Below are 140,109 nucleotides of genomic sequence, written 5' to 3'. Positions count from 1 at the left end.
CGATGGCCACGACGGTCCCGAACGGAATGGCCGTGCTTGAGGCTTGTGCCCACACAAAAAGGTTGAGGATGAAGACAATGCCGAAGAGGAGGCCTGGGAACAGGACGGCCGTGACGAGCGCGTTCTTTCTGAAATCCTGTCCGTCAAACGTCTTGTACACCCGCGCCGAGAAGTACCCGGAGAAGAGGCCGGCGAAGACGAAGAGACCGACACCCACGCTGATGAATCCACCGCGGAAACTGGGATTGAGGATGCCCAGCGCGCTCAGCAGAACGAGCCCCACTGCCATGAAAAGGAGTTGCATTCCCGATCCGACCAGGGGAGCCAAGAGGTATCCGTACTGGGGCGTCCTGAAAACATCGGCATGCAGAAGCTTCCAGCCAGTGACATCCTCCAGTGCCTCGTCGTCCGAAGACATATCCGCGTCGTTATCGACGTCGTTTCCCTGATCGAGCAGCCCTCCAGTCTTTTCCGACAGCTTGGGAGATCTGCTGCCTGTCTTCTTGCGCTTCAGCCTCGGCTTGCCGTCCTCGAGCGGGACCTCCTTGTAGCCCTTGATATCCGAGCGGATCGTCCTAGCCAAGATCATCAGGACAATGCCGGTGAGAAGGCCGCAGATGATGAGCGAGTTGACGATGGCCAGCCAGTGGATCTTCTGGCCTTCCTCCTGGTTCACAAAGTACAAATCCCAGCGTCGCGACCATTCAACGTTGTTGTCCTCGCGGAAGTACACAGAGTAAGTGTAGGGGATTGTAAGCTTGGCGTCGTCGTCAAGGTCTTCTTCGGCTGCAGGGTGGTAGGAGGAATCGAGGTTGTGCTTCGACGTGTCGGACGACTTGTTCGGGGCGAGGTACAGCTCAAAGTTCTGGTCAATGTTCTGTAGGTCCGCGGGGCAGCCCTTGTCATCGCGCTTGTTGCTGGGGCCGATGCTCTTGGGGTACACCTCGAATCCCACGACGACCTTTCCGCCGTGTTCGCCGGCCTTTCCAGGCGCCTTGCGCCAGCGGATGACGATGGTGTGGTGGTTGTTGATAAAGTAGCGCGGCTTGCCGCTGTTCGCCGAGTAGTCGGTGAACCCGACCTTGAAGCCGGCGGCGTAGTACTTGCGGCTCTTGTCGACGGTGACGAAGCTCGTCGCACCGGGAAGGTTGTCGACGATCCACTCGGTGACGTAGCCATCGTGTACCATCTCTTTGGCTCTGCGCATCTCCTTCCTGCTGATCTCGCGGTTGCACAGCAAGTTGCACGGCTTGTCTTGGCCGACGACAAGGTCAATGTCGGACGTCTTTATCCTGTCGCCGCGGAGGACCTCGCCTAGGTTCAGAGGGATGCTCTGTCCGCTAAGCAAGCCAGTGCCGGGTTTCCGCTGGCCTGTCGGCGGGCACACGAAGGGGAGGTCGTAATAGGCATACTGCAGCTGGGTGTTGTCCGAGTAGACCTTGTTGACTAGTAAAGGTATCTGCTCGCCGTCCTTGTAGCTCTTGATCGACCAGCCTGTTGTCCGCTATAGTCAGCACTGTTACTTTTGGCATGTCATGGCCTGTGGCTCCTAGGAGGGGGGGGGGGGTCGCCGAACCTGGAATGTAGAAGGCGTCAGCCGGTGTGGCGAGCAGCAGGGAGACGATGCATCCCAAGCCTGCCTTGAGCACCTGTCGCATCGTGATGTGTCTAGTCGCGAGTCGTCGGCTGTGTTCGCATGTACCGCAGTCAACAGCTCTCTGTAGAAAAGACGAGTGTCTGCAATGAATATGGCCGATTCGTCGGCTGATTCTTCAATGTGTGGTGGCAAGTGACTGGAGGGATTGAGGACAAGGACGCGATCGAAATAGAGGTAAAACGATGGGTCGCTTTCAGTCGAAGGTCCGTGGTGGCTGCACGGGTGTCTCTCCACGCCACGACGCCGCAAATGGGGGAGGGAGCACCAAAGACTAGGGGAGAGGGAGAGAGAGAGAGAGAGAGAGAAAGAGAGGAGAGAGAATTTGGGGAGAAGGCGAAAGGGTTATGTGGGAGAAACGAGTGGAATCGGTACCAAGTACCAAAAAGAAGTCGGAAAGTGTCAAGCTCGAAGTTTAGAAGGCAGTATCGTTCGGAATGACACTACTCGGCCACGGAAATGTTCCTAGAAACAGGATCAACCTTGTGCGGATTTGCAACCTGCGTTCAGGGGAGAGGAATGACAACCGACGGAACCGCGCAAGAGACGGGACGGGGAGGGGATGAGGAAGAAGAGGCAATTGGAAGAACGAGCGAGCTAGACCTGGACGGATACGGGACGGAATGGATGGGAATGGTAATAATGGGGGGGTATGACATGGGTCGGGCGCACGGTTCAAGGCTTACCTTCCGCAAAGGTAAAATGTGTTAACCACAGTCACGGCATAACTAGTGCAGCTTCATCGGTTACATTTTGTCCAGAGATGTCGTATTTGCCATCGCAGGCATCGTCCATTCAGCATCTCATGTGGTCAAGGATTGCTTATCTCACCATGTCGTTCCCAAGACACTTGGCGGCGGATGCTTATCGCCATCACTTAGTGCAGCAGCAGGTATAGCCATTCATTGCACCTAAATCCAAGGTACCTAGGTAGGTAGACTTCAGGCAGTGGTTATTTCCCCTGGCCCCTATATCTGCCGCTGCCCGCCATCAAGGGCACCAATCAAGACTGCCTGTTGGGAAGCTAAATCCAACCGACACGGGGCGTTTGGTGGCTCAAATTGCAGGCCAAGACGAAAGGGGATTGGCGCCATCACGTGCCATTTCCTTCCAAAGGGGTGACAATGTCATCCCTTGAAATCTTCCAGGAGTCGAGTCTGTTTGGTCGCTTCCAAAGGTCGGGTACAGCTCACCTCGGGGCAGTACAAGTATGTCACTCGTTCAACACCTACGCACGTTGTTGTTGCTACTTGAGTGGACATGATCGGCGCTCACCCTGCCTCCCGCCCACGCTACGCGGTTGTACAATACCGCTATCAATAGAAATGCCGGGAGTAACCCACTACCACACTACTTCTTCTTCCTCTCTCTCATCTAACGGCACGTCGAGCAATCTTGATCAGGAGAGGGGCGGTCTGGCGGGTGGGACCAACATGCCGTCATCTGATGCCCACTTCAGCCACTTCTCCATCTTCAATGTCACGAAAAGGCCATTCATGCCTTGCAATGTGGCAATGCACCTGTTCTCCCCGCCCATCTGCCCAGTGACAAGTAACCTTCCAGTCCAGGCTCTGGGGAATCGGGGCAGGGCAGAGAAAAAGCGGGAAAGGCGACTGACTCCACCGCAATTGAACGGAAAAGGCACCGTGATGGTCCAGAACTTTCTGGTCCCCACTTTCCCCTTTGTCGGACCCTCGAGTTCTCCACTCCGCTCCGGCTGCTTGATTCGGCCGGAAGCAGGCCGTCGCCGTCGGGAGTCGGAATTCATGGTGGCCGGTATACGGCACAGGTGCGCTGAGGCTTCTCAATGTTACTTTTTTCTCTCTCATTATAAATATTGCTTGTGTGTATCAAATTTTGCACTTGCTCTCTGGGGTATCTACTATGCCGACGAGCCACCGACGGAACCCTTGAGGAAAAATGCCCACTCCCTCGCAATAAATCATCCCTTTTCTTGACCCAAACTCCAATGCGCGATACCCATGCCGTGTAGACCAAGTGTGGCCTAAGCTACATCCTCCGCCTTAAAATATATACATATATATAGAAAGGAGGAAACAATCGAGAAGTGTGTGGTATCGCATGCAACACTCTCCGTCAGTCATAACTCGTTATAGAGGCACTACTGCTGCAATGCAACTGCATCATGCAGTTGGGACAGCTGACCATCTCGTCGCCAAATCGCCGTAGTTGGGCAAAACAGCGTTGCCTTGGAACTCGGGTGCCGGCTGCTGCAACAGCCGGGGCTGTAAAAACGCATCCGCCTCTGCCTCCTCCTGCTGTGCCATCACAGCATCGAAGCTAGGCGGGCCCATATCCAGAAGATCCTGCTGGACGGGAGGCTCGAGGGCGATTTGCAAGGGAACGTTCAAGTTGATCTTGGAGTCGCCAACCACCAGCGTCAGTTGCAGAGCGTAGGTACGGGAGATGAGACAGGAATAGAAGGTTGGGATAAAGGTCTTTCGTGACGTCGGCAGCTTGAATGGGATCTGAAGGGCGGCCATGTGGAAGATGGGAGATTTCAGGTCCCGGCTCGGACGACGGCTCTGGCTGTGGTTTTGATTATCCGAGTCGGAGTGACCGCTCTCGCGCAGGCCATCGCTAGAGTATCCGGAATCGCGACGGGCGGTCGAAGTCAACTGTTGGCGCCAGGCTACCTTACCCACCGACGTTGAGAGCAAGGGGGTCGAGGTGGTGTAGACGTGATGCTGGGACATGGCAAAAGCCTCCTGGATGTCACCCATGTTGGGCAGTTTCGTCATCGGGGTCGCGCCGTACCATGTCTGAGCCCGGAGCTTGGCAGACACCGTGTTCACCTGGGGGGGCAGGATGTCGGCAGAGGTAGGCTCGAAGTTCAAGTTCACCAGGATAGAACCCTCGGAGGCCGAGCGGCCGTCAGCAGTCAGGTGAATAGCGCTCGGCTGAGCAGTAGCGGCAGTGATGCGGCCCTGCTTCGAAGAAAAGAGGTTTTTGCGAACGGTCTTGGTCTTGCTGAGAGCGTAGGCCCCATCATGCTTGGTGATGTTCAAAGGGGGGTCCTCGGGGGAGCGGGGAAGGACCCTGATGAGGTGGATGTCCTCCATGAGCTTCATGGGCTTGCCGCCGAGTTCGTCCTGTCGCACAACGCGAGCATTGACGGCATACTGGACCTGGGCCATGTTAGGAGCCATGTCGTCCCTCTCCCAGCCACCCATGGTCGGCGGAAGGCGCATGTGGTAGTCGTGGATGTAGTCTGACTGGGCCTTGTGAGCGCAGGCGCTGATGGTCAAGTGGTGGGGAATGACGAAGTTGAAGGGAATGGTGTAAGTCAAGCCGGCCTCGAAGATGCGGGGCACGGGATAAGCGGAGTCGGGGATGGGCATTTCCAGCTTGAGGAAAGTGTGGGAGGAGACTTGGGGAATCTGTAAGGCGTCCAGGCGGGTTCTCGATGTGCCAATTAGGATGATCTGAACGTAGTCGAATCGGTTGTCGTGACCAGGGGTGACGGTCACTTCGCCGGAGATGGGGTTGCCGGACGTGTAGACCTTGGAGTGGTAGTGGTCGTTAATCCTGACCTCGACGCTGTGCTTCCGGGAGGATGCGGGCTGTCGAGCGAAGGTGATGACCGAGCTCATGTCGCTGTGGCCCGACATTTTGGCTGGCTTGTGTAATGGAGTTGGCAATGCAGTGATGCGATGGGGACGGATTGAGAGAAAGCCCTGCCTATGGGTGATATGCAGAGAGAGACAGACAACAATTGCATCCCTCACTGCAGGAAGGGCGAGCAGGCTCTCTTATTAAAGGCTGGGTTGTCTCGAGGATGGGCAGGTCCCCCTCCCCTCCCCCAGGACGAGAAGACTTTGGTCTCGACTCGGATTGATCAAACCCATGGCACAACCGCAAAAGGCGGGCTGCTCATCATCAGCCCGCGAGACGGAAGGAGGAGGGAAAAGGTACCGGTACGCGAAGAAGGTACATTGGATACGTAGCCAAGGTACCTTACCTTCCTCTGTCTATCTGTGAGTGCGTGTGTGGTGGAAGAGTGGGGACCAGGACAACGAGAAAAGGGTACTGAAAGTCCCCACAAGGTGGTAGATGACTGATGACTAGCGGGCGGGCAATGCGCTAGCGAAAAGGCAACTGACGCCCTTCAGGTCAAACTTGGGAGTAGAGTGGCTTTACAGCTGGGGCTTCCTTCCCTATGACTCCTACCTTTACTTCACAGTTCGCATCATCCCTCAACGGCGGCGTCCAACCGCCAACTTCTGTCTGACCAATCTCACCTAGATCCATTCTCTCGTCAATGCAGTGTCCAAACCAGCTTCGCATCTCTTCAGATGGGTAATCCATCAACTCGTCCGACCCAGTAGCGCGGCGCGCTTTGGTCGCTGATAGAGTCATCATGTCAAGCCCAAGTCGTGGGAAGGCGCAGGACCCACTTTTCAATGACACCCTGCCGTTGTTTCCGTGTACACTACCACTGGACCTTCCTCTCCTCTAGGATGTCGCCGATGGTCGGCAGGTGCTCCCGGCGCTTGAGACCCTTCCCTTGAAGCTCCTGTCGCGACTTCTCCCATGCGGAGTCGCACCTAGCTGCGGTAGGTGCACCCTACGTAGCTGCTGCCAACACTGTGGATCGCGGCGAAACGGCCAACTTTCGGTTCGCCGATGATGCCCTCGAATCGCACCGACTTTGTTTTGTCTGGCATGCTAACCTCCCGTCAGTCGCCAAAGCGTATTGCTTTCTCTTTCTCTCTCGCTCTCCATGGTGGCTGCTGACATCCCAACGCGCTCAGGTGTTGCTCGCGCCATTGACATCGGTGTCTACCGGTGCCTACCAATAGGATGATTACCAAGACTCTTGGGAGCGATAATCTGCCTAATTATCGTTGACTGACAGGAAACACCGTGAACGACGAGAATCAACGAGCAGTACGCCGAGCCCCTTGGCTGCAACAGTGACCGAGGTCTGTTTGCAGTTCCCCTCAATGCTCAATTGGCCTGATAATCAAGTTTCCATCTCATATATGCATGCATGTCCATGCCACTCGATAATACATGCCTCGACTGCCTTCGCAGGTTCTCGTCGCTATCCAACAGACATCAAAAAAACACCAAAGAGAATATTACAGTACATGATATTCCTTCATTAATCACAGGCGAATCCACAAAATTGTTTGAATGAACTGGTCGATGAGATTGGACTTTGGAACATGACATGTTGGAGTGCAATCGGAGCCGTGCCAGACTCCGGCTGTTGTCATCTTTGGACGGGGCATTAACAGCCACCCCCCGCGACACCACGCAACATGCAACTCAACCCGAGGAGGGGATGCGGGCACGCGGGGAGCCGTGTGATGGGTTCAAGATCTACGACCCCATCTTCCATCTGCCAATGACTGCGGCACGTTAGCCTCCCAAACTTCTCTTGTCGGTCGTGCCTCGTTACCTGTTCAACTATTCCCGGCCAACAATGCGCCGTGATAAGGCGCGTACGACGCAGTTGCATCACCGCACTAGCCGGCCTGCCCCCGAGGAAACTCTCATAGCTGGCCACGACTCCAAACCATTCAACACGGGTCGTCACCCTACACAACAACTGCAAGCAAGGATGGCGAAATTCTTCCCCTTGCTCTTTGCTTCGTCACGGCTGCATTTTCATGTCACACGCACGACCAAACCTCTGCCCACCCCTGAGCGCAGAGCCAACCTTGCGTGCTGTGTGCCGTTCGTTGCACAAAAAAAAAGCCCTCCAAGCAAGCAAGGGCGAGCGAGCATGGCCAGGTTGAACGGTACGAAGTACGACGTGTGAATCAAGTACCGCATGTACCTCTACCTCTCGGTCATTGGATTCCACACTCAAGCAAGCCGCAAGGGTGGATGGATATCGCAATTCAGCAGACAGACGACGAAAGAAAAACCAAATGAGATGCAAAATTCCAAGTAACACATGACAACCGGCTGGGCTTTACGTACACGGAATTGATGTCTAATGAGATCCATCCAGGGGCGCCGCGCCTTGCCTTTAAGTGCCTGGCGGCGGGCTTTGGCATTACTCGACACCCATGCCATCGGGTCCCCTTAACGTACACGGTTGAGGGTGGATTCCGCCAGCGGAGACACATCGGCGACCCGGTTCGGCCTCCCGTTAGCGGTCGTTACGCTCTGTCACGCCGGTGGAGCCCCGGTGGTCTGGATGTGACACGATCCACCCCAAGGATGCGCCGATGGGGTGTGCCTCGCGAACTCTTAACGTTAGGGGAAACCGGCAGTAATGAGATCCATCCAAGTTGCGACGATTACCATCATGAAGTGAAAATTTTACTCCTCATCCCACGTTCGACGCCTTTGGGTTTGCTCAATGCCGCCCGCCTGGTTTTTGCATAATTCTCTCTCTCTCTCTCTCTCTCTCTCTCTCTCTCTCTCTCTCTCTCTCTTCTTCTTCTTCTCTTACACGTGTGCACACACGTACGAGAGAAAAGACACCAAGGTCCTTTTATCGCCAATCGCCTATATTACTTTCCCGGGGGCAGCAGGAGGGTCCACCCAGGCCTGCAGCCGACCACGTTGTGGCCAACCAGGAATGCGATTGGATGTCTCACCAAAAAATGGCATCCGCACCAAGATGGCGAGCTTCTGACTGATGAGATCCATCCGAGTGACGACACTAGACGGCATGGAACGTCCGATGGAACTCTAGAATCGCCAGGCATGCCAGGCCAAGGCACGGAAGCAGACGGATCGTCAGACGGTTACGGCTCCATTGCGGAACAAGATGGGGCTCTTCAGATGACAGCACACGGCCCATCGCTGCATGCCTTGCGGCTCTGAAGTAAGCAGCAGCCAAAGCTGCGATGCTTCGCCGACTGCCCATCCCGAGCCAGGGCGTGCATATGGGACAGAAGCCTACTATGTACATGCGTCTGGGAAAACAGGAGACAATTGTGGGCTCTCCCAGTCGGTTTGTGGACCATGTTAGTTTAAACCGGTGTAATCCCTTTGCATATCCACTTTCAGCCGACGACAAACGAAACCGTGGGGGGCAGCGGCATAGTGGTGTCCGTCATCTTTTGTCAAGATGTCACGATGTCTGGCGGCGGTGAAGCCCCCCCCCCGGCGAGTTCTAGTCTCTTTTCCCCTCGGATGAAGGAAGTCTGGTCGTCGATCAAACCACGATGCACGTTTGCTGGAGCACCAGCGCGCCGGTGATATCCCAGCCGGATGAATTACCCAAGGGCCGCACTTCCGCAAACATAGGCTGATTGCTCGACGTCTATGGCTAGACCGCCCTGTGACGGGTTCCGTCTTCGACCGGGGGAGGCACGGGAGACCGAACTGAGTGGTATATAGGTATGCCCGCTAATTGAGTCATTCCCAGACTCCTTGAAGAGATGCTTGCATGTAGATCTCAACAACAACAACAAGCGCTAACCTCTCTGTTGACCAACCCGCCCTACGACGCAACTTTTGTTCAGCTCGCGCCCTGCCGGACGCCTCATGTCAATCGGGTTGCAGCACTAGCAACAGTGTGGGCGGTCAGTCTCACATGCTCACCTTGAACCAACTGTCCAAGCCGCTGGCAGTCGCAAAGAGTCAACAATAGCTTACCAACCGACGACCACCATCATTATTAATCCGTGCTGCGTGCCTTGCCTGCCCGGGATTCATGATCCTCACCTAGGTGGCTGGAACAAACATCATACCTAGGGCCGCATTGCACCAACAAAGTAATTGGCTTGGCCTCATTGCGTGCTCTGCCAAAAATAAGAATAAAATGAAAAAGAATCATGAGGACATGCCATCCATCTACACCTGGTCCCAGGAGGGTGATTGGGCTAGCCTGTTGTTGTTGCCTTTGGCCTAAAAGCCATTACGAAGACGGCGTCGTCGGAGCACTGCATCCTCATCACGAACTCATTCCGCCATTCTCTGCAAGTTTTCGTTTCTTCGTGTCACCAAGTATCGTTACTCCAGCCAAGGTACTCGGGCTTACATGTCCCTCTACCTAGTGTACTTTACCCCAACTTCTCCAGGAAGAAACGAAAAAGCCATCTTTTGCGGCCGCACCTTTCAACCAAAGACGGTTAGGAAGAAAACAATCCTTTAACCGAGTCGTCGGGGCGCCGTCCACGCGGTCTCTGCCACGTCTACACCCTTTTGATTAGCGTAAGCCATTAACGCATCCCCCAGCTTACTGCGCCGTAGGCGTGAAAGCGGAATCCGGCTCTTCTATACTGTTCACATCCCAACCTGCTCACCGTCGGGATTGTCTTTAAGCACGTCTGTTTGCGGAACATCCAAGTCGTGCAGGGGGGGTGGATCAGTCATGCCACGAAATGTACAGCATAATGCCGGCGCCCACAGCGATGGCGGCGAATTGCACCAGCGTCTTACGTAGCTCGGCCATCTTGTTCGGGCCCGTCTCCAGCAGCTCGGGAATGACGGCAACCGTGCCCACATAGAGGAAAGTACCCGCCGTGAAGGGAAGAAGCATATCGCCCCAGGTCTGCCGGCATCGTTAGCACGTTGCATCATGGCCGTGTACGTATGCGTCAGCACAACTGCTGGACTCACCAAGCTGGTTCCCCACAGCCCCGCGTTGCGCGCCATGGTGCCGTCGCCGGAGCCGCCGCCGAGCTCCTGGACGGCGATGCCAATGAGGGTTCCCAGGAGTGCGCCGAGCGCGGTCACGAACTGCGCGCCCATGGCCGCCTTCTTGCTGAAGCCGGACTGCACCAGCAGAGCGAAGTCGCCGACCTCGTGAGGGATCTCGTGGAAGAAGACTGCAACCGTCGTGGTGGCGCCGATGGTTGGGGAGGCGTAGAAGCTAGCTGACATGGCCAGACCGTCGGTGATGTTATGCGTGAAGTCGGCGCTGCACGAACGAGGTTAGTCGAATACTCGAGAAATGGGTGGGCTTTTGCCCGAGGCCCCCGAATCGGTGACATAGTCGTCGCCCGCGGCAAGGGGTTGAGAGAGAAAGGCCATACATCAAGTTGAGGTAACCTGCGAGCTTGACGCTGGGGTTCATCTCCTTGTCCGTCTTGTCCGCCGCGCCGCCGGTGGGGCCGGCGCTGTTGGCCTTCTTCTTCCGCGACTTGAGCTCGCCCGTCTTCTCCACGGCCGACGACACACCCTCGGCCTTTGCCTCAGCGTGAGAGTGCCCGCCGTGGTCGTGGGAGTGACCCGCCCCGCCGGTGGCAATCCGCAGGCCCTTGTCCATGGCCACGAACGTCATGAAGCCGACAAGGATGGCGACGCCGAGGAGCAAGTTGCGGTTCGGCTCGACGAGAACGAGGCGCGCGCGCTCGGGCTCATCCTCACCGAGGAAAATCTCGGGCAGCAGGTGGAAGAGGGTGTCGCCCATGAGCCCGCCGACGGCGAAGGCGACCATGACGGAGAGCGAGGAGGGGTCGATGTTGGGCGGACACAGGGCCAAGAGGAAGTTGGGCGGGCCGGAGATGTAGAGGGTGGCGAGAATGGCGTTGACGGCGGGCGAGCCGGGGAAGAGGACGCCGAAAGCGCGCGAGAGAAGGGAGGGGGTGTCGTTCAGCTTGGACAGCTTATCGGCCGTGAGGCTCTGGACTACGGGGCATTGCTGCGTGATGACGGCTAGTTAGCATATCCATACTTGCGTATCAATCCTATCCTCCTGCTTCTGCACGCGAGACAATGTGAATGCGACAATGTGAATGCGGCGCCCATTGGCAAGCCATCTCTCACCTGCAGCTGCTCGTCGAGCTCCTCGAGGCTGAGGTCGGCAACAGCCTTGCCTGCGAAGCCAAGCTTCTCGGCCACGGACGACGCGATGCCCAGCTGTACCAGCAGGAAAAGGGCCCAGAAGACGGGCTTCCAAGAACGAGCCATTCTTTACTGTGGCTTTTTCCCCTCCGGGTACTTCGATAATATATATATATGTATATGTATATCTGGAGCTTTCTGGGGTTGTTAATGGGGTGCGGGAATCCGAGGTGCGGTTTAGTAGGGTAATGTTGGATTTTTTTCGGAAAGCTCTCTCGCAAGCGCAGGGACACTTGTCGAGTGGAATTTCCGCAGTTGGTTGTCATCTCATCCCTTTCAGGGGACCTGTGCAAGGGAGGGCACATAAGCTTGGCGAAGGGGGGGGGGGGGGGGGGGGGGGCCTGCGACCATGATGAGCTGTTGTGAGGGGGCCCGTGTGTTGGTAGGTCACGTGACCTCCCAGGCCCCTCACCTTCATCTCCAGCCTCTGCCGTAGCCTTGTGAGGAGGATTTCCTCCATCACACACACACATCACCAGATATCACCAATACAGCAGTATTGCCTCACTTCGCTGTTGTGCCTCCATTCACATGAGCTCATAGGCCGAAGGGTAATTCCGACTGTCCCCTTCCCCTCCCACTGGCAAGGTGAATCGCGGGGGGGGCTGCAAGCCACTACTAGGCCGTTTTGGGGGGGTTAGAGTGTAATTCTTGCGTCCGAAGTTTGTCCTTTTTTGTTCCTTTTCCTTTTTTTCGTTTGCTGTCTTGGCAACTGGCGGCCCCTGTGGGGATCGTCGTATTCAGATGACGGGTAGACAGTTCGGGGGGGGGTATTCCAAGTTCAGGGGGGGGTATCCGGCCAGTGGGGCAAAAGTTTAGGGGGGGGTAAAAGGGTTATACATACACTAGCCGTTATATAACTTTACGTAGTATAGTATAGTACTATAAGTTATTTTCTAGTATATATAAGTTATATATAAGACACTACTTACTTAGTATATATATAGTATATACGCTAGATATATAAGAAGAGGTAGACATAAAGGCAGTTAAAAAGGTAGTTAAAGGGGTAGTTAAAGGGGTAGTTAAAGGGGTAGTTAAAGGGGTAGTTAAAGAGGTAGTTAAAGAGGTAGTATAGATAAAATAGCTAATAAATTAACTAAATAGGAAAGTAAGTATATAAAGATAAATAGATTTTAGTATATACTTAGCCTTAGTAAACTATACACTAGGCTTATACCTAATTTCTCCCCTATCTTTATAAATATACCTAATAATTCTAGTAGTAACTCTAGCCTTTATACCTATATGTTACCTATTTAGTCCTTAACCTTATCTAATAATAAGGACTAGATAGATAATATAGGGTATAATAGTGTTAATAAAGATAATACTAAGGGGAGTAAAGAACGCTTAGCTAGTACTTAGTATATACTAAGTAGATAGCTAAATAATATAAGTTATTTTAACTTTATAGATCTTAATTACTAAGTAGAATAAGATACCTACTAGCTTAATAAATACTATTAGGGTTAAAGAAGAGCTAATACCCTAGATTTACTATTTAAGATAGGCTAGACTTAGGTATTCTCTTAATATATACCTTATATATACTAGCTATATACTTAGTATATACTTATTATTCTTTAGGAATCTCTTTAGTAGTTTAGTATTCTTCTTAATTATAGAGGTAGAAAGAAAATAATAGTAACGTCTATTAAAGACTATCTTACCCCCCCTCTTTATCTAGTAACCTTACCCTTTAGTATTTTTTACTATATTATATTATATTAACACACTTAGGATACCTTAAAAGCTAGTGCTTAGTAGCTTATTTAATAGCTTTTAGATACTATCTAGTACTTAACTAAGTATAAGGAGTATATATCTAAGTAGTTATACTTAGTACTAAGGTAATATATTCTTAGTATATCTTATACTAGTAGTAAGTATATACTAATAATATACTAAGAATAACCTAGAGAATAATAAAGTCTAGTACTAATCCCTTTAATATAGTAGTATAAAGTACTATAAATTTACTTATAAGTCCTTTCTAAGGCCTAATAAGTATTTTAATAAGAGGAAAGTTATTTAAATACACTAGGCTATAAGGGAAAAAGTAAAAAGAATAGTAATTACCTTAATAATTACTAAGGATATCTAGCACTAGACTAAAGCATATATTACTAATATATTTAGTATATACTCTATATATACTTACTATAGATTATACTAACTCTTACTAGATTCTTTAAGTTAATTAAGAAGCGTTAGAAGCCTAATAAGCTATACTAGTAGCTAGGTTAAGGTAGTAACCCTAATACTAATACTTATAGTAGATAGCCTTTCTAGGTGTTTACCTAAAATAAGGTAAGTATAAGCCTAGTATATACTATACTATAGTAAGATATATTCTAATATTTATAGGTAATATTTATTAGGTGCTTATAATTAAGTAATACTAAGACCTAGTATAATATCTTTTTAATTCCTTAGTACTAAAGTTAAATTAATCTTAAGTATTTATAGTAGCTTTGCTCTATAGGCTAGTTATATAGCTAGAGTAATAAATACGTCTAGGTTAAAAAGATATTTAGTATAAAAAAATATATAGTAAGTATATACCTAGTATATCCTCTATATATTTATAGTATAAACTAAATTTCTAGGCTTCTAATATTTAGTGTTTATTAGTAGTAGATCTATCTAGAAGTATATATATAGTATTAAGATAGATATTTATATCCTTATTAACTAAGTACGCTTCCTATTTATTTTCCTCTTTTATAGAGGCTTATATACCTATATTCTACTTTTACTAATAACTCTTTTTTCTTAGTTATTATAATAACTTATACTTAGCCTTTTAAAGGAGCTAGATATTATAATATTAACTATATATAAGCTTTATATCTACTAGATATTTATTTAGTATATACTAAGTATATATAGGGATACTACTTATAAATCTAGGGATTTATAAGGTATACTATAGGTTTAAGATAAGTATACTTTAGGCTATTTATACTGCTTTATAAAATAAGAATATTATTAGTGTCTTTATTTATAGAGCCTGTCTTCTTAAGTTTCTAGCTAGTTCTAGCTATATAAGTAAGTAATATATAATAAGTATATACCCTATATATATTAGGTATATACTAAATATATACTAAGCGTTATCTAGGAATTTACTTTTAATAAGATAAGGTTAAAAGAGGACTAATAGATTTATAGTATTATTAAAATAGTAGATAACAGATTTATTATTATTTATATTAAATCTACTTAAGCTAAGGCTTTTCTAAAGGCCTAGTTCCTTAAGGTAGATATAGCCTTTAAGATAGTTAAGGGAGAAATTAATACCTTTAAGATTTATAGTTAGAATATAGAAACTTAAAGTACGTTAAGTATATATCTAGTATATACTAAGGATATTTACTAACTATACCTAGAAATTAACTCCTATATCTATATATAGACTAATACCTATTTAAGAGATAGGTATAAGTAGCTCTAATAAGAAATAGCAGGTAGATCAGTAGGTTAACTAGATAGATAAGTAAATAGATAGGTAGAAAGATAGGTGTAGTTTTATTATACTTAGAAGGTATAGAGAGCTAGAATCCCTTAAGGGGATCTTATCTCTATATATAATTAACTAACTTCTATATTTCTAGTAATATATATATTAACCTTTATATTATATTATACTTATTATACTATTATATAGATTTGAAACCTTATATTGTTACAGCCTGTTTTAAGCTAGTTACAGCCTGTTACACTACTTGTTACAGCTTGTTATAGCATAATACGGTCTGTTTGATATCTAGTTTTATTTAAGTAGATATTTCTATTTTTAGTACCCTAGAGTAAATCTAGTTACTATTAATATATCTACTTTTTATACTTCTTAGAGATAAAGTACTAGAGAGTAAATCTCTATAGGTCTATATCTAGAAGTAAAGGTTATATTAGATATCTTATATATATATATATATATATATATAGTAGTGTTACTTTAAGGTTATAAATAAGGTTAAATTTAAGGTTAAATTTAAGGTTATAATTATATAAGCTTTTATATCTAAGTGCTCTTTAGAGAATACTTTAGCTGCCTTTATAAGGTAGCTAGTTCCTAAAGGGATTAGTATTATATTAATCTAACTAGGAACTTCCCTATCTATACTATTATAATAGATATAGATAGGAAATAAGCTAGAGGTATACTTACTATATTCTAGGTATATACTCTATATATACTAACTATATACTAGGCCTAGGTGACTACCTTACTAAAATTAACCTTTTAAGAAGCTAGGAGGAGCACCTTTACTATATCCTTATATTCTATAAGGTTTATATACGCTATAACTAGTAAAAGAAGTTCCCTAACTATATAGCTAAGCATAAGCTTTAGAGACTATAGGAATTAACCTTATCCTTAGTATATATAAAGCATATTAAAGGTATAACCTCTTAATATCTTAAGACTAAGTTATAGTTTAAAGGTAAAAAGGTAAAGTAGATTATATATAGGCTTATACTTAAAATAAGTAATATTAACCTAGAGGTAAAGGTTCTTACTAGGAAATATAATAATATTATTAAGTCTAGTTATAGCTAGGATAACTTAGCAGTTAGGAGATAGTTATAACTTTTAGCTGCTATACTATAGTTAGGTATACCCTCTATATATCCCTAGTATATCCTTAGTATATACTAACTATACTTTAGGCTTAAGTAATATATTTTCTAAGAAGTAGTAAAGGCATAAGTAGAAATCTATACTAGTATTTAATCCTTATAGAGGAATAAAAGCTAAACTACTTACTACACTAAAGCTCTTAAGAAAATATAGAAAAAGTAAGCTATATAAGTAAAGTAACACTAAAATAACTCTACTTTTCCCTTTAATCTATATAACCTATTTAATATACTATTACTAAGTGTTAAAAATAGTAGTATTATAGATAAAAAGGATAGTGTTTTTATTAGAAGTAAGAATATCTCTAAGTATTCTTATACTTCTTTATCTTATATTTCCTCTATTATAGAGGTTATATCTATATAAGATATATATATTTATAATCTACTTACTTAGTAGATTAATATATATATTAATTACGTAAGAATGTCTGATTACGTAATTAACTGAAGATTAGAGAAGGTACTAGAATGACTAAGATCTCTCTAGATCCTACCTTCTACCTCTGTTGTCCCTATAAGGTTATTGTTTTAAGTTAGGGTTATTTACTTAAGGTTATTATGTTACGTAACTAAGGGTTGATTTATAAGCAGCTTACGTAAGTATGGAATATTCTAGTAAGCTGTATAGGTCTATATAAGGGCTGGAATTATTTCTGTTTCTAGTTTCCTTTCCTTCTCTCTCTAAGTAAGTAAATAGTTAATAATCTAACTACTATACTCTCTTTTAACTATATATCCTTATATCCTCTATTTATCTACCCTAGGTATAAGCATTTATACCTCCCTTTTATCCTATATTCTTGCTTCTATAAGATATATCTTTATATAAGAGATATACTCTCTTATATTCTCCTAAGCTAGAATTCTCTATCTAAGAGACTAGCTTACCTGTTATGCTAACAGGTTATAAGCCTAGGTAATATACCTAGGGTATCCTTATTACTATAAGAGTTATATATACTCTTAAGTAGCCTATTTATTTATCTATCTATAAAGTAGATCCCTTATACTATTTTTACTTTATAAGAATATTAAGGCAGAAAGAGTAAGCCCTTAGTATCTCTTATAACTAAGAGAAGTATTAAATATCTACTATAGATAAGGGCAGTATAAGCCCTACTATAGGCAGCATAAGGTCCTTTATCTAAAAGGTAGTATAAGTCTTAATAGCAGCTATAAAATCCTCTAGCTGCCTATATATTTTATATATATAAAGATATATATTTATAAAGAGGCAAAAAAAGTAAGACCTCTATAAGTTATAAGAATACCTATTTAAATCTAGTAAAATACTAGAAAAAATAGCAGATATTATTAAGGCTACTACAGGCTGTTTATTACCTCCAGAACAACGTCTCCAGGGTACAAAGAATTAGAATTCCTAGATTACTTCTATTTATCTCTTTTTTAAGCTATTAAAGCTTAATACTTATTTTAAAGAAGAGATAAGATATAAGGATATCTCTAAAGAATAAAAAACATAAGCCTTATTAATTATAGGGTAGAATCTTTAAAAAGATCCCTTATCTTTAGTATTTAATTTAAAGGATCCTAAGGATACTTTAAATATACTAAAATCATCCTACAAGGGAACAGGCCCTATTCTAAGGCAACAGTTATACTTAGAATTTCACGCTATTAAATTAGAGAATTATAATACTTTAAATAAGTTTATTAGCTCTTTTAAAGATTATATCTCTAAATTAAATAACGTAGGGGCTAAAATAGAAGATATAGACTAAAAAACAGTCTTTATAGCTACTTTAAGTAGCTATTTTCCTGTTTAAGCAGAAAGATAGAGAAGTGCTTTAAGAACTAAAGAGCCTCCTTCTCTAGAAGCCTTTATTAACAATATATTAGACAAAAACCAGCATAAAAATAATACGCCTATATCTAATAATTATAGTAGAAATAATAACCCTTCTAATAAGGGTAATTCTACTAAAGAATATAAGAATCCCTTTAATAAGGATAAAAAACCTTATAAGTAGGGAAATAAAGGGTATAAAAGACTTAAAGAAAAGGTTAATAACCTAGATTTAAACCTATAGCCTTTTAAAGGTAAAAAAAAGGCAACTTTTACTATAAACTAACAAGCTAACTAGCCTCTAGAATCAGAGGGTAACTAAGAAGGCAAATATTACACTTATAAGGCCTATCTTTACTATTTAAATTAAAGAAACAAATAGTTATATAATACAGGTTTAACAGTCTATATATTAAATAATAAGGACTATTTCCTAGACCTATTAACTAAAGAAGATATTCCTTTAGTTAATACAGGAGCAGGACCTATTAGACCTAAAGGGATAGGAACTATACTACTTCCTATCTACTTTAAGGGGGAAATTAACTATATAAGGCTTAAAAATACCTTATATATACTAGAACTTCCTATATCTATATTTTTAGGCCTATTACACTATAAAGGAGGTAGATTCCTTATTAACTAGAATCTATATAATAGTAATAGAGAACCTTTTACTAATATTAATATAGCAAAAAGAGGTTTCTACTTAAATATTACTTATACTCCTAAAAATAATCTTCTATATAATATAGAAGATAATAGCCCTTCTTTATCTCTAGAAAATACTAAAGAAAATATATCTTCTAATATAGAAGATAATACCTCTATAAATCAAGAAAAAGAAGAAGTATTTACTATAACAGAAGAATAGTATTAAAAATTAGGTTATCCTTCTTATCCTTACTTAGTTAAAACAGCTAAGTTAACTAAGGGAATTCCTTTAGAAAAATTAAAAGAAGAGGACCTATACTGTCCTAACTGTATAAGCTCTAAGTTAACTAGGCACCAGCCTAGAATTAACTATAATAGAGCTACTTTTCTCTTAGAAAGAGTATATATAGATACTCTTAAAATTACCCCTATATCTATTAATAGAAATAACTACACTATTCTATTTACAGATAATTATTCTAGCCTTAGAGATATTAAATTCTCTAAGAATAAAGAAGATATAATTAATATCTTAAAAAATAAGCTAGAATACTATAAAAACCAGGGGTTTAATTATCTTAAACGGATACGCCTAGATAACAGCACTAAATTTAATATAGGAGAATTATCTACCTATATTAAAGAAAGAGGGATTATATTAGAACCCTTTACTCCTTATACGCTAGAGCAAAACAGAATAGCAGAAAGAACAAATAGAGCTATTCTAGATAAATTAAGGACTATTATAGCAGCAAATAACTTACCTAAGTTTCTATAGGATATTATTCTTAAAGAAACTACTAAGTTATTAAATTATACTGCTATAAGAAGACTAGAAAAGACCCCTATTAAGGCTTTTCTAGATCACTTTTATCCTAATAAGGATAATAAGCCTAATTTATCTAATTTAAAGAAAATAGGCTCTAAGGTCTTAGTTTATAGACCTAAAGAAAGGCGTATTTAGTTAGATAAACTAAATACCTATATAAAAGAAGGTATTTATTTATCTATAGAAGGAAATAATATATATAATATATATATTCCTTCTAGGCCTTATAGGTCCTCTATAGTAAGGACCTTATATATTAAATTTATAGAAAGTACTATAAGAGAGGGAGAAAAAACTACTATTCCTTCTAGTACTTCTATAAATAAGGAAATTATTCCTTCTTCTAATATAGAGGTTAGATTACCTTCTATATCTAAAGAAGAAAAGGACAAATATAAGGCCTATAATAATACTATAGAACAAAACTATAGTATTAAACCTCTAGAGCCTATTACTTTAAAACAAGCTCTAAAAGGACCTAATAAAGACCTCTAGCTAGAAGCTATATATAAAGAAATAGCTACTATTATAAAAAGAGGCACTTTAAAAGCAGTAGATCCTAAAGAAGTATATAAGTCTTCTAGGGTACCTTTAACTGCAAAATAGGTCTTAAAGAAAAAATTTAATATTAATAGTAATATTAATAAATATAAGGCCTGCCTTTATGTTAGAGGTTTCTAGTAAAAATATAAGCTAGATTATTTTTAAACCTTTACTGCAGGTAGTAACCCTACTACTTATAGGGTACTATTAGCTATAGCAGCAGCCCTAGACTAGGAAATCTAATAAATAGATATTATTAAAGCCTTTTTATATAGGGATCTAGAAGAAGAGGTATATATAGACCCTTCTAATATCCCTTTATCTAAATTCTTTAAAATCTATCCTGATTTAAATACTATAAATTAGGAAGATAATAAAGAACAGATATTATTACTTCTTAAGGCTTTATATAGCCTTAAATAAGCTCCTAGGCAGTAGCAGTTAAAGATTAAATCTATATTAAAAGATATAGGTTTTATATCTTTAAAATCTAACGAAGCTACCTATTATAACTAGGATAAAAATAATCCTTATTATATTATTACCTATGTTAATAATTTTCTTATACTTAATAAAGATATTAAGTATATAGAAAATATAAAGGGTAAAATCTCTAAATATATAGAGATTTAAGACCTAGGTGAAGTTTCTAAATTTCTAGGGCTTTATATAACAAGAGATAGATCTAGAAGATCTATAACTATCTCTTAAGCCTATTATATCTAACAACTTCTAGAAAGATTTAATCTACTAGAAGCAAAAGGAAATAATATACCTATATCTCTAGGTATATTAAGTAGCCCTCTAGGTAACAAATTAGACGGTTATACTCCTTCTAAGGACCTATTAAAGGAATATTAACGCCTTATAGGTTCCCTTATATACGCTATGTTTATAACTAGGCCTAATATAGCCTATAGCGTATCCTTTACCTCTTGTTACCTCTATAACCTAATAGAATTCCTACTTAAGTAAGGAAAGGGTATTTTAAAATATTTAAAAGAGACTATTAATTATAATATTACCTATTAAGGTAATATAGATATTAATAACTTTAATAATACCCTTAATCTAGTAGGATATACTAATTCTAACTAGGTAAGTTGTAAAGAAACTAGAAAATCTACTTCTAGTTATATCTTTACCTTATTAGGGGGTCCTATTAGTTAGAAATCTAAAAAACAGTTAACTATATCCCTATCTACTACTAAGGCTAAATTTAATAGCCTATAGGAAGCTATTAGGGAGGTAGTCTAGCTAAAAGGCTTATTATCTAAAATAGGGTATAATATAACCCCTATAAATATTAAAACAGATAATAATGCAGCCTTAAGCTTAGCCTATAACCCTAAATATTATTAGAGGACTAAGCATACTGCCTTATACTACTACTATACTTATTAAGAAGTCAAAAATAGTAATATAGAAGTAGAATATATTCCTACTTCTTCTATGCCTGCAGATAGCTTAACAAAACCCCTTCTTAGGGTTAAATTTCAAGAATTTGTTAAGCTTATAGGCTTATTTAACAATAATAAGCCTATATAATATACCTATATATATAGTATATTTTTCCTACTATTATTAGGATTTTTTATTAATAAGTTATTATACTTATTAATATTTACCCTATACGCTACTGCGTAACTCCAGGGTAACTCTTTTCACTTAACCACTTTTACTCTATAATAGAGCAAAAGAGGGAGTATTAGAAGTAAGAATATCTCTAAGTATTCTTATACTTCTTTATCTTATATTTCCTCTATTATAGAGGTTATATCTATATAAGATATATATATTTATAATCTACTTACTTAGTAGATTAATATATATATTAATTACGTAAGCATGTCTGATTACGTAATCAACTGAAGATTAGAGAAGGTACTAGAATAACTAAGATCTCTCTAGATCCTACCTTCTACCTCTGTTGTCCCTATAAGGTTATTGTTTTAAGTTAGGGTTATTTACTTAAGGTTATTATGTTACGTAACTAAGGGTTAATTTATAAGCAGCTTACGTAAGTATGGAATATTCTAGTAAGCTGTATAGGTCTATATAAGGGCTGGAATTATTTCTGTTTCTAGTTTCCTTTCCTTCTCTCTCTAAGCAAGCAAATAGTTAATAATCTAACTACTATACTCTCTTTTAACTATATATCCTTATATCCTCTATTTATCTACCCTAGGTATAAGCATTTATACCTCCCTTTTATCCTATATTCTTGCTTCTATAAGATATATCTTTATATAAGAGATATACTCTCTTATATTCTCCTAAGCTAGAATTCTCTATCTAAGAGACTAGCTTACCTGTTATGCTAATAGTTTTAGAGAGAAGTAAGACTATACTTAGTATATTTAGAGCTAGCTCTAAGTATATACTAAGTACGCCTTATATATTAACCTTACTTATATATAGCCTATCCTTTATATTATTACTACTACTACTAGTATTATCTCTACTTATATCTTATTCCTATTTATAAAAGTAAACCTTATATACTTAATTAATAAGCTAGTAAGAGGGTTTTACCTTTATATAGAGGTTATAAGTTTGTTCTTAGTAGTAGCGTATTTATTTTAAAAGAGAATAAGATAAAGTTTAGATTTAGGAGTTATAGTATAAGGTAAAGCGCCTAAGGCATAAGAAGTAGATTTAGGATTTAAAAGCAGAAGTAGTATAGCTTAAGTAAGACTTAAGGAGAGGTTAAATTTAGTATATTACTAGTATATATATAGTATATACTTAATACTATCTTAATTATTATTAACTAACTTATAGTACTAACTTAGTATATATTAAAATATAACTTAGGTTATTTTAAACTTTAATCTATTTTAAGTATATTATTAGGTTATACTTAGTATATACCTATAATATATATTATACCTTTTTAGCCTAGGCCTAAAAGGTTCTTAGTATATACTTAGACACTACCCTCCTCCTTATCCTACTTAAAGAAAATAGCCTCTTATAGACCTTAGGATCCTATTAAACGTTAGCTATATATATACTAAGGGTGTGTCTAAAGGATACTATATATAGGTCTTATAGGTAGTAGGGGTAGCTAGGGCCTTACCTTTCTTCTTAGGAGCTAGATAGATTAGTGTTATATATATACTAAGGATACACTTTATATATACTAGCCTACTTCTTAGGGGAGGGGTAAGAAGCTAAGGTAAGTAACTTAGGGCTCTCTTTATAAGGATAGCTAGGGCGCTATAGGATTAATTATTAGTATATATAGGGTATATACTAAGGAGATATATAACTTATATTCTTATACTTATATAAAAAGACTAAAGTTATAGTATTATCTTACTTAATTATTAGTATATATAGTTATAATATATATTAAGTATATACTTACTTTATTTTTTATATCTACTTAGTTAGAATTAGTTTAGATTTAGTGTAAGGTTATTATAAAGTCTATAATATAGGATATTATTTTAGTATACTCTTAGTATATATATAGCTTATACCTTACTTATTAAGAGTAAATACTAATATATTTTTAATATATTTCTTATAATAACTTTACGCTAAAGCTTAGTAGCACTATATAGTAGCTAGAGTGTGTTAGTAATATAAAAGATAAATAGTAAAATAAATAGTAAAATAAATAGTATCTTTTAGGGTAATACTAAGTATATACTTAAAGTATATATATATAGGTTAATAAAATTAAGTTCTATAAGTAGCTATAAAGGTAGTATTATTATAACTATAATCTAGTGTTAGCTTAGTATATATATAGTATATACTAAGAGAGACTTACGCTAATTCCTTTATATTATTATAATAGATATAAAGAAGACTACTATTAGGTCTAACGCTATTTATATATTAGCTATATATATACTAAGATAGTGCTAGGGACATACCTAGGCTTATAAATATAGTTTACGTTACGCTACTAACTAAAGTAGATAAAGTTCTAAATAGCCCTAGTATATTATTAGTATATACTCTCCTAATACTATAACTAGCTGTTATATATACTTAGTATATATAGTTTACTAGCTGCCTCCTTAGTAATAGTAGTATTAGTATAAAGGTAATTCTTAACTAGTATATTATTAGTATATACTTAGTATATACTATATATATATATATACTAGCGCCTAGGTAGGTAGTATATATATAGTAGTAAAGCTAGGTACTATATTAGCCTATTCTAAGTATATACTTAGGATATACTTATAGCTAGCTAGGAGGTATAAATAGTATTATATATAATATTAGTGTTAGGATTAATAACTACGTTATAACTAGGATTAAGGTTAGTATATACCTAATTTATACTTTATATATATTAACCTATACTTTAGTATTAATAGTAAAGAGCTTACTTCCTATATTTAGAGCGCCTAGGTATATAGTTAGTATATACTAGTAGTATTTCTAGTTTATATTAAGTTAATATATAAGTGTTTATCTTTATAGTAATAGTGTCTATTAGGAATAAGATTAGTATATACTTAATATATACTTATATTAATTTAAAAACTTATATATATAGCTAGCGTTATAGGCTTCCTAAACCTCTATATAATTTAAGTTAGCGTTCTATATATATTATTATAGGATAAGGTAGTAAGTGCCTGTAGTTAGGAGACAGATAGATAGTAAAGACTAAATACCTAATATATATATAATACGTTACGTGTGCCCTAGGTATATATCCTTTTAGTAGGTAACCCTTTATAGAAGGAGGGTTAACTATAAATATACCTACTATCTATTACTTATTTTATCCTATATTATTTATTTAGCTTTTTATTATTATTTATCTTACTTTACTACTTTACTATTACACTTTACCTTTACACTATATTACTTTATAACACTACTATAGCCTAGCTTTATCCTATTAGAACTATAATAGCTACTAAGAAGGCTATATTAAGTAGTAGTATAACTATCTTAATTTATACTATTTTATTACTCTTACTATCTTTATTATTTTTATTAAGTTTTTTTTTTTTACTACTATATAGTAAAGAAATATATACACCTTAATAAGAGTAAAAGGCTTAAAAATATAGTATACTAAAAACACTTTAGCCTAAATAAATCTCTAACCTTAGGTAATTCTATATATAGCTTTAGGAAAACCTAACCTATAAGGTTACTTAGTAGCTACCTTAAAGCCTTTATAATAATATATAATCTCTTATAACTATAGAATTTAATAAGAATATACTATACTACTTTAGTAATAACTAGTAATAAGGCTTTTAGTTAGACACTAGCTAGGCTAATAACCCCTTTTAGATTAAAGACACCCTCTATATAGTAAAAAGGATTATTAGAGATATAAGAATTAACTTACTACTCTTATTAAGACTATATAGTAAGGTAGAGGATATCTAACTGTCTTATAGTAACTTATAAAGCTTTTAGTTATCTAAAAACCTAGTTATACTAAAAAGAAACCTAACTAAGTAGATACTACTTACCCCTTAAAAAAAGCCTCCTTAATAACTACCCCTAAATAAAGATATTATAATAAGTAATACACCTAGATAAAAGGGGAGTATCCCTCTAGACTTATTATCCTTAAAGTAAGTAGAAGCTACTATAATAATATAGTCTAAGTTAAAAGGTAAAAAATAAGAAATTATAGGCCTACTAGGCTATAATACTATTTTACTAGTAGGCTTACTTAGACTATAGTTTTTTACTATATTAGGCTAATTTCTAGATAGTATAGGTTACTATGCCTAAGGCTAATAAAAATAGGATATATACCTACCCTTAGAGTAGATATAATACTTACTACCTTTAGCTTAAGGTTAAGTAAGAAGTATAATCCTCTTAAGTTAGTACCTTAGTAAGGAGGCTAGCGCTATAACTATAGCTACCTAATTAGTAAAGTTAGAGTTAATAGTAAGATAATTATAAGAACACTAAGACCTAATAAGTATAGCTTAGTTATAAAATAACCTTAGCTAGTAGGAGTAGTAAAGAAGCCTATAGTTAACTATAGCTATACTGCTTTTACTAGTGTTAAATATAAAAAAGCTTATAGTAGCCTTTTTTTATACTATAACTACCTAAATATAGGTAGTAGTAGTACTAGTAACTACTATAGCTACCTTAGGTTATTCTCTAGCCTAGCTATAGACACTATTTACTATAAGAATCTTTTAGCTTAATACTAATACTAAGAGGCACTTACTAGACCTTATCTTTTATAACTACTTTATAATATATTACTATAACGTAAAGCTCTAGATCTAGGTAGTTAAGGTAACTTATATAGATCCCTTATTCTTATAGTGCTTTTATTAGATAATAAACTAGCACCTTTATAAATAAGTATAGAACTAGTAGGAATTTTAACTTACTAATATAAAGTAAAATATCTTTAAGTAGGAAGGTTAGTTAGTAATCTTAAGGTAATTTAGGTACTGCTTTAGACTAACCTTAGTTAATATAGAAAAGTAGTTTTATAAAAATTACTTTACTACTAATAAGATTAATAAGTAGTATAATATTTATACTTTTACTTAATCCTACTTTAAGTATACTAAGGCGTAAGGTAACTAGACCTAATGCTAATAGCTAATAAGGTTTTATAATAACCTTATGCTATAACTATAGTAATTCCTTTATAAGCTTAAGGACTATAACTCCTTAGATAAGTATATTACTTTAGCTAAAAAAAAACACTAAGCCTTTTAGGATACTACCTTACTATTATAAAGTATACCTATATATACTAATAATATAAACACCTAAAGTAGTATAAATAATAATATAATACTATAGGGAAGTATATTAAAACAGCTAGAAAACTACTACCCTTAAGATAAGGACCCCTTAGAGACTAATAAAAAAGATATAGCTTTATAAGGATCTAATAATAATAACTAGTAATAATAAGATAACTACTAGTATAAAGGAAACTTCTAAGGAAACTCTTAAGGAAACTATAAAAAATACTAACCTTATAGTAACTACTAGTATAAATACTATTAGGCTAATTTAGAGCGTAAGGCGTAAGACTAGTAACCTTAGTAAGGACCTTAATAAAGAGGTAGATAGTAGTAGTAAGTAAAGTATATATAAAAGATAAAAAGTAAGGATAAAGTATAATTTATTTAAAAGTATAATAAAAATATAGACATTAAGATTAATAAACTTATTAATAAAAAGTATATCTTTAAGACTACTAAGGAGTTCTTACTAATAGTAACTAACACTATAAACTTTATTATACTACTACTTACTAAGATTACTATAGCCTTAGTAGACTATAAGAAGATCCTTAAGACCTTTAAGGAGGTTACCTTACGCTAGGATAAGATTAAGAAGTACCTTATAGAGGTAGCTAAAAGTAATAAAGGTATAAAGTAATTACTAACGCTAAGTAAGGCTATAACTCTTATAACGCTAGACTTTATTAAAAAAACACTATATAATAGTTATATAGTAAACTTTACTTTCTAGATAGGGGAGGTAATTAAGGCTATTATAAAGCTTAATAAGAAGAGAAACTAGTGTAAACGCACCTACCTATAGGTAAAAATCTAAGTAAATAAGAACTTAAAAGAAAACGCTATATACCTAGATATAGGTATATCTATTATTTTAGTAAACTATAAGTAGGTAAAGAAATTTATAAGAAACTTATAATTTTTTATAGTAGAACTATAGAAAGTAAGGGTAGTAGGATTATTATTTACCTTTATAAAGAATATTACTTTTAATATATACTTTAATAAAGTAGTAAAAAGCACTAAGATAAAGGTTTATATTATAATTACTACTAAAGTAGTTAAGAAGCTTCTAGCTTAACTACTACTAGGCACTTTATTTTATAATAACTATAAAGTAATTATTAACTTTAATAAGAAATAGGTAAAACTTTACTTTACTTATAATATAATAATACTAGTAATAGTAAAAAGCTATTTCCTTATAATATAAAAAATTATAATATAATTTACTATAATAATTTAGCTAAAGTTAATATACTACCTCTTAGTTAACTTTATTAACCTCTCTAATAAACGTAATAATAATAAGAAGCTATATAAATACTATATATTCTTAATAAATATTTATATCTTAGACGTAATACTAAATTTATTATTTACTAAAGTAGTACTAGTCTAGAATAATATAAATATACTTATTATTATTAAGAAGGGCACTAAGGTTATATAAATCTTACTAGTCCTAGGGGAAGAAAGCGCGTAGGCTATTAATAAAGGGACACTAGATACTATTACTAAGAGTAACCTTATTAACTTTATTAACGTTACTAATAACTTCCTTAATATAAAAGGGGAGTTTACTATAGGGGCTAAAGAAGAGGAAGAACTACTAAATATCCCTATACTACTATAAGAAATACTAAGATATAGTATATTAAAGCTAGATAAACACCTTATAATTATTAACTACTATAGTGTAGAGATCTATACTAATAACTTTAAATTTACTAAAAAACTTAAAAAGCTTTTAAATAAGTATAATATCTACTATAACTATAGGTTAATACTTATACTAAATAAGAATAAGATATAGATTAAGCTTTTAAATAAATAGTAGAACTAGAAGTAGAATATTTAAGTATTCCCCCTTAGCCTTAAGGATATAGAGCTTATTAACAGCTAGAATAATAAGTAATATAGAATTAGTAAAATAAGCTAGTAATAACGCCTTATAGTACTTACTTATCCTCTTTTTATTATCTAGAAATATAAAGAGGATAAAATAAAATATAAAAGGCGTATAGTAGTTAATATAAGGCTACTTAATAAATAGGCTATACCTAATATATACCCTCTACTAGACTAAGAAGATATTATATAATCTCTTTAAGGTAAAAAGAGAGTAATAGTCTTTAACGCGTTAGGGTTCTTTTACTAGCTTAGTATATATTTACTATATTAAGATTATATAGTAATAATTAGCCTATAAGGGCTTAAGTACTTTAATATAGTGTTAATAGGCTTTAAAAACTCTTTAGCCTATACCTAACACTTTATAGATTAAATCTTCTTTAAATATTAACACTTTATTAAGGTATATATTAATAATATTATAATTTTTAGTAACTTAAATAAAGAATACCTCTAGCACCTAGAGATAGTCTTAAAGATCCTTAATAAGTACTATATATATATTAAAGCGTAGAAATCTTTTACTAGTTTTCCCTTAGTAAAGCTTCTTAGCTATATTATAAATAGTAGTAGTATCTATAAGATAGATAACTATATCTAAGCCTTTAAATAACTTACTTTCCCTTATAGCCTCTAGGACCTTAAGATATACCTTAGGATAAGTAGATAGTTATATATAGGAATTCCTTAGTTTAACGTAATTACTAAGCCCCTTTACTATAAGAAGATAAAACTTACTAAGTAACTATAAAAAGATAACGTACTAAAACCTAGTATAATATATTAGTATAAAGTAAAGATTATAGTAAAAAAGACGTTTAACCTTACGCCTAAAGAGCTTAACATATAGAAATTACTATAAGAGAAACTTTATAAATAAGTAATAAGATATTACTATAACCTTAAGAAACTGTTTTTCTTTAAAATTAACGCCTGTATTAGTAGTCTTAGGCTTATAGTTTTTTAACTAGATTATAACTAGAATAGTAAGAAAATACCTAGTATTAATATAGAAAATAAACACGTTAAGCTAATCTTATTCTTTTTATAAACTATAACCTAGGTAGAAAAACGTTTTAGTGCTACTAAGGCTAAAGTTATAGCTATTATATAAGCTATAAAAAAACTTTAGAAGCTTATATAGTCTAATAGGTATAAGGTTAATATCTTTACTAATTATATAGTAGTAAAAGGAATTATTACTTATATATTACTAAGGATAATAGACCTTAATAAGGCTAACCTCTACCTTACTAATATAGTAAGCTACCTCTCTTAGTTTTACTTATATATTTTTTATATCCTTAGTAAGCTTAATATAGTACTAAATACGCTCTCCTGCTTACTAGTTATATAACCTAACCTATTAGAATATTTCCTATAGAAAAATAAGCTTACTAATATTAATAATAATAAAGGAGGGGATATAGTAGTAATAGTATAGTATATAAGTAATAAGCCTTTAAACCTTAAGATAGCTACTACTATAATAGTATAAATTAATAATAACTTTATAAGGAGTATAGTATTAAGCTACTAAAGTAATAAGAAATTTAAGAAGTTAAAAGCCTAGATTAAGCACTTATATAAAAGTAACTAAGAATTTATAACCCTAGATAAGGCTAAAAAAGAATAATAACTACCTTATAAAAAAAATAATAGCTATAGGTACTAACCTTACTTTAGGTAATTAATAATAGAGGACTAATCTTTTATATTACGTCTAATAGTATATATAGACTTTATATCCTAAAACCTATAGTAGAAAGGATTTTTACTTTTACCTATAATAAGAAGTTTTACTTTAGGCGTAATAAAATACTTACTAAGTTATATAACTTTTATATCCCTAGTAAAGTAAAGTTAGTAAAGTTATATCTTACTTACTACCTAAATTACTAAAGTAACTAAATAGATTACTAAAAGACTATAAAATTACTTTAACTTATTATAACACCTAAAGTGCCTTACTATATAATCTTTATAAACTTTATTATAAATATACCTAAGGTGCTAATATAGAATAGTTTTTAAGTACTACTTAACCTTACTATATTTAACTACCTTTATACTATAACCTATAAGTTTAGTAAAAAAATATTACTAATTTTAGGACATACTAAGTATAAGGCTTACTACTAGGCCTAGGTACTTTTATAAACTCTTATAATATATAACTAAGGCCTACTAATAGCTATTATTAGTAATTATAACCCTAAATTTATATTAGCTATTTAAGTAGAAATATTTAACGTCCTAAAAGTAAAGCTACTTATTTTTATAGTATACTACCTTTAGACTAATAGTTAAAGTAAGAGGACTAACTAAATAGTTAAGATTACTATCTGCTTTTATATATATACTAACCTAGATATACTATAGATTAATATACTCCTAGCGCTATAACACTTACTTAATAACTTACTTATAGTTAAAATAAGGCAGTTACTAAATAAGCTAGTCCTTAGATTTTACCTATAGATAGTACTAGAACATATTAGTACTAAGGGGCTACTAATAAAGTCCCTAGACGTACTACACTAGACTTACTAATCTAAAGCTCTAGCTTTAATTAATATAGTAAGATTAATATAAAAGAAGTAATATAACTATTACTATTACCTTATAGACTTTACTATTAGTAATAAGGTATTCCTCTAACTTAGTAAAGGCTACTTACTATCTAGTAAGCCTAAAAAGAAGTAGTCTTCCTAACGTATAGGCCTTTTCTAGATTACTTATATAGTTAAGCCTAGTGCTTATAAACTTAACTTACTACTATAATAGAGAGTATACCTAGTAGTGTTAACTATATAGCTATAAAAAGCACCTTTAGGTAAAAACCCCTTTAGTAGGGAGTAATAACTACTAAAGCTAGTAAAGGTTAATAGTATAAAGGAGTATAAGGTTAAATAAATTATAGGATAGAGAATTAACTAGAGAAAGAATTAGCTATTAGTTAAGTATCTTATTAAGTAGAAGGGGTACTTACTAGTAGATAATATATAGGAGCCTTATAAGAATCTTATACTAAACGCTAGTAATCTTATAAATAGATATAAAAAAGATAACCTTATTAACTAAAGCGTAAAGTATATAAAGAAATAAGGCTAGAAGCTAGCGCTAGGGGAATTCCTCTAGAACTATATACTAATACTACCTAAATTATTATAATTTTTCCTAATAACGTAAGGTAATACTTAGCCTTATAATATTATTCTTAATAACACTTTTATTTTTAATTTTTTTTTAATAAGAAGAAATAACGCCCTTAATATACTAATACGCTTTTTTTATTAAATTATATAGTAGCGTAGTAAAAAAAACTTAAATAACTATAAGTTATTAGTAACTAAAAGAAATAAAAAGAGCACTTACTTAAAATAAGTAACTATACCTACTTTACTTATACTTATAGTTAATAGCTAGAGGATATTTTAACTTACCTACTTATAACTACTATTTTTTTATTTTTTAACTTATCTAACTTATTACTTTTTTTTATAATTTACTACTACTTTTTATATTATAATTTACCTTTACTTTTTATAATACTAGTAGTAGTTAAAGCTAATTATAAGTATAATATATAATCTTATAATTATACTATTAAGAAAACCTAAAGCTTTATAAGTAATTTTAACTTATATAAGGATATCCTTAACTAAGACACCTTTAACTTTAATAAATTTATTAATAAGGATGTTAATAATAATAAGATATCTAAGTATATTAACTGCCCTACTTAGGCTAGCGCTACTAGTAGTTAGTAGCTTATAAAGAAGTGTAGTAGTAGCGCTATAAGACCTAGCTTTACCCCTATTAATCCCTTAGCTTAAGGTAATAACTAACTAGACACTAGTATAAGTAGTATAAGTAAGGAAGGCTAAAATAATAAGGCTACTATAAAAGACCCTAACTATAGTAATAATAACACTAGTAATATAGATCTTAACCTTAACTTTAATAATAATAAAGTAAGTAGTAAGAACTTTAAGGTATCTAAAGTCCTAACTAAGGAAATTAAACTTCTAGATAGTATTTATAATAAGACTAAAGAGGCTAATAAATATATTTAATAATAGAAAATAGTTAAGTAATAAGAGAAGTATAATAAGCTTTATAAATATATTAAGTAATACCTTAATATACTTAATTAAGATAGTACGCTATTAACTAGATAACATACTATTAAGAAGGCTAAAAATAAAATAGTATAAAAGGTTACTATAGCAGCTAAGGTAAAAGCACTTACTGCCTTATATAAGAATATATTTACTACTAAAGAGTTAATAATTTCTATTAAGAAAGAGGTAATTATACGTCTTAATAAAGCCTTTTATAGTAGTAGTAACTAAATACTATATAAAGAGACTAAGGTCTAGGTCTAGTGCTTCTATATAAGCTAATAAAGCTTTAACGTTAAATAGTTATATACCTCCTTAACTTTAGATAAGTACTTTTAATAGTAGATTATAGCCCTTATAGACGCTATCTTTACTAATTATAAGAAAAGTAAACTATAGTCTAAGGAACTCCTTAGTTATATAGTACTAATTAGCTTTATGTTTTTATACTAACCTAAGTAAAGTAATTCTAAGGTTATAGGTACCCTCTTACTTATTTAGTGTTTAGACTATATCTTTATACTAGAAATTTAGTATACTTATTATATAAAAAGCTAATTATACCTAATTAACTAGCTAGAAGACTAAGTTACTAACCTTACTACTAAAGTTAATAAGTATATTAAGTTAATTTATAAGAATATAAAGAACACTACTGCCTTAGTAATAGCTATTAATAGGGCTAAGTTAGCTATAGTAGTATAAAGTAATATTAATAAAGCTATTAAAAAAAGCTTATATACTAAGGCTAAGAAGATTTACTAGTAAGTAGCTTAAATTAATAACGTTAAGAAATAAATTAACACTATTAAAGATAAGGTTAAGAACTTTAACTATAAGGTAGATAATCTTAACGCTCTTAATAAGTTTAAGGCTAAGGATTTTAAATAGTTATAAGATTAGGTTACCTTACTTATAAAGACACTTTACCTCTAGTAGGAGATATACACTACTACCTAAAGTGTTATTAGTAATATAAGCTTAAGTAGTAAAAGTAATAAGTAACCTTACCTAGTAAAAGAACTTAGTAGCCTTATAGGCTTATAAGGAAAAAAGCACTAGGCTAGGGCTATTAACCTAGGTAATAATAATAATAAGTAAATAGTAAGGTTAGAATATAAGTAAATAACCTTAAGGTATAAGGCTATAATATAAGGGAGATAAGAAATAGTAGATATTACTTTCTTAATTAGCTCTTAGAGTATTTAGTAAAAGAAGATAAGGTCTTTTTAAGGGGAGGCACTTATTATAAGATAAGGTAGTAAGTGCCTATAGTTAGGAGATAGATAGATAGTAGGGACTAAATACTTAATATATATATAATATATTATATATACCTTAGGTATATATCCCTTTAGTAGGTAACCCTTTATAGAAAAAAGGTTAACTATAAATACACCTACTATTTATTACTTATCTTATCTTATGTTATTTATTTAGCTCCTTATTATTATTTATCTTACTTTACTACTCTATTATTACGCTTTGCCTTTATACTATATTACTTTATAACACTACTATAGCCTAGCTTTATTCTATTAAAACTATAATAGCTACTAAGAAGGCTATATTATATATACTATATTAGTAAGGATATAGGCTATACTAGCTAAGATATAGTTAGGGTTTAGGTTTAAGATAAAGCCTATATTAAATTAGTATATATTATATTACTACTTAATAAGGATTATATATATACTTACTATAGTAGTGTTTATAGGCAGAGGGGTTATATATATTAGTAATACCTAGGTTTATATAGTTAGTAGATATCTAGAATATTATTAGTATATACTTTAAATATAGTAAGAATATATTAAGAATTAATTATAAAAATACCTTAGTAGTACTATAGTAGTAATTATAGATTTATAGTGTTTTTAAAAAAAAAGAATTAAAGTAAGAAATTTTCTTAGTAAGAGTTTAGTATATCCTAAGTGCAAGCTAGCGCTAGGCCTAAGGTAGAGATAGTAAATAAAGTCACATAATCTTAGTTATAGATTTTTTACTATACGCCTATAGGCAAAAAGCCCTAATATTTACACGTATTACTTTTATATAATTAGTTAGCCCTACCTCTTTTACCCCCCCCTAAACTTTTGCCCCACTGGCTGGATACCCCCCCCCGAACTTTGAATACCCCCCCATGAGCAGGATCCCCTCAGATGACATGCGTCTCGATTCGCATGTAATTTTTTATTTCATTTCTTTGCCATGAGAGGAGACTGCCACGAAGGAGGCATGGTGCACCGGGTCGACCTATCTATTCATTTTCGAGACGAGAGATCGGAGGTTCGGGTCACTCGTGGTCCCGGAGCAATAGGCTAAAATCCCCAGGGGGGGGGGGGGGGGGGTGGCCGAGATGTCGAGGATCTTGACGAGTTGGTGGTGACCCGGCCGAATGTCACTGGGGATATGAGGAGGAGAACAATCACTGAGGCCAATGTCATTACGTGGGACCGTGTGCACTGATAACGAGCTGATCAGTAGGAAGCGACGGGCCCCTGGTCTGCTGCTTAAGTGAATTGTGTGGTTGGCCATCTGGGTTCTAGTTTTCGGGACGCCGGAGTAGAAGGTAGGGATGCTCAGATATGCTCATGAAGCCATATGAAGCCATGGTTGTATGAAGCTAAAAGCAGTTAGGTTTGAAGGCTGAGAGTGAAGGATATTCCACATCCAAGTTTAAGCGGGCTTGGATCCCTAACCTTGAGCCATGGTCTATTTCTTGACGCTGGTCCTATCGAATACACTAGAAGCTCTAGGTGTCATATCCTAATCAGCAGGCAGTATATCAGCAATGAGTGTCTCGGCATCACATCACATCCCACATGGAAGAACATACGTCTGAGCTTTGCAATCTCGCAAAAGCACATGCAGCCGGCCTAGGACTCGTAACCAGTTATAATCATAGCCTTAACCCTGCCAACGCCCGCATCAGGGTCGTTCGTAGTAGGAGCCAACTGCCCACTCAGAGTATCATCACCTCTCCGCCGGAAGCCGGAGGTCCGGTCCCCTTCTTGTTCGAGGTGCACTGAACTGTCTCCTGCGGCGGTGGCTGGAAAGACCAGAGATGTTGAGGGCTTTTCTACAGATTCCACAACATCAGGAGCTGTATCTCAAGCAGGTTTTGAATGGGCAAGGTTAGGTCGGCTTGGGGCAGCCATTGTGTAATTTACCGGTGTCAGCTCAAGGGAAACTCCCGGAAGGAAGAAAAAGACGGGAGAACAAACATAGATCAAGCTGAATTTAGGCGGGTTTGAATGGTGCAACGGGCTTCGGCCAGGTGAAAGCCACGGCCATTCTCTTGTTGGTTGATACTAAAAGTCGACAGGAGGCCCTACGTTTTCCAGCTACTTCTATCGAGTCGAGCGGCCGTCACAAAGGAAAAGTCGGCAGTTCAAGAGCCGCCAAAGAAACAAGTAATCCGAGATGTTCGATAGCGGTCGAGCCACTAGCCCGCAATGAAACCAAACTCACGCCGACTTTGTCCAATCTGCTTTGGGGGGCCTTGATGCAATACGATCTTACAGCGCTCGCACCGATGGCGTTATATTTGCTCTGCATCTCTTGGCCAGGCATATGAAGCATTTCTTGTTCATCCTTTCAAAAACCGGGAAGACATGAATGGCCCACGTAGCATGAGATCAAAAGTCAAGCTGATGGGATGCATATTGGCATGCAAGAAGCGAAAGGGCTTCAGGAACAGGTGTCTCAATCTTGGGCACCTTGTATCTTCTTCTATACTGCACTTCAGCCTTAGAGTTCAATGGCATAGCTGTCCGCTTATAAGGTGGAGAGCCTGGTATCAGACACAAGACAAATAACGGAGATGGCAAGCAAAGACGCAGCTTCAAAATCCAATGTTGGAAAGAATTGTACAGACTATATACAAGAATGTTACGGGAGAAAAGCAAAACCGGTGAGAAGACCTCCCCAAAAACGACCATGACTTCTTGTCCCGGTGCCTTTTTCCCCCACACCATCACTTATAAACCCCTCCCCTGAAAACCCCTAGCCGTGGTATGTTCACCAATCTCGGTATTCCCTTCCCCTAATAAAACCCATAAGAACTTTGGGCTGCAAACAATTGCAAAACAGAAATCTCGAAGCGAAGAGAAGGTATCCAGTGATGGGGAAAACCCCCTGTTGTGATTTTGTTTCCTTTTTTCATAATCGTCATAATCACGTCCTTTTCTCTTGTTGTCGTGATGTGATGAAAAGAGCGGCGCGGCCTCTCTCTTAGTATGTGCTCTTACGAAGGCTGGAGGGCTCGAGGCAGAGACCGAACTTGCTCTGGCAGCCGCACGAAGGTCTGCACTGAAGGATCTTGCTGCCGCACTTGCCGCTGGCGGAGCAGCAGGCGCCGAACTTGCTGCCCTCGCAGGTGAGACCGGTCTCGCCACCGCATGTGCCGTCAGTGGAGATCTTGAGGCCGTTAGCGGCGGTGGGAGCGGCAGGGGCAGCGGCGGTGGGAGTAGCTGGGACCGGGGCCGCGGAGGAGACGGCAGCAAAGGTGGGAGCGGGCTTGCTGGTGGCAGCGGGCTCTACGGGGGCGTACTCGGCCACGGGGGTGGCGGCGGCAGCAGGGGATGAGGCGGCAGCGGAGGGAGCAGGAGCGGGGGCGGAAGAAGCGGCGGCAGAGGGAGCGGGGGCGGAGCCGGTGTTGGAGTTGGAAGAGCCGCCGAGCAGGTTGAGGTTCACGGCGGCGGGGATGGGGCCTGGGGGGGAGGAGGTGGTCGCCTCCATCTCGATCTGAGGGGGACCGTTGAAGTTCTTGGCCCGGCACTGAGCCTCGAGGCCCTTGCACATCTTGTCGTTCCAGATGTAGCAGTTGCTGGCGCCGGTCGGCGGGGCCGAGTCGAAGCATTCATTACCCTGAGCGTAGCAGGCGTCAACGCCGGCCCAGCAGCCTGTCTCGGAGCTGTAGGCCGCGACGGCCTTACCGCACCAGTTGGCGTTCTTGATCAAGCAGTCGCCTGGGACACCACCCTCGAACGATGCGGCCTTGACGCTCGAAGAAGTGCCGGTGGGGCTGAAGGGCGCGGGACCCGGGATGGGGTAGGGGAACTTGGGGTTATCGTAGAGGTTGAAGTTGTTGCCGGGCTCAGAGCCGTCAATGTAGCCGGGGATGCTAACGGCGTACTCGGAGGGTATCTCGAGAGCTCCCGAAGGGCCGTTCTGGATGTAGATCTGGGCGCAGCCGACGTAGTACTGGGGGTCCCTCAGGCTGACGGCCTGGTGGAGGGCGAGGACCTCGGTGCGGACAAAGTAGTAGCCGGCAGGGAGGCCGGAGGGGAGCTCGACGGTGAGGAGACCCTTGTTGTCGATGAGCTTGTCGACGCACCACTTCTGAGTGGATTCGTCGTAACCCTCATCCCAGATCTTGAACCAGCCGGGGCCGGCGGCGGGAGAGGACATGTCGTCAACCTTCTTGACGTAGACGGCGCAAGGTCCCTTGTGAGAGGGGTCAATAGAGCCCTCTTGGCGCTTGTCGGGCCACTGGCGGAACTCGAAGGTCAGCTGGGCGTTGCCGGGGGCGGCGCAAGTGTAGGCGGCGGCGATCTGACCGTCCTTGCCTGTGAGAAGGATGAGTATAAGTGAGTTAAGCCCGGGCGTCATGACGCCATGAGGATGAATGACTTACCGCAAGCCATGTCCTGGCTAGTCAGTCCGGCGACGGGGGAGGTGGATGTGGCGCCATCCTTGGGCATACGGATGCAGGTAGCATCGCCCTGGGACTTGCCGTTGATGTAGAGCTCCGAGAAAAGGGTGTGGGCGTTGGCGGCGGAAGCCAAGGCGAGGGCAGCAGTGAAGAACTTCATCTTGACGGTTGGAGGGTTGGGTATCCTGGTGAGTGCTTTGCTCTTTGGTTGCGTGGAACGGAAGGGTTTCTGTATGTGACTGAAAGCAGGCCTGCTGAAGTCGAGATGAACGAAATCGATGAGAGTCTCGAAAAAGGGCGAAGTCGACCGGTCTAGAAGGACTGAAATGTAGTTGGTTTCAAGGTGTAAGCTCTGGGCTTTGCCTGTATCAAGGAACGGACTGGTCAACAGTAACTGCGTGCTGGACGAGAGACTGAAGGGAGCAACGACTCAAAAAGATATCGAGGCTCAACTGGGTATAAGGAATGGAACGTTCGTTCAAAAAGAAAGCGAACAATAAGGGAGCGTGAATCAGCGGCCAGCTGTGTACAGAACGCGATGGGTTGAGAAACAAAACAGGGAGGCCCGTTATCGAGGGCCGAAGATGGGTTTATATCAACCAACCAACCGTCCACAACCCCGGCCCTTCATGACCCAAGGAGGGAGGTCGTTTCCCTCTCCCCCCCTTGTCCGTGGCCCTTGACCCCTCCGAGGCTCCGTCATCCTGCTGGAAGGGGAGAAAAAAAAAAAGACTAGCTGGGGTTTGCGCAGCGAACAGTGGCACCCTCACCCCCAACTCGCTGTGCGCCAAAGGCACAACCGCCGCCGCCCCCCTCCCTCCTTTACACTGGATGTATCCGTACAGCTCCGCTCCTGCAGGTTAGCCCTTATCCATTTCATCTCGGGCGCCTCTGGTACCTTGCAGCTGTCCGGGCCCTCACCCTACACTGTAGTACAGGATATCCGTACTCCCCCTCCCCTCCCCCTCCCCTGATGGTGCGTTGGGTTCCGCACCGGTTCCCGCCTTGCAGGAGGATGCTACATAGAGCGGCGCTAGCGCGGTCCTCTGCCGAAAAGGCAAGCTTTGGAGAAGGAAAACTGCCACTGCTGGGCGACGATCCAAGAGGCAAGGGGCGAGAGTGATGGATGTCGACATCCGCAGCTACCCAGCCTAACCGAGGAGCCGGCCCAAGGATTTTAGGCCATGATACGGCCGGGATACAGGGGATAGGGAGTGAGAGGAGCAAAGCGCTCGCTCGTAGGAGAGGTGGAGGAAGCTTGGCCAACTGGAAGGACGCTGTCGCTTGTGTGCCTTTTGCCAAGACAGCCCGCTTGGCAAACGCCGAAATATGTTTTTATTGCAGGGCCTCGTGGCGTGCGTTAGTGGGAAAACGGGGCAGGCAATATGAAACGAGAGTGGGCGGCGCTACGGATGGCGTCCTAAACCACCCTTGCTCCGTCACCCCCCTAGGCAACGTGGCGTGGCACCGAGTTGCCCGTTCCATCGGGGAATTAGTGGGTGATATTCCAAGGCAGAGAGGGCAAACCAGAGAAGCAACTGATCGACCAAGAGCCGAGATAGCAGACTGCCGCCCAGGTAGTGTAGGCGCGCACTGTTGCTATCACTACGTATTCAGATGGAGAAGAGGAAGTCTCCTCCGGCCTAGGGGTCCAAGGAGCTGTACACGTGGGGGCCAGGCGAGCACCGCCATACGTACACTGGGCAACCTGCATAACGGTCTGGGCTCCTGTATCCGTATGGGAAACGTCCTTTCCCAAGAAGCGATCAACATGGCGGAAGGATCGCGAAGCCTTGCAAAGTGCAGATGGAGTCGTCTTGGCCATGCCGCGCTAGGAACTTTTTTCGTTTTTCGTCCGAGAGGATGCTGTTGATGATGACGATGATGCTCTCTTTCTGTGTTCGTCTAAGCAGGCAAGGGAACATGTCAACCCAAGATTGAATCAGGGTTTAAGATCTGCCGATCTCCCTGGGCACTACTGAGTAAAGCCGGCCTAGTTGTTGCCAAAGCCGGCATGGCCGAGTCTCGTGGAATGAGACGAGTCAAATCAAATCGATACATTCCAGGAGTGGCAACGGGAGGAGCCAGGGGTTTGGAACCAGAGGCGCCGCTAGCCATGCCAGCTTCCAACCTCCCCAACCTTGAGAGTTCACCTGACGTCGTTGTGCCGAGATGAGGCGTTTATTCCGTTGACAGTGGTGTCGGCATCAGAAACTTGTCTCCTGGATAGGCGAGCTATCGACATCTGGTCTGGTCCAGTCTAGTCCAGTCTTCGTTGGTCTGAAGTCGCGACGGTTCACTTTAGTACAGGGGTAGCGAAGAATAAGAAAGCACATGTCATTGTATCGAGGTGAGAAGAGGACGGGACGAACCATTCCAGTATTGAAACAAGACATTCAATTAACTCCCGCTTCTGGGCTGACGGCTGGGCTCCCGCCAGGCATACCCGCCGCATGCTTACGGCATTCGTCCGTACCTTGATTGACCCCAAACACGTACAAGCACAGTATAGTTCGCACACCGTTTCTTAAACAAACGGCTTTGAAACAATCAGAAACGAACACTTAAGCACACTTAAGCACTTATAACGCCCTTAAGCTTGACTGCAAAGTTGCGCAAGCTGCAAACGCAAAAACCGGGGCAACGAGGGGCAAAAGGAAGTTCCAGACACCGGGACCGGGACCGGGGCCAGGACTGGAACCAGAAACCAGGTCCACCATCAGATGGGCTGCTTTCTGATGCTCCCTCGCAAACAAAGTTTCCATTACTTCCCGTCTAGGTATCCGTAGTGTATATCCCTTCCCTGCCTCTCTCCCTCGTTGCAACTAAATAGAAGATAAATTTTTATTCTTTATTTTTTATTAATTTCCTTGAACCATCTTCTCCGCTCTTGTTTCTCCAGCGGCCCAGCTGGCGACCAGGCATCACGCGCGGCAAACCCACAAGTGCTCCTGGGGATATTGACTGGGTCGTCCCAAATGTGCCGTGCCGCCGCGCTGTCAGAGCCAGAGACAAGAACTCTATCTTTGTCTCTCACTCTACGAGAGAAGGGGGGATTCACGGGATCAACATACAGACAGACAGATGCCTCTTTGCTCCTATTGGCAGCTGGGAAACGCTGACATGGCGCATACGCAGCCGCCGTGTCACCAGCAGCCGCCGCCTCCAGACCGAACTACAAACAAACACTCCGTACACATCTTACTGCAGTGACACCAACAAGCTTTCGCAACTCCGCTCTTCTGTTACAGATAAGCCGCCGCCCCCTCCCCTGAATCAGAACTGGGAGAGAGAGTCACCAATCGATTCGCTCCCGTTGATCGTAACAAGATCCCGAAAATCTCGCAGCCCAGCCGCATTCTCCACAATTATTCCATCACTTCCCTCCAAATTCCCTCATGGATCGTGTCCCCTGGCCTCTCTGCTCGCAAGGTTAAGAGAACAAGGGGGTTGGTTGAGAGGCATCTCGTCAGGGGGACCTGTTCAGCGGCTGGGCTCCCCGTCCTCGTGGGATCCGTCCGTTATCCATCCGCTCTGACCCGGAGTTCCCGTCGTCATCTCAATGGACAATTCACAATCTCCTGCTGTCGTCTCTTCCCTGATTTCCTGAAATTGGCCGCGTCCTTCTATATACCCCCGTAACTGTTTTGTTTATCGCCCAGTGCTGCCTTGGTCCCGGGGCGAGGGCACGAACAAGGGCCTCAGGCTCCAACATGCCCGACTACTTCGTACCCAGCTTCCTGTTTATTGTTCCCTTGTCCAATACCCGAGCCCCCATTCCGTGTATCTATTCACAACCCCATTGTTCCAGGGACCAACCGCCACCCACCTTCGACATTCCATCTAGGCCCTCATTCCAGCAAGAACCCACGTGCGAGGAGCAACAAGTCAAAGGAAAAAAGAAGAATAAAAGAGGGGGGGAGAGAAAAGGAAAAAGGTAGTGAAACAACAGGAATGGCTCGGTCACTGGCAAACCCTCTTTTCACATGCACTCTGGTTGATTGCCTGACCGCTGACGTCCGTGGCCCTGTCTACCCATACTCGCGGGTCCCTGGGAGGGCCCAGCACGCTCAAACATAACACAACAATGGCTATGTGCGTGCACCTGCAAGGAAGAGGAACGCTGCGGTGTGCTTCGTAGAACCAATGCAAGTCTGCCTTGGCGAAAAGGGACAGGCCGTTAGTATGGTGAGTAGCTGACGTACATCATGCTGTGGCCACCAGGCATCCGAGTCTATCGGAGCAACCTCGTCTCTGGCGAGCTTGTCTTGCGTCTGCCTGGCTGTCTCCGTGTCGGGACCGACGGAGACTGGGGAAACGGGCAGACACACAAACACACAAGCACACCTACCCACACACACACACACACACGCACACACGCGCACACTGAGTAGCCGTAAGTACCTGGTCCTCTTTATGTCCTACAAGCTCGAGGTACTGGCGTCTCCATCCTCAAAAAGGGACATGCGTAGTTGGCCCTCTTCTTGTCTCCCTTCCTGGGTCAGTTGTCGGGCGGATGTACAGAGGACGACAGGCTTACACGCTCTCGCCAAGCATGCCGTTGAGCATGTCTGGATAGAAGCAGCGTGCATGGCCATCATACGGGTGTCAACATCCTCCCAAACTCTAGCTTGAAACTATCAACGCGAGTACATGGGCTCCCGCCATTTTCGCCCAGCAGCATCATTCATCGACCAAATGTTGGAAATATGCAGAACGCCCAGCACATCACCAGAAGTAGCCTCACACCGAGATGACACGTTGTTTGATGGGGTGCTTGCAAAGTGACAGAGAGGAGAGGTTTCTTCGTGAATCAAACCCCACGGCGAATTGAGACATGGCGTGGCCATAGGCGACGGCGAAGACTAATGGAGTAACCTCCCTTCTCCCTCGAGGCCATGCCCACTACCCTCGTCTCCCAACATTGTGGTAACTCCTGAGAATACACGCTTAAAGATTACAACATGGTCTATGCAAAAGCTGACCTCTTACAATTCCTCCAGAGACAGTTTTCACGTTATTCAATCGAAACAACGGCTGGCCTTGTCGTCCCTTTCGCTTTTATGTTTTGTAATTTCTTTTGATACACGGTATTGTACACGCCAAAATCTCGTGGGTATCTATTACAGCCCTCGCGGCTTTGGACTTATGCCGACTCGTTGATCTTGGCGAGGATCCTGTTGTGGGGAAGCACATAGATCAGCTCATCTGATCTCCTGGGGGCATGGGAGGCCGCAGCTTTGCGCCACAAGTGCATATAGGGGGGTCAAACTTACTCGCTGTCGCGGAAGAGGTGGTACTCCTCATCACCAACCTTGACGGGAGAGCCGCCGAACTGCATTTATCTCGTCAGCCGTCAAAGTTTCAATGTCACACTCGTCTTCACCCCATCTCCTTGTCGTCCCTCCCATCACCTTGGCAATTCTCCCTGGCAGGGTGCGTGAAAAGGATCGGCAAGTAACGGGTCGGTCTAGGTGACCTGCATAGTCCCGAGGTCGCAGGTGCATTTTGCAACTACAAAGGCGGGGGCAGGGGGGGGGGGGGGGGGGAGAAGAGATATTCATCCATCTCGACATACCTGGGGGATCAGGACGCGGTCGCCAGAGTTGACGCCCATGGGTAACCGCTTGCCGTCGCGGTCAAGAGCACCGGGGCCGACGGCGAGAACCTTAGCCTCGTTGAGCTCCTTAACGCTGGACTCGGGAAGGAAGATGCCGCTGGCGGTCTTGGTCTCAGCCTTGACACGCTGAACGAGGACGCGGTCCAGAAGGGGCACAAGGGCGCGGAAGGAGCGGACGGAGGTGGCCTACAAACACACTTCAAGTCAGTGACCAGAACATATTGCAGTGGCTAAGTTGTCAAAGGCCAGCGTAGCATCACTCCGCGTGATTACCGAGGTCCCGAGTACGACCACCACGGCCGGTCAGGGAATGATGCTGACAGCTGGCCCAAGGGGGATCTTGAGGACATGATCTTACCATTGTGACTGTGGAATTGAATGGGGATGGATGCGTAAGAATTGGCTGTGGGGAGAGAAACTGGCGGTTGACAGACAGTCGAGAAAGAAGTCAATTCGAGGAACGAGCTTTAAGCCTTGAAGCTATTCCAAGAGCTTCCAGAATGTCAACAATTTTTTGGGTCGATCGGGCAAAAGATTTCCCGGTGTCCCACTTTTGACACCGTGCATATATGTAATCTGATGGCCGGAAGCACTGTGGACAGGGTACGCTTCATGCAGCCATTGCTTCACCCGTCCGGTCGATGTCGAATACTGATCCCATAACACGGCATTTGCTTAACAAACAAGAGGCGTGAGCACATGTTCGTCTTTTATTTTTTCTTGCTTCTCGTTGCGTCCGTACTAGTCAATTTCGAGTTATGGCGACGCAGGGCGTGCAATTTGTACCGAATGTCATTTTCTACCTTTCTACCTAATCTTCAATCGCCTGATACAACCTATTTTGAGCCGACAGTGCGACATCTACATATCTCAAAGGAGACTCCTGTATCGCTCAGGCTCAAAAGGGAAAAAAAAGAAGAGAAAAAAAGGGAGCGGCGTCGCTGTTTTTCTTAGTCCCAGACGCTCGTATCATGATAATCCGCCGCACCCCGCTTCCGTCCCAGCTATTCCCATCCTTGGTCCCTTGACAACCGGAACGCCATTAAACATGCAATTTGAAGCTCTTATCCCACGTAGCCACCAAAGACCTACTTGGGTGGTTGGGGTGGCTCGAGGGTGTGGACGTGGTCCTCGGCGTGGATCACACGACCAGGCTCTGGCTGCTGGCAGATGACCGTATTCGCAACCCATGGCTCATCCAGTATTTCTTGCATCGTTGCGCGCTCCTTAACCTTGATCTCAAGCATGCGTCCGATGATATGCCGAGATTCGCGAGGAAGCAGGCGCAAAATTCGCCAAGGGCCCCGTATGACCTCTTTCTTTTCCGTTTGCTGCCCATCGGTCCGAGTTGATGCTTGTGCTGAGCTCCCTTGCGATGCCTGACCTTCAGCTTCCTTGTGCTCCTGCTTACGAGCTTGATGCTTGCCTTCCTCAAAGTAATCCCGATGCGGAGTGTTTTCGAGATCGTTGGTCGACTTGGAAAGCGTGATGAGCTTCTTGGGGTCGTGACCCGGTGTCGGCTCCGCCGCGAAGAGCTTGAATGAGTTGTCGGTCATGCGAGGGACCTTCCAGGGGAATCTTCGCAATGTCATACAGCAAAAGATGATGGCAAGCGACCAGATATCGACCGCCTGGGGGTCGTATTTTCGCTCGTCATAAACCTCGGGGGCCAGATATGGATCGGATCCCACGATGCCTAGAACTCATCAGTCTTGTCTCTCGAAAGAAGTGTAGAAGATACTCACCTGAGGCGAGCACAATGTCGTTCTCAAAGGGGTATTTAAAGACATGAGCGCTACCAAAGTCGATGATCTTCATGATACCATGCTCGCTAACCACGACATTGTCGAGTTTCAAGTCCCTATGTGCAAGACCCATGCTGTGGAGATATGTCACGCCGTTGAGGATTTGTAAGAAACAGCAACCGACTTCTTCACGCGTCATTTTGCCCGTCATGACACAGGCGAAAAGGTCATACGGAGCGTATTCCATAACCTCGTACCACTTGCCCTTCTCCTGGAGGATGTCCAACGTCTCGATGACGTTGCCGTGGTGCAGAGTCGATCCGACGCAGAATTCGGCCGTCAATTTCTTGACATATTCCTTCTCGGTTTCGTATGAATGTCTCGGCCGGAACTCCTTGACAGCAAAGACAACGCCATCGTCACTTCGTTTCATCAGCCTAACAGAGCCTCCAGCACCTGACCCGAGCACCCTGCCGAGCTTTCCATACTTGGAAGAAAGACCATGGTCATCCCCAAAGGGAAGCTGGTGTTGCGACCCTCTCGTAGGAGGGGTTCTAGCACCAGACCTCACAGAGGAGGGCGAAGCTTCCCTCTTCATCTTGTTATGCCCGCCGACTTTGAAGAACCGCTTGAGGTCCGCAAATGAGCCTTGCCTGCTTGAGATACTAGCTGAATCGTCGTGAGGAACATGCAGTTCATCGCCATGGCCCTTCAGGCCACCGAGAAGACCCGAGTGTCGTTTGTCGCTTGCTCGGCCCAAGCTCGACGTAGAGCCAGAGGGCGACCCATGCTTGTTCTTCCTACGCGAGAATACAAATCTCGAGTCAATCTGGCCCCGCTGCGGATTCGACGGCGGCGGTTGGCGTTTGTGGGCGGCGTAAGGATCGTTGGCGTCCCCACCGGGGGTCATCGGCTTGGAGTAATACAGAGAAGCTCGAGATGGGCTGGACTCTCGCGAGACAGGGACGGATCCTCCTGCGCCGATAGAAAACATGCCCTTCCTGTGGGACCTCGTGTCATATTCTCGTTCCTCGGCAGACGCTGACCGTGTAGCGACTTCCTCGCTCGATTTGCCTCGGATAGGCATGGACTTTCTTGCCGACGACGGTGGTGAATCATGAGAGGACGATGCTTGAGGAGTGATGACGGAGGGCTCGCTTGAGGAAGGTTTCCTGTCCCCATCCTGATGCTCGTTCTTCTTTGCTGCCGGATCTGAAGGATCAGTCCCTGCCGGTGTCAAAGGAGGTGACTGCATCGGATGTGACGGACCAAAACGCGGCGATCTTGGCCCGCTGGAGTTCGGGGTTGGGAGCCTGCTGTTATCAGACTCGTCCTCTCGCGAGCAAACCTGCAAGTGACAGGTCAGTAACGGAGCGGGTTATGCAGGCTGGCGCGTGCGATGGAATGAGGAAGTTGAGTTGTCATCACAGGTGTGTAGGGTACCTGGGACGATCACGAGACTGATCAATGGAGCCCCCGGGTAGAAGTCCCATAGAGAGGAAGTTCGAATAATCGTGGTGTAGACGTGTTTGGAAGGGGGACTGAGAGAGGGGTCTAAACGCTGAGGCGGTGTTGCTCTGTTTGGAGGGGTAGGCAGAGAGTGTGAAACGCGACGCATAGAAAACGCTCAAGCAGAAAGCAAACAGCGTCGAGGCTGCCGAGGCCAAGCACAAAGAGACGAGACGGAAAACATACGCGAGATGCAGGTAGCGAGTATGGTTCGAAGCCGAATACATTCATCCGGCGCTGCTGCAACGGTGCACCTTGGAGGGATTTGGATAGGGCTCTCAGCTCGTCGGGCGTAACTTCGGCCAAGGACGCTCCGGTAGCGGCGTCGGTGGGAGACTCGGTGTCTGTTGGTGATGTCGTGGTGACGGTCGGGGCGATCTCTTGGACGGAAGAAGCAAAGCGGACGGCGGGCGCATCTTGAGGGGGCATCTTGTCTCGGTTGACATTGGTGTTATCGGAGGCGTTGCAAGAGATTTCTGTAGATTGCGACAGGCGCAGTGGTCAGCACGAGATCTGAGTTGGGGAAGAGGATGAGGATGTGGGTGTGCGCTTGGGGGGGGGGGGGGCGTGAGCGTGGACGCGGGACATTGGGCGATAGTGTTTGTCTGTGACATGCGCTACAGACGAACCGAGGGCGGGGTTGCGCCGGAACAGACGGAAAGTAGGGCGTTTTGTACCTGGGACTTGTAATTCCTCCTTGAGAGGATCGCGGGAGGGAGACGGGGGAGCCATGTCCCCAACAGAATGACGGTGGTCGACTGCTTGAGGGTGCTTGGTCGTCCGTCTATCGTCAAGAAATGGTGATAACGGCAGGGAAAGAGGAGCAGGAGGAAAGAAATTCAAACCAAACGACACAAGTCGGGCTTGTGGGAGAGAGAGAGGGAGAAAAGTGCTGTTACCCAGGACAGACGGTGGATGCCGCCAATTGCGGATGGTGGGGCAAAAGCACTGGGTACACTCTTACAACAGCTAAAATACGCCGCATGGGTAAGCGTCTCAAAACATGAGGTAAGGCCCAGGCCCTTACGAACAGGATCACTTCTGCCACAGCACCGCTACTTACTCATATTTCTCTTGCCTCTACCATTCCCGTTGCCCCGGCCGGCCTCTCAGAATCCTTCTGCGCACTAGGGGTAGAAGAAGAAGGAGGACGAGAAGAATCGTAAATGGGTTAGGCAGACGAGGAGGCTGTTCGCGGGCTCATCTTGCTGCCCGTAACTCGCGCCGCGAGATTTCACGCCGGAAAGAGAAGGGTACATGATACATGAGCGGGATGATGTGGTAGGGAAACGGTGCAATATGACTGGTCGGCGCCATCATTGCTCATGCCTTATCGGGGAAGCGGCAGACCGGATAAGACACCGCGACATCGAGGTGGCCGGCGGGTGGGGCTACACTGCCTCTAACTGAGGTGGGCAGGAGATCTTTGAGGCTTGGGAGAGGACCTGGCACGCCCGGGAAAGGGAAACGATACTTGGCAGCACGCCCAAAATCATGGATGCATTGAGCATATCTGCATCAGGAATCTGGTAGAAAGGCCCCCTGCCAGCTACACCTGGCCCTGCCTGTCCCTGGGATGATCGGAATCTTCTATTATTTCCAACCCCGGCTCTAGACCTGTCCATGCCGTCGTCCAGGACGCCCCCGTAGTCGGCCGTCTGCTCTACGAAATGCCCCTTCAAAGTTACCTATGGTACGGAGTAGGTAGTGTAGGAATGCGTCAGGTGGCTCTCGGCTTTCGCATCCGCCACATGCGACGGTAATGAAGCGCCATTCGACCACTTCATTTAGTCACCTTTTCATCGTTTTTACGAATCCCACAGGCCCGCAGGGAAACCAACCTTCAAGAAACAAACTCCATGGATCTTAATGGTCCGGCCTGCTTCGGACGCAGCCCGATCCCCACAAGACCGATGACTCTTCCCTATTGAGAAAATTTTTTTTTCCTCCTTCGGTTCCTCGCCTCCCGAATCCCAACTCCCGACAGTATCCAGGTCACATCCCGTCCGACACGTCAGCAAACACCCAATGTCCACTGGTTAATTCCAGCTCTTGCCTACCTAGACCGGAACGAACGAGTCAAGCCTGCCAGGAAACAAATACAAACCAATCCCAACCCGTCTTCACCCTCCACAACAAACGGAACCATTACCTATGAGAACGCACGCCTGACATCCTACCATCTGTCGGCTTACACAAGCTTAAAAAGACCAGCTTTCCATCAGGTTCGGCAATCAGACGGGTGTTCTGGCGACATGACTAGCATCAGAAATCTGAGCTTTGCTCATATTCTCAAATGTTCCTTGGGCCGAGACAGCACTCATTCAGAGCACATGCCGGGACATACCTCGCTTGCCATTCCGCAGTAACGCCGCATTTCCGCTCTCAGACCGACAAGCCCAGTACGGTGGTGTGGATGCTGGTATGCTGCAGCCGCAGCATGAAAACGGTCGACGTTCCGTCACCTCACCGGCATCGCATCGGTTCCACTCTGATGAGGCTGGGGGGCGTTTGCTGCAGATGACAGGCTGCTTCGATGGAACCTTTTACTCAGGCACGATGCAAAAGAAGGTCGCTTTTCAGGGAAAAAAGGTGGATAAGCCGTCCATCGGGATTGCCATGGCCTGGCAGTGCATCCGAATCTGGACTCGAAGCTTGTCGCACCCAGCGGGGAAGCTGATGTGCTGAAGAACCGGTCCCTAACGCCACTGCACCACGTAAGACTCTAAATCAAGTTTTCCGACGCAGGGCAAGGAGCTGCTGTCTGGCATCTCGCAGCACACGGAGCTTCAGCTGGCCATCAAAGCTTCTTACTCGCATCAACACTCCTGTCGATCGCGGTGGCGAGGCTTTCTGAAGACTCGACCAGGCATGCGGTAGACAAAAAAAAACCGGCACACCTTAAGTACTTTCGCACACCACATCCACTCCAAGACTATTAACAAGTGTTTAATTAGATACCAACTAGACTACAAGATGTAATCAAGCTTGAGGGAAAACATACCTAATAGTAAATAAAATAGTCCGGTATTGATTTCAGTTAATATGCATATGTCTATCTGTTTATTTGGTGTTATGCTGGTTGTAATAGCAAAGGTGGTGTTAATGTGTTTTCTTTGTTTTTGTTTTTTGCCAGGCCTGACCTTCCCCACTGATGCGCTGGCCCAAGCCGCTTGCAACGCTTGGTGTTTGTGTGGCTGTGTGTGTTTACCATAGCTTGTTATTCGTCATTGTGTAATATGCGATGACTACCCCGGACAGAAGGCTACGTTCGGTTCAACGACTCTTGACTTGCATCGATCAGACCGCCAGTTCCCGTCCTTCACCCCCGGACGGACGGCGGTTGACAACCCACTGTCTCGCACAAATGTCAAAGGTGAGAACGGACTTCGTCTCCAAATGAGACCATACGTCCGACGTCACTGCCCAGCTGGAACTTATGGGGTGCATGATGCATCTCTTCTGGTCTGTGATGTTCTGACCACGCGACGCTAGTGTACGAACGTTTGTGCCGTGCTCTGCCTTTTGGCTGGGCGATTGGGATTCTCATCGTACAATGCCTCCTGCTATTTTCCCCTCGCCTCTACCCTCCCAGTTATAGTACATAAAAGGCGCGCTTTTCTCGTTTAAGATGGTATACAAGAGGATGCGTTCTGCGCCTGACTCCGTGTTTATACGTGGTTGAAAATGAACTCCCATAGGACGGGCACCTTTTCATGGCACGACATTGATGCCAATCGACTTAGCCTGGTAAATGACAGAGCGGCAGAGCGACTCCAGGCTCAGGCCTGACAGACGCATTTCGGACTGCTTGATCTTGGCAATCTCGTAGACGTGCTTCAGGCTAATCGTTCCGACCGTCTCTTTCCCGGGATTGCTAGCACCCTTCCGCTTGCCCTTAACTATGGGTGCCTCAGCGGCGTTGAGGAGAAGCCACGATGTGTGCGGCGTACGAAGTTCGAAGTGGAATGATCGGTCGCCTCGGACGGTAACTCGACACGGCATCGGCGTGCCGGGGGTGATATGTGCTGTTCTTGCATTGAATTCCTATAGTGAGCAAAGACATGTTAGCATTGATCTCGGCCATGGCATAATCGTGCCCCTTAAAAGCACAGATGTTGGGCAGAAGGTGGCATGTGTTGATCGTGCCCAAGGAGGAGCCTCACCTTGCAAAAGTCCATCGACTTGACACCCTTGCTACCCAGCGCAGGACCGACGGGGGGACTCGGGCTCGCCTGGCCAGCGCCCACGATGAGCTTCACGACCTGGTCGGCCATAACCGCGCCTCGTTTCGACATGATGGCGTATGTGCGAGCAGCTCTGGTCGTTAGAAGGGAGTCGGGTGTGGGTGTGGGTGTGGGTGTGGGTGGTGAGGCAAGTATATGCGCCGCGGTCAACAGCCTCCCTCAATCGAACGACGGGTGTTTGGATGTGGAAAAATTTAGGAGCCTTATGCACTAGCCACGCACCAGAGGCCCAAGCGACCGGGATGCCCGGCGAACGCTGGACCCACCGTGATTGCATTAGCCACAGCTTCACCGTCATTGGGTCTTGGGATGACCCCTCGGCCCCTCGCCCCCCCGCTGGCGCTTGTTTTGGGCGGTCAATTCAACTTCCTCTCTCGACTGGGTTTTTCTCTTAAGAACACATCGAGAAGCTTGTTTTTCTTGGGAACTGTATAGACTTGTTGCTCTTTCACAGTCGAACAACCGCTTCTTGAACCACTCCGTTCCTTTTTCGCCCATTTCTCTCCCTCTCCCGTGTCCTGCCGCCAACATGTTCAAGTGGGCGCAACAAAAGTAAAGCATCCGCTGCCGTCCTCTCTTACGTCTTTCAAGGCTAATCTTCCAATAATTTCAGGCTCGCCGATGTGGCAGGTACCCAAGAGCCCATTTACGGTCCAACCGCCATCAGGTCCGTCGCCGAGGAGGCCAAGACTACTACACATACGGAGACGACCAAGAATGACCTGAAATGGATCGCGGCCGACTCAACTTCGGTTGAGACCCAGAGCTTCTACTTGATGGCTGACAACGGCCACCTTGGACTTGCCCAGATCATCTACAGTAACGTCGGGTACGAGACAGCTTCCGCCTCTCAGCAACCATGATGTCTTCTGTTCTGGCTGACCTCTCTACCGCGTAACAGCGGCATCCGCACCACATGCCAGTTTAATGCCAAGATCTTCTACCCCGAGAAGTCGAAGCCCACCCTTTGGGAGACCACGCAGCTTAACCACCACGAGGTCAGTGAGGACCGCATGTCCTTTTACGCCGATGACTGCGCCGTCGAGCTGTCTGAGGACGGAACCTACTACACGATCAAGAGCATGAATTCCGAGAACGCCATCGTCAACCTCAAGGTCACCCGCACCTCGCCAGGCTTCCACGCCGGAAAGACGGGCAAGACACTGTTCGGCACCGACCTGTCCAAGCCTTGGGGCACGATGCGCCACGCCTTCTGGCCACGATGCGTCGTCGAGGGCACCATCACTACCAAGGAGGGCCCTGTTGACTTCACCGGCCGTGCGTTCTACGTCTACGCGCTGCAGGGGATGAAGCCTCACCACGCGGCGGCCAAGTGGAACTTTGTTGACTTCCAGGGCCCCAACTACTCGGCCGTCATGATGGAGTACACCACCCCGCCCTCGTATGGCTCAACAGTCGTCAGCGTTGGTGGTATAGCGAAGGACGGTGAGATGATCTACGGCGGCGTCACCCAGACGGCTACGCACACCAAGGCGAAGAACGACTCGGTCAACGAGTGGCCGGAGCCCGAGGAAATCAAGTTCACGTGGTCCGGCAAGGACAAGGAGGGCAAGGCCGTGGAGGCTATTATCGAGGGTCCGTTGGGAGAGCGCCTCGACAGAGTGGACGTCCTGGCCGAGGTTCCTGGCTTCGTCAAGAAGATCGTAGCGGGCACGGCCGGCACCAAGCCCTACATCTACCAGGTAAGCCACCTTCTGCGCCATTCCAAGTTGTGTAAAACGTGCTGACAACAGCCGCAGTACTGCCCGACCAAGAACAAGCTCACCCTGAAGCTCAAGATTGGAGACCAGGAGATCTCCGAGGAGGGTCTTTGCTTCAGTGAAGCCACTTTCATCTCCGAATAGACCTGAATAATGAATTTACGACGGCAACTCCTTGGGTAGATGTTGCCGGTCTGGTTAGGCGTTTAGACGGTGGCTCTATGGTCACTCGTTCCTTGGTTACACGCATCCTTGTTCTATAAAACCGTTTTAATAACAAACAAACACTTTCCATGTTCTGATTGAATCGCTCACCGTACCGCTTCTTTGCGACATAAATACAACGGCGCCCCTCCGGCGTCATCGTGCCTGAATCCGGGGGATCTCCTAGACCCTGAGCACAACCTCAAGGTTCTGTTTGAAACAAGGCATCTGACAGGCAGAGACGACACCACCTACCAATGGAATCGCGACATTGGCGTACAGTACAGTGAGTGCCTGTACCAACCACACTTTCCACGGTGTTTCTGCACGGGACAGGCGACCAAGCACAGGCCAAGGGCCTCCGATAAGCTCGATACAGATAACTGCAGGATGCGCGCCTTCCAACGTTGATTTCCCCACCTCCTTCCCTGCCCTTTCCCCCCGAAGCCACACCCACAGTTTGCCGCCGGCTCTGACCCAACTCCAGCAGCTCTCCTCCACTTCTCACGCGATATCCTACCAGCGCCTAGGCCTAACAACGTGCAACACGACTGTTTTTCCGTCAATATACCAACACAAAAAACCTTGATATCAACTCACCGTCATTCACAATGCCGCCGATGATCCCTTCGCGCGGCGGCCCCAGCGGCATTAAACGGGGTACTGCGTCTAAAGTGCCTGCTGGAGGCAAAGGCAAGACCATACTTCACGGCGCAGCGGGCGCCAAGCGACATCGGTAAGTCATTCCTCACAGGTTTTCGCTTCTCTCAAGTGGGATTTTGCTACTGACTAGGAGAATAGCAAAATCGTCAAGGATTGCATTCGGGGTATCAGTGAGTAATCCTGGTCCACTTGGAGCTTACACACATATATGAACCGAACCATGCTGACCTCACTATAGCTAAACCCGCTATCCGGTAGGTTTAAAGAACTCCTTGTTTATCAAGCTCTTGATGGGCTTCACTACTGTTTCCCATGCCCCTTCGTTAATGAGTCTATCCCTGTCTTCTTATACAATGAAGAAGAGGAGAAGGAACTCAATCCTACCTACTTGCCTCACCGGGATCTGTCCGGTCTTAGCCTTCCGACCTTCTTCGCCCACTTACCTCGTTGTTATCTTGTTACATTCTAACTCAACCCCTTTATCTTGCATCATCATTTTTCTGCAACGCAAACACTACATGGTGCTAAAGTGTCATCTCACTTAGTCGTCTCGCTCGTCGTGGCGGTGTCAAACGTATCTCTGCCACGATATACGATGATGCACGATCCGCACTTGACGCCTGGCTGAGAGGTGTAAGTCTTGCCGCCAAATTCCTGGCGAACCAATACGTACATTATGGGCCACAGCTGACATCACCAACAGGTTCTTAGAGACTGCGTAGTCTACACTGAGCATCGTCATGCCAAGACTGTCACCATCCATGATGTGAGTTGACAAACAGCCTCCTGGTACCCTTGGATACGTCAATTCATTCTGCTAACGCGTTACCAGGTTCTCCACGCACTCCGACGTAAAGGAACACCGATCTATGGATTCGACCCAGATACGTTTGTCGACCAAAAGACACGCAAGGCAACGGCGGCGAGCGGCGAGTGAGCGCCCTCAGCTGTAAAAAGAAATGCGTCGCGAACTAATGTGCCTATACCAACGGAAATTCTGATAACCCGCCGTGTTTGTTTGTTCCTCGATCCTAATAGGATTCATGGCGTATTTGGAGTTATGGGCCTCGCAAGCGATAAGACAAGGGCAAAGGAGTGGTGGCTACACAACGACATGTATCGATTTTTAATTTCCGGCCTGGAAGATGACCCTGGATTTCGATCGTAAGGATATGAAAAGGGGATGGATGGGAGCTGGAACCACGGTTTGGCTTCGCTTCGATGGCTTAACTGTCTCGGAAAGGACGATTGTATGTTACCGTCTTTGAAATTGAAACGCGTAACTAAGTTACCGAGCTGCTCCTCACTGACAGAGAAAGCACTGGTCCTGTAGGTATGTTTTGCCTTTGTAGGCTAGACGTCGAGAGGGAGGCTTGGGCGGAAGCCAACGGGGCTCTTCTCTGGTAACCAGAACTTCCAAGGCCCTTGGGATTGATCGACTCGGCCCATTGAACGCGACAATGAATAGAAGAGACATGATTTGAGCACCAGAATGGACGCAAAACTCACGTGCTAGTTGGAGGGGAGATGACGTGGGATAGGTCGATGAGCAAACGAAGGGTCTGCCTTCCGTTGATCTGCACTTTCGCAGAGATACGTAGCCGGGGGCGGTTGGGTACCTCCGGGAGCCTGCGCAGGACCACGGTGATACGGAAACGGCGCGGGGCAACAGGTATCTTGCCCAACACTGAACACGACGCAATCCCTCTCTTTCTCCGCAAGAAGAACACGGCGCCGCCGAAGCATCCAGGCGGCCGACCCTTCCCCACGGGCCAGGTCAGCCGCCAACTTTGGGAGTCCGGTCCCGAACCTCGAACTGGCCGATGGGACCTTTCACGAACAGGCTGGTGCCCCGGTCTTGTGAAAAGCGCCCGATCCTGACTCACAACCATTTCCGTCACTACTATCTCGCTCACCCACCCAGCGCGTCGAGAAAAAGGGGGGAGGGGTCAAAATCAGGACCTACCTCGTCAGCGTCACGGAAGCGAACGAGGTGGGCGAGGCCAGCGTGGCAAACGAAGGGATCCGATTAGGCAGGCAAGGCGAAGAAGAACAAGAAGCTCTCGGGCTTCGTTCTGTGTCCCCTGCAATTCTAGTAGTACTAGTGGTAAACCTTGAACATCCCTACATCACCGAACTTAAACACGGATATGTTTCCCGTTCCACCTTTCGCTCTCTCGTGTGAGGCAAAATCAATCTACACCGCCGGCATCCGCAGTAACGAGGGGTATCGTTTGAAAAGAAAGAAAGAAAAATGTCGAAGAAATTAAGTTCAAAAGACACGAAGAAAGATCCCGCGAGAAGTGGCTGCCTGCCCTGCACGGGATCCTGGGGTATAACCGTTCCATCCGACGTCGCCGTCCAATCCGTCGCCGCCATTCCGCCACAAAAGGAAAGAAAGAACCCGCAGCAAGCACTATCAGCTCGGGATATGTATCATTCCAAACCAGGTCCGAGTACACAGCTCAAGGCGAGATAGTTGGGGGGGTTTTCACCTCTTCTTCTTGGCCATATCCCGCTCGGCCAGCACGCCGTCGAGTGTCTTGGCGGCCCAGCGCTCCCGCTTCCTGAAGGTGCCGTTGAAGAACTCGGGCAGCACCATTTGGCTGTTGGCATGCTCGAGCGCGAAGCCGACCTCGGCGTCCTTGCCGCAGCGCTCCCGGGCGATGCGGACAGCCTCGTCGAGCATGTCAGTGCCGACGCCCTTGCCTCGGTAGCGGATCTTGGTCGTCCAGGCGCGGATGATGCCCTTGCCGCCACGGAAGCTGCCGGCCTTGTTCCTGCGCTTGCTGCTGAAGGTCGTGGCCGCGAGAGGAATGGCGGGCTCGAGGTGCAGGACGAGGGCGCCTATGATTTCGGAGCCGAAGCGGGTGCCGAGCACGAGGTCCTCCTCGTCGGAAGAGGCGTCCGGGTGAGGCCGGATGAAGGACCAAGATATCTGTTCGGCGAGGGGAAGGTAGCCGCTCGTCACCCAGCGGATGGCCAGGAGGTAAGACATGATGATACCGCTGAGGAGGGTAAGAGCCATGCCAATGTCCCGTTGCCGGCCGTAAGAATACTGATAGGCGACTGCGAGGGCCAGCGCAAGGCCGGCCAGTGGAACGGGGTGGAAGACGAGGGCGGAGGATGCCTGTTGGCGCTGCTGGGCAATGGAGTCAGCGACGAGGCGCAGCGCTTCGGCCTTGTCCTCGCGGGTGGAAAGGACCTCGAGTGACAGGGGAGGAATGTCATCGAGAGGCTCAAGTGTGTGAGACGTTGCCAGCGGAGAAGGTGCGGCGCGTCGGTGGCTGTTTTGAGCAGCACTAGCCGTAGGCTGGAGTACGGGTGATGACATCGCCGAGGGGTTCAAGACCAGGTTGGCACGCAGAAAAGTGAAGAATGCTGAGGCGGCTGTCAGTACGTTGAGGTCAGGTAGAGAGTTGTGTCGATGAAGGCAGGTTAAATCAAGGACGTGAGAAGTCAAAGTAAATCGAGGCGCGCTAGGATGATGAGGCCTGGGTTATGTGTTGTGGCAAGACAGGATGAAAAGCTTGTCGAAACTTGGGACGAGATGAGGTGTGCGTGATCACGTCCGGCTTCACTTCTGGATTGGTCGAGTCGCCGAAGAGCCGACAGGCGTACCCGGAAGAGCGGTGGAAACTTTCGGCGCTTTTGACGCAGAGTCGACGCACAGAAGCACTCGGAAGAAGGTTCCAAACGGCGTGCCCAAGCGCTGCAATGGTGCTACACGATGACGGCTTGTGGTTTGTGGCGGCTCAAATATCGGCACATGCCAAGATGCAGCAGGGCGAGATATTGAAGAACAAATGGCCAAAAGAAAAGAAAGGAGGGAATGCACACGTGGGGAGAGACCCCCAAGGCAAGACAATAAAAAAGACGAAGAAAAGTGGACTGGCTCTTCTTACCTGCACTTGTCTTGATAGCTGGAACGGCATGGTTGAGGGTGTCGGTAAGGGCATTGTGTGAGTGCCAGTTACTCACATTGAGCTCGCGGATGCCCATGTGGTGCTGCGACTCCATCTTATTGGCTTGCCGGTTCAATCGGGTCGGTCCAGTTTAATGGGGTTAGGCGTATTATGGTGCCGGGGGAAGGACGCTTCGCTTCGCTAGTTATAAGCGCCTTATATGCTGCTGAGAGAGAAGCGCCAGTGGCAGGGGGGACAGACGATAAAGGCTGCAAATCGGAGACAAGAATAAAAATTAAAGATAAAAGGTTGGGGGGTGGCTGGCTTTTCAGTGGTGGCAGCTGGCGACAGACGATAAGCGCGGCGTGAGAGGGCTCGGCATCGACAGGATGCTGGAGTCGTAAGTATAATTCGAGATTTTGGCGTGTGTGGTGTGTGAGTGTGTGAGTGTGTGTGTGTGTGTGTGTGTGTTGTGAATGGTGGGTGAGATGAGCGAGAGAGACCCTATCACGGTAGGAGGGGTCGAAACATGGACCGACGGTTCGTTCTATATATCCTCTGGGGGGACTCTGACGATGGGCACGGCGCGTAAACGTCACCGCACGTTGCTCGTTCCTGATCTTTAAGTTTTGAGGGTGGTAGGTGGCGGGGATGGTTGAGGCTGGATTCTCCGGGTGAGAAATACGTTGACCGTTGCGTTATGCCGTTGGCTTATTAGTGGCTATCGCCGGCAAGGTTTGGTCTGGTTTGGTCTGTGTCTGTTGGTCTTGGACAGTCTGTTGGTTGCGTCGGCCGTTGGACTTGCACCCACACTCGGACGAAGAGATGAATGAATAATAGCCCGCGCACCCAGTCGTCGGGGATCCCGTACCCAAGTTTCCAATAGAGAGGTAGGGGGCTGGAGAAGCAGAGGCTGAGAGGATTAAATAGGGAGTATAGGAGGGCTTGGGCGGTTGGTTGTTTTCTTCGACCCCTTGGTCCAGCAAGTTGGGGGCACTATCCGTAACAAAAATGGGAAACGAAGAAGCAGGGTAAGATAAGACTTGGGGCCTGGGGTAAAATAAAATAAAAATCTGCAGAAAAAAAAACCAAAATAAAGGTGAAATTTTCTGAAGGGTGGGTGGACTTTTGGTTAAGTAGGAATGGCAGGCAGGGAAGCAGGTGTAGACTGGATCCGCAGGCCTAGGCTGGATGGTCCGGGGGGACGGTGAGTGAGCATGGATGGGATGGACATGGTGTGAAAGATTGTCGTCGTCGTCGTATGCGTATGCAAATAGGAACCTCCTTCAAACCAACGTCGAAACAAAGGTAGGTACCTCCGCCGCTAGGTACGGCACAGCTTAGGTAGTCCGTCTCCTGACCGTCTACTTTGGGCTTGACGAGAGGTCCCTTCTCCTTCAGCTCGAACCGGGGGTGTAAGGGAGATGGTCATCTAGGTATCTTCCCTCCCCCCCTGCTTCTCGTCCTCGTCTTGTTCCAGCCTTCCAGGATGCCGTAACTCTGGAAACCCCCACCGCCGAGTGGACGTCCACCTCCTCCTCCGTGTGTGTATCTGCCATGTTTCTTGATCCGCCAAGGTGCGCTAGTTCTCGTTGATGGCTTGACGCTTTGTGTATCGACTAGATATCTAGCCAGATGCAGAGTGTGCGTCTGCCCATATCAACCCTATTATCCGCATCATCGGATCGGCTGCCACACCGGTTGGCTATCCCCCCCCCCATCCTATCCTTACCCTGCACTACATCTTTATCTACACTATCTGTTGACGCCAGTGGTGGAGAGCGCATGTGTGAAAGATGCATCGGGTCGCACACAGACACATGCACACACAGGCAACACGAGTCCCCGGGGCAAAGGTGCTCTTGGAACGGTGACAGCGACGGTGACAGCGACAGCGACAGTGTCACGCCTGCTGGGATGAGTGGTGGGGGAGGAAAGGATGCCGCGACAGCTGCGCCATTACAAGAAGCATGGCAAACCCCACACACGCGAGTTTCCTGGTTGAAGACCTTTCCCTCTCTCCCTCTCTCTCTCTCTCTCTCTCTCTCTCTCTCTCTCTCTCTCTCTCTCTCTCTCTCTCTCTCTCTCTCTCTCTCTCTCTCTCTTTCGCTACCGGTAGGGGCCTTGGAAAGCTTCTCAGCCTCTGACAGGCTCGATAAGGCGGCACCGTGGCCACACGCCAATCATGTTTGAAGAGACCGCCGCCGCGGCTTGTCAACCCCAAACCAGGCCAGCCTATGCCAGCGACCGGGACCAACTGACGGGGTTTGTTGGCCCGGGCACGGGTGGAGGGTGGGAGTCTGCGACCTTGCCCAGACTTAGTGTTGGAGGGGTGGTGGTGGGGTGGGGTGGGGTGGGGGGTCCGGCCTGTTGGCGTTGAAAGGGTCCAGTCCTTGGAGTGTCAGAATCCGATCAAACACGACGTGACCCCAATGCATCATGGAAGTGACTTCTTGCTTGCCCCCCCCGGTCGAGTGGCCGTCTCTAGCACCCAGTAACAGTCGACCATTGTTTCCCTCTGTTCTCGTGTCTGGCCGTCATGGTTGGTTTCGACCGACGGTTTCCAATCATCGTCATTCGTTGCACTTCAAGGCTGGCTTTGTGTTTGCGTCTACATGTGTACAATGTACGGATACTAACTGGCACCAACACTTTGCGTATATGAACTAGACAGTATAGGGTCATGATGCACGGGCCATGCTTGCGTGTGTTGCGTTCCGAATTCTGATTGACTGGCAAGGTGAGGTGAGCTAAGGTAAGAGAGCCATCATGAGATGAATGCCCATCTCTGGTACCCAGTGGTGTCCGTATCAATATCAAACTTTCTCGTCGACCTCTGTGATGGGTGGTGACATCGGCCAACGCCATTATGTACAATGTATATTCTGCAAGATGTTGTGTCTCTGGCGTCACTCTGAGGGCCCTGGGCCATCGCATGGTAAGTGATGGTATATGAGGTGGGATGATCTGCATTCGATTGGACTACCTACCTGACTTGGGAGGGGGGAGATAGCGAATTCGCCCAGCAGGCTTGGAAGCGGCGGCTGGCCCGGCCGGTGAGAATCGATACCCGATGCGAAGGTCCGGCGACTCAACCCGACATGGGGTGGGTGAATGATGCGAGTGAGGCTAGGTGCATCGTCGAAAAGGGTCTCTTGCATTAGAGGGAGGTAGGCGGCTCTCAATCATTCGACGATATTGTTGCTCTGCTCTGTAGTGTACCGCCGCTGTCTAGCATGTTGAGAGGCATTGCCCTGCCCGTCGTCGTCGCCCTTCGTATTTTTCTATTTTTTATTTTTATATTTACGAGAAGCACGCAGGACGCTGATTCAGATGTGCGTTATATGCCCGGGGTCTCATATACGGCCTCGGTCGTCGCCGTATTCATCGCCCGTTCAACCCCCCTAAATATGACGAAAAAGACGAGGATGACAGCGGGAAAGATACTTCGGGTACATGAGACGATGACAGAATATCCCAAAAAGAACCAGTCCGGCAGCCCCGACCAACATCGACAACCCATCCATCACGTGCCATCCCATGCTCAAGCGCTCTACCCGGTAATGAGAAGAGACAGAAAGGGAGAGCGAGAGAGAAAGGTTGTGGGATCGTCGCTGGCAACATCCCTGCAAAGTGCGAGAGAGAAAAAAACCCCCCCGCCGCTAGTCTGCGCGCGCCGTCGTTGTTCTGCCGTCCGGCTGAGGCCGAGGCCGACGGCCCCCCTCCCCCACGCGCCAACGAACAAAGACCTCTGTTTGACCTTTTTTATCTTCTTCCCCCAAATCTTCTGGGGGAGGGGTGGGAGGTGATGCGACGCTGCGAGCAAAAAAGCAAGTAAACCACGACGGCGACCGCCGCAGGTGAAAGCAAGATAAGAAGGGCCTGCATAATGACGTTGAAGTCGGGGAGACTGGGTAGCGCCAATGAAAGAATAACACGGAGTTGATAAGGTTCGAGTCATTTAAAAGTCCATCGCGGTGATTTCCGAACGTGGCTTATCGTAATTGTCCATTTCCCGTTGCGCGGCAGATGTTGGGACTCGTGATACATGTCTGTAGTCGCCGATATTCGATCAGAGGGGGGGATATTAGGTGCGACTGAGTGGGCGCTCAACGAGCTGCCGAGAACTGCTTGATAACGAGAGGCCTAGCCATATCTGGGTCTCTGCAAATAATTACCGACAGCTATTGGATAGTTGGCCTGGATTGCTGTAGTCTTATTGGTCCGAGGTTGTGTGAGGTCACTTCGCACTCAATGGGATATGGGTTCTTGTCGGTTATAACTAAGAGAGAGACACCGAGGCTCTTAGAGTCTTGCTTCAAACCTTCATTTTCATCAGAAACCGAATCTTCCGGGCGGGGAGGTCCTACCCTCTAAAATACTGTGGTTTACATGCAATACAGCCTTGCCAAATTCTGTTTGATGCTTCTATTCAAAGAGAGCCGCCAGGCGGAGTGTGGTTGTAACCAGTCCAGCCAGAGCAGTCCGATGAATGAACGAATGCTGCAATTTCACGGCTGGAGAAGCCTTGCGAGCCAGTCAACCAAGGATGACGGCAGTCTGCTGCTTGCTCACTGAGTCGGCAGTCAATCGGCGATACACTGCAGATATGGCAGGTTTGCAACTCTACAGGTATTGCGGGGCTCTCTGCCTCGTTCCCCTTCTAATGGGGTATCGTTTACAACTTTGCTGGCGTGCTCAATTTGATACCGACCCCAGTCGATTGGCGTTTCTGTAACACACTTCTGCAAGCTGGAATCGACTAAAACAAATCCCCGCATAGGCCAACCCCTGATAAACAGGCAGTCTGGAGTGGACTGGCCAGGGCGTTTGCCCGCCCCTTTTTTCCGTTACTGCCTCAGAATTGCGCTCATTCGCCCCAAGCAGCTGGTTCGCGCCGCACTGCCTACCTATCTATGCAGGGATGAATAAGGCCGGCTGGAGCCGCGCATCTCGCCATGAAGTTCAATCTTCTTCGCTCCAAAGGTCACGACATCCCACCTTATCCTGTCCACGACAACCAACTTTACAGGCGACGGTACCCATCTCCTCTTTGTTTTGCTGTCTAGGAAACCTGACTGGGCTGCGGTCAGCATGCTACCCATATTTCTCCTTGGCACGCGACCGAATTCACAAAGACGTTGGCCGCAACGATCCGCCCACACTCCCGGTATCTGAAACAGCGGGTAAGTAGCCTGCAGCACGTCTGCTATGCCTCTTGACGATCGCCTCCCAAAAATAACGCCCTCAGTGGTATTCGGCGTCCAACGGCCAGCGACCCCGTGCTGCCTGTATCGAGTAGAATGCCGAGATGCATTGTATGTCGAAGGAAGGAACCCAAAACACAAAATCATCCCGAATGACCCGCCTTCCACGTAATTGATCGTCGAAACATCTACCACGGCGCCATGGCACCGCTTGACGCTGGCGTGAGATGTTTGGATTCGTGGAAAGATGGAACAACGAGTCATACTGGCCAGAAGTTATCCGCACTGCCGTTCCGAATCAATGACAGTAAGTGATGAAGAAGAACCGGCGGAGACTTGGGATTCTCACATGGCTTATACCCAGAATAGCTTGCCATGTGTATTTTCATTCTAACCATCGGAAGCGGTCGATTGCTGAGCACAAGCATATGCCATCGTTTACATGCCTGCGTTGGAGTGAGCATGCCCGCATCACTGGATGACGCTGGATAACTGCTTGCCAGATACCCCTTAGAGGCTAAGCACCCGTGAGATTCCTGATGATTCCTGAGTGCTGCCAAAGACCGGACAAACTGTCGTTGTTAACGACATCAAGGCCTTGGCCTGAACCAGGGGGTGAGCCCATCCTGTGTCCATGGCTGGCGGCGAAACCGAGGACGGAGAACACTCTATTCGGAACGCATGTTATCGTTGTAGTCAAGGGTTTTCGGGTAATTGGGCCTTTGCTTGATGTCAGCTAATGAGATGCCCTATCGCCCTTCAGTGTTATGCGGTATACCAACAGTGCGCATTGGGTCCGCAAGACAGTGCAGGATGAGGCAGGCGTGCACACGATACTGGCCAGTGCCTTCCTTCTTTCCTGGTTTCCTTCCTTCCTCAGCTTCCAGGTCACTTTCCCAATCGCCTTGGGTCTTTCTGTTGGTACATCATAGCGTAGGTAGGCTGGATCGATAATCTCCTCCTCGTCGTACCTTTTCTTCAGTGTCCAACGTTTCATATCTGACAATCTTATGTACCAGATGACTGGAGCGACATCGAATTCACCGAGTCATCCAAGATGGTGCGGGCTCACCACGGGTCGGTGCTTCCTTCTGCTCCTGAGGGCGTACTATCTGTTGACGAAATGCTCCGATGCATTAGCAAAGAAGCCACCTTGTCACCAGGGTGCTTTCATAGGCTGTTCAGCTTCTTCCAGGCTCAAGCTCGTATTCAGCCGCCAACTCCAGTGTCTAAAGCCACAGCAGTTCCGACACGTTGTATCATGGCATCACCTAGCTCACGACTTTCTCGCTTACGGCGCAACGGCACATATGATCCGGCTTGGTCGCCGTGAAACTGTGGGTATGGAACTGCTTCCAATTTCAATGGTTTGCGTCAGCGCCTCCAATGCGGAAGGCCAGGCGGTTTCTGGCATCGAAACAGCAGTAGATAGGTACCATGGTACCAGCGCTGATTCCTAGCACAAGGCGGCGCCTCGAGCCGATGTCATGGCTCGCCGTCTAGTAATCAGTCTTGACCGCTGAGTATGCCTTGCCGCCTCGACAGGCCTGTGACCTGATTGGTCAGGTGTTTAGCTTTGTAGATGCGCAAGCTACCTACTACAAGACTCTTCTCGTTCAAATTGCTCTCGGGCCATGCCAGAGTCCTGCGTGCGTACCGGGCTGACCGAGCGGTATGCGCACTGCATCTACTCGGTCTTCTTTGTATTCGATATCAACCTCGTTAACTGAGAAGGAAAAGAAAGAACGAAAAAGAGGGATTGCGGCTGCTCATCACCAATGAGAGTTGAGTTAGCCAGAGATGACGACAGCTTACCGAAATAATAAGTATTTTCGGACAGCAAAAGGGATGCAGCAATGTATCCCACTAACATCCGCAGCGAAACAACCATCTTTCTGGCGTGGGCTGAGTCTTGTCCGCAAAGGCTTCGTCCTCGCGCCCATGCATGCCACCGCCACGCCTGCTTGCTTACCTCACCTTACACCTTGAGGCTCAGGTGGGCTGGGCTCTCCACACCGGATGTCTCCTCTCCTCCCTCTGCTCTGACCAAAACCAACAAAGCAGCTGGCAGGCAGTCAGGCTAGGTGAGCACAGCCCGCACGCTCCCGCGCGCACTATCTGCCGGGGGGTGGAGGCCGCCCTTTCCAGCCAGTGCCGACCCGCCGTTCAAGTCCTAGGAATACCGCCGCCGAGTCCTGGATTCTAGGACGTCCCATCTCGCTACAATCATACCATCCCATAGCTAGATAAACCAGGAAGATGGGTGGCGGAATGGTCCCCATTAGGCCAACGCTTCGCTAACCGCAGCCATACTTGCAATCGTCTTTCGAATTTCGACTCCGTCCCTGGGAGCACCATGGAGTCGAAAACCTCGCTGTCGCCCTTCGGGGATGACCGTCGTTCGCTGAGCCAAAGTCATTCAGCCCTACGAGCTCTCACTTCATCCCGCCTCGGCCGAGCGCGACAACGACGTGATTCTTGCTCCACGAGTTCATCGTCCTCAACCCGCTCTTCCATCGACTCCACCGGTCCTCCATCATGCGTGTAAGTCACCCACTGCTCAAACTTTTGCCCAAACCTGGTCGCTGTAGATCTTGAGCTGAACAATGGCCCAGTACTCGCACCGTCACCCCAGACCAATGCGCAATACACAGGTTCATCGTCTGGGCCGCCGTCCAGCGCAACACGTCCCAGAAGATGACAGCCGCTGACCGTCTCGAATGTCCGCTGCTGCTCTGTCGCAAGAGGTTCCCAAGCCATGAGGCTATGTTGAGGCACTTGTATAGCTGCGATCAGCTGTCCACCGGCGAGTACTGGTGTTACGAGTGTGGGAAGGCCGAGAAGTTCACCGATGGGAAGTGCAAACGCTGCCTGGGGCATCCTGGAAAGAGGCGTAGGATCATGTCCGTCGCGAAGAACTTCTTCTCTTCGTTGGGGCAAAAGTCCAAGAACCAGGGCATGCTCGACCTCGACATGAAGAATGCATCCGACATCGCCATATTTCCACCGCCGAGCTACGATTCTTGCATTCAACCTCAGCAGGTCGAGCTATCCTCGTGCTCCGAAATCCTAGAGATCGATTCCATCGAGGTGCCTCTTCCGACGCCGACCAATATTGACCGAGGCATCATGGAAGCCGAGTCCGCAATGTCCATGGCCATGGAGCCGACGGCCTTGGAATCAGCCGTCTCTGTGATGCCTGACCTCTCATTCGACTGGCTGTTGCAGACCAACGTCGGTGCAAATGACAACAGCATCTCAGGCAAACCCGATCGGCCGTCATTGTCTCTATATACTTACGGTCTCGAGCAGCGTCGCAAACAGCATCAGCCTACGACTCGAACCAAGAACCTGTCCCCTAGCAATTCGCTTAGATCGAACGCGAGTACCGACACAACAGCGAGTTATCTCGTTTCACCTGCCTCTGCCTTCAGCGGTACCTGGACGACTGCCGAGACTGGCATCACTTCACCAGCGTCCGACAGCAGTTCTGGCGGGCTGCTCTCACGTGGTTGCTCCAATGCAAGTCGCTACTCGAACTACAGTATCCAGCCGCATGCCTTCATCTCGGAACTTCCAGCAGACGACATCATGCTCCAGCCGCTTCCCTTGACTCTCTCGGAGGACTTGGATTGCGACCAGCAGCTGTCCCTTTTGGATACGTCGATTTTGAAACCCCGTCGAAGCGAGACTAGGACCTGTGGTCCCGGAAAGACGTTTGATGCCCCGGCCACCATGGTCAGAGCAACAGATATGGCCATGCCTGCTTTTGCTGTTGATGCCAACTCTCTTGTCGGGTCAGCATGGGATACACTGAAGACTCATATCACCTCATCCCTGGAAAAGCTGCAGCACCTCTCGCGCAATCCTCTCGTGGAACAGTTACAAGGCTTATCGTCACAAGATGTAGCCAATAAGGGTATCGCTACCCTGAAGGTTCTGCTCGAGGGAATACGGCCAACAAGTAGCATCGACATGCTCTGCTTCGTCCACATCACCTACTCGCTTTCTCTCATTGTGCACGAAGACGACGCTCGCAACCGCTCGAGGCAGCTCTTTGCCCAAGCTTTCCGTTGCAGCGATTGGCTGGTGGGATGTGAGCGGGAACAGTATACCGAGGTGGCGTTGGCGATTTGGCAGCCACTGGACTTTTCGCCCAGTGAAATGAATGTAGTGTTATCGGAACGACATCAAGATGCGATTTCCAGTCCGTCAAGTCTGAAAGGAAAGGAGCGAGCCACTTCGTGGCCGAGAAAACCCTTGGAAAAGAATGTCTTACTGGAAGTAGCGTGCTTCTTCTTGGACGGTATGCCCTCCATCAAACTCGTGTGGTTTCCTCGCTGACACGGATCAGAACTTGAACGCACCGCGTTGCCGAGCAAGGACCTCGAGTCGAGCGAGGTTCTTGGCTCGATGCTGTGGACAAAGCACTCTACGCATGCCACCGACAGCTTGGTCTTGAAAGAAAGCTTGGATGCGACTTGCAGAGCGTTGCGAAGTGAGGTTCACAGAGGCTTCGCTCATGCTAAGGGCCTCAATTCAAAGATCAAGCGCATTCAGAAGCGCATCGGCAGCAGCAGTGTTCGCAGCGCAAGGAGGGTGGAGCTGGAGCTGTTGCAGGCTGGCAAGGTAGATCTCGCGAAAGGCCCATTTCCTCCTACCTTGGTATTGACATTGCCTACAGGGATGCGTAACACTACAAGAATACTTCGATAGCTACGTGCCCATGGTCAGGGAGCTGCTTGATGATGTCTACAATCAGCACGTACCGAGAGGGCTGTCACGAACGAGATACCATGTACACGGTACCGATCTGATGCAAACCATAATCTCGCGCATCTGCGAAAAGGAGGCAATTAAACACACCACGCAGGATACCACCAACGTGACTAGCGAGGCGGCTTTAGATGAGTTCATCAGGAGCACAACAACAGCACTGGACGACTCGTGGGAAAGCTTCCTCACGGTGCAGGAGGACCCGCTTGCCATGCCGACGCCTCTGACTGGCGCTCAGATGATGATGATGGACGACACAACGCTTGCCGACACTGTAACGACCTTCTGCGAAGCCGGTGAATTGCCAACGCGTCCGACTTTCCCGATGCCGCCCACGAGAAGCAAAGTTGATGTCGAATCGTTCGACGAGATGGCAAGAGCGTCTCCAAGCGGAGCGGGACAAAAGTTCGAGTTGAAGACGAGCGACAGTTGCGAGATTTGCGGATACCAGCCAAAGGGCGACCCGCAGTGGTTCAAGGGCAGCATGGCGAAGCACAAAAAACTGCAGCACTCGACGGCACCTCCCAAGATCTACCGGTGCCCGTATCCCGGCTGCACAAGCCAGTATAAGAATCGGCCGGATAACCTGAAGCAACACCAGCAGGACAAGGGTCACTTTGTAGACGGAGAGACAGGACGGAGGCCTAGCAAGCGTAAGAAGAGGGAGGAGTAAGGTAGGTGGTACCTGTCGGTTTTGCATCATACAGTACCCAGCCGTCACATACATGTAGGATGAGTAAACGGAATTGCAGTTTTTGGCGCACAAGGAGAAAGCTAAAGATACCATGTTGTACTACAGATACTTCCTAGTCGAGGCTATGGGAGTAGTTTAGATATTGAGAGTGTCAAAACAAGTCATTGTGATATGATGACTAATATTGAACTCGGACCGTGGGAACCTGACACCAAGCTGTCACTGCTTTAAAACAAGCCAGGTCGGGGTTATTGTTGCTTTTCGCGCTTTCATATGTGATGCGGCTTTGTTATGCACTTGATGACTATGACCTGCCCTGGTGAGAGTGGGCATACCGAAGTGATGCCACGGGCTCAGTCGCCATGAAAAGGATGGCGTTGTCGACAAGCTTATACCGAGTGGCTGGGTTGAAAGAGTTCCGCGGACAAGCTGGCAAGTAGTAGCTTTGGAGCATCTCAGTGAAGTCGGTGCGAGGTCAAAATACGAGGCAGGGATATGGCCTGGTTGGGTAGGAATTCGTAGGTACCTCACTACAGGCAGTAGGTAGGCAAGCCGGACCCCCACTAAAAAAGCACCACCAGCATCCAGCTCTTCTGGAGGCTGGAGCTCACTCGCGAGTGCCCAGGTGCCCAGGGGCCCAGGGGTGGGAGGGAGTGGTACGTAGGGCTGATTTGCGGGCTCCAGGGGGGAGCTGGGTGCTGTAGCAAGCCGCGGGAACCCCCCCGTAGTGTACCTAGACGCCGTGAGCGGGGGGGAGGGGATATGCTTTGGTATCGCGTGCGGCGTACCCGTGCATCTATCCGAGGAGACAGGGCGAACAGTTGAAGGCGTGAGCTCAACTTACGTCTGTGTGATTGGATTCTCAATTGCCAGAAGGATTTGCATGTTATTTCCTATACCGTTCTTCCTTTTCATTTGGGATTCTCGATCAAGGTTTTCGATATTAAAGGGGACCTAAAGAGTCGAGCGCAAAACGCAATTGGAGGGGGCGTGTTCCCGTCTCGTCCTGAAGCCCCCCCCCTCCCCGGAGGTGGTTGTACCTAGCTTAGGTTAAGGCAGGTAGGTAGGGGGAAAGGTACATCCTGCGCGCGCGCGCGCGAGAGAGAGAGAGAGAGAGAGGGTGGCACAAGCGTAGGCTACCTACCTACCTTAGGTACCTTAGGCAGGAGTGCGGATAGCAAGAGGCACGCATCTCCAGCAGCTGTCAGTGTCAATTGCCGAGCCAGCCAGCACCAGGTCGAGCCCCCGAATGACACTTTTCCCGCCTAGAGGCTAGGATGCAGGCAAACGCCAGTGGCTTGTCAACCATATGGTAAGTTTTTATTGGGATGTGCGGTATAGATATCAGGACTGCGATGATGGAGTGGCTGCAGCTTTTTGCAGACACGATGACCCCGGGCCCTCGTCCGCTCTTTCGACCGAACGCGCTGGATAATAATCCGATGTTGCGCGTGTAACCTTCACCCTCGTCGAAACACGTTGCCTATGCGGTCTATTATTGTTGCGCGTCTTCGCGTCCAACACTCGGGGGTGGCGGTTACCAAAAGTCAACAAGGAGAAAATGCCGGCACAGCCAACAAAAGGAACGCTTGGCATTAGGTGACATCACTGTTCTCTGGCCGAATCACGTGTCTGGACCCACATCGGTATCCGTATATCGTAGCCAGCTCGTATCATTGGTCCAATGGGGGGTGTCTAGTGTCTTTGGAGCCCCGACGGTCCTCAGGCCGGCCGCTCTTGACCCCCTTTCACCTGAAGTTTGAGTCTGGCCCCCCTTTTTTCCACCCCAAGAACAGTTTGGGAACGCCCAAAGAGAAAAGGCCCGCGCCACAGAAAATTTCTCCCTCCAGGCCTTTCGTCCGCCCCCTCCCCCCCCGTCCTGGTCCTCGCCCTCCCTCGCCCAAAACTTTTGGCTTTCTGGCTCAGGCTCTGACTCTGGCTCTGACACCGACTCTCTGGCCTCTTCCAGTGTTGTGTTGTCGTCCACACGGTCCTGTCCACGTCCACATCCACGTCCGCGTCCCCCTCCCCCATCCCTAAATCCGCCCAGGTCTCTTCCATGTCCGCCTTCTCTTCCTCGCACACCACCCTTCACACCTCGCATGTTTGCTCTCCCTCCCCCTTCTTTTTTGTGCACACCTCCCAGAACCCACACACACTCCACGCCTCTCCCTCCCCCCAATCCCATTATCGACACCCCCAGACCACATTCAAGGGTTCGTTTGTTGCATCCTTTTGAGCATCTCTGGGATTCGCCTCACGATAGCGGAGGCTCAACGACATCGAGGGAACGACTTCGACGTCGACGTCGACGTCCACGCTCACGTCCTGCGCTGAGCCCCTCCCGAACCGCCTCTATTCAGGGTTTTCGCGATTCTCGCCGTCGCCGCCGAGCGTTCTCGTCCTCATACGCAAACGTCCGACCTCAACACTCGTTCCCTTTTTTTTTTTTTTCTTTCTTTCCTTTTCTTCTTTCCCTTCCTCTCGTTGTCCTTCTTTGAACCCTCGACGACCCTTCCCTCGACACGATGTCGAGTCTGGGGCAGTCGGGTCCGAACAGCCATCCCGGCCTCGCCTTTCCCCAGCCCGGCATTCGACGCAGTCACGGCGGCCCAGGCTTCCCGCCTCTCCACGCGAATCCTGCCCAGCAAAAACCATCACCTGGCCCTCACAACGCGTCGCCTTATCAACAACAAGCATACACACCTCAACAGCCTCCTCAGGCCCAGTATCCCCATCATCTCTTCCAGACCCCGACGCCCGTCAATGGGAACGTCAATGGATCATCGCGTCCGCCGAGCCACGTCCCCAATGCTGCTGGCCTCGGTAGACAGAGGGGGCCTCCCCAGAGGCAGCAGATACCCCAAAACGCACCTTCAATGTTCCTCCCTCTAGGCAACCAGCAAGGCCTTGGACAGCAGCAGACCCTCGGCCAACAACAGGGTCTGGGACAGCAGCAGGCCCTCGGAGCTCAACAAAGTCTCGGCCATCAACAAGGCCTCGGCCAGCAGCAGGGCTTGGGTCAACACCAAGGCCTTGGACAGCCACAAGGTCTCGGTCATCAGCAAAGCTTGGGTCAACAGCAGAGTTTAAGTCAACAGCAGGGCCTAGGCCAGCAGCAGCAGCACCAGCACCAGCAACACCAACATCAACAGCATCAGGCGCACCAACAACATCAACAGCACCAACAGCACCAACAACACCAGCAGCAGCACCAACAGCAACAACAACAACAGCAGCAGCACCAGCAACAGCATCAACAGCAGCACCAACAACAGCAGCAGCAGCACCAACAGCAGCAGAGTCTGAACCAACAGCAGCAGAGTCTGAACCAACAGCAAACCCTCAGCCAGCAGCAGCAACAAAGTCTTGCGCAGCAGCATCAGCAGCAGACCCTGAGTCAACAACAGAAGCTGAATCAGCAGCACAGTCTTCATCAGCAACAGCAGAACTTGACCCAGCAGCAGATCAAAAATGAGCCGATTCTTTCCCACCAAGCTCAGCCCCAGGCCCAGGCCCAGGCCCAGCAAACCCTGTCTCAGCCTACACCTCCCACGGTGCAGCAACAATTGCCGCAGGCTCCCCAGGTCCAGCAAATACAGCAAGTTCCGCAACAAGTTCAGCAAGTTCAGCAGGCCCAACAAGTGCCGCAGGCTTCTCCGGTCCAGCAGCAAGTGCAACAGCCCCCGCAGCCTCGACCCGAGACGCCGGCTCAGGCCAGCGAGCACCATGGTGACAGCATGGAGGTCGAAACGCTGGCCGACGGTGACGACTCGCTCGAACCCAAAATGCTGGACGGAACCCCATTCGTCCCTCGGACACCAATGGGAGAGATGATGTCAGCTCCACCAGAGGGAGGCAGCTTTCCGACCCTGGAGGCCGTTCACAAAAGCGTTCTCGCGTACTGCACGTCAGTCGGTTACGCGATTGTCATTGGACGCTCCAAGAAGACAGTCCCTGGCCTGAAAAAGGTTCTGTTCGTATGCGACCGAGCAGGCAAGCCTCCGAGTCGTGTCAGCCCCGAATTCCGCAAGCGCAAGACATCGTCACGCAAATGCGATTGCCAGTTCGGCTTCTTCGCCATCGAACAGCGAACCCAGTGGACGATCCGATACCGACCCGATCCGCAACACCTGCAGCACAACCACGGGCCGAGCGAAAGCCCGCTCCTCCACCCGGCCGCTCGCAAGTTGGACAGCAAGATGGTCGCCGCCGTCAAGGCTCTCAAGGAGAACGGTGAGCCGACAAAGACCACACCACGGGAAAGAGCAGCCGCTGACTCTTCGACAGGGGTTAGTGTTAACGAGACGCTCGAAATACTTCAAAACGAAAACCCTCATGTTCCCCTACTCCCTCGCGACATCTACAACGCCCGGGCTGCGATCAACCGGAATCCACAAAAGGTGGCCACTGGACTGGCTGAGAACCGACCGGCGATCTACAGCAAACCACACCCCACGGCTGAAGAGCGCATCCGGGCAGACCTCCGGAAGGAGCTCGCCAAAGCCCGTGAGGAGTTTGACAAGTTCAAAGAGGACAAGCAAAAGGAGGTGGATGAGCTGAAGGAGAAGCTCAAGGAGAAGGACCAGATCATTGAGAGGTTCGAGATGTTTATCGACATCTGTAACCAGCGTGTCATGGTTCAGCGGGAAAGGCTCGGTGGCGCTGAGGGGGCTGCCAACAGCGGTAGCTAAAAAAACAAAAAAGGAGAAGAGCGGGTGGTTCAATCCAGAGGGTATCCTTGCATGGCGGGTTGGGACTGGGAATCGGGTTTGAGGATGGGCTTGTACGATGCTTTCTTTTCTGCGTCGCGGAAGCATGGCCGTTGACAGTTTGGAGAGCAAGGCAGGATGGGACCAGGTGTTCTGATTTGGTCGGAGTCATTTTTGGTCGTGTTCCTAGGTCCCGTTAGAGCTTGGGGCCACAAGGTATTTTTCGTCTCTTGGCTTTGTTTTTCTTTCTTTTTCTCTTTTCTTTCTTCTTTCTTATCCTTTCCATTCGGAAGTCTGGGATTGCATTGGGCGGGTTTTAGCAACAGCAAATATCGTGCGAACATGACTGAAAGCAAGGATTCGACTTCTGATTCCATTCCCGTTGTGTCAATTATAGTAGAGAGCACTTATATGACGAAGCCTGGACACCTTGGTCAGTCGGCCATAGGCCACGTGCCAGGCGCGTCACGGCGTCATTTGACGTCAAACGAGGCTACGAGAAGCTGCCAGGGACGGCTGAGCTTGGTCATTGCGAGGCTAGTGGGGCAGGGTGCGCGGGTTGGCGGGCAGCTGCAGCTCGGGCTACAAGGGGCCGCTGCTAATTAAGAGGCGATTTTAAGAGTGATTTCGGGGCCCTCAGATGGTGCGGGAGCGGGCGTTGGGTTGTGCGGTAAATTGAAAGTATGGCATGCTCTCTGTTTTGGTATCACCTCACTTCAACGGCCAGGTCAGGGCTCCATGGGGGGGGGGGGGGTGACACATGGGCGACGACGCACGCGGGCGGGCATGTGAAGAGCTGCTCGGCCTCGCGTTGCGAAGCTGGAATCGGAGATGAAGGTATAGAAGATGGGTACAGTATGTACCTGGAGTGATGCGCGACTGTATAGGTACTTTAAACATCACTCGACGCTAGCATGTGAGATAAGAAATGCAGACTTGTAGTCGTGTTCTGCTTGCCATGCACGAACGATTTAGGTTAGGGGAAGGAGGGGGATGATGCAGGTAGGAAAGGGAAAAGAAGAACAAAACCCTGAAAGATTAGCGGCAGCCCGATCCGTGGCGGACATGTACAGGGAAGGGGCCTTGGATGCAGCATTGCAGAGTTATGTTTTGTTGGTGCGGACAGGATGGGATGGATGGGATGGGATGGGAAGGGATGGGAAGGGATGCAGTGGACAGACGGGCGGGAACAAAGGGAGGGCATCGGGAGGAGCCCAGGGAGAGGGCGAGACCGGATAGGTACGGAGTACACTTGACAGCGTGTCTAAGCTAAGCTCCTCTTCGATTGTTCCCTCTGTTAGGTAAGCATTGCTAGCAATGCTACGTATGCATGTAGGTACCTAGGTAGTATCCGTATTGTGCTGTACAAGTCTTCATGCTTGGAGCTACCTTAGGTAGGTACCAAGTAGTTTGGTGAGACTGAGCAACGTACCTAGGTACCTAACATGCAAAGACGTGCGGCCAATCAAATTAGCCCCGCAGTCCTTGGCGGGATTGGCTTATTAGTGGCTAGCAAACCTCCTGACACATGCCCGTCGCGACAAGGATCCTGCTTGATCGCGTAAAACCAGGCGACCTCAGGGAAAGGTGGGTAGGCAATGTACGGAGTACCTTCCCGCCGTTTTCAGTGCTGGGTGTACCCCAATTACCCTCCCGTGCTTGCTGCAGAGACATGCTTAAGGCGACGTGAAAGTGGAACCGTGGACAAGTCAACTGTCTGGAAAGTCAACATTGCAGATTGTCCCGTCCCGTATCGTTTATGCTGTAGACCCTTTTTTCCACGACACATCGCGAACCTGAGCTGCGCATCAACCCGCCGCCAATAATCAGCGACACATAAACGACGACGACGAGGAGAATTATCCATTACCGTACGCGATACCCCCCAACGTTCACTCGAGGATATCCAACTCTCCTTTAGCACCTGATTGCTTGCTTTCGCTATTACTTTGTCCACTTCTTTTCGTCCCACCGCCTTCCGACTCGTTGGCTCTGCGGCCGGACAATCATCGACTCTGAGGTTTGCCCTCTGACTTGACAGACGTACTGTCACACCGCAGCTTCTGGCCTAACGTCGTGTCTATGATGATGCCGACTTCGACCTTGTAAATATCGTCTTTTTGCCTCGTCCGAAACAGCCCACCATGGAGGTGGCATCCTCTCAACTCCCGGGCGCGAACGGCGTCGTCTCGCCCATCGCCGACCCCTCCATCGATCCGAGCCGCGTCCTCGACCACATCGCCTTGGCCTGCCAGATAGCCCTCGGCGCCACCAACGAAGACCTCGAGAGCCCCGGAAGCTTGCTTCACAAGCACCGCTACTCCGATACGCTCCAGCGCTGCACCCGCTTCGCGACCGACACCCCGAACGCCTTGTACATTCAGAAGGACCTCCTGCCGGCCTCCACAATACAGAATGGAACTGACGACTTGAGTTCGTTTGACCCGCGAGGCAACGTGCTTCTCTGCAGACATACAGCTAACCACGCAAATGCAGAGTCCCCGGCCTACACATACTCACTGACCACCGAGATCTCTTCGTCCCCGACGACCGTCTCGTGCCTCGTCTTGCTCAAGCAGCGCCCCGGCCCCGTCGATCCCACGATCCCGCTCACTTCTCAGATACTTCTCACTAATCTGCCGGGCCCTGCGACTCTGAACGCCACCGCCGGCGACCAGGGCCCTTCCACTTCGCCCTTTGAGGTTTTGCACTCCTATGTTCACAACGCGCTGGCGCCCTACTTCGATGCCAATACCCGCAGCCAGATCGCCAACGGCGCCAGGGGCAGGGCCGATGTGGACTCGAAGACGGGAATCCCCGTCACCAAGAAGAGGTGGAACGACTTGGAGTTGAGCTTGCTTCACCTGCAGCAGAATGTCGAAATCCCCGAGGTCTCCTTGATGTTCCACACCATGGTGCAGAACGCGTTGGAGGAGGCCGAATCGCGGCATTCGAAACCCTCTCTCGATCTCATCCCCGGGACCGTCCTCTCCGACAGTACCTTCCTCAACAGCCTGCAGAACAACGTCAACAGCTGGATCAAGTCGATCCAGGTCATCACGAGAATGACCAGGGACCCCGCCGATAGCGCAAAGGATTTCAAGTTTACCGCCAGTCAGGAAGTCAACTTTTGGCTTTCGATGGAGTCCGCCTTGGAGGGAATCGAGGGACAGCTCCGCAGCGAGGGCGTTCTCTTGACGTTGGAGATCCTCAAGCACGCCAAACGTTTCCAGGCGACTGTGAGTTTCACCGCTGACACGGGCTTGAAGGAGGCCATGGACAAGGTCCAGAAGTACAACCAGCTTATGCGGGACTTCCCCCTTGACGAGCTGCTCTCTGCAACATCCATGTCCAAGGTGAAGGATGCCACCATACAAATCTTTGGCCATCTGAACAGGAAACTGAGGATCTGCCCGTATCCCATCCGGAGAGCTCTGCCGCTGGTGGAGGCCATCTCCGGAGACTTGGACGAGGTGCTGCATCGACTTTTGCCTGGAACAGAACTCGTGAACCTCGACTACAACGAGTTCAAGGCTATCATGAAGGCCAGCGAGGACATTTTTACAACCTGGGACGAAAGCATCAAGGAGTTCACCAACGTTGCCCGTGAGGTCACGCGCCGGAGGAACGAAAAGTTCATCCCCATCAAGGTCAACCCCAAGCACGCCGAGCTTCAAGGTCGCCTCAAGTACGTCAGCACGTTCCGTGACAACCACGAGCAGCTCCAACGCACCATCGTCAACGTGCTCGGTCCCAAGGCTACTGTGAGCGGCCTGACCGAGACCACGAACACCAACGGCGTCGTTGTCGTCGAAGAGATGGGCGACGTTGATGCAGTCGAGGAAGTCAAGCAGGCGTGGGAGGCGCTGAAGAATGTCGACCTCCTGGATGTCTCCGCCGAAGGCACAGAACGATGGGCCAAGGCCGAGAACGTGTACAATGAGCGGACTTCTCGAGTGGAGAACTCCATCATCGCGCGCTTGCGTGACCGTCTGGCCACGGCCAAGAACGCCAACGAGATGTTCCGGGTCTTCTCCAAATTCAACGCCCTGTTCGTGCGCCCCAAGATTCGTGGGGCTATTGCCGAGTACCAGAACCAGCTGATGGAGCACGTCAAACAAGCCATCCATGGTCTCCACGAGCGCTTCAAGCAGCAATACGGCCACTCCGAGGCTCATGCCATGGCCCAGCTGCGCGACCTGCCGCCTGTTTCCGGTGCCATCATTTGGGCCCGCCAGATCGAGCATCAACTCGACAACTACATGAAGAAGGTCGAGGACGTGCTGGGTTCCGAGTGGGCCATTCATGCCGAAGGCCAAAAGCTCCAGAGCGAGAGCAATCTGTTCAGGAAGAAGCTGGACACGCAGACAATCTACAAGGCCTGGCTCGACGATGTCCAACGCCGGCAGATCTCCATCTCTGGCTTCTTGTTTGACATCCGACGCATGCGATCGACGGGCGGCAACTACGAGCTTCTGGTCAACTTTGACCCCCAGGTCATTACTCTGTTCAAGGAGACGCGGAATCTCATGTGGCAGAACTACGCCGTTCCTCACTCGATCAACAACGTGTCCAAGGACGCCAAGCGTGTCTACCCTTTCGCGGTCAGTCTCATGGAGAGTGTCCGCACCTTCTCGCAGACGATGCGACAAATCTCTGAGATGGGCGAAGAGGCCGTTCTTGTTTATGGCTACAGAAACGACGTCTACGCCCTCGTCTCTAGAGGTGTTCCCCTCAGGTGGGAATCGTTCGTCAACTCGCATGAAATCTTCTTCTCCACCAAGAACAACGCGACCCTGCCAAACGTATCCGAGTTTGGCCTTTCGAAGCCTTCGGAGAGCAAGCACAGCCTCTTCATCCGCGAGTTCGCCGCAGCTGTATCCCTGCTCCAGGCCAAGACTGCTTCTCTAGCGTCCATCCACGCGACCGTCGAGAAGGCGCTTGCGGAGCTCAACACTTGCCCCTACGAAGCCAGTGCTTTCACCTCGCGCTTGGAGACTATCCAGACAGCCGTCGACCAGCTCAACTTGGAGCAGTATGTCAACCTGCCCTACTGGGTTGAGAACATGAACCAGAAGCTCAAGGAGGTGCTCTTGGCTCGGCTCCAAGACGCCATTCTGGCTTGGATCCAAGCTTTCGAGGACGATTACCTTGACGACGGTCGCCGCAAGCAAGTTGCGGAGAACGGCGAGGAGCCCGTACAAGAGGGGCCGGTGATCAAGCGCTTGATCCATGAACTGTCCATGAGGAACCAGGTGATTTACTTGGAACCTCCTCTGGAGTATGCGCGCTCGAGCTGGTTTGTTCAGCTGCACGAATGGCTGGGCATTGTCTGCAACCTCAAGAAGATCAAGGCCACGCGCTACCAAATGACCTTGACAACCACAACTCTGGATGAGCCCCACTTTGACGACCTCCCGAGCGACTGTACCGATTTGCTCAGCCGCGTGTACGTGTCTGTCGAGAACAAGCTCCGCGAAATCGGCACCTATGTCGACAAGTGGCTGCAGTTCCAGTCCCTCTGGGATCTCCAGTCGGAGCAGGTGTATGAGGCTCTCGGCGACCAGCTTGCGAGATGGCTTCAGCTGCTTCAAGAAATCCGTAAGACTCGTCAGACCTTTGACACCCAAGAAGTCAGTCGGCAGTTCGGCCACATCACCATCGATTACGACCAGGTACAGACCAAGGTCAACGCCAAGTACGATCAATGGCAACACGAGATCTTGATGAAATTCGCTAGCAGACTCGGCAACCGCATGCGTGAGGTACACGCCGAGATTGAGAAGGCCCGTCGAGACCTCGAAAGCCAGGGCCTGGACGCTTCTTCAACCGCCCAGGCTGTCCAGTTCATCACCGTCGTGCAGGCTTGCAGGCGCAACGTGAAGCTCTGGGCACCTGAGATTGACATGTTCAGACAGGGACAGTCCACCCTTGTGCGCCAGCGTTATCAGTTCCCCAGTGACTGGCTCCACATCGAGCAGATTGACAGCTCATGGGAGTCCCTGACCGAGATCTTGGAGAAAAAGTCCAAGATTGTGCAGGATCAAACCGATGCGCTGAAGTCCAAGATCATCGCCGAAGACAAGATTGTCAATGATCGGATTGCCGAAGTTGCCGTGCAGTGGAACGACGAGAAGCCCGTTTCCGGTACCACCCAGCCCGATGTGGCGTCCGCCACTCTGGCCTCCTTCGAGGCTAGGATCTCCAAGCTGCAATCCGACTTCGAGATGGTTGCCAGGGCCAAAGAAGCGCTCGACATTCCTACTTCTGCAGACACCTCTCTAGCCACGATTTTGGAAGAAGTTCAGGATTTCCAGTCCGTCTGGTCCAACCTGTCCACCATCTGGGCCAGTCTTAACGAGACAAGGGAGGTCCTGTGGACTGCCGTCCAGCCCAGAAAGATTCGGTCCAAGATCGACGACCTCATCAAGAGCACCAAGGAAATGCCCAGCCGCATGCGACAATACGCTGCGTTTGAGCATGTCCAGACCATCCTCCGCGGACTGTTGAAGGTCAACTCTATTCTCTCAGACCTCAAGTCTGAGGCGATCCGTGACCGCCACTGGACCAAGATCTACAAGCAGATCAAGCCTGGCAAGCGATACTCGCCAGTTTCAATGACCCTCGGTGATGTCTGGGACCTCAACCTCGTTGCCACAGAGGTCATTGTCAGGGACATAATTGCCCAGGCTCAGGGCGAGATGGCCCTTGAGGAGTTTCTCAAGCAGGTTCGCGAGACGTGGTCCACTTACGGACTGGAGCTCGTCAACTACCAGAACAAGTGCCGTCTCATTCGTGGCTGGGATGATCTGTTTGCAAAGTGCAGCGAAAACTTGAACTCGCTGCAGGCAATGAAGCACTCGCCCTACTACAAGGAGTTCGAGGAAGAAGCGTCTTCATGGGAGGACAAGCTCAACAGGGTTCACGTTCTCTTTGATGTCTGGATTGATGTTCAACGCCAATGGGTCTACCTTGAGGGTGTTTTTACCGGCAATGCCGACATCAAGCACTTGCTACCCGTTGAGTCCTCGAGATTCCAGAACATCAACAGCGAATTCTCCGCTGTCATGAAGAAGGTCTACAAGCAGCCCTACGTCCTCGACGTCCTCACAATCCCCAACGTCCAGAAGTCTCTTGAGAGACTGGCTGAGCTTCTCAACAAGATCCAGAAGGCTCTGGGCGAATATCTCGAGAAGGAACGTGTCTCTTTCCCTAGATTCTACTTCGTTGGTGACGAGGACCTCCTTGAAATGATCGGTAACAGCAACGACACCCTACGCATCGCGAAGCACTTCAAGAAGATGTTTGCTGGCCTCTCTGGACTCGTCATGGACGACGAGACGATCATTTCTGGCTTCACCTCCAAGGAGGGCGAGGCCGTGCGTCTCAAAAAGGAGATCTCACTTGCCAAGACACCAAAGATCAACGACTGGCTCGCCCTGTTGGAGAATGGCATGAAGAACACCCTGGCTGAGCTTCTTGCGGAGGCTGTCGATCAGTACACTCCCATCTTCGAGTCCGAGAAGATCGACAAGGAGGCTATGGATTCGTTCATGGAAGCCTTCCCCAGCCAAATCGTTGTCCTTGCGACTCAAGTTGTTTGGACGACAGCCGTTGAGAGGTCTCTTGCTGATGGCGGCAAGACGCTGCAGTCGCTCTACGACCGTGAGGTCCAAGTGCTCCGCCTTCTTGCCGACACCGTCTTGGGCGATCTTGAAATCATCCTGCGCAAGAAGTGTGAGCAGCTCATTACCGAATGCGTTCATCAGCGAGATGCCATCGAGAAACTTATCAGTCTCAACGCTACCACGCCGACTCACTACTGGTGGCTGCTCCAGATGCGTTATCATTACAACCCCGAGGGTGACTTCCCTCAGCGCCTGCAGGTCAAGATGGCAAATGCCACGCTCGCCTATGGTTTTGAGTATCTCGGAGTTCCCGACCGCCTGGTCAGAACACCCCTTACGGACCGATGTTTCCTCACCCTCACCCAGGCTCTCCAGCAACGGCTCGGTGGATCTCCTTACGGTCCTGCCGGAACGGGTAAGACGGAGTCTGTCAAGGCTCTCGGCCTTCAGCTCGGTCGCTTCACTCTGGTCTTCTGCTGCGACGACACCTTCGACTTCCAGGCCATGGGTCGCATCTTCCTCGGTATTTGCCAGGTCGGTGCTTGGGGATGTTTCGATGAGTTTAACCGTCTCGAGGAGAGAATCTTGTCAGCTGTCTCGCAGCAAATTCAAAACATTCAGCTCGGCTTAAAACAAGGAGCCGAAGACGAGAAGGCCCAGACCGAGCTCGTCGGGCGACAACTCCGCGTCAATGCGAACACGGGTATCTTCATCACCATGAACCCTGGCTACGCCGGCCGATCCAACCTCCCCGACAACTTGAAGAAGCTGTTCCGCAGTGTCGCCATGTCCAAGCCCGACAAGGAGCTCATCGCCGAAGTCATGCTCTACTCCCAGGGATTCAATCAGGCCAAAGAGCTGTCCAAGCATACCGTCCCGTTCTTTGACCAGTGTGCGGCGAGATTGTCCAAGCAGGCCCACTACGACTTTGGTCTTCGTGCGCTGAAGAGCGTTCTTGTCAGTTCTGGAGGCCTGAAGCGCGCGAGACTCCTCGAGAGTGGCGGTAGTCTCGGGGCTGAAGAGGTTGTCGAGCCTGAGATTATCGTCCAGAGCATCCGGGAAACCATTGCTCCCAAGCTGATCAAGAGCGATGTCGAGATCCTCACCGAGGTCGAGGAGGCCTGCTTCCCGGGCGTCAAGTACGTCCCCGCGAACCTGCAAAAGCTTGAGGAGGCTATCAGGACCCTCGCAGACGAGAGACAGCTGGTCGTCAACGACACGTGGATGACCAAGGTTCTTCAGCTGTACCAGATTCAGAAGATCCACCACGGTGTGATGATGGTCGGCAACTCTGGCACGGGTAAATCCGCTGCCTGGACCCTTTTGCTCGATGCCCTCCAGAAGGTCGAGGGTGTCGAGGGCGTGCAGCACGTCATTGACTCCAAGGTCATGTCCAAGGAGGCGCTGTACGGAAACCTCGACTCCACTACACGTGAGTGGACGGATGGTCTCTTTACCAGCATCCTGCGAAAGATTGTCGACAACCTTAGAGGCGAGGATTCTAAGCGCCACTGGATCGTTTTCGATGGTGACGTCGACCCCGAATGGGTTGAAAACTTGAACAGTGTGTTGGACGACAACAAACTTCTCACCTTGCCCAATGGTGAGCGTCTCAACTTGCCTGCAAACGTCCGCATCATGTTCGAGGTCGAAACGTTGAAGTACGCCACCCTCGCCACGGTCAGTCGTTGCGGCATGGTCTGGTTCAGCGAAGATACCGTCACGCCAACCATGATGCTCGAGCACTACCTGGGCACGCTCCGCTCTAAGCCTTTCGAGGACCTTGACGAAGACAGCGTAGCCGCTGGGCAAAGCCCCGCGAAGGCTCTGGCCGTCCAATCCCAGGTCGCCGACCTCCTCGGTGCTTTTCTTTCCGGGGAGGATTTCCTCATGGCCACTCTCAAGGAGGCCGAGGGCTACAACCACATCATGGACTTCACTGTCGCGCGCGTGCTTAACACCCTGTTCTCTCTCCTGAACAAGGCAGTCCGCGATATGATTGAGTACAATGCCCAGCACTCGGATTTCCCCTTGGACCCCGAGCAGGTTGAAGCCTTCATCGCGAAGAAGCTTCTCCTTGCGCTGGTATGGGCCCTCACGGGCGACTGTCCTCTGAACGACCGCAAGACCTTCGGAGATGCTGTTTGCGGCCTTGCCAGCTTTGGAAACCCACCTCTCGACGGCAGCAGCTCACTCATCGACTTCGACGTCACTCTCCCCATGGCCGAGTGGGCGCCGTGGCAGAACCAGGTACCGACCATCGAGGTCAACACTCACTCCGTCACCCAGACCGATGTGGTCATTCCCACGCTGGATACTGTGCGTCACGAGGATGTACTGTACTCTTGGTTGGCCGAGCACAAGCCGCTGCTTCTCTGCGGTCCTCCCGGTTCGGGTAAGACGATGACGCTGTTCAGCGCTCTTCGCAAGCTTCCCAACATGGAGGTTGTCGGCCTCAACTTCTCCAGCGCGACGACGCCCGATCTCCTGATCAAGACCTTTGAGCAGTATTGCGAGTACAAGAAGACTTTGAACGGAGTCATGCTCTCGCCGACCCAGATTGGTAGATGGCTGGTTATCTTCTGCGACGAAATCAACTTGCCCGCCCCCGACAAATACGGAACGCAGAGAGCCATCTCCTTCCTTCGTCAACTCGTCGAGCACAATGGATTCTGGAGGACCTCGGACAAGTCTTGGGTTACTCTCGACCGTATCCAGTTCGTCGGTGCTTGCAACCCGCCCACCGATGCAGGCCGTACGCCCCTCGGTGCTAGGTTCCTCCGCCATGCTCCTCTCATTATGGTCGACTACCCCGGTGAGCTCTCCTTGCTCCAGATCTACGGCACCTTCAACTCTGCTGTTCTCAAGATAATTCCGTCACTCCGTGGCTACTCCGAGCCACTTACGCAGGCGATGGTGAAGCTCTATCTCGAGTCTCAACAGCGCTTCACGCCCAAGATCCAGCCCCATTACGTGTACAGTCCTCGTGAACTTACCCGTTGGGTACGAGGTATCTACGAGGCCATCAGGCCTCTGGAGACACTATCAATCGAGGGGCTTGTCCGTATCTGGGCACACGAAGCGCTGCGTCTCTTTCAAGATCGTCTTGTGGCTGAGGAAGAGCGCCAGTGGACCGAGGATGCCGTCCGACGGATCGCCCTCGAGCTCTTCCCTACCATTGACGATCAGAAAGCTCTCGGTGGCCCTATCCTCTTTTCCAACTGGCTTTCAAAGAACTACGTCCCTGTCGACCGCGAGCAGCTCCGAGACTTCGTTAAGGCTAGGCTCAAGACCTTTTGCGAGGAAGAGGTTGACGTGCCCCTCATTCTCTTCAACGATGTTCTCGAACATGTTCTCCGTATCGATCGTGTCTTCAGACAGCCTCAGGGCCATCTTATCCTCATTGGTGTTAGTGGCAGTGGAAAGACTACGCTTTCGCGCTTTGTGGCCTGGATGAACGGTCTCAAGGTGTTCCAGATCAAGGTGCACGGCAAGTACTCTGGCGAAGACTTCGACGACGATCTTCGAGACGTTCTCCGACGCTGTGGTTGCAAGGGCGAGAAGATTTGCTTCATCATGGACGAAGCTAACGTTCTCGACTCCGGTTTCCTCGAAAGAATGAACACTCTGCTCGCCAACGCCGAGGTCCCTGGCCTTTTTGAAGGAGACGAATTCGCTGCCCTCATGACAGCTTGCAAGGAAGGGGCCCAGCGACAGAACCTACACCTGGACTCGCCCGAAGAGCTCTACAAGTGGTTTACCCAACAGATTGTCAAGAACCTGCACGTTGTGTTCACCATGAACCCGCCGGAGGGCGGTCTTGGATCCAAGGCCGCGACCAGTCCCGCCTTGTTTAACCGTTGCGTGCTCAACTGGTTCGGCGACTGGTCCGACCAGGCCCTCTTCCAGGTCGGCCACGAGCTCACGCACTCTATGGATCTCGACCGGCCCAACTTCCAGGCGCCCGATTCAATTCCAGTGGCGTACCGCGGCCTCAGCCTGCCTCCCTCGCACCGCGAGACTATTGTCAACTCCATGGTCTACATTCACTACTCCCTCCAGAGATTCAACTCCAAGCTTTTCAAACAACAGGGCAAGGTTACGTTCCTTACCCCCCGGCACTTCTTGGATTTCGTCGCGCAGTATGTCAAGCTTTACAACGAGAAGCGCGAAGATCTGGAAGAGCAGCAGCGTCATCTCAACGTTGGTCTCGAGAAGCTTAGAGACACGGTCGACAAGGTTCGCGACCTGAGGGTCAGCCTTGCCGAGAAGAAGTCTCAGCTCGAGAGAAAGGATGCCGAGGCGAACGAGAAGTTGCAGCGCATGATAGCAGACCAGAGAGAGGCAGAACAGAGGAAGAACACATCCCTGGAGATCCAGGTTGCATTGGAGAAGCAAGAAGCCGAAGTGGCCTCGAGAAGAAAGGTCGTGTTGGAGGACCTCGCCAAGGCTGAGCCCGCTGTCGAAGAGGCCAAGGCCAGTGTTAGCAACATCAAGCGGCAGCACCTTACCGAAGTACGATCCATGGGTAACCCTCCTCAGGGCGTCAGACTAGCCCTTGAGTCTGTCTGCGCTCTGCTCGGTCACAAGGTCAACGACTGGAGGATGATCCAAGGTATTATTCGCCGCGACGATTTCATTGCCAGCATCGTAAACTTCGACAACGAACGGCAGATGACCAAGTCTCTGCGCGTCAAGATGCGCAACGAATTCTTGTCAAACCCCGAGTTCACCTTCGACAAGGTCAACCGTGCCAGTAAGGCCTGTGGTCCTCTAGTGCAATGGGTCGAGGCGCAGGTCTCATACTCGGAGATTCTGGACAGGGTCGGCCCTCTCAGAGACGAAGTCGACGCGCTCGAGGAACAGGCCCTGCAAACCAAGGCAGAGGCCAAGGCGGTCGAGAATACCATCAACACCCTCGAATCCAGTATCGCCCAGTACAAGACGGAGTACGCTGCGCTTATCAGCGAGACCCAGGCCATCAAGTCTGAGATGTCCAAGGTTCAGTTCAAGGTCGACAGAAGTGTCAAGCTACTCGACAGTCTGTCGTCCGAGAGAGTCCGTTGGGAGGAGGGCAGTAAGTCCTTCGAGACGCAAATCAGCACCCTCGTCGGCGACGTGCTTGTCGCCGCCGCCTTTCTGGCGTACAGCGGCCTGTATGACCAGACCTTCCGCAAGTCGATGATGGATGACTGGCTGCATCAGCTGCAGCTCTCCGGCATCCTGTTCAAGCCTCACAACCCTGTCACCGAATACCTTTCGACGGCTGATGAGCGCCTCAGTTGGCAGGAGAACAGCTTGCCGGTTGACGACCTGTGCACAGAGAACGCCATCATCCTCAAGCGGTTCAACCGTTACCCTCTCATCATTGATCCTTCCGGTAGAGTCACGGAGTTCTTGCAGAAGGAAAGCAAAGAACGCCGCTTGACAGTCACCAGTTTCTTGGACGATTCGTTCACCAAGCAATTGGAGAGTTCCTTGCGCTTCGGTAACCCCATCCTCATCCAGGACGCCGAGTACCTCGACCCCATCCTCAACCATGTCCTCAACAAGGAATACCAGAAGACAGGTGGACGTGTCCTTATCCAGCTCGGCAAGCAGCAGATCGACTTCTCGCCGTCGTTCAAGATCTACTTATCGACCCGCGACCCGTCGGCTACGTTCGCTCCCGATATCTGCTCTCGAACCACATTTGTCAACTTCACGGTCACGCAGAGCAGTCTCCAGACCCAGTCCCTTAACGAAGTGCTCAAGTCTGAGAGACCCGATGTTGACGAGCGGCGATCCAACCTCATCAAGCTTCAGGGAGAGTTCAAGGTTCACCTGCGACAGTTGGAGAAGCGCCTTTTGCAAGCTCTCAACGAGTCTCGCGGAAACATTCTCGACGACGACAACGTCATTGAAACCCTGGAGACCCTCAAGACGGAGGCGGCCGAGATCTCGGACAAGATGAACAATACCGAAGGCGTCATGGCAGAGGTCGAGGAGATCACCCAGCAGTACAGCATCATTGCCCGCTCCTGCAGTACTGTCTTTGCGGTGCTGGAACAGCTTCACTACCTTAACCACTTCTACCAGTTCTCGCTCCAGTACTTCCTCGGCATTTTCCACTCGGTTCTCCACGGCAACAAGAACCTCGCCAACGAGACGAACCACAACATCCGTCGCGACGTTATTGTCAAGGACCTGTTCGTTACAACTTTCAAGCGGACTGCGCTGGGCCTGCTTCAGAAGGACCGGATCACGCTGGCCATGCTGCTTGCCCAGGCTTCGCCCTACAAGATGGACAAGACACTTATCGACATCATCCTCGACGACCGCGTAGAAGGCAGAGACCTCTCCACCGACAAGGATGCCAAGGACGAGGCGTTCACCCGTGCCGGCCGCATGAACGTGCTCAAGGAGAAGCTTGACAAGGTGTCGTCCGCCGACTGGGACAGGTTCTTGACGGAGGAGCTCGCAGAGAACTTTGTCCCCCAGATCTGGGAGGACAACACGGAGGCTTTCGACCAGGCTCTGCAGTCCCTGCTTCTCGTGAAGCTGTTCCGCCTCGACCGATTCGTCCCGGCTGCCGAGCGCTTTGTTACTCTTGTCTTCGGCTCCGACACCTTTGACGTCGTTGAGGACCTTAAGGAGACCGTCAGCCAGGTGCCCGCTACCAGGCCGATTTCCTTAGTCTCCAGCCCTGGTTTCGACGCCAGCTACAAGGTGGACAACCTCGTCGAGAGGATGCGCATCAAGTGCACCAACATTGCCATGGGATCCAACGAGGGTCTCGCAAGTGCCGACAAGGCTATCAGCAACGCTGCGCAATTGGGCAACTGGGTCTTGGTCAAGAACGTTCATCTCGCTCCTACCTGGCTGCAGAGTCTCGAGAAGCGCATGGAATCGCTCAACCCCCACTCGGACTTCCGACTGTTCCTGTCGATGGAGTCGAGCCCCAAGATTCCTGTCAACCTGCTCCGTGCCTCGAGAGTACTCATGTACGAACAGCCCGCAGGTGTGCGCGCCAACATGAAGGACTCAATGACCTCCCTGTCGACGAGAGCCACCAAGGCACCTGTCGAGCGTGCGAGGCTGTACCTGCTGCTCGCGTTCTTGCACGCCGTCGTCCAAGAGCGCCTGCGATACGCCCCCAGCTTGGGTTGGAAGGGCTTCTGGGAGTTCAACGACAGTGATGTAAGTTTCCCCTTGGTACGATGTAGTTGAACGTGTACTGACATGCTCCTAGTACGAATGCTCGGCATTCATCATTGACACTTGGATCGAAAACGCGGCCGGTAGCCGCACGAACATTGCTCCCCAGAGTATCCCCTGGGAAATGATCCGCTACCTCGTGACTGAAACCTACGGCGGCAAGATCGACAACGAGGGCGACTTTAAGCAGCTCAACCAGCTGGTGCACTCGTTCCTGACACCTTCGGCCTACGATGTGGGCCACAAACTCGTCGAGGGCTCAGAGAACCAAGAGAGCAGCCTCGTCGTGCCATCGGGCACCTCCATGCAGGATTTCATGGCGTGGATCCGCAAGCTACCGGAGCGCGAGCCGCCCACGTATCTTGGCCTGCCCGCCAACGCCGAGAAGCTGCTCCTCGTTGGTCTCGGACGTAGCCTCATAAGTAACCTGAAGAAGGTGACGGAGCTGTTGGAGGAGGGTGAACAGCTCATGGTCGAAGCCTAGTGAGCTTTGCAGTAGGATGGGGAGTGGTTTGAGGGGTTAGAATAAAGAGATGCATGATCTTAAGACCGCGCCTGAGGAGGGAACTGTTTCACCCCCCTCCGTTTGTTAGAGGCTGCGCGTGCGTTGCGCCACCTTGTGTTTTTCGCTTTCGTCTGGACTGTGTGGGCGACATCGCCAATGGGTAGAACGGACTGCGTCGTCTTTTATACACTACTTACACACTGATACCCTAAATTTCTAGATTGGTACCCTGGTAGCTTGTTCTGGGTTTGCTTGCTGTACGAGGCGTGCTTCCATGAGTGACACGATGCTGCGCGAATGGCGGGAAGCTTACACACCGAAAGGCGGACAGCAACATGGCGACCGCGATAACATGTCACAAGCCAGCTTGCTTATGGGGTGGTCTGGAAGGTATGCATTGCGATGCCGCGTTACGATCGTCCTGAAGGGAACGAATAGCAAGCAAAAGCCAATGAAACACCGGCGATGGACAAAAAGAAAGCCAGGGAAAAGCATTCTATCCAGCTGCGTCAACACCATTCGTTCATGAGGAGCAGAAAATTAACAGGTGGTCACAGGCTGGTTGCGCTCTTGTAGCTCGAAAGGACGATGTTTCCATCCAGTGACTGCATACAACTTGAGCGCACCAAAATATTGGGGGGAGTGATGGACACTGCAAACAAAATCGGGAAATAAGGCTGAAAAGGGAGAGTGTGTGAAAATGGAAAAAAAGAGAGACTCATGGAACATTTTTCATGTTCTCGACGACCAACCTGGGACTCGAACCCAGAATCTTCGGATGAGTTTGTATTCCTCATAGGAATCCGACGCCTTAGCCATTAGGCCAGCCGGCCATATGGATCTAATTGCTTTTGTTGGGGGTCTCGGGTGGAAGTTGGGCCTAAGTTTGGTGTGTGTGCGTGCGCGGTGGGGAGGGGGAGAGGGTGGGGCCCACCCTTGGGTTGGAACTCTTCTTCCGCCGCGTGGCCGCAGTCTCGGGTGCGGATTTCTTGGAAACGCAGAGGCCTCCGAGAACGTGGGTGCGTGGAGCGCCGGTTCCCGTTATGACGGAGGGGTCTTTCCGGCGGTTGGTCAATGAGATATAGTGCGGGAGATCGGGATGCGTCCGGCATACTCGAGGGTGGCTGAACAGATGTGGATCAAGCAAACCAAGAGGAAGTTTGTGTCGGGGACATTGGAATATCGATGGGGTGTACAGCGAGGTGACTTTCTGCGCAAACGGATCCCCTTGTGATAGAGGGCTAATAGCATCCCGAATGAGCCAGCCCCAGGCTCTATTTCATCTGTATGCACCGAAAGCCGTTCATGCCCCAGGCATGCGCCTGGAAGCCTGAGATGGCATTGCTATGCAGGCGTGAGGGGCGGCTCTTGTGACTTATTGGGATGCATTCGGGTTGCGCTAGATCATATCCCTGCTTTAGTACTCCGTAGACGAGACGACTCTGTCCCAGTGCTACCAGAGAGCATCATGATGCCCATCAAGGGCGGGCCCGCGGTCCAGAGAACCCAGCAAAGTCTTGCCCAAGTAAACTCACCCTCGGTGCCTTTGCCTCCCCACCCGCCCTCGCCAAAGCTCGTCACCCAGACCTGATCAGGCTGCTAGTCCACCCCCTCGTCCTCGTCCCCGGGAGCTCGTTTGCCATCTCTCGTCTCCGGCTCGAACCCGAGACAGACGGCCGTGGCGTAGTCCCCGTCGTGGCTGATCGAGACCATGGCCGTCTGCCCCGGCTCGCCCTCCCGCTCGCCCCGGATGATGGCCACGGGCGGCCCGCTGCCGTTGGGGTTCGCCTTCCCTTCTACGAGCGCCCGCCTGACGATGGTGATGTCGTGGAAGGAGAGCCTTCTGAAAGGATGCGCCTTGAACGTGGCTTCTTTCGCGGCGAACCTGGCTTCTTTGTCAGTCTCGTTATTACAAGTGCGAGTGAGCGTAGGCGGGCCCGTAATGGAATATTGACGGCGGGTAGCAAAGCTGATAATGATAGTGGTGGTGGCAGTGTATATGTACATGTGCGAGCTTACCTCCCAGCTACAAAGGTTGCCCGTTTCCACAACAATGGGTTGTGCTTCTTTAATGCTTGAAAATCCCCGTCTTGGCTGGACTCCAGTTTGATCGTCGATGCCTGACCTGACGAAGGGCAGGCAGGAATTAAGGTGCGCTCATCCTTGGTGAAGACGCGCTGGAGGAACCTCGCGCCTCGGTCACTAGCCAAAAGTCGGTATACACGTGAGACTTGACATATGTCGGTCCCGATATTCAGGGGAAAAGGAAATGGTCTCGGTGACACCATGAGTCCATGAATAAGCAGTCGGCGCGATTGCACGATTCAGAGGACAAGATGCTCAGAGGCAAACGGTAGGTAATTGATAGATTCACTACCAAGGTGTTCGAGAGAAATAACGATTACCTACTAAGACTAGTAATGTATGCCGATAAGCATGGTCAAAGCGATAACGATACCGATAAGACTGCCGATACGTCATCTTTCAACGTTTGCATCGCTCAATCAGAATCACAACACGGGGGTAATTACCGTACTCTGCGGATGCGTAACCATAAATAATGCTATGTACATACCACACCATACAATTTCGTCGTCGTAGCAATCTCTCGGTACCACTACTATTTTGAAGCCCGCAATTCTGCCACACGGCTTCTCGGCCATAATCTCCACTCCACCACCTACATCTGTTCTTAGCTCGAAGGGTGCCTCAATCATCACAAAGTCCACTTCATTTCCACATGTTTCGCGTTATGCTTTTGGTGAAAAACTGGACGACTTTACTGGTCGTTGGAGAGAAGAGGAGCGCGCTCCTGGTCGGCAGGGGCCGAAGAGCGGCTCCTCCAGGGGTAGTCCTTGCCGCTCGCAGCCGGGTAGGCAACGACGATCGTCGAGACGAACAGGACAGCCATGATGGTAAAGGCAAAGATCCACTGGAAAGCAATGAATTGACGGTGGAATTGAGCAACACCAATGGCGGCAGCCAGAACGCTGAGAGAGAAGCCAATGGTGTAGTCCTGGGGGTTCAGGTCAGCAGATGAACGAGCAATACGGGATCACCCATCATACCTTGTAGGCGACGATGAAGAAGCCACCGTAGACGAGGATAGACCAGATGAATATGTTGCCAAAGATGCGGGCAACCAGGCTGTGGGGGTGAGGGACCATGATGGCACCGTTCCAGTAGATAGCCACAAATGTCCACGCCAGAGGAGCAGAAACGACCGGCCAGTGAATGAAGCGCGGGTACGTGTTGTGACGGAAGTACAACGACGACAGGTTGGCGAAGTTGATCAGCAGAATGATCTCGGCCCAGACAAAGTGGGAGCGGACGAAGAGCATGACAAAGGCGAAGTGCAGAAGGTTGTTCAAGATAAAGTGGGATCCAACGCTTGCTGCAGCATTGACATAGTCGCTATTGCTCGAAAAAAGGTGGGCGACATAGCCAATTTGCAAGATGAATAGGACAATCCTGAACGCTGTTAGACCCGAGTATAGCCCAGGGGCTGTTCAGGCTCACCAGTAGATGTCAACGATGACCGAGTTCAGTGTGAAGGCGGTGGGGTACAGGTAGTTCTGGTCCCAGATTCTCCTGCGAATCGTGAAGCCATCGCGGGGCTCGTTGACGGTGTAGTAGAGGGTGACGATGAGGGCCAAGAGCCAACTCAGAATGGTCAGGACCTTGTATGTCGTGATGGTCCTGGCGCCATGAGACTCCCTCTTGGAGAAGGGGTTCACTGGGTTCGACAGAGGGTTAGTCTCGAAAGGCAAGAGAGCATTTGACAGGCAACTGGGAGAACTTACGGGCGTGGATGCGCTCTGTTGCGGTGGCCATGTTGAACGACGGGTTGCCAAACTCTTGTGTGTTCGTCTTGGGTATATCTCAATCAGCAAACGGGTTTTATTGGTGTTTGTACACGACGACGTTGCAGGAGGGCGGTAGCTTGGAAGTGGAAGAAGGGCTTGAGTTGGGGGAGGGCCACAATTGGCACTTAAGAAGGGCAGGAACGGGAAACTTGAAAAGGTGGGTGGGTGGTAGGTGGGACGTTAAATCTGCGGGGAAGCAACTCGCCACAAGTACAGAAGGGTGCAACGAGGATGCATGAGGCAGGTACCTTTTCCTCTCCTGCAAGCAAGTGCGTCGGTGTTACAATCTTGGCAGAGATGGACTCTCACACTGCCACACCTTTTACGCTCCCAGCCACGGCATGCGGTGTCCACCTCATCAAATAACGGATTTAGCACGTGTTTTTCAGGCAAAGCCTTAGCAGTCAACCCGAACGTTTGTCCAAAGTCCAAGGTTGTCTGTGCCGGGAGTATAATGCAATCCTTAAGCGTCACCGAAAGGAAAAGGCTTGGGAAGGAAGGGTGGAACATGGACCACTGGACAAATGAGATGAGTTGGTTTGAGCGTGCTTGTCTAGCCTGCCTATCAGGCTGCCTCCCCCTGTCTGCGGTAGGCTACGTACAGGCTGGCTTGGCCGGCCGGCTGGCGCCTTGAGCATAGCATAGCAAGGTACCTAACATCGCATCGCCGGTTGGCTGCACTGTACAGCACGCAGATGTCATCTATGGATGATCTGCTTGGTCAAGAATCCTTTTGGAGACGCGAGGAAGTAGGAGGTGCCCATGTGAGCGGTTTGGATGGGGATCGCCCCTGCACTTCGTGGTTTAGCAACATGATACAATGAGCCAAAGCTTTGGTACGTAGTCATTGAACAGGCTGATCTGGACGTATCAACCCTGCTTGTTTGATACGATGGTACGGAGTAGGTACATTGGCCACACACCGGGCCACAAGGCAGGTAATGATGCTGGCGTCAGAGCTAGGTCGGTAGTCGTGTTCATCCAGCCATCCGAGTCCGTTCGGCGGAACCTGTATCAAGGTAGGTATCAATAGGACGGATGGAATCGAGTACCATGGGGCATCCGCTTTGTATCTGTACCTCAGTTCGGGCTTGGAAAGTGTCTTGGTTGTGCATCGTTCCTTCCGAGCCCCATTGTGAAACGGGATGACTTGGGGGTTGAGGCGCTAGGAAAGGAGGATAGGCAGCAACGATTATATATTACCTGCCAACCTAAACTACCTAGGTGCTAGGTACCTGAGTAGGTAGGTATTGGAAGAGACGATGTGAAGCTCAGAATGAGAGTGATGCCGCCAAGCGTTGCGCAGCAAGCCGCAGATGTGGAGTGGAGTGTGGAGTGGAGTGGATGGGACAGAACCTTGCAGCTACAGTCCCGACAGGGGTGTGAGGCCCCGCGGAAAGTGATGAAGGTGATCCGTGATTGGGTCATCCTTGTAAAAGTATGACGGACCTCGATGTCAAAGAGAGCCACCCTCTTTCCCGTTCCCAAAACTATCCCATCTTTTCCTGCAACCCAGTGTGCGGCTACATACGGATACACCACATTCACATGTACCAAACGACGGACGACAACCACGTCCGCTCGTTCAGTGTCTCTGGCCAGACCCCGACAACAGTCACTGCTTGGGCCATGTCCGTCCAGTGATGGAAGGCCCATGCTGTCGCACAAAATTGCTGTTTTCCCGCTTGTTCTACTGAGACACCCTACCCAAGCCGACCCGCCAATTGCAATGGCTCGAGAAGCAGCCCGCCAGCCAAGCCAATGCCTCATACCCAATGGCACAATTCTCTTTCCTCAGTCTTCTTACTCTCCACAGCACACAAGGACGCCTATGTGTGGGTGCTTTGTGCAGTCTTTGCTGGAGGCCCTTCGGGAAGCGACCCCCCCTGCTTGTCACCTGTTGGCCTTCATCATCATCACCTCATGCCTCCCCGTACAAGATCCAAAGCGGACGCGCTGCGACCAGATGGGGCACGCTTTGCTCTATTCTTGGCAGCTCTGCGGACTAGCTACCTGCTTATGTAGAGCCAGTGCTCCCTGTTCTACAGTTCTAGGCCCGTACGCGGCTGGCATCGACCCAAGGACCACGTCTGCACAGACATACGAGGTACCGGTACCTCTGTCTAGTGGAGATCTCACCCCCCCCCCCCCCCCCCCTCCACGTCACCGCACCATTTTCTCCGGCCGCGGGGCTAAATTGCGGGGCACATATCAACTCGGATCACCTGGACACCCCCGACACACCCGAGCTTGATGTCGTCCTGCACCTCACCCTCACGCCCGATGACAGCATCCGCGCTTCAACCAATCCGGTTGTCTGAGAGTTTTGATCCGGCTCCTGCCGACTGGTTGTCACGAAAGTAAGGCACTGGTTTAGACATGATTTGGTTCACTCATTAAAGGGAGAGCCCATCAAGACGGTAGCAGTTTCTCAAGGACGTGCCGCGAGATCAAACTAAGTTGCTTCATTCGGCGGCCCGCTGTTTGATTCATCGCCTCCTCTATCATATTGTGTGCATCGTTGTACGTATACTACACTACAGTCCACTGTTCCCGGTCCCCTTTCCCTTTTCCATCTTCCCCAAACGGCCCTCGTTTTGATCCACGGCCCTTTGTCGGGGAAGGATACAGCTCCCCAGGCCAAATAATCGTTTCTTTTCTTTTTCCTGGATTATTCATCTCCCGTCTCGCACAACTTGTCCAAGCTTCTTGCTGTTCTGTGGCGTGGCGGCTCGTCATCGAGAGTTCGCGTCGCCGCATCCACGTTGCCTTCGTCCCAGAGACACAAGCCTGTTCTGGATGGAGTCTGATTTTGCGCGTGTTCCTACCGTAGCCGGTTCATGTTGTGGATTGTTGTCCAGCTTGTAAGTAAATGTTTGTGTAGACATGCGGTCCGCATTCCTTGGTGTGTCGGTCTCCGCCGACCTGACGCCGACGTGTCATTTGGGCTATTGAAGACTGTGCGCGTTACGGCTTTGTTGTGATGCATCTTTTCAGTGCCAGTGCCTGGCTGTCTGTGAATTTATCGATGAATTTCAGGTGATTAGTGGTGCTATGTCGTAAACGAGTGGCTTGGTGGAGGAAATCCCATTCTGAGCTCACGAGCCTGCAGGCCTTCTTTTGCGAAGCCTCAAACTCGTTTTAATGAGGTTCCGACCCCAAGCCAGCTATTGGCCGATTGAAATGGATACTGGTGATGATAGCTCAGCAACCCTATGCTCATGCTCCAGTGATTTGGGGTTTGTATATTTGAGGTTGTGGCTTTGGTGTTCAAGTGGAAGAATTTTAATTCGTCTTCACGCTTGGACAATGACAATTGCTAGCCCAAGGGCGGCAGTTCTGGAGTCGCAACTCGAAGCTCGGCTGGGCGTTGATTGGTTGCCAAAGCTCTCTGCCTCTTCTCTTGAGGACATCCGGTCGCCGTCATGAGGTGCGAGCTGGTAGCCTTGCGGCATGAGCCCCAAGTGTGGTAAGCATGGTGGACCGCCAGGCTTTCTCGCAGCTACGCTGGGCAGAGGTTGGCCGTGGAGGGCCAACACGCCGAAGGAAAGAACAGTCTAAACGTCTCCGGGCACAATGGGCCAATCTCAAGCCCCTCATTTGTAGTTTGTATCCCGACAAAAGCCTTTAAGAGGTCATCAGCCATCCGCGGGAGCAGGACATGTTTGTCGTCGCGTAGGCATCTCTGCCATTAAACAATGTACCCCGATATTGGAAGAAGCAAGTGTCAGTTGGTCTACGGACTGGGTATATGGAACTACAAAAAGCACAACAGAGGAGATGATGGAACGCAAGAGACTGTTGGTTTGTAAAGACAGGTTTTTTTGCATATGACTTTCACGCGACGGGAGAGGGGTGTAAGCGGAAGGATCGAGGTACCATATAGACCTCGACGATAGCTGTGAAATCTCACTAACGCTCGATTCTCATAAGCTACATTGGTATAAATAGACCGCCCCTTGAGCACCGACAAAGATACAAGTACATGATGTGGATCAAGCAAACCTAGCAGATCATGTCTACGAATACAACTTTTGTTTACCACTCTGCCCCCACATCCATTGGGAGCCCGATGTGATGGAGAAGCATTTCAGCCAAGCAGCTTCGCAATATCCGCCATACGAGTCTCCTGGGTCTTCTTGCCCTTGTTCTTCTCCTGGAATGCCTTGCCCACAAGCGTCCGCTTCTCGTGCTGGATGTCTAGCACACGCTCTTCAACGGTCCCCTCCATGACAAGACGCCACACCGTCGTTGGCCGCTTCTGCCCCAGACGGTGCACGCGGTCTACGGCCTGGTCTTCAATGGCCGGCGCCCACCAGCTGTCGGCCAGGATGACGGTATCCGCGGCGACGAGGTTGAGGCCGACGCTGCAGACGGCCAAGCTGGCGAGCATCACGCGCGTGTCAGGATCGTGGTCTAGGGCGTGAATGGCGGCATCGCGCTTCGATGCCGTCATAGACCCATCGATGCGGGCAAATTTGTATCCTGCCTCAACGAGCTGGTTCTGGATGATAGTCAAAAACGACGTCCACTGTGAGAAGATGATGACCTTGGACTTGGGGTCTTTGGTCGTGGCCTGGAGGATCTTCAGGAGGGCTTCGGTCTTGGAGCTCTTCGCGTCGCCGTCAAAGTTCTCATCATTTTCTTCGCCGCCTTCAGGGGCGGGCTCGAGTAGTGCGTCTTCTCCGAGCTGGTTGCGGCACATTGGGCATTTGTGCTGTGCCTCAATCACCTTGGAAATGCATCCGCGGCAGAAAACATGTTTGCAGTGCGTGATGACGGGGTTGTTCAGAGTATCAAGGCAAACGGCGCAATCTTCCTGTGTCTCGATATAGAGACGCAGCGCCTCTTGCAAGATCTTGATGTTTTCTGAGTTTAGAGCGACGACGGACTGGCCCTCGAGAGCTGCAAGGAGATCGTCGATTCTCTTGCGGCAAAGCGTCCAATGATTACACCTAGATCTGGGTCAGTCCGAGTACTACTGTCAAAATCGGTCGTTCCTTACACCTGACGCAGGCGAAGGAGCCGCTCCAAAACATTTTGGAACTGGCCCTTGACTCCGCTGGCATTGGCCTGATAATCTTTCAAGGCCACCTGTGCTTCGGACCTGTGGTTTTGAATTAGCAGTGTTATTGCAGAATTCTTATCCGATCGACTTACAGCAAGGCGTCGTATTTTCTCTTCTCATCCGGTCTGAAGGCAATGCGGTGGATGTATTCTTTCTTCATTGGTAGCTTGAGATCGATGAATTTCATGTCCTTTTTGCGTCGTAAACAGAGGTCCCGCATCAACAGCTGGAGAAGGGCTTCGGCTGTCTTGTCACCCTGCGCGAGAGGCCGTGCAATAACAGTATTAAAAATAGCAGGCTGTTCGACACCTCCGGTGATGGAAAGAAACTGCAGCAAGGACTGGAAGTCTTTGACGTTGTTGATGCTGAAGATCGTTAGCAGAGTGTTCCTAGAAGCGCACGTTTATGTAACAAATAGGATGGAGGGGTTCTGACATTGGCGTTCCCGTGAGCACCCATCTTGACTGCGCGTTAAGTTTTCGGGCGGCAACAGCAGCTTTCGTTTTCGCATTGCGTATGATGTGGCCTTCATCAAGTACGACTCGTCTCCAATTTGTAGCCATAAGCGATCCCATCGGCGTCTCATTCTTTTCTTTGCCACCCTCAGTTGCAAGCTTGTTGTAACTAGTGATGACAACCTGGTACTGGGCCAGCTCATTCTTTGTCGCCCTGTTGCTCCCGTGATATGTGAAGATCTTCGGCAGATGCTCTTGCTTGACGTGCCTGTGAATCTGTTGTTTCCAGTTACTCATGACGCTCAACGGGGCAACAATAAGAGTCGGGCCAGGGCCACCGGTCAAAATCAGGCTGATGACTTGCAGCGTCTTGCCGAGACCCATATCATCAGCCAATAAGCCTCCGGAAAGAAGCTTTGGTGGATTCGACACCACAAAGTTCGTCGCCATATTGTACATGCCACGTCCTCGTTGGTCCCATTTCCACAGTTGAATGCTTTCCTGAGTGCCCTTGGCCGGCAGTCGAGGATTCTCCTTAGCCATCATCCAAGCCAGACCCTATGCGCGATTAGTCCCGAGCTATTGTTTTGAAGCACTTGTCGTGCTTTACACTAGCTGTTGAGCTCGCGGAAGAACGCCAATGCGCTAAGAGCGTAATCTTACCTGTAACTGATACGGAAGCAACGTCGACTCCAGGACAGCAGGTTGCTCTGCCATAGGCATCTTGGACAAGAAGTCTTCATCTACGACGAATGACCGTACCGCGTCTCCACGGGGTTGGCCCTGCATTGCCTGACTGGCTTGCGCTAGCTCCTCCAGTGATAACTCGGGCTCTGCCGTGCCGCCATCCAGACCAACTGTTGACTGACTGCCCTTGATACCCAGCATCTTTCGCTGGGCATCGGCCTCAGCTCTCGTCTTCTTGAGCTCGCCAGCTTTGATAAGCTTGTCTTTCTTCAGCCTTTCTTCTAGCGCCAGACGGTCGATGCGGTTGCTGGTTCCATAGATATGTAGACGAATGGGGCAGTCGAACATGCCCTTCTCTCCTGTGAGAATTGCTTCTATCGCAATTTCATCCCGGTCCTGGTTCACATGTGAGTAGGTTACCCTGTCAAATCAGTCGAGGAACGTACAACATATGGCGCCAGCTTTTCCACCACTTTGCGCGGCAAGTGGCCAATCTGAACGCCCATGACATTGCATACCCGAATGGCATTCCGATCGTACTATAGTTATTTTAGAAACATCCTTGACATGGGCAGAGACAATATCCTCGATGCTCTGGATCCCCTCTACAAAGTACGGCAGTAATAGAGAAAATAATACCTGGTTGTTGGGCTCTCGCAGGCAAACGACGACCTCGCCAGGAGAGGCATAACCATTGTAATAACGCACACCAACGATTTTGTTTTCTAAGTCGTCATATTAGTTCAGAGAAATCAAACAGAAGCAGAGGCACAATACCGAGAGTTCCATAAAGCTCCCGTAGTGGGCCGTCGGGAGCTTGAGTCAAGTCAATTAACTCCTCGTCGGTGTCATAGTATGTATGAGCTTGAGACGAAGGCCCCGTTATGACACCGGGGCTGACAACTGGCTGAACGTTGAATCGTGCATTTCCAACCCCCCTGACGCCTGCCTGGCCGCTTAGAGTTACCGGACGGTTGCCAGACGCCCTTTTTGTCGGCCGTGGGGTGGAATCGCCGTCGCTGTCGCTACTAACGAGATCGATGACGGGAGGACCGCGCTTCTTGGGCGGCATCCTCAATGCCGAAAGCTCTGGGCCTATTCCCGGAGCCGGATTGGGGCTAATACTGGAGCAGATTGGGAAAGTCGTTAGATTGGTAAGATTTTAGGTCGGTACCGAGCACTTCCACATTCGGCTTCCCAGAATCAGTTTCCCAAGCAGACGGGAACCTCATTCAACACGTCTTTCGCGTCCTGCTTACTTAGCGTTTGGGTGGGTAGGTGGGGGGCGACGTAACGATTTGTTTTAGGTATGGAGGATGTGGATGGTGTATGGGGCTTGATTTGTGGCTGATGATGATGGAAGAGTGGAGCTGGACATGTCGAGCACGCCATCGTGGGGAGGTCCACATCAGCCAATCACCACCTGTTGACAAAATCACGACATTTCACGTGACCAGATTCGGGGCCGTTTGGATGGTTTCTGGCCAGCAACGAGGACTTTGCGGCTCTTGCGCACTTACAACCTCACTTCGTTCGGATTTTCCAGTCTCAAGTGTTTGTCTGTTGAATTTGCTACCCTTTGGTGCCCGAAATACATACGGAAACGCAGCAGGTCGAGCTCCTCGTCAGCATCTATCCCTCTACGTACCGGATAGAGCACTCATTCATCATCAGTCATCAGCCTGCCGACATGTGCTCTTCGGCTCTCGGCATTCTCAGTCTTACATCAAACAGGACGTCTCCAAGCTCGGACAATCATCAAAGCCAAATATGCGAACCCCTAGAACGAGATAGAACACCGTCGGCACTCTCACATCTACTGCTTCGGTAGTCGGCGGCCGTACGCCGAGTAGTAGCCGCACTTGGCCACATGGCTGCGCTTGCCCGTCTTCTCGTTGAAGATGTTGCATCCCCCCTTGGCGACGTTGGGAGGGGTGTAGACTACAACATGGTCAGCCGATTCGTTACAGAGTCGGCCAAGCAAGACCTACGGTGAAGGGACACAGCGAAGTCGCTGCCCCTGTTGCAGACTCGGTGAACACCAAGCTCATCTGCCATGTATGCCACCGCATTCTCCTTGTGTGTTCTCTCAGAGATGACCTTCATGGGTTGTTCTGCGTCGCCTTCGGGGAAGGCATATCGGATCTCAGTCAGATCGCCTTTGAGGATCTTCATGAGGCAGTGGGCATTGCCGTGGTCGTGGATGGGACTGCCCTTGCCTGGGGTCCAGACAAGCACAAGCTGTGTCGCGTTAGCCTGATGTGTCTGCCACGAAGTCGTGGCGGCGACGCCTTGTACTCACAAGGTTGCTCTTGCCGTTGCCCTCATCGACAAGGTTGCGGGTGTATCCCATGCCCTTTTCTGCGAATGCAAATTGTACCCATTCGCTCTCTCTTGTGTTGTACTCTTCCATCAGCTTCATCAACTCCTTGACATCGACATCTGCTGAATCCAATCCCGACGACGGGCCAAGTGCCTCTTTCAATCCCCACACGAGCTCATCGAACCGGTTGCCGTCGTGCTTGAGGTCACGCCCAAAGGCAGAGGTGATCTTCGTCAGGATATCGAGGGCCATGGCTACGGACACTATCAACTACGTTGTTGCTCTGGATGGTGATGGGCTGTTGGGTAGTCGTGCGGGGTTTGGCTCGTTTTGCTCGTCGATAATACGATTCTGCCCGGTCACCAGGACTGGCGCTCAATACCTGATGGAAATGGGCGGGTCTGGCGGAACTACTGGTTGATCCGACCTCGGACAGTGGGTCATCCTATCGTTCCTGTTTATTGCCCTTTGAGACAGTGTCAATCTGGCCACGTTACCAGAGCATGGCTTAATGGAGCGACCATTTCGACGGTTGGCGGATAAGTCTCCAAAAATACGCGCTTCTGGTTGGGCGAGATAGCCACTTGCAAAACTCAAGTGATCCTGGCAAAGCCGCTGATAGGCGAAAGACGGCCCGGATTTTTCAGTGGTCAGATGGCCAACTATAAGACGAGATGGTCCTGCTTAGCGTTTCGCGGTTTGAGATTTAGCTAAATATCAACATAATGACATGCCCCTTTAATGCAGTGATTGCAAAAAACAAGACGTTTGACACAAGCAATGCCTATTCTCTGTTCTATGGCCCGGGCCCGCTCTGCTGGCGCTGACCGATAACCGCTCCAGTCACCTGAGCGGGTCCTGGCGGGGCATGTTGCCGAAAACGGCGAAGGGGTCCCTGAGCACTTCTCACTAGGGGTACTCAGTGTGGATTGGAGAGAACGGCCGTCACTATGGCGGAAAACTGCAGATAGTTCAACTTGAGCTCAAGTTCCTTGATTGTTCTCTTACGGGGTATGCAAGTAGGTTTCGAGTTCACAAGATGGTGAAACACTCACATTTTTTCTGCAATCATTGGCATGACGATATTCTCACGGGCACCTGCTCAGGGCCTATGGTTTGACTCCTGAGCCTGGGCCCCGTTACGTCTTGGCGACATGCATAACGGTACCATATGCCGTATAAGCCGTCCCCAAGTACTTGGTCTGGCATTTAGCACGGGATTAAACGAAACTGCCCAGAGCTTCGAGTGGTATTAATGGCTTCCAGTCTTGGTCCAACCTTTCGGTTGCAGTGACACTCTCTGAGGGCGGCCTAGTTGCTCAGGTTCCTACCACCCCATATTGTTCGTTCACCGTATTCATCGTATCCTGCATCTTTTGGGACATCAGTATTTGCTTCTCAAGCATGGTCTCCGTACTCTAATTTCATCACCTGACCGCATATAGTCTTCTAACAAAGGAGCCTATCGTTCCCGTCTCTCTGTCATCGGGCCTCTGATGGTGGAGGTTCACCTTCCCGCTTGGCATGTTGGCGACTTTTATAAGCTTGCTTCGGTTAGGCGAATAGTGCAAGCCCTTTCTATTGACCGACTCGCTGGATGTTCTCTTTCCGTCCTGTCTTAGGTTGATAATTGCTGTTACAACATTCCATGAGTCTAAATCTAGCGAGATCTTCTCCGCACCCTGTTTTAGAGACCTAAGGGACTGGCAGACGCGGGCTAGTTCGTATCGAAGAGTCTGAGCAGCTGGCTAGGGCAGATCTTGTGCCAGGTTCCATGAACCCACCAGATACTCCTAATGCAAAGCCTTTCTGAAGTCAATAGCCTTATGTCGTACTGTCGTTTTTGGATTGCATTCGGGGCTTATACCGGTTTAAACAACTTGTTCTTGAGGTAAGAGCGCCAGAACATTACGATCTTGAGGACATGCTTGGGGGGCATTGGGGCCATTCCCTTTAAGCACTGGTCTCTATCATCTAGAGAGGTATGTTTGGAAGTGCAGAGGGTTTGTTGTCTACGTGTTGCGCTAAGCGATAGATAGTCAACAACTGAGGTTCCCGAAGAGGCTAATGGCGGGGTCCGAGGTGCAGGGCAGATTCTGTGGCGGGGCACCACCAAAGAAGTCCAGGCGCAGCTGTAGGAAAGTTTGAATAATAATTGCAATTGCAGTCGCACCCACTGGTCAAACCCCGCTACCGCCCAGACGCGACCTGGGAGGACACCAGCCTTTTCGCACTTTCCGAAGTGACACAGCACCCGCGCAACAGCTCGGACTCGAGCAAAGCGCCGCTCCATTGACCTTACAATGGCGTCCTACCTTGAACCTGCGGGGTTCAAGGACATGCTGAACAGTAAGTTGCATTCCCTCTCGCGTGACTGCCAACGGGTTTGACGTCCCTTGTGCTTACACTCCTTTTGTACAGACGCCCACGATGCGTGGCAGCAAATTCGTATTCCCGTAATTCTTTTCGCGGCTTTCGGCTTGCTCGTTCTACGTTTCTATCTACACAGCACCAAGGAGAAGGGAGAATTGAAGGCGATCCCCAAGGTCTATAATAGAGAAGAGTCTGCGACCAAGCTTGTAGACCAAAAGAAGGAGGCGAAGACGGATGGTGAACTCAGCCCGCCGAGCCCTACCGCCGAGCCGAAAGCGCAGAAATCGAACGGACCCAAGAGGATAAAGGGCGGTCTAGTCAAGCGAGCCACTTCGGACTCATCGAGAGGAGAAGCCCTGGCCCGCAAGATAAGGCCTCTAGTCTTCTTCTCAAGCATCACCGCAAACACGTCTAAGATTGCAAAGGAATACGCAGAACGCCTCGAAAAAGAGCTGCAAAAAGTCGCCACAGACACCAACTGCTTTTTCGCTACGCCCGAGGTCCTCGATCTTGCCGAGGTCGACTTTGACGACTATTTCATCACCCCGCCCAAGTCGGAGGAGGACCCTGCCGAGCTCTTCTACCTCTTCCTACTGCCGAGCTACAACATCGATACGATCAACGACACTTTTCTGGAACACCTTCAGGAGACTCACCATGACTTCCGCATTGATACTGCTCCACTGTCTTTGCTCCTTGGATACTCCGTTTTTGGCTTTGGTGACAGAGAGGGTTGGCCGACGGAGGATGACGGTTTCTGTTTCCAGGCCAAGGAGGTCGACAAGTGGATGGCCAAGTTGACAGGCCGGAAGAGAGCTTTCCCCGTAGGGATGGGTGACACGAAGAGGGACTACACCGAGCGGTTATCCGAATGGTCCGAGGGCGTCGTTGATGTACTCGGCATGCTGGCCAAGACGGGCAGCTTGGGTGAGGGTCTTCCCGGAAGTGGCGCCCCGGAGGAGAGTGACGACGAATCCGCGGAAGAGGATGATGATGAAGTTCTCATTGAGGACTCGGAGGCTAAGCCCGAGAAGCTGAAGAACCGCAAGAATATTGATGACGTCGAGGACCTGGGCCGAATTATGAAGAGCTCAAACCCGGACGCGGGCACAAAAAGCCGCACGGTGGCGGCACCCATCGCCGTTGACTTCACAACGTACGGCAAGACAGCGCAGAAGAAGACGCCCACATCCGTGGTCAAGGAGATGGTGCCAAAGAACTCACCCACCTACGCATCACTCACAAAGCAGGGCTACTCCATTGTAGGCTCACACTCAGGCGTTAAGATCTGCCGCTGGACCAAGTCGGCTCTCCGCGGCCGCGGCTCTTGCTACAAGTATTCCTTCTACGGCATCAACTCGCACCAGTGCATGGAGACGACGCCTTCGCTTTCGTGCTCTAACAAATGCGTCTTCTGCTGGCGTCACGGCACAAATCCCGTCGGCACGACCTGGCGCTGGGTCGTCGACCCTCCAGAGCTTATCTTCGACGGTGTAAAGGCCAATCACTACAGCAAGATCAAGATGCTCCGAGGAGTTCCTGGTGTTCGCGCCGAGAGGTTTGCTGAAGCCATGCGCATCCGGCACTGCGCTCTCTCCCTCGTCGGCGAGCCCATCTTTTACCCTTACATCAATGAGTTCCTCGGCATGCTCCACGCCGAGCGAATCTCCTCTTTTCTTGTCTGTAACGCCCAGCACCCGGATCAGCTTGCCGCCCTCAAGGCTGTGACGCAGCTGTACGTCTCCATCGACGCCTCCAACAAGGAGTCTCTCCGCAAGATCGACCGCCCCCTGCACCGGGACTTCTGGGAGCGCTTCCAGCGGTGTCTCGATATCCTAAGGGAGAAGCGCTTCAAGCATCGCACCGTCTTCCGCCTGACCCTGGTCAAAGGTTTTAATGTCGACGACGAGGTCGAGGGCTACGCTCAGCTCGTGGAGAAGGGTCTGCCTTGCTTCGTCGAGATCAAGGGCGTCACGTACTGCGGTACCTCGACGGCGTCCAACGCTGGCCTGAGCATGTCCAACGTCCCCTTCTACTGGGAAGTAGCCGAGTTCGTCAAGGCGCTAGAGAAGAGGCTCAACGAGAAGGGTCTTGGGTACGGCATCGCGGCGGAACATGCCCACAGCTGCTGTGTCCTACTTGCAAGTGAACGTTTCTATGTCGATGGCAAGTGGCACCCGCGCATCGACTACCAGCGCTTCTTCGAGCTGCTGGAAGAGCGCGGCCCGGATGGTGACTGGAGGCCGGAGGACTACATGGGCGAGGCGACACCCGAGTGGGCTACCTGGGGTAACGGCGGTTTCGACCCCCGGGACGAGAGAGTGGACAGAAAAGGCAGGAAGATTGAAAGGTAATCAATTAGGGGTAATGAGCACAGACAGGAGGTTTGGGCCAGCCACGAGATTTCTGGGTCAAGACTTCATGAAATCGTGAAATTTCATAGACTTACCTTCTTGCCTAATTCGTCCCTGTCTGGATCATCAATATACACGTGGTTTCCTCTTACAAAACCTTCTATCAAAACAGCCCAGCCGGCCAGGTATTGTACATTGAAAAGTCATAATTCCTCCCTCTTTCTCGTTCTTTTCTCAGTATGCCAGGGATTACGGATGGATAATTGGGTTTCGCAGCACCACGCCACTTGATGGGGTAACTGCGTGTTTTTAGTCGGTGCGCCGGAGAGGAATTTCCGGTATAGGAAAAGTGAGAGTGGAGGGGACCTCGTTATGATGGAGAGTTGCTATGTCGAAAAGGATGTTCGTTTAGTCCAGGCCGACGGTGGGCAAGTTGCTGAAGTCGGCGTTGATGCCGCCCTGGTACTCGCCAAGTTTTAGACTATCGTCGTAAGCGATCATCTCGGCGAGGACGTCGAGGACGGGCTGGGAAACAGTCAGCGACAAACAGTCCAAAACAGCCACTATATGGCAGTAATTTCCATCCTCACCTTGGGGACAGTCTTGTCGTAGATGTTAATCAGGTCTTGGGGCGTAGGGTAGACCTTCAGACCCTTGTAGAACGCAAGCGCAGCGTCAACAGCGCGGGTGGCTGTATCATCACTATTGTCAGCAAATGATACTAGTTGCTTTGTGGAACCTTTCCGGGAGAGGTTGGACTGACGGTCTGCGGAGAGAGTCTCTCCCTCGGAGACCTGCTGAAGGAAGTAGGTCTCCTTCTCCTCGACGTCGGTAGGGAAACCCTCGTCCTTGGCGTCGTCGACGGCCTGCTTTAACGCTTGCCGCTGGCGAATAGTCTCCTGCTGGGCCGTTTCTTTCTCGGCTCTGTGCTGTTTGCGCTCGTTCCTGCGCAGTTCTCTTCGGAACTCGGCCTTGTTGCGGCGCTGGTAGTCGAAGTAGGCGACGTAGGCTTTTTCGGGGGATGGGGTTAGCAAGAGAGCTCCATGGCGCCAATGGTTTGATGGCTTTCAAATATCGGCAGAGCCGTGACCCGGTCGCTGGATGCGTAGGTGTCAAGGAAGACTCACCAACCAAGCCGGTAACGGCGGCGGCGACTGATGCCGTCACTATCGTCGACGTCTGGGACATTTTTTTTTGGAGATTTTCGGGGGGTTTGCGGAGGAGAGTTTGGCTCTGGAATTGCAGCAATGGATAGCTGAGGAATCGACGAAGCTTGCAGAGAGGTGCGCTCGGAGTGAGATATACTGCGCTTCGAAAGTTTGGAGATGATCGGAGAGCCGGGAGAGACAACTGGCGAAGTTTCGTTGACGGAGTGAATATCCAAGGAAAGAAGCTCTATCGGGAATCGATGGAGCTTCCTCTACCAATTTTTTTAGCCTCTGCGCCATTGCTCCCAGGTCGCGTTCTTTGGCTGCCAAGCAGCAGCCGCCGTAGGTGGGTCTAGGGGCACGGGCCAGTGCAAGTGGGTGTAACGAATCACCGAATAATCCACATGCACTCGGATCTGTTGTCCACTGGAGAGAGGGAGGAGGTTACGTAGTGTGATGAGTGCCGCGGTACGTCCCAGTCAACTGTCTTCGTCCAGGTCCGAGTACTATCCGTACCTACCTACCTAGACACTACGGATACCTACCTAGTACCTACTACCTATCTTGACGTCCAATGTGCAGGGTCCCTGTCTTCTCAACGGCCACCACAGCAAGCAGCTTCCCATTTCTTAGACGACAGACAGTGCATGAAACAATATCGACCTGACCCGACTTGCAACACCACGAGGGGGCTTTGTCCTCGCCCTTTCTACATCGCAACAACCTGAGCTATATGCGTACTTAGCGCCTCTCGATAACAGCACCTCCGCGCTTCACACCAACTCAATTGCCCAGCATGTCGGAGGATCGGGAGCGGAGCAAGATCTCCCTCCGGAGCGGCAAGCGGAAGGCTCGCCCTCAGATTAGTGCACCGCGACAGATCTCGGAACCCATTCTGCAAGATGGATCAGGCCCTGTACGGCCCCCCGACTCGAGGCCGGCGGCCGATGCTGGCCCCCCTCCAGTTCAGCCAAGGCTTCGGCCGCCGCCTCAAGCTGGAGGAGGAAAGGTAAGCACTCTCCCAAAGATGGTGCCTATGGAGTGCGGCATTGAGGCTTCAGGAGCTGATAGCTCGACACACAGACCTCGGACTTGGTGAAGCGACGATATTCGACGCGGTTTAATAATCTGCCGAACGACTTCGATGTGAACAATCCGCCGGTACCGGCCATGCCATCTCTTGACAAGTACGAATCCCGCCAGCGCAGAGCAGCACGCCCACCTCCAAGCCGTGGGGGTGACTCCGCCCCCGCTCCAGTCGTTGATATCAAGGCATTACGAGACCCCGATTTGGCGCCAGATCAATGTGAGTGCTCGGCTGACCAATGTCTGCCTCGCTTGCAAATGACTAACTCCTGAAAAGATGTCGCCAACTTGCTCAGTGAGGCATCAGAGGACCAGATCCGCGAGTTCGAGGAAAGCCTGCGCAGCCTCAAAAGCCGGGCCGATGCAGATCTGCAGCAGAACGTTTTGCAGAACCGCACTCAGTTCATCAAAATCAGCAAGGAGGCTGAGAAACTCAAGGGCGAGATGCGGGCGCTAAAAAACCTCATGACCGATCTCAAGGTCAACACGACGGCGCTGCGACAGGCCTCGAACAATGGGAACATTGAGTCATCTGACCTTGGCGGAGAGCTTACGACGGGCATGAGCAAACGGGACAGGCGAAGTTCGGTCGCCGATCGAAGCGCACTGTGGAACTCGCAAATGCAGGCACTTTACAAGAACGTTGAGGGGTCCCAGAAGTTCCTGCCCAACTCTGCCCGTCGCCACGTTATTCAAAATGCGGGCGCATGGATCGAGCTGGACAATGCCACTTACAAGTCCCGCCGAGCGATGCAGATATTCCTCTTGAGCGACCACCTGCTCATTGCCTCTCGCAAGAAGAGGAAGGCGGATGTGCCTTCACGTGAGGCACAAGGCCCCCTCGTCAAGCTGGTTGCCGACAGGTGCTGGCCACTGCTCGACATCGAAGTGGTTGACATGGCAGGGTCGAGCGATAATTCTACAACCAGAAACAAGCTAGCGGACGCTATCATGGTTAGAGGTGTCGGCCAAGAATCCGTCATTTACCGGACTGAAAAGCCCGAGGACATGGAGAAGAACAGCCTACTTCTGAACATTCGCAAGGCGGTGGAGGAGTTGCGCAAGGAGAGACAATCGGAGCTGGAGGCGAACAACAAGGCCAAGGAGACCATCAACTACTTTGCCTCCCGGGACCCGGGTCTGCTTCAGAAAACAGAGCTGCTGGAGACGCTATCCGATATCAAGGATATGCTCATCGAAGTCGATGGAAAGCAGCAGAACCTACGATGGGTAGAAAGCCAGATGGACGAGCTCGACATCGACATTGCGCTACAGAGCTTCGAGCCGGCCGTTGGCCGCGTCGAGAAACTCAAGAGCCTCGCCCGGGGGCTGAAGAACAACGTGGTGGCGCAGGACTTTATCAGCTTCAAGGTCGAAGAGCGGTGCGCTAAGTTGGCGGGCATGATCATTCGCGAGCTGGAAACGACGCACACTGCGCCTACGAAGAACAAGCGAAACATCAGCTGGTTAGCCAGACTGGGCTACGAGGACAGGGCTCGCGAGGCTTATCTGCTAGCGAGGCACAGCATCATCCAGAAGAGGTCGAGGTAAGCTGGGACAATGACCGCCTGACTGGAACTGATGGCTAACCTCATCTTTAGGCAATGCATCTTCCAGGGTAACTTGCACCAGTACATCTGGGAAGTCTCATTTGTTTACTTTTCACTCATCCGTAACACTGTGAGCTGCTTTCACGCATGCTTTCCCCCGCCCATGATGAGTGCCTGCGTCAAATGGGCCAAGGAAGAGGTGGAGACTTTCAATGGCATCCTTGCCCGTCAGCTCAGTGGTACTGAGCGCGGCGGCAAGGTATGGACTGACTGCATGGAGCGAGCACACGAGCACGCAAAGATGTTGAACGAGGTGCAGCTGGATTTCCGCACTCTTGTCGGACGGGACCTGGACCAGCCGTCGGGAGTTACCAGTCCGGTTGGCCTCGGGCTGTCGTAAATGGAAGTGCCAGAGTGTCTGCAAGTCGTTGAGGCACACGGATGATCCAAATCAACCACTATACTGTTTGATGGTAGATGAGATTATGGTCATGGTAATGGAAAACGACTGATTGGGCCAAATCTTGCGAGTTGCGTTTGGCAAAAGGTCAGGCATACGGTAACCTTTTAGATAGACGCGGAAGGGCCGCCACCACTGACTGGCATCCCTGGTTTGTCACTGTTTACCTGCGAGGGCGTTATTGATTAAAACGGATGAACACGGAGACTATGGGCTGACAGCGGTCCCAAGATGGAAATGGAAACAAAATCGAATGAGAGAACCGATGCAGCATGATTGAAGCACGTCGATGAGGTGAAAGTAGTTCAAGAGCACGTTAAGCTACATAGGTGAAGCAAGTGAGATCTTTTGGAGAAGGAAGTCTAATGCAGGAGTACCCTTATGCCGGGGTCGATGCAACAAGTGGGGGCACACTACGAGACGAGCTATTGCCTCAGTGCAGCGTATCGGGTTAAGCGAGTCCAGTCCAGTCCCAGGCCCTGGTTGACATTCAAGGCAATCTCTCCTCCAGCCTGCCCGTTCCGTTTGGCTTGTGGCGTGCCTACCTAGCTACGTAGTCCACCGTGCCACCCCCCCTCGCTCCTGCCCACCCTAATCTGGTCTGGCTACTGTACTCTGTAACCAGCTGAGCAAAGCAGAGCAGGCAGAACACCGCACCGGCACCACCTTCCACATCGCAAAAATCCCCTGCATGCCCAACATCGACGCCTTTCTGATCCGACCACATGCAAAGCAACAGTGAACATAATCTCTCTCCATCCCACACACTTGCGAATGCCTCCACCCTCGTTCATCCTTGCCGCCGGATACTCGATTGCAATTCTCTCTACTGTTTGGCCTTGGACAAAGCTCTGACCGCCTTTGACGATTTGCCGCCAGCCCCACGCTAGGATTGGGGTGCTGTGCTAACCTGAATACCGCGACCGGCCGCTGAAAACATAAACGTCATCCTCACCAACCTCGACTACGACGACGACGACGACGACGACGCTGCCGTACTTTGCATTCCACCTTTCCGCCATTTGTGACCGGTTGCTCTATCTCCAACCCTGACATTTCAACCCACTAGACGACTTTTAACATGGATACGAACATGGAGGATGTCGGCCGCGTCCCCGCCGATCTGCCCTCCGCCCAGAACCTTGAGCCCACCACGATCCCGACCCTAGATGGCTGGATCGAGAGCCTCATGAGTTGCAAGCAACTCGTTGAGGCCGACGTCCAGAGACTCTGCGAGAAGGTCAGTACTCACCTTTCTGAGTCGTGATGGGGATCGCGATGCGCGGACACCAGCTGTGGTCATTGCTGCCAATCGCCTTTATCGTCGCCCCCTCATCTCGAACCACCCCTCTCTCGCGTGATCGCCAGGGATGCTTTTCTAACATCGATCAACAGGCGCGGGAAGTCTTGCAGGACGAGTCCAACGTACAACCAGTCGTACGTTTCCCCGACAGTCGGGAAAGTGATTCGCGCTAACCCCCTTCCTGCAGAAATGCCCGGTGACAGTGTGCGGTGATATCCACGGTCAATTTCACGATCTTATGGAGTTGTTCAAAATTGGCGGTCCCAACCCAGACACCAACTACCTCTTCATGGGTATGTTGTTTCCGCGATAAGCTCGCGTCCTTGTGGATAGATTCTCACTCGTACCAGGCGACTACGTCGACCGAGGCTACTACTCCGTCGAGACTGTGACTCTCCTCGTCGCCCTCAAGATCCGATATCCGCAGCGCATCACCATCCTCCGTGGCAACCACGAGTCCCGCCAGATCACCCAAGTCTATGGCTTTTATGACGAGTGCCTTCGGAAATATGGCAACGCCAACGTGTGGAAGTATTTCACCGATCTCTTCGACTACCTCCCCCTTACTGCCCTCATCGACAACCAGATTTTCTGCTTGCACGGCGGCTTGTCCCCGAGTATCGATACCCTTGACAACATCAGGGCGCTCGACAGAATCCAAGAGGTGCCCCACGAGGGTCCCATGTGTGACCTGCTCTGGTCCGACCCCGATGACCGCTGCGGTTGGGGAATCTCGCCCCGTGGTGCTGGCTACACCTTCGGCCAGGACATCTCTGAGGCGTTCAACCACAACAACGGTCTTACGCTTATTGCACGTGCTCATCAGCTCGTGATGGAGGGCTATAATTGGTCGCAAGACAGAAATGTCGTTACCATCTTCTCTGGTGAGCTCTCCCTGGACCTGGTGATATGCCCAACGATTACTAACGCGAACAGCACCCAACTACTGCTACAGATGCGGTAACCAGGCGGCGATCATGGAAATAGACGAACATCTCAAGTACACGTTGTAAGTGCCCTTAAATACATGCGTTGCCAACAAGAATGGCTGCTGACCATATTTAGCCTGCAATTCGACCCTTGTCCGAGAGCCGGCGAGCCGATGGTCTCGAGACGCACGCCCGATTACTTCCTCTGATACATCTATTCAATACCCTTACCGCCTGCTCCAGAGCATTCTGGATGCTATCTGTGGACGCGATGCGAAAGATTCAGGGGCGGCGCATGCTCAACTTGCATTGGTGCTTGGGAGAGTCTAATTTTGTCAGATTACTACCAAAGCCAGGAAAACCAATGTACTCCCAAGAAAGAGAGATTCCGGTTGAGCGTTATGATAGATAGGGACAGAACAGCCTATGAAGCTCGAGCGCGAGCACGACCCCCCAATCGTCCGAAGACGAGTCCCAGGGTGTTCTGAACTCTGTCCTGTCATCGCGTTAGATACTCATCATAGACCGCCAGCTACAGAGAAAGTGTCGATGCTAGTGGCAAGCCGATGTTCCATCTCCCGTGTTCTAGGTACCTGCAGGGTAACTCGACATTCCAATGCCGTTGCTCAACAACCCTGTTCATGTTCATGTCAAATAAGCATAAGGCCAGCAGCAGGTTTTTCAATCATTATGTACCCGAGGATCGATCAAATCAGGCCCATCTTCGTCCTATCATCACTTATGGTCATGTCGACGCTTACGACTTCGTTTCTTGTCTTTACTCGGCCCTCTATGCGTTGACCTCCCCCTCGAATTCTTCTCATACACGCGCTGCCGAATAACCTGCCTAGTTACCCTGACGTCCCTTCCCCCGTTGATATCGATGTTGATCTCGTTGCTGATCTCCCCGGAGCGACTGCTTCGGAAGGAGTGGGTTCCACCCCCAATGCTGGGCAGATAGCTGGCCCGCGAGAAGTAGTCAGCCCTGTGCAGGTGACTACCTCGGGTATGACGAGAAGGAGCAGGAGGATGATGGCGGTGATGGCGATGATGATGGTGGTGATAGTGATGATGGCGATCCAAGTTGCCGCTGGGCGTGAAGTATTCCGTGAGGGACGAGCCATGTCGCTTACGATCGTCGACGTGAACGGTGATTCTCTCGTCAAGACTCGCGCGGAAGGTGAGGCCGCTGACGCGCTTGTAGGCATGCTGGCCCTTGATGAAGTCACCAGCCTTGCAGGCGCCGTCGGGGATGTGGAAGCGGAGGTCGAATCGCGAGAAGGCGTAGAGGAGAACGACGACGAGCTCGAGAGCGTAGAGGAAGATGTAGTAGCAGACCTTGTAGTGCCACCAGCCGGGAAACCAGACGGGACGGACGGCGTAGTTGGCGGCGCAGATGTAGACGGCGCCAATGGCCAGGAGGGTGGCAGCGGTGAGGACGATGACGATTTTGGCAGTGAGTGAGCCGTAGCCAAAAGGCTCGGGACAGCGGAGGCCAGGGTAAAAGGCAGCGAAGAGGACGATGGGGATGGGGAGCAAGGCGATGATGGCGAAGACAGTGGAGGCAAAAAGCTGGACGAGGTGGCAGTCGTGGAGTTCCTTGGGGACAAGGGTGTAGAAGCTGGCGATGAAGGCACTGATGGCGCAGATGAGGGAGACGAGGAGGAGGAAGTAGCAAAAGTAAAAGAAGTACACGACGGCAGGAATCCAGCCGATGTTGGGGTGGAGGCCACAGAGGAGGCGGTGGGCGAAGATAAGGGTGATGGCGTAGAGGAGGACGATGCCGGCGGAGGCGAAGATGCTCCCCGCGATGTTGAGCCGGACGTTCCACGGCTGGGTGGCCGAGGCGATGCGCAGGGAGAGCGCGATGATGCGCGTCAAGCAAAAGCCGACGAGGACGCCCGAGAAGAGGAACTTGTGGCTGCAGCCGAGGTTGCGGACAAGGATGAACAGGTTGATTCCGGCGGCGGCGACGAATAAGATGATCAGGATGATGCAGACTGGCACGTCGATGGAGATTGTCGGGACGAGGCCCAGCGCCGCCACCTGAGGCACGTAAGGGGGGCCATAGTCGTATACTGGTTGCTGAAAAGAGGAAGAAAGGAGGCGGCATGTCAGCTCTTATAAGGCCCATGATGGAAGGGGGGGGGGGGGGTCCACGAACTGGATACTCAACGGGCACAACCGCCGCCATTCTGGCGAGGCGCGATACCGTAGCCGTTCGCAGGGCGACGGAGCTGTGGCCGCGGTGGTGCGAAGGAGCTGTTACAGCTCGAGAAGGTTGTATCTCGACGCTTGGCAGGCAGTGCTCATGCGCCGGAAGGAGGGGAAGACGTCGAGCAACAGGAGCCACCAAGAAGGAAACAGTCGACGCTGGAATCCTGCTCGGCGGTCCTCGTGGACCCGGGGGCTGTAATTCTTATCATCGCGTACGCGAGACCTTGTTCGTCTCAACTTTTGCTGCTTGCCGCTAGCGTCGGCGAAGGGTGCGCTGGCCTTTGGATGTTCCGGCACGGACTGGAGGGGGGGAGGAAGCGGATGCGAGGTTTCAGTCGGTTTGGTGGCAATGGGGAAGAGAGGTGAGACGAGAGCTCTGAGTGGCCTCTTTCGCCGGGCCATCTGGCTTTGGAGTGTTTCTCGAAGGCGGAACGATGGTGAGTGGTGGACGTTCGTCTCAAGGATGGAATGGCTTTGGGGGAGGAGTCTAGATGACGGCACGTCGCCTCCCCACGTTCCAACGTCTTTTCTTTTCCCTATTATCCGTATTCGTCAACATCTTTAACAAGAGGGTATTTCAGAGTGAAAAAGACACCGCATCCGAACGTCAATCTCGGGAGAATCTGCACCTTTGAAAGGCGAGACTAGTCTGAGCCATACTTGCAGGTATCCATGCTTGCGTTAGTATGCGATCTGCGACATGCAGAATCTCTGGAGGCTTTGAGCTTCAAGGCAAAGGCGTCCTGCAAGCCGTACGTCGCGAAACGCCGTCCACCCAGACGCTGGCATGTCGGAGAAGGGGCCTACAAAGCAAGCGCCCACGTCGTCACCGGTAACAGTCTTGAGTTGAGCCATCACACGGCAGGCAGGCTGTGCAGTGGAAACACGTTTCCCCTCGGCCTCGTTTACCCCTCCTGGGACACTTGACGTCGGTAGTCCGCATCGTCTTGCACGTGCGCTGCTGGTTGCTGGTCCATCGGAGCAAAAGTCGATGGCCGGGGGACGCACCCACGGACCCTTGCGGTTGGAAGCAGTCTAGTGCCGGGGTTTCGATATGAGAAGCTTATTCAAGAGGGGGCAGGGTGAGAAGAATCCGTGTTCGAATATTGGATGGGGGAATCCAACTCAGGATTCATCACGATGTCCCGTGTTAGGCTAGTTGGACGAAGGCGAGTCGGACTCCTTTAAAACTTTTCTGCTTCCTTGTGAGCTGTGGACGTTACCAATACAGCATCTTGGCAACTCTGAAAGCCATTGTCTCTTGTGGATTAACTTGACATCAACAAGCGTATCAACCATCTATTGCGGGAGGGTTGGTAAGCTAGGGATGCGTCTATGGAATCGCCGTCTCGGATGTAGCATTTGGAGTTCCGTATCAAGACAGAGCTGTGGTGGGTTAACCGGCGCGATCTGACCAGTATCTCGGCAACGTGTGTATCGTAACTTCTAGCTTGTTGAATGGGTAGCTGTGCCGCAAATCTGATATCGCTCCGAGTTGCCCGAGTTATTCGCGACGCCCTTCGGATGCGCCTCCTACTCCTCAGTCGGTTGAACAGAGTTGATCATCAGGGTTTCAATGCCGCGCCAGATCAGACCGTCGCGCCTGCTGTTCCAGCAATGGGCAAGTGCCACGTCCATAATTAGCAGAACCGGCGGCGGAAGGATGTGAGCTATAGCAGTAGTTTTGGTCATTTGATGAGGTTCCCGTCCAGCCCGTTTCGCCGCTAACTCGTGACGTCTTCCCAGTTATAGCTTGGTACAAGACGAACATTCGCGAACTTGAGAGTGGCGGTTCGTACCTAAGCTTTTGCTTTCGACTTTCTTCGTGGCATGTTCCCAACTACGATAGTGCCAAACTTGATCGAGTGATAACTCTTAGTCGCCGTCGTTACAGTCCGAGACCAGCCGGATCCGCTACCTCACGTGTGCAATTCTCATCGACGAGGTGCAGGACCCCGCCAGGCTGGCATCGTCAAGTCAGAGGCCGTAAGGCCAAGAGCCGGTCGCACAGCCAAGACTTTGCCCCTTTACGAATCAGCCGTCAACGGGTCGTTGTTGGCTGCTGTGGGGGCGTTTTGGACAATTGCCGGTGAAGGGCATATCAAGATCATAGCGCTGTGGAATAGTCGTTGCAACCGCCGAGAACTATAACAAAAGCTTGTTAAAACAGGAGACCAATCAGACGTCGTCATTGTGCAGTGTGGAATCTCCCCTTGTGACAGATCGGAGGATGAGCTGGCGCATCTTGGACTCGCATGAAATGCTGTTATTAAGTAATAATCATGGGCACATGTGTCCGACTTCTGGGTGGTGCCGAATGGCAAGTATCCATTTCTTTTGACTATACACACTCGGTACGTATCCCAGGCGGTCCCTCCTGGTCACATATTACAGTCGGTTGAACATGGAACAAGAATCATGCTCAACACTAAACCCCACAATGGAAGGTATCTAGAAAGAAACGTAGTACCATGGAATCTCGCAGCTAAACCTCCCTATCAGCCACATAAACAGCAGCACGTCGGCATAGTCGTACACCGTTCAGTGTACCTTTCTCCCGTTGTTTCCAAGCCGTTGCCCCGCAAACAGCAACTACCGATGGTCGTTTCTCAAATTCATCTCGAGTTGGACTTTGTTTCCTGCTGATAGCAGGACATGTATACGGTACTCGGGGATGTGATCCAGTTCCTATAGGCATCGCTGGTGCGTGCTGTATCGTATGCGGCGAGCAACGGCCTCAAGTCGATCGTCGTTTGTTAGTCTTTAGAGTACAGCGGGCACAAGGCGTTCGAGGCCAAAATTTCAAAGACCCGGGGATAGACTCGCCACGCCAGCATGGATTTCGAAGAAGAAAAGGAGACGCCCGTCGCCCACGCTAGCCCTTATGTAGACGTCGATGGAGATCGAATGACGAGGCAAAGGAGTCACGAACTCCAACGGAGGAGACATGCACGTTCGATGATTCTACCAACCCTACGACTGAGAACCATGGCACCGGTGTCTCAACGAACAAGGGCGACTCAAAACCGTAGCAAGTCTGATTGGGCATGGTCTCTAGTCGTCAATCGCAGCAGGCAGGTCCATCTCGATTCGGGCTGGGTTTCAGTGGTTGTTGTCCCCGACAGCCACCACAACCTTTGGGGAAAGATAAACTTCCCGTACATATAGGTATAGAATGGTTGACGTAGCACGTAATGAATGTACCAGACTACAAGCGACTGGTGCCTTTGATGCATCCACATTCCATTGCCAACCAGTGTCTATCTAGCCTTCTAGCGCCGTTTTGGTTGCTGGAGGCGGGGAGGGGGTTGAAGTCGTTGTGTCCATAACGCCGTTGGCATTATTGAACTTGCGGACAGCTAGTTGTTATTGGGCGGGTCGTCCAAACAGCATGTTCATCCATCACGGGGAAATAGTGTAACCTGACACAGCGGCCAGGCCGTGTCCGTGCCATGCAGGATAGGTACCGTATCCTGTCTCTCGAGGTCCGGACTGCGTAGAGCCCGGGCGGGACACATCGCTTCTTACACTACGGATACTCCGTAGGTATCTGCATTTTCGTATCTTGGATCAGTGATCGATACGATCCCCCTGCTCAGTGCTCGCCATGCCATCCCCGCTCCCATCCTGAAGCACTGTCTCGCCAATCAAAACATGCCATTTCTGGACATGAGACATGGGGGGGGGGGATTTGTGGTAATTTCGCGTATTGCTTGCTTCGCTTTGCCGCGTGGCTTGCTCGCCCCGATAGTTTGTTGGGCGCGGTCTTCGCGTTGCTAGGCTAGACCGTTGTGTTTATGTGTGCTTTGCTCGAATGGAGGAGATACATACCTGTAGTTCGATACCGTATCCTCTGGCTAAACTGACATACCGCTAGTATTCGGGCTAACGGCAAGTGGTATCGCGGCCGCCAATCAACTAAGCCTATTACAGAAGGCAGTCAACCTACCTATCCACCCACCTATCCACCTAACTACCTACTTGCCAGCCAGCCCACGATTAACTTTACTAGCCTATTAACTTCGCTAACCTATGTTATTTATAATGCCTAACTGCTAGCCGCTAGGCAAAGTTAATCTAAATCGTACGCCTTAACGTAAGATAGGTAAAAAGCCTCTACCTATTATAAAGTAATAATATACACTAAAAAAACTAATTTAGTAGCTTTAGAGGTCGTACTAGTAATTAAAGTAACTTAACGTACTAATATACCTTAAGCACTACTAATACCTATCTAACGCTACTTATACCTACTAACAGGCTAGTAATACACCCCTTAACCCTACTAACAGCCTCTACTACCTAAGTTTCTATAAAGCTACTACCTACTTTAAAATACCTATTATAATAGTAGTTAACTAGTACTAAAGATAATTAACTATTATTAGCCTAACTATATAAGAATATTAACTATAATAGCTAGTAATAAAAGCTAACCTTTTTAGTTACTTTTAGTAATAATAAGCCTATAATAAGATAGTTACTACTAAATAGTTTAAGCAGGAGGCCTAAGCCTTTTTTACTACTAGATACCTTAACACCTTTATAGCTAGTAACCTACTTACTTACACTTACCTCTTCTAATTCTTTACTAGCTAGTTTACTAGCTTTCTTAAATAATATAATATTTTATACTACTAGCTTATAAAGTAAGCCTTAAAGCTACTTACTAAATACCTTACTATTATTACTAACTTCTTTTACTTTAACTAATAAGTTAGTTAGCCTTTATTAGCCTGCTAGCCTATTAGTAGCCTCTAATTTCCCCCTAACTATATTATTAACTTTAATAAGACCCCTATACCCTTTAAGTATCTTAATAGGTTAACTTAGGTAGCCTAAGGGGCCTATACTATAGCTAGTAAGACTAACTATAGTAGCTAGAGTAAGTAGTAAGCTACCTTAATCCTTTATATCTTTACTAATAAGATTTAATAGCTACTACTTAAGTTAATTTTTTATAGCTAGCTAAGTAGCTACCTTATAGTATATAAAGGTAACTTATATAGTAATAAAGTAATAGTTAAGTATAATAATATAGCCTATAATAATAAATATCTCTTTAGGTAGTAGCTAACTAATAAATTCTTTCTTTTTATAGTAAGGTAAAAGTATTTATTAGTTATAAACGTTACTACTTTTTATAAGACCCCTATAATACTATTATAACTTTACTTTTATTACGTTACACTAAGCCTTATACTACTTAGTATAACCTCTCTTCTTTAACCTCTAGATACTACTATTAATAAGCTTTTTAAGTAGTAGTTATTTAAAGTAACTAATAAATATATATAGTAAATAAAATAAGAAGCCTACTAGCCTATCCTACTTATCTAGCCTATTTAGCCTATCTAGCCTATCTAGCTAGGCTAGCCTATTAAGTAGTCTATATTAATAAAATAAATTATAGTTACCTATATAGTTATAGTAGCTACCTATTACCTAGCTAAAAAAGGTAATATAGTCTAGTAATTTTTTCTTTAGTATAGGATTAGTACTAATCTAGATAGAAGTAATATTAATAAGATTTAGATTAAGGACATACTAAATAAGAAGATATTATAAAATAGATAAGATAACTTTAACTATAACGCTTATATAAAAAAAGAAATAACCTAAAAAGAGATACCTAACGTTAATATAAATAATAACTACTAAGAGTATATATCTCTAGCTAAAGACGTCTAGCAAGCTATTAGAGGCAGTTTAATAAGGCTATAGGAAATCTAGTAAGATATAGAAGGATAGGAGGAAATCTAATGCTAATTTAAAGTCTGTTTGCTGGCCCTTGCTACCTAATTTGCTTCTAACGTATATAACTAACCCCTGCTTTTACCACTTCCAGATCCCTGCTTCTGCCAGCCCACCATGCCCCTTACGGCGGCCGCAATACCACTTGCCGTTAGCCCGAATACTAGCGGTATGTCAGTTTAGCCAGAGGATACGGCTTGGTTCGGTCATTCTGCTGGATGACGAGGATGCCACAGGACTGGGGCTGTGTCTGGTCTCTCTGCAAGTGCAGTGCGGCTAGTGTTGGTACCTGCGCAAGTTCTTTGAGGAAGGTCTGAAGCCACATCGCAGCACAGCGAACTCGTTGCTCCGTGTTGCCGACCAAGCAAAAGCAGGGCACGGAAGGGGGCCAATGGTGAGGTAGGTGTTCAGCGTTGTCCCTGACCATGTCGTGGACCGTGCATGACTGGGAGGGGAGGACCCCAGGACTCTTGTGTGGATTGAGCTGAACGGACGAACGCGAAAATGGATGCCGACGGCACTTGAGCTTTTACAGCTTGTAGATGTAATCTAGTTGCGCGGGTTGTCATTCTTCAACATGTTTCGAATCTAACGTGGAGGCGGCTAATTATCACGTATAGCCTGCTCAGTAGGGTCGGAACGGAGCAGGGACCATAGCCCGTTGTCTGTCTGGCCGCCGTCAAACGCTGTGACCGCCGCTTTAGGCTGGGAGACGACTCGAAACTTCTGGTGGGAGAGAGAGTTGTTGCAGGCGGAGTGGTGTGCAAAGAAAGAAAGCTACAACCACCGGGTACAATCGTTGAGGCTGAATGGCAGTGACACGAACCGGCGCGAGTGATGGCAAGAGAGCGTCAACGAGGAGACTGCTGGTCTCGGATCAACGGTAAATGTAATTCGTAGTCCACGGGCACTTATTTGGCCTTTGCGCCAGCAAATCCTCCCTTTGTCCTCGTACTGACTACGCGGATCTAGAGAGCCGGCGGTATGGTCCCCTCAGTCACAGCTCACAGTCGCGTTGTCTTGTTCGAATGCAAACGGTACGGTACGGTACGGGCAGAAGATGGTTGCCGGCGCTACGACGGTTGGATACCAGGCGCCCGGGATGAGATCAGGAGAATGACCCCGGGCGACCCAGATGCTGTCATGTGTCAACTGGCCTGTTTCAATACATTAAAGTGATGATTCGTGGAAAAAGAGGGTTTCTGGATATGGGGGGAGACTGAGGACAGTCCCTAGGCAGCGGTAATGAAGGGGCCATCATGGCCGGCAAGACGGGGGGGGGACTCTGTCGCCAGGCTCACTCGCCTGCTCCGCCAATTCTGAACAACGGTCAGGCCGCCTTTCCTGTTTCTGATGATTCCGGTGGCCGTTGTTCCTCGTGCGGGCAGGGATGCAGGGATGCAGGGGGTATGCAGGCGGTGCTTCATCAGGTAGGTGCACATTCTGTGGGTAAGGTACGGATACCCAAGGTACATACCGGCTGCTCCTAACACAGCTTTTCTAAGCAAGTGCGTTCGTAGTGTATCCGTAGGTATACTATATAGGTACAGTAGGTAATCTACACCATCTTCGTACTTGTCTCTAAGCGACCATCGTACCCACCCAGGCAGGCATGGGCCGGGCTGGAATGGCATGTTCTCCCCCGAGTGCAGAGCCCACTCACAGAGTTCACAGAAGACAGGGTCTCTTGGCTCGATCCTTCTCATTGGGAAGAAAAGTCGCGCGGATGTGCTCGTCGGCTATAATCCCACCTCCTATGGATAGCGCGCAGAAGGCAGGCCCCCAGCCTCATTCCAGCGTGTCTTACCGGGGCCCATGCCCTCCCCGGCCCGCGTCCAGAAAGAAGTGTGATCCTTGCCAGAGAAAGAAAGGCTACACCCTCTTTGTTCCGCCTTGCCGCCGCGTCCCTTAGCCAGGTACAGATTCGAGGCCTAGCTACTAGGTACCTGGGTCAAGGTCAAGGTCCGGGGTTATGAGTAAAGACGTGCCTCCATGATAGGCTGTGCCCATGTCCCTCCATTTTTTTCTTCCCTAATTTCCCGCCGTCCTCTTCCCGAACCTGTATCTCCTCTAGAGTCTTCCTCCCCTTTCCCTTTTCCTTTCCCTCCCGTGCGTGTGAGTGTGTTGCGTCCCTGTGCGTGGTTGCGAGCGTCGTTCCGCCCCCAAACAACAACAACAATAACAACAACCTCATCATCATCACCATCATCATCGACTGCTCTCTCCCTCCCTCGTTTCCACGAGCGCCCGCCCCGACCCGTCGGCTTATTCTACTCCTTGAGCCTAACTACATCCCCCTAATTGTACCTCTACCCGAATATCGCCAGTCTTTTCCGCCCACCAAATCCACTTACCCTCGTTGAGTCTTCATTTCGTCCCATCTGCCAAGTTGCATCTTCAGCCTCGGAGTCGACCTTCCTGCATGCACCGGGCTTGCCCTACGACCGAATTTCTCACTCGGACATATTTGCCAATACGTCAACCGCGACCCTAATCCGAGTGCCCGTGTGCCCGTTCGTCAAGTTCCTTCCTCTGTACCAGCCTGTCGATCGATACCAATTGTCTGCCCGCACACCCAAGCAAGCCCGCTTCCTCTGCTTTTCCCGTCCGACAACAGCTCCATTGTACAACCTGGCCTATCCCACCGACCATTTGAACGTCTGGAAGAGCTAGCTATTTTGTTTGTTTTTCCTTTCTTGGTTACGACTATCAACTCGTCAAACATTTCTCGGAGCCACCCTCCAGCACTCTTTTACTGTAGCCCTCCCGTATCTGCGGCAGACGCCGTCTGAGTTGGCCCGCGAACGGGCCTACCGACCCCGAGAGCGGCGAGACCTTGGAAAGACGGTCATGAACTAGGCTCCCTCTTGGTCAACAACTTTTCCTCGAGGCCTCCCAAGTTGATGGCCGCCATCCACGCGATGATGGTCCCGCCAACCACCCGAAAAGAAACCCAGACGTCAGGAAGACGAATCATGGGTCAAACTGCGAGGTCGGCGCTTTTGGCGATGCTATCTGCCTCGGCGCTCGTTTCAGCACAGTCGAGTTGCGTCTCGCTCCAAGGGTCAACCACATGCCCCGCTTTCAAATCGGCCTCCATTTCGACAACAGGCTTCGTTGCGGGAATCTTGTAGGCTGACTGCCATATCTCTCTCTGCTGTTGTCCGTACTGACCTGCTTCGCCAGCCCTTTTTTGCAGTTTGTCTCTGACAGGGAGACATTCGATAAGCAGATGTTGTCCTATATCGACACAACATACGTGCGGGAGAAGTTAGTCTGAATCGCTCACAGTTGTATTCAGACTTTGCTCACATTTCGACAGATATCAGACATTACTTGGTTGCAGCAGCGTTAATCTTACAAGGCCGGATGAGTTGTATGCCCGGTTCACCACCACGGTCATTTGCAACGCCATCGTTCAAAACTCGATAGATGCGTGCAACTTGTCTGCATCCGACTCGCGACCAGTCTGCGCAGACACATGTGTAAGTATTTGCCATCTTGCTCATGTCAACCCCTTGTTAACGGCTTGGACAGGCCGAATACGCACAGGGCGAGGCATTGCTCACCTCGGACACCAGCCTCTGTGGCACTCCGGGCAACAACTACATGAACCAGATCCGAGCGGACTTCACAAACTGCGCCCTCCCCGCCGACTCCCTCTCATCGTCAAATTGCATTCAAGGCGTCTCCAATGAACCTGACAACTGCGGCTTCGGCAACAGCACTGTCGGGCTCTGCTCCTACTGCTCATCTGGCGGTATTAACTCCACCGACACATGCTGTTACAACTCCGACATCGACAGGCGATGCGCCGGTGTCACGCTGCCTTCCATCTTCCCTACGGTAACGTTCACCCCTCCGACAGCGACCGCGACCGCGACACCCTCGAGCACGGCAGCCGCGGCCGGAGGTCTCTCAGGCGGTGCCATTGCCGGTATCGTGATTGGTAGCGTCGCTGGCGCTCTGCTGCTCGCTGGACTCATATTTGCGTGCATTCTGCTTGCAAGGAGGAGAAGGCGCGGAAGCCAGAGCGGCAGCATTTTCAATCAACCCTCACCGTCTAGACAAGGGCCCGCTACGATTAAGATACCGCCGAGCCAGCCTACGGTTGGGTACGAAGTCTTACCCGGAGGTCGCATCGCTCGTATGTCGGCTTTGGAGAGCGCCTCGGATCCAGCCCTAGCACCCCCCACTCGCAGCAGCGGCCCTACGGCAACTACCGCCGCTGGAGGAGCAGCAGCCGGTTACATGGCAGGCAGGAGAAGAGGCGACGACCAGTCTTCGTCCGAGTTTGGAGACAGTCCCCAGTCGGACACCAGAGCTGGCGTGCTGCGACCTCCTCCAACTAATATCAGGAGGACAGGCTCCTTATCAAGCAACTCGGTTCTCGGAGATCCTCAGTCGCCGACGAGCGCCGGAATGTCGTCCCCTCAAGGCATGGCCAGTCAGCAGTCGGAGCAGCTGCCCTTCTTCAAGGACTACTACTCCCAAGACGATATTCACCCGGGTGATAGGGTCGCCACCCTTTGGGCCTACCAGCCACGCGCACCGGACGAGTTCGCTCTCGAACGAGGCGACATGCTCAAGGTGGTCGGCATTTGGGATGACGGTTGGGCGACGGGTATTTTGTTAGACGAGCATGCGAACGAATGGGAAGCTCGACGTCAGGCCCTGCGAGACAGTGGCGTATCCAACACGTCTGGCCGACATGACCCCTCACCGCCTGTCAGCGGCGAGATCAAAGCCTTCCCCCTTGTCTGTGTCTGTCTGCCACAACATTGGAGGAAGACAATCGAGGGCGACGTCTCGACCGAAGGCTCCAGTGCCCATCAAGGTCACCCATCGTTTTCGTGAGATGCAAACAGAGCTTTATGGACGTATCATACGCCCCTATCACAACGGCTGCCTTCTCAGCATTGGCTACGGCGTTCGCACATTGAGCTAGCACTCACTGCGACATACAAAGACGACCGATTCCCTCGAGTGAACCCGATCAGCAACTCCTTTCGAAGCATACATCACAGCTTCACGAAAAGACCATCGGGTCAACTTCTCCGGGGGTCCTTCTCTGCACATACACACGAGATAAGCACATTTTCTCGACGACACGCGCTTAATGTCTTTAATCTTGGACGAACGAAAGTTTTCTTCTTCAACGCGGCGTCGCTTCGGATCATGATGACCGCACGGAGGCTTGATGGATCAACTCTGGCACCCGATGCGAGTTGCTTTTGACGAGATCAAGATACGCGATTCTAATTTATGACGACAATGCACGCACTGTGTCCTCCCCTTTCGATTTGACAATTCGACTTATATACCCATGGTGTGAAGTGTTGGTGTTCGAAGAACAAGAGGTCGGGGAGGGCCTCTGCAACCTGACTAATGGTGAGTTGATTCGGCGGACAGGCTGGGGCGTCCGTGGTCGTTCTTGGTCCTGTCAGGCTAAAGACCAGATGATGGGCGAGGACATCAAGACCAGAGCAGAGTTCCGGAAGGGGGGATAAGTTTGGGAACATCCGTAAATATCTCATTCACGGCAATTCCGCCCCAAAACCCATGTTGCTACACTTGGTATCGTCACATTATTCGGGTTCCCTTCAGTATCCTCCTAGGCAACTACTCAATTTACCTAACCTGACCACCAGAAAATTCTCTCAATGCAGTTGCTTGCCTTTATCTGATTGCCTTGTAAAACACAGACCGTATGTCTATACTCACGCCGCCAATACTACCCTATTCGGTTTTAGCTACATCCGGGGGATGAAACTCAGGGAGTCACGCACACTTGAACAGCTTGATCCAGGTCTTGTCCCGTCCTCGAAGTGAGTGTCTGGTTCAAGTGATGCAGTATCTGTAGATAGGATGGATCCATTATGATGTTGAGTATCGGGCATGATGCTTGTACCGTGTTTTGCTGGCTGTGCTAGAGTATCTTTGTGTACCTATGTGACCTTGAGAGGGACCGCCTTGGATACGTATTTTAGTGGATAAAATGTAACATGGCGCTGAGGTATCACCGGAGCTGCGGCCAGAGATAAGAAGGGGGGGCTTAGTACGGATAGTAGAGAGGGGTTTTCGTGTTTGGAGACGTCCCACAGCGAGAATAAAACAGTTGAGCTAATTATCATATTATGAGGTGCTCTATCTACCCTTCGCCATCATTTATGGAGCTACCTGGTAAACAATGAACAATCAATGTAAGGGGGACGGTCTATTTAAGTAACCATCCGGCTTCATCGCGGATGCGCATCGAGCTGGCAACTTGATTTCTCTAGCCCGGGCTCCTGCTCCAACGGGATTCTTCAACCCGCCCCCCTCCTCCCCTCTGCAGCGGCTGGTGGGTGCAAGGAATGGTTCGAGTTGTGAGCATAACGGTGAAACGAGCCTTTGACCATCCTGATCCTATGCTCTGCCTGTACTGTGCTGTACTCCTTGTAAGGGATCAAAAGGCGTCTATTGCCGAGAAAATGGAGGGGACCTCTCTCGGAATCGCCGAGGGTTTTGTAGTCATTCTCTGACCCCCACTTGCCGCTGATATGTGCTTCCATCGGTGCTATAAATCGACTAGGCCGTCGCAGGGCTAGTCCATGTTCCGACTCCCACTTGCTCTGACAGACGATCTGATGACCTTCACCTCATCAGGCTACCTAGTTTCATCCATCACTCTCTGCGATGTGGCCCCGATAGGTGAGGACGTTAAGGCTACGGATCGGTTTCCGTCCCATGTCCTGACGCTCTTTCCGATCTACATCAGCTGCGCCGTAACGAACGTGGGACGGAAAATCGAGATTGCGAAGAGGTATATAGACCCTCGGAAGATCGTGCTGCTGCAAAAGACCAACCAGATTTTCCGCCACATAGGGACGAGTACCTGAGGCCGGCTGCTTCTAGATGCCGCAATCTCGTATGCTGAGTCTATGGGAAAACGGTTCTTAAGGGGCCTTCACGCTAGCTGCCGATAAAGGCCTGCCTCATGGGAAATTTGAAATACGTATTACCCCGCCACGACAACCGGGACAGTGTGTTGATGTCTACTACACCACTCTCTGAGCTCAATGAGACTCGGAGCCATTTCAGTGCAGACATTGGCCGGTACACTCTATTTTGGGTGAATCTCTTCTCCCATTCCCTTTGCGAAAGTGGCAACCAGTCCAAAACTGTTTCGTACGCCGTTTAGTCATATATACGGCTCGAACAAAACAAAGTTCCAGTCGCTGTCATGGCGGACCGAATGCGACCCGGCTGAACTTGGAGAGTATGGACCCGGTCCTGGAATTACCATACTTCATGTCTCTTTCGTGGAAGAAGTTTAATCTAAAGGACAACAACTTTGCGGGCATCTCGTCTTTGCGCGTAGGCGTCATTTCTTTCCCTTCACCACGCCGACCATGCCCTCGTAGTGGATGAGCAGGCATTCCAGAGTTGCCCACCCCACGCCCTCGAAATCTCGTGGCCCCGGCCACCATCTCACCATCGTGAACAAGAATGCGTTGTAGATGGAAGTAAAACTCCTCATAAACAGCCGCCTGGGGAAGACAGTGGCGCTCGGTGGCGCTGAGAGTGAGGCGAGTGTGTTCCAAACAACTGGGCTTGTTGGAATGATCTTGGAGGATACATGCCAGCGACCAACGCATGACATGACGCGAAGCGCCATCATTCGAAGCGAGCTCCTTCTTCTTGAGGCGCACTTGAATCCATTCGTGAACCAACGGGTGTAGTGTGACAACACGGTGCCGTCAGAATAGACGAGCGTAAGGGACCTCAGGAATCCGAGCGTTTGCTGCAGCGTGGTGGTGTTTTGCAAGAACTGTAATACGCCCACTTCGGTATTGGACGACGCGCTCTCGATTCGGCTGAGGGGAACTACATGGTTCACTAGGAACCCGAGAACCATAAGCATCTCCGCAGCACGGGAGTTATCGGCTTAGATCTTGACAAACGACACCTCCCAGGTCGACATGATGGAATCGTTCCGGCTGGAGAAGGCCCATGTGTAGCAAAATAGCTTGGAGGGCCCGAGGAACCCTGCCAGAGCTTAATGTACTGGTTGATCGTCATTCATAGGTACACGCGCAAGTACGATGATGTCAATGTTACGGCGAGGGGGGAGGGGTTCCCGAGTCTCCCCACGAGCTCATTCACAGCGTCTTGGCTCCGCGTCGAACCACCGAGTATCATCGAAGCGTCGATGTTAAAGAGCTTTACCGCTTCTTGCCAGTACTATTACGAACGAACCGGCCTTCTCCCACAGTACGGCTAAAGGCATACTGAATCACGCCGTCGTCGTTTTTATTGGCCTGGAAACGACGACATCGCCCAGCTTGACGTCCTGCTCGGGCCATCATCAGTCCGAACCTTGTTGCTGGGAACGTGGAGCGCATCTGGTTTGCGATCGTCGCGGCGGCGTTATTTCCCATGTGACCCCAGCGTATAGATGTTGTCCTAGTGGGAATTTTGAGGAAGAGGGATGTACACGATCCAGCATGGCCTTGACTGCAAAGGGGGATGGCGGAAATTAAGCCCACGCTATAGTCGCCATGCGTGAGAGAACTATATCTGCTGCCGAGATGCTTTGTACAGATGCAACTGGCGAGTCAATTCTCACGGTGATCGTTCAAAAAAACATCGCGTGGCATGCCGGAAAGCTGCTTGTCATATTGGTGCTCCAGATAGACTTGCTGTCAAGGCGCCCGAGGCCGCTTCAAGATCCAGTCACAGTGGCTTGGATATCTTTCTAGATGGTATCTAACCCTCCTAGGTAGGTACCGGTTCACCAACCTCTGTCTGGACTGACCATCGGGCATGTCGGAAATTAGTTGTGTGAGAAGTGCCACATGATAAGAAGCCAGAGTAAACTTTCGACAGGAGCTTTTCTGGGGGTCAAAAGCACACGGAATGGGCTCATACACCAGGACTTGCCGGCGAGTCAGACAGGTTTCCTCCACAGGCGTTATGAGACGGAAAACAAGATGAACCCAAGAGGCATGGCCAGAATAACAATGATGGTGGCTGTTACTATTGGGATTCATACAACGAAGGAAACTTTATGCCATCTTGTTTCTCAAACAAAGACTGCATTGCCGTTCTCTTGGTACACATCTTTTGCAAGACAATGGACGCCTAGCAATGCGCTCCAGGCAACGTGCAAGAAGCAGCTTGCTACAACTTCTACTAGGATGAGGCTGCCTCTGAAGCCAATCATATTTGCATTCAACAGGGATAAAAGCACAGGCCAAGCCCCGCCGTTGTGGTCCCCCGCAGTGCTCTTCCCTGTCGGAGGTTTGCACAGCGGGATGCCAATGCACCCACTGTTCGCTTATGTAGCTGCTGCGTACCTTGCTCTAACCTTGGTGATGGTGACCTAATCGTAACCCGTGATCGTACCTAAGCATCTCTACTAGGAATCTACAACTACCTACCTACCTACCAACCCACGCTTGATACATATCAGCGTTCGGCTGCCGCGCACAAGCTCGCCTTGGGAGTATATTCTAGTCAGATGACTGCTTCCGTCGACCTGGTATCTCCAACATGCTAGCTTCCTACCGCGCCGACCAAGTAATCGCATAGGTTTCTCAGCTACCGGACCGAGTTATTGCTGCCCGCCATGGGTCAAGGCTTTTCGCTGGCGACGCCGTCTGCGGGCTCTGCAGGCATCGACATACCTGAGCTGTCTGATCTTGTATATGAGAAGAGCATCGGCAATGCGCGCTTCATGAAGAGCATTCGCGCGAGGCATCACGATGGCGTCGCTCTGGTCAAGGTGCTGGTCAAGCCGTACACCCCGATGCCGCTGGAGAAGTACAAGCGCGACATAGAGAGTGAGATTCTACAGAAATTCTGGAATCATGTACCCCTGACTGATATTCTCTAGAGCAACGCAGCGCCTTGGCCGACGTACCCAATGCACTGGGCTACCACCGCATCGTCGAAACTGAAACGAACGGATACCTCGTCCGACAGTTTCTCTACAACTCCCTCTACGATCGAATGAGCACTCGACCGTTTCTGGAGGATATCGAGAAGAAATGGCTGGCCTTCCAGCTGTTGTGTGCCTTGCGCGACTGCCATGCTCGAGACATCTACCACGGCGACATCAAGACCGAAAACACGTTAGTCACCTCTTGGAACTGGCTGTATCTTTCCGACTTCTCGGCCCCCTTCAAGCCGATAATGCTTCCGGACGACAACCCGGGTGACTTCTCATACTATTTTGACACGTCCGGCCGCCGGACGTGCTATGTGGCCCCCGAACGCTTCGTTGCAGCCGATGAGGTTAACAGCAAGGACGCCAAGCTCACGTGGGCCATGGACGTCTTCAGCGCCGGCTGCGTCATTGCCGAGATGTTCCTGGAATCTCCTATTTTCACCCTCAGCCAGCTGTATAAGTACCGCAAGGGTGAGTATGACCCCGTCATCTCGCAAATCAGCCGCATCCCGGATAAGGACCTGCGCGACATGATATCGCACATGATCCAGCTCGACCCGGAGCGCCGGTATTCTGCGGAGCAGTACCTGGACTTTTGGAAGAAGAAGGTGTTCCCGGAGTACTTTTATAACTTTCTTCACCAGTACATGGAGTTGATTACGGATCCTTCCTCTGGGAACAGTCCCATCTCGGGTGCGACGAGGAACTTGGGGGAAGCGGATGATCGCATCGATCGCGTTTTCCTCGATTTTGACAAGATCTCTTACTTTCTCGGTTATCAGAACGACAAGCGCCCAAGCCAGGTCGAGCCCTTGGCTGGGAAGCTTGGACTGGGCCATTTCCCTATCCGCCTGAACATACCGAATCACGACCAATACATTACTGGGACATCTGAACCGCCTGAAGATGACGGGACTCTTATCTTCTTGACGCTGGTTGTCTCTTCTCTCCGCAACACTGCGAGGGCGGCGCCAAAGATCAGAGCCTGCGACGTTCTGCTTGCCTTTTCCGAGAGAATCACGGACGAGGCAAAGCTGGATCGAGTACTGCCCTACCTTATGACGCTTCTTAACGACAAGTCTGATTTGGTGGTGATTGCAGCATTGCGTTCGATCGCTCAGCTGCTCCATCTGGTACGAGTGGTATCTCCTGTCAACTCACATATATTCGTTGAGTATATCCTGCCTCGCTTTCAGAGCGCCTTGATCGCGCCAAGTAGGCCACAAAGCTCGTTGGTGCGGGCAACTTACGCATCTTGTCTCGGGAGTCTCGCAACAACAGCTGCTCGGTATCTAGAGCTGGCGGCAACCCTGAAAGCCGACGGCACTTTGACTGTGGCTGACCCCGAGCTTGAGCCGGGGATCGAGGCCGAGGCCGCCTTTGATGGAATTTTTGACGATGCCCAGCGGGAACTTTACGAGATGTTTGAGCTGCACACGAAAGCACTCGTGGAAGACCCAGATGTCTGTGTCCGGCGCGCCTTTCTAACATCTGTGCCTGACCTTTGCCTGTTTTTTGGCCCAGCAGAGGCTAACGACATCCTCCTGACCCATCTCAACACCTACTTGAACGATCGGGACTGGATGCTGAAGTGTGCCTTTTTTGAGACCATAGTCAGCATTGCCGGTGTGGTGGGAAGCGTCAGCCTCGAGGAGTTCATGCTGCCGCTTATGATGCAAGCACTGACCGATCCCGAGGAGTTCGTGGTACAGGCTGCTCTCCACTCCTTAGCACAGCTGGCACGGCTGGGACTCCTCTCAAAACCCAAGATCTGGGAGCTGATAGACGTCGCCGCAAGATTTACGATGCATCCAAACCAATGGATCCGGGAATCAGCAACAGAGTTCCTTTCCGAGACGACTCGCTTTCTATCTCCGGCTGACGTTAGGTGCATCGTGTATCCCTTGGTCAAGCAATACCTAAAAACAGGCATGGTGCCTAACTTCTCGGAGCTCAGCTTGCTGGATGCTCTGAAGCGGCCGTTGTCAAGGGCCGTCTTTGATCAGGCCGTGGTTTGGGCACTCAAGACCGACAAGGGTGTATTTTGGAAAATGTCACAGCAGCTTCGTTCCTTCTCTTTTGGGTCGCTTCCGAAGACTATCACCAGCAGGTCGTCTAAGGACACACTGAGCAAAATCAATCGGAACGATGAGGACGAGCTATGGCTTGGACGGCTGCGAAATCTTGGACTCGGGCCCGATGATGAGTTCAAGCTCCTCGTCCTGCGGGAATTTATATGGCGTATCAGCACAATGAAGTCGCGGGATGTCAAGGATAATGAACCGGCAAAGCTCAACGAGGTGATATCCCTAAAGAGCCTTGGTATTACTCCACAAACGGTCTTCTTCGACGACGAAGAACCACTACAGCAGTCGACGTTCTCTTCGGACACGGCACAAAAGAGTCCCTACACGATTGCGGATGCTCTGCTGGATGCGTCTATGACTATCGACGACTCAACAGGGAGGAGACGGTTTGCGGCGCTAAACAGTCTACGCACCCGTGTTGTAGAGGACAGAGGCCCCTCTTCGCGCGACGCTTCTAGAGCCAGATCGATCGACCCCTCGAGAAGGGTATCAACCGGACAGGCTAAGCTGACAGTCGGGAGCCCGACCGATGATGGAGGCTCGGTTCACGACCAACCGTACTCATCTCGCAGGGCGATCCGCCACCAGACGAGCGCCCTGAGCCTTCTAGATCGAAAGGACAGTAACAAGAGCGTGCCAGAAACCGGGATGTCCGGCACCAATGCATTCGGTCAGGTCGAGGGCCCCTTTGCCCAGGCCCCGCTTGCTCGACCAAACGCACAGGATCGTCGAACCAGCACTGCAAGCACTATAGCAAAGCTAAGGCCCAACCACTCCTACGAAGGCACGGATCCCAGCATTCTCAAGATGCTCGACTCAATGTACCAGGATAACTACCCGCACGACATTGTCGAGTTCGGGCCAATGGTCACTCCCATTACTCGCCGCAGGACGAACCGTTCTGTAGGCCAGCCGGGTGACGAGCCATGGCGCCCACAAGGGCGGATGGTTGCCACGTTTGCTGAACACACCGGCGCCATCAACCGTCTGGTGGTATCGCCAGACCACGTCTTCTTCATCACAGGAGGCGACGATGGAACTGTCAAGGTCTGGGATAGCGCCCGCCTCGAGAAGAACATTACGCATCGATCAAGGCAGACCCACAAACATGCCGATGGGGTTAGAGTGCTTGCACTGTGCTTCATCGAGAACACGCACTGCTTCATCAGCTGCGCAAGTGATGGGAGCGTCCATATTGTCAAAGTGGAGACTGTCGCAGCGAGCGGCACCTTGCGGTATGGGAAACTCCGTCTTCTCCGGGAGTACCAGTTGCCGGAAGATGAGTATGCAGTGTGGTGCGAGCACTTCAAGATCGACTCAACGTCAGTCATGTTGCTCGCAACAAACCGATCCCGAATCTTGGGCATCGATCTCCGCACCATGTCTTTACTGTACACGCTAGAGAACCCCGTTCATCATGGGACGCCCACGTGCTTCTGTGTGGACCGTAAGAGGAACTGGCTATGCGTCGGTACAACACATGGAGTCCTCGACCTGTGGGACCTGAGATTCCGCATGAGGCTCAAGGGTTGGGGTGTTCCCGGTAAGAGCTCGATCTACAGGCTCTGCATCCATCCCAGTAAGGGACGAGGCAAGTGGGTATGTGTGGCCGGCGGGACAGGACAGGGTGAGGTCACAGTATGGGACCTCGAGCGTACAATCTGCAGGGAGATATACCGCGTTGGAGGCAACAAGGAGGGCCCTAAGGGCTACGAGCCCTGGGACGTGGACGAGGACAAACCGGAGGGTATGCTTGGGCGGTTCGCTACCAATATTGAGCCGAGCGGCACCGGGAACACGGATCGTGGTGTTCGTGCCATGATGGCGGGCACTGGCGCCTCCGAGGACTCGCGCGACGTACGGCACGCGTTCATCGTCACAGGCGGGTCGGACAAGAAGCTTCGTTTCTGGGACTTATCCCGAATCGAGAGCTCGATTGTCTATAGCGGATTGCTTGGGGAAGATCCGAAACCAACATTTACGGCATCCCACCCGACGACGACGATGACGCTCAATACGGAAAGGATTCCCAGGCAAGCGCCAACGGCGCCAAACGCTGCCGTGGGCGGAAAGGGTGTCACAGGCAGCGGAAGGCCGCCACGGTCTACGGTCATTTCGCTTCAGCAGCAGCAGCTTCTGCGATCTCACCTAGACTCCATCATGGATGTTGCCTTGCTAGAGCTGCCGTATAGCATGACGCTCTCCGTGGACCGGTCCGGAGTGGTGTTTGTGTTTTCATAGGGGTCGAGTGGAATGGCGTTGGGTTAGGAGTTTCGGCAAACATAGATACCTAGAGAATACAAATATACGTAACCAATATGGCAAAACAGCTATGGTTTTGGCGCCCTCGCAAAGTGACAACTCGACGTGAGACAGTTTTAGGACGGTGTGCGCGGGCGAAATATTGTAGGAAGAATGCTAAAAGGCAAGCCGTATGTAAGACCATAGGCACTGTGCTGCTGCGGGGATGATACAGTCTGTTGCGTTGGCAGCGTCTAAAACCTACTTTTTAGTCTGTGCACCCGCGCTACATATAAATACAACCTAATGTAAATTTACGTTTTTTAGCTAGCAGGATCTAAAATCTATATTACCTAATATTTAATACTTAAAGTTACGTATATAATAATAATAAAGGTATTTTTAGGCCTATATAAAGCTACTTATTAGTTATATATCTAATTATTCTTTTAATTAACTATCTTGCTATATAGTAAAGTTTTTTCTTATTATAATAATCTATAAGAGTATGCCTTTTAAACAGGCAGCTAATTTAATAAAGTTATAAGAGTAGTATTATTAAATTATAGGGATTATAATAGTTATTTAATTAATTATATAATCTGTTGTGTGTATCTAGTTAAGATCCTATAAGAGCAAGGAACTCCCCCTATTTCTTAGTTAGGAAATCCTAAAGAAATCCTAGCTATATAATTAGTAGATTTACCCTAAAAGTAGGGCCCTTTTACTGCCTATTCCCTAACAATTTGCTATAAGGTAACTATGTATTTACTAGTTAATTTATATATAATTCTGCTATATTTAATACACCCCCTTAGCACTAGTAACGCAGTTACTTACTATAAAGCCTACACTAAATATCCTCTATATATAGCCTATTTATTTATTAATTATCCTTTAATATCCTATACGTTTTCCTCCTTTATCTAGTAGTAAAGCTTTACTTTATTATTAGCTAATTCTTACTATTAATTTACTTTAAGGCATGTATATTAGTTACTTATATTTAATTAAGCTATAAATATAGTAAATTATAGCGCACTAAGCGCCTTTATTAATTTATTAGCTATTAATTTAGTAGACTTCTTATATTTAATAGTAATTTAATTTACTACTACTTCTTAGTGTAGCTAGTAGTTATAAATATCTATATACTATAGCCTTATTTATAATTAAATAAGCTTCTTAGTAATAAGCCTAATAGTTTAGGTATTATTATAGCTAATATAAATAGTTAGTAGCTATTTAGTAGCTACCTACTTATTAAGTAATAATTTAGTTCTTATTTATATTAATAGTTAAATACTTAGTATAGTAATTAATCTACTAGTAAAAAGCGCCTTTTTTATAGTAGATAATAAGGCTAGTAATTTAGCCTTAGTAGTTAACGTTATTACTATATCTTATTTATTTACTTACTAAGAGATAAGCCCTCTAAATAGCTTTAGTATATACGCTTATAAGCTATAATAGTCTAGTAAGTTATTAGTAAATAAGGCGTCTAAAGTAACCTCTAATATATTATCTTTACTACCTAGCGTTACTTTATATTTAAGGTAAAAGTGCTATATATAGTAAAGATATCTAAGTATATAATTTACTACCTTTTAGTAATCTAGATTTAGATTATAGTTAAAGTAGGTAAGCTAGCTAGCTATAAAAGTAATATCTAGCTAAGTTATTACTACTATATATAAGATTATCTCTACCTTTTTTTAATATTAATTAACCTTTTATAATAAGGCTATATATTTACTAGGTAATAGCTTAGCCTTTACTATAGGTAATAATTTATTATATTTCTTATTTATTAGTAGTAGTTTAGTTATTTTATTATAGTATACTACTTATAAAAGCTAGAGATAGTAGTTACTTTAGTTATAAATTACCTTAAGGCTAAAGAACTATTATAATAGGCCTCTACCTTTAAGGTAGTATTATTACTAAAAAGCTGTTATCTTATTACTTACTTACGCTTTATCTATATAGTAATAAGCTAATATATAGTTATTAATATAAAAAAAGAATATAATATAATTCTTCTTCTAATAGTAATTCTTACTAAGCACTTAGTAAAAGCCTTATATAGTAAGTCTTTCTTTAAGGTGCTTTTACTATAGTAGTAGTAATTATTAAAGCCTATAAAGTGCTTTTAATAACTAAAAGATCTAGCTAGTAATTTAGTAGCCTAGAGGTATCTTTATAAATACCACCTTATTAACAGTAATATAAATAAACGTATTTACTATATTATATTAAAGTAATTCTAAATTAAAGTAAGTAGCTATTACTATAAGTATTTTAAATAATATACTTACTAATATAGCTATATAGGTATCTTATAAATCCTTTACTTATTAGTTACTATAAATAATAAGTCTTACTTTAAATTTAGTTAATTAACTATATTTATTAAGCTTATAAGTATATACCTAGTAGTAGCTAAGGATTTAATACCTTTTAGCTACTACTTATAGCACTATTACCTAAGATTTTAATATTTTATGCCTATATAAATATACTATTTTAGCGTCTTTAAATTACTTTTTATATAGGTAGCTTATTAACTATCTATAGATTAGTAAAAGGTGTAGTAACTTCTAATACATACCTATTAGCCTATAAAGTCTAGTAACTCCTTTATTATATACTAGTAATTTACTAGTAATGTCTTTATAATTATTATACCTATTAGGCGTTATATAGTTAATTAATTCTTAGCTATAGGCACACTTTAGCTAAAAGTAGTAATTTTTACTTATTAGTTAACTCTATAGTATACTAGACTATATTATTACCTATAAGCTACCTTATATATAGTCTGTAATCTTTTACTATAAAGTAAGCTCTATAAGGAAAGCAGCCTTAAATAAAGTCCTTAGTATAATCTAACTACCTATATATATAGTAAGATAATACCTTTTTATAACGCCTTTAAATAAGGTTACTACTAGCTAGAGATTACCTAATAGGCTAGCTATAGTTACTTAGGAATTAAACACCTTTTTACGCTTAGTAACGTCTTATAAATTAATTATATAGGGATAAAATAAGGCATAAGGGATTACTATCCTTATTACTTTAGAACTATTAGTTCCTAGTAAGTTACTAGCTTATAGGCTATTAGCTATTAATAAATTATTTAAACTATTATTAGCTCTAATTACCTTAAGTAAGTTACTAGCTTATAGGCTATAGGCTATTAATAAATTAATTAATAGGCTATTAGCTATTAATTTAGGTATTTACCTATTAATTATTTTACTATTAGTAAGTATTTAGCTATTAGCTATTAGATTAATTAATTTAGAACTATTAGTTCTTATTTTACTACCCCTTATGTTAATATTTATAATAGCTATAAAAAAGGCGCTTAATAGTAATAGTAGTAAAGTAAGAAAAAGTGTAAATTTTACCTGCTTATATAGATATTCTAGTGCGTTACCTAATTATAAAGCGTCTAGTAAAGTAATATTAGTATATTTAATTACTTTATCTATTTCTTTATTAGCTTCTTTATATAATAGGGATTAATTACTAGCTATAATTAGCTTATTAATTTATTATTAAATTACTATAAGATTAGCTTTATAAAGCTTATTAAGTAATCTATTTATTAATCTATTAAAGATTTATTTCTTATTAAATATTACGTTACGTATAGTAAAGACCTTATTTTACGCTAGATACTAGACGTAATATAAATTACTAAATATATATCTAATAAGGAATCTAATCTATATATAGGCAGTAAGCTTTTACTAGTAGTTTTATAATAGTTATATATTTACTATTAGTATATACGCTTAGTAGCTATAGGCTTATAAATATAAAAGATCTAGCTTTACTATTAGTAAAGGCTTAGTATACTTATTAAGTATAAAATATAAGTAAAATAATTAATATAAAGATTTCTACCCCTAAGCTACTAATAGTATTTAATTATAAAGGTATATAGCTATAGTTATAAGTTTAGGCTATAAGACTTTAAGTAATTTTATATTAATCTGTATATATTACGCCTTAAGCCTAATAATTATAGTAATTTACTTAGCGCTACTATTTTAAGCCTAGGTATTTACTACTAACAGCTTAATAGAGATTCTATAATTAAAAAGCGTATTTATAAGTTACTTAAGGCATAAGATTTCTTAGTAAGCCTTAATAACTTTTAGTATAATTAAATATTTAGTTTTTAGTATTATAAAGAAGCCCCTTATTATTAAGTTAATAGTATCTTAGTAGTAGCTATATAAGTAGAAATCCTACGTAAGGCCTATTACCTAATCTAAAATTATTATTACTAAGTAGTATCTTATATAGCCTTATTTAAGATTAGAAAAGTCTAGTACTAGGTAATTACCTAGCGCTATATTTATAATAAATTTATAAAGCTAGTAGTAAATCTACTACCTTATTTTACTAAGACTATATAAATTATAGTCTTATATTATTATAGCGTTAACTTAGGTTAGATATACTTTATATATAGTATTTATAATCCTTTATAAAGCCTTAGCACCTAAGTAGCTAAGACGCTTATACTATATTATTATATTACTATAAAGTAGTTATTACTATATTAACGTTATATATTTATTTCTTACTTATAAGGTTAGTAGTAAATTATTAGTAGAGTGCGTAGTAAAAACGCCTTTACTTTCTTAGCTATAACTATATTACTTATTATATTTAAGCACTTATTAGTTACCTTATTCCTTAATGTAGCCTATAAGGCTATAATCTATACGCCTTAAGTAATTATTACCTAGGCTTATATCTTACTATATACCTTACGAGTGTAGCCTTATAAAAGAAATAAGTAATATAGTAAATACACTATAATATATTACGTTATATATATAAAGCTTTATTAGTAAGCTATTAGCGCCCTTTAAGGTAATTTCTATAGTACTATATCCTTTAATTATAACTTAGGTAGTACTAGCCTAGATATAGTTACTAATTAGGGCTACTACTAATATAATAAACTATAATATATAGTTAAATATATAGTTAGTAGTGCCTAAATTAAGTAAGGCTAAATTATATAGCTTATAGCCTTATAAAGTAGTATAAAAAGCCACCTTTATATAGTATCTACTATATAGTTAATATAACTTAGCCTTAATTTTTTACACTTATTTAGTAAGGTTAGGATTACTTACTATATACTTATTAATCTATTACTAACGTTATGTATTTACCTACTAATTATTAGGTCTTTATAACTTATTTATAAAGTAATAAAGTTATAATAAATAGGGATTAAAGTATATAAGGCACTTTACCTTTTTGCCTACACTTTATTAATAGTAATATCTCTTATTAGTTAATTTATTCTCCTTTACTACGTCTTTACTATACGCTAGGTTATTATTATTATTACCTCTAGTTAGGCTAAATACGCTACAGCCTACTTAGCTATAATATAGTAAGTTATTAGTAAGGGCTTTAACCCTCTCTAGTACTATCTTATAAAGAGACTACTAGTTAAGATTGTTCTAATTACCTATTATTTTACTAGTTACTATATATAAATCTAGCTAGGCGCTAAGTAAACTGCTTTATAAAGTAGTAGTAAGGT

The 140,109-nt window shown here is 48.5% G+C and overlaps 25 protein-coding genes and 1 non-coding gene across 26 annotated transcripts in view; 11 read left to right on the top strand and 15 right to left on the bottom strand.

Moving 5' to 3' along the window:
• GLRG_05909 (endomembrane protein 70) overlaps positions 1-1,658 on the bottom strand; it is a gene marked incomplete at both ends in the record, with an annotated part of 2,224 nt that extends 566 nt beyond the window's left edge. The window contains 2 exons of the mRNA XM_008096594.1: positions 1-1,494; positions 1,577-1,658. The exon at positions 1-1,494 is cut by the window's left edge and continues 566 nt beyond it. Of these exons, the coding sequence (XP_008094785.1) occupies positions 1-1,494; positions 1,577-1,658 (1,576 nt within the window). The remainder of the gene's footprint in view (positions 1,495-1,576) is intronic.
• Positions 1,659-3,798: 2,140 nt separating this feature from the next.
• Positions 3,799-5,286, bottom strand: GLRG_05908 (arrestin; the record flags this gene model as incomplete). Its single annotated transcript, XM_008096593.1, has 1 exon — positions 3,799-5,286. One exon carries the CDS (start codon positions 5,284-5,286, stop codon positions 3,799-3,801), a length of 1,488 nt encoding a protein of 495 aa, XP_008094784.1.
• A 4,667-nt stretch (positions 5,287-9,953) lies between these two features.
• On the bottom strand, positions 9,954-11,500 carry GLRG_05907 (ZIP Zinc transporter; the record flags this gene model as incomplete). Its single annotated transcript, XM_008096592.1, has 4 exons — positions 9,954-10,139; positions 10,208-10,508; positions 10,624-11,231; positions 11,357-11,500. 4 exons carry the CDS (start codon positions 11,498-11,500, stop codon positions 9,954-9,956), a joined length of 1,239 nt encoding a protein of 412 aa, XP_008094783.1.
• Positions 11,501-36,931: 25,431 nt separating this feature from the next.
• GLRG_05906 (endoglucanase B) lies at positions 36,932-38,514 on the bottom strand (the record flags this gene model as incomplete). Its single annotated transcript, XM_008096591.1, has 2 exons — positions 36,932-38,268; positions 38,337-38,514. The coding sequence occupies 2 exons, from the start codon at positions 38,512-38,514 to the stop codon at positions 36,932-36,934; spliced, it is 1,515 nt and encodes a 504-aa protein (XP_008094782.1).
• Positions 38,515-43,500: 4,986 nt separating this feature from the next.
• On the bottom strand, positions 43,501-44,335 carry GLRG_05905 (chaperonin 10 kDa subunit; the record flags this gene model as incomplete). Its single annotated transcript, XM_008096590.1, has 4 exons — positions 43,501-43,531; positions 43,631-43,689; positions 43,933-44,160; positions 44,333-44,335. The coding sequence occupies 4 exons, from the start codon at positions 44,333-44,335 to the stop codon at positions 43,501-43,503; spliced, it is 321 nt and encodes a 106-aa protein (XP_008094781.1).
• Positions 44,336-45,062: 727 nt separating this feature from the next.
• On the bottom strand, positions 45,063-47,657 carry GLRG_05904 (uncharacterized protein; the record flags this gene model as incomplete). Its single annotated transcript, XM_008096589.1, has 3 exons — positions 45,063-45,670; positions 45,720-47,067; positions 47,415-47,657. 3 exons carry the CDS (start codon positions 47,655-47,657, stop codon positions 45,063-45,065), a joined length of 2,199 nt encoding a protein of 732 aa, XP_008094780.1.
• Positions 47,658-50,942: 3,285 nt separating this feature from the next.
• Positions 50,943-51,526, bottom strand: GLRG_05903 (ribosomal protein L11; the record flags this gene model as incomplete). Its single annotated transcript, XM_008096588.1, has 2 exons — positions 50,943-51,275; positions 51,395-51,526. 2 exons carry the CDS (start codon positions 51,524-51,526, stop codon positions 50,943-50,945), a joined length of 465 nt encoding a protein of 154 aa, XP_008094779.1.
• Positions 51,527-52,004: 478 nt separating this feature from the next.
• Positions 52,005-53,340, top strand: GLRG_05902 (uncharacterized protein; the record flags this gene model as incomplete). The annotated part of the gene is made up of 4 exons (XM_008096587.1): positions 52,005-52,027; positions 52,089-52,304; positions 52,377-53,178; positions 53,236-53,340. The coding sequence occupies 4 exons, from the start codon at positions 52,005-52,007 to the stop codon at positions 53,338-53,340; spliced, it is 1,146 nt and encodes a 381-aa protein (XP_008094778.1).
• A 671-nt stretch (positions 53,341-54,011) lies between these two features.
• Positions 54,012-55,000, top strand: GLRG_05901 (histone H4; the record flags this gene model as incomplete). The annotated part of the gene is made up of 6 exons (XM_008096586.1): positions 54,012-54,136; positions 54,202-54,233; positions 54,302-54,317; positions 54,609-54,696; positions 54,767-54,829; positions 54,896-55,000. The coding sequence occupies 6 exons, from the start codon at positions 54,012-54,014 to the stop codon at positions 54,998-55,000; spliced, it is 429 nt and encodes a 142-aa protein (XP_008094777.1).
• A 1,554-nt stretch (positions 55,001-56,554) lies between these two features.
• On the bottom strand, positions 56,555-58,083 carry GLRG_05900 (acetyltransferase; the record flags this gene model as incomplete). The annotated part of the gene is made up of 2 exons (XM_008096585.1): positions 56,555-57,444; positions 57,969-58,083. 2 exons carry the CDS (start codon positions 58,081-58,083, stop codon positions 56,555-56,557), a joined length of 1,005 nt encoding a protein of 334 aa, XP_008094776.1.
• Positions 58,084-65,872: 7,789 nt separating this feature from the next.
• Positions 65,873-68,624, top strand: GLRG_05899 (uncharacterized protein; the record flags this gene model as incomplete). The annotated part of the gene is made up of 3 exons (XM_008096584.1): positions 65,873-67,481; positions 67,530-67,804; positions 67,860-68,624. The coding sequence occupies 3 exons, from the start codon at positions 65,873-65,875 to the stop codon at positions 68,622-68,624; spliced, it is 2,649 nt and encodes an 882-aa protein (XP_008094775.1).
• A 2,900-nt stretch (positions 68,625-71,524) lies between these two features.
• On the top strand, positions 71,525-73,339 carry GLRG_05898 (uncharacterized protein; the record flags this gene model as incomplete). The annotated part of the gene is made up of 1 exon (XM_008096583.1): positions 71,525-73,339. One exon carries the CDS (start codon positions 71,525-71,527, stop codon positions 73,337-73,339), a length of 1,815 nt encoding a protein of 604 aa, XP_008094774.1.
• Positions 73,340-75,501: 2,162 nt separating this feature from the next.
• On the top strand, positions 75,502-88,666 carry GLRG_05897 (dynein heavy chain; the record flags this gene model as incomplete). Its single annotated transcript, XM_008096582.1, has 3 exons — positions 75,502-75,790; positions 75,854-88,164; positions 88,217-88,666. The coding sequence occupies 3 exons, from the start codon at positions 75,502-75,504 to the stop codon at positions 88,664-88,666; spliced, it is 13,050 nt and encodes a 4,349-aa protein (XP_008094773.1).
• Positions 88,667-89,431: 765 nt separating this feature from the next.
• GLRG_13148 lies at positions 89,432-89,520 on the bottom strand. The gene has a single exon. It is a non-coding gene; the product is annotated as a tRNA-Arg (tRNA).
• Positions 89,521-90,286: 766 nt separating this feature from the next.
• On the bottom strand, positions 90,287-90,694 carry GLRG_05896 (uncharacterized protein; the record flags this gene model as incomplete). Its single annotated transcript, XM_008096581.1, has 1 exon — positions 90,287-90,694. One exon carries the CDS (start codon positions 90,692-90,694, stop codon positions 90,287-90,289), a length of 408 nt encoding a protein of 135 aa, XP_008094772.1.
• Positions 90,695-91,466: 772 nt separating this feature from the next.
• On the bottom strand, positions 91,467-92,521 carry GLRG_05895 (ATP synthase F0; the record flags this gene model as incomplete). Its single annotated transcript, XM_008096580.1, has 4 exons — positions 91,467-91,703; positions 91,756-92,158; positions 92,207-92,423; positions 92,491-92,521. 4 exons carry the CDS (start codon positions 92,519-92,521, stop codon positions 91,467-91,469), a joined length of 888 nt encoding a protein of 295 aa, XP_008094771.1.
• Positions 92,522-96,643: 4,122 nt separating this feature from the next.
• GLRG_05894 (SNF2 family domain-containing protein) lies at positions 96,644-99,835 on the bottom strand (the record flags this gene model as incomplete). Its single annotated transcript, XM_008096579.1, has 8 exons — positions 96,644-97,508; positions 97,559-97,660; positions 97,714-97,986; positions 98,057-98,634; positions 98,740-99,159; positions 99,210-99,302; positions 99,403-99,488; positions 99,541-99,835. 8 exons carry the CDS (start codon positions 99,833-99,835, stop codon positions 96,644-96,646), a joined length of 2,712 nt encoding a protein of 903 aa, XP_008094770.1.
• Positions 99,836-100,579: 744 nt separating this feature from the next.
• Positions 100,580-101,338, bottom strand: GLRG_05893 (cysteine dioxygenase type I; the record flags this gene model as incomplete). Its single annotated transcript, XM_008096578.1, has 3 exons — positions 100,580-100,704; positions 100,755-101,004; positions 101,066-101,338. 3 exons carry the CDS (start codon positions 101,336-101,338, stop codon positions 100,580-100,582), a joined length of 648 nt encoding a protein of 215 aa, XP_008094769.1.
• A 2,051-nt stretch (positions 101,339-103,389) lies between these two features.
• GLRG_05892 (wyosine base formation) lies at positions 103,390-105,813 on the top strand (the record flags this gene model as incomplete). Its single annotated transcript, XM_008096577.1, has 2 exons — positions 103,390-103,435; positions 103,508-105,813. The coding sequence occupies 2 exons, from the start codon at positions 103,390-103,392 to the stop codon at positions 105,811-105,813; spliced, it is 2,352 nt and encodes a 783-aa protein (XP_008094768.1).
• Positions 105,814-106,221: 408 nt separating this feature from the next.
• GLRG_05891 (MAS20 protein import receptor) lies at positions 106,222-107,001 on the bottom strand (the record flags this gene model as incomplete). The annotated part of the gene is made up of 4 exons (XM_008096576.1): positions 106,222-106,338; positions 106,404-106,504; positions 106,577-106,822; positions 106,941-107,001. 4 exons carry the CDS (start codon positions 106,999-107,001, stop codon positions 106,222-106,224), a joined length of 525 nt encoding a protein of 174 aa, XP_008094767.1.
• A 756-nt stretch (positions 107,002-107,757) lies between these two features.
• GLRG_05890 (uncharacterized protein) lies at positions 107,758-109,997 on the top strand (the record flags this gene model as incomplete). Its single annotated transcript, XM_008096575.1, has 4 exons — positions 107,758-107,970; positions 108,045-108,267; positions 108,325-109,594; positions 109,649-109,997. The coding sequence occupies 4 exons, from the start codon at positions 107,758-107,760 to the stop codon at positions 109,995-109,997; spliced, it is 2,055 nt and encodes a 684-aa protein (XP_008094766.1).
• Positions 109,998-111,138: 1,141 nt separating this feature from the next.
• GLRG_05889 (calcineurin-like phosphoesterase) lies at positions 111,139-112,498 on the top strand (the record flags this gene model as incomplete). The annotated part of the gene is made up of 6 exons (XM_008096574.1): positions 111,139-111,297; positions 111,453-111,494; positions 111,548-111,653; positions 111,711-112,244; positions 112,297-112,369; positions 112,426-112,498. The coding sequence occupies 6 exons, from the start codon at positions 111,139-111,141 to the stop codon at positions 112,496-112,498; spliced, it is 987 nt and encodes a 328-aa protein (XP_008094765.1).
• Positions 112,499-113,423: 925 nt separating this feature from the next.
• Positions 113,424-114,483, bottom strand: GLRG_05888 (uncharacterized protein; the record flags this gene model as incomplete). Its single annotated transcript, XM_008096573.1, has 2 exons — positions 113,424-114,374; positions 114,454-114,483. Coding segments are annotated over 2 exons (981 nt in total), but the record flags the coding sequence as incomplete, so codon positions are not given.
• Positions 114,484-121,519: 7,036 nt separating this feature from the next.
• GLRG_05887 (uncharacterized protein) lies at positions 121,520-121,780 on the top strand (the record flags this gene model as incomplete). Its single annotated transcript, XM_008096572.1, has 2 exons — positions 121,520-121,690; positions 121,766-121,780. 2 exons carry the CDS (start codon positions 121,520-121,522, stop codon positions 121,778-121,780), a joined length of 186 nt encoding a protein of 61 aa, XP_008094763.1.
• Positions 121,781-123,235: 1,455 nt separating this feature from the next.
• On the top strand, positions 123,236-125,117 carry GLRG_05886 (SH3 domain-containing protein; the record flags this gene model as incomplete). The annotated part of the gene is made up of 4 exons (XM_008096571.1): positions 123,236-123,390; positions 123,447-123,530; positions 123,583-123,745; positions 123,798-125,117. The coding sequence occupies 4 exons, from the start codon at positions 123,236-123,238 to the stop codon at positions 125,115-125,117; spliced, it is 1,722 nt and encodes a 573-aa protein (XP_008094762.1).
• A 4,756-nt stretch (positions 125,118-129,873) lies between these two features.
• On the top strand, positions 129,874-134,522 carry GLRG_05885 (uncharacterized protein; the record flags this gene model as incomplete). Its single annotated transcript, XM_008096570.1, has 2 exons — positions 129,874-130,087; positions 130,141-134,522. 2 exons carry the CDS (start codon positions 129,874-129,876, stop codon positions 134,520-134,522), a joined length of 4,596 nt encoding a protein of 1,531 aa, XP_008094761.1.
• Positions 134,523-140,109: the final 5,587 nt, after the last annotated feature.

Source organism: Colletotrichum graminicola, assembly GCF_000149035.1.
Source record: "Colletotrichum graminicola M1.001 genomic scaffold supercont1.21, whole genome shotgun sequence".
Taxonomy (NCBI): domain Eukaryota; kingdom Fungi; phylum Ascomycota; class Sordariomycetes; order Glomerellales; family Glomerellaceae; genus Colletotrichum; species Colletotrichum graminicola.
Note: the sequence above shows the minus strand (reverse complement) of the source record. Positions and strands in the feature narration are given on the sequence as shown.